This window comes from Mauremys reevesii, linkage group 6 (assembly GCF_016161935.1).
Source record: "Mauremys reevesii isolate NIE-2019 linkage group 6, ASM1616193v1, whole genome shotgun sequence".
NCBI lineage: Eukaryota > Metazoa > Chordata > Testudines > Geoemydidae > Mauremys > Mauremys reevesii.
The window spans coordinates 119,637,067-119,773,758 of record NC_052628.1 but is presented as its reverse complement, the minus strand read 5'-3'; the positions used below and the strand labels follow the sequence as shown (position 1 = coordinate 119,773,758).

General features: G+C 45.6%; 3 protein-coding genes and 1 long non-coding RNA gene across 13 annotated transcripts; 2 read left to right on the top strand and 2 right to left on the bottom strand.

Annotated features, from left to right (window-relative positions):
* Positions 1-4,471: 4,471 nt before the first annotated feature.
* LOC120408043 lies at positions 4,472-14,537 on the bottom strand. Of its 2 annotated transcripts, none has more exons than XR_005600378.1 (5): positions 14,428-14,537; positions 10,800-11,009; positions 8,375-8,448; positions 6,856-7,006; positions 4,472-4,639 (listed from the first exon to the last, which is right to left on the bottom strand). It is a non-coding gene; the product is annotated as an uncharacterized LOC120408043 (long non-coding RNA). The 2 variants fall into 2 exon arrangements; XR_005600379.1 differs by lacking the exon at positions 4,472-4,639 and adding an exon at positions 4,657-4,955.
* Positions 13,651-16,539, top strand: CCIN (calicin). Of its 3 annotated transcripts, none has more exons than XM_039544535.1 (2): positions 13,651-13,728; positions 14,576-16,539. In XM_039544535.1, the coding sequence occupies exon 2, from the start codon at positions 14,714-14,716 to the stop codon at positions 16,487-16,489; it is 1,776 nt and encodes a 591-aa protein (XP_039400469.1). In that variant the 5' UTR covers positions 13,651-13,728; positions 14,576-14,713; the 3' UTR covers positions 16,490-16,539. The 3 variants fall into 3 exon arrangements, with proteins under 3 accessions (XP_039400469.1, XP_039400468.1, XP_039400467.1); XM_039544534.1 differs by having other exon boundaries at positions 13,695-13,830; XM_039544533.1 differs by lacking the exon at positions 13,651-13,728 and adding an exon at positions 13,735-13,884.
* Positions 16,540-29,818: 13,279 nt separating this feature from the next.
* CLTA (clathrin light chain A) lies at positions 29,819-50,699 on the top strand. The gene is made up of 5 exons (XM_039544776.1): positions 29,819-30,131; positions 40,103-40,140; positions 42,170-42,287; positions 44,358-44,469; positions 50,243-50,699. Exons 1-5 carry the CDS (start codon positions 29,906-29,908, stop codon positions 50,412-50,414), a joined length of 666 nt encoding a protein of 221 aa, XP_039400710.1. The 5' UTR covers positions 29,819-29,905; the 3' UTR covers positions 50,415-50,699.
* Positions 46,215-124,211, bottom strand: GNE (glucosamine (UDP-N-acetyl)-2-epimerase/N-acetylmannosamine kinase). Of its 7 annotated transcripts, XR_005600466.1 has the most exons (14): positions 124,064-124,211; positions 88,551-88,753; positions 80,301-80,752; positions 78,094-78,246; positions 77,184-77,396; positions 76,283-76,370; positions 75,469-75,679; positions 71,634-71,763; positions 64,290-64,511; positions 63,032-63,214; positions 61,923-62,039; positions 58,127-58,362; positions 52,388-56,872; positions 51,774-52,193 (listed from the first exon to the last, which is right to left on the bottom strand). XR_005600466.1 is itself a non-coding variant. In XM_039544771.1 (13 exons), exons 1-12 carry the CDS (start codon positions 124,202-124,204, stop codon positions 58,127-58,129), a joined length of 2,349 nt encoding a protein of 782 aa, XP_039400705.1. In that variant the 5' UTR covers positions 124,205-124,211; the 3' UTR covers positions 46,215-47,307. The 7 variants fall into 7 exon arrangements, 6 of the variants coding, with proteins under 6 accessions (XP_039400705.1, XP_039400703.1, XP_039400709.1 ...); XM_039544771.1 differs by lacking the exons at positions 51,774-52,193; positions 52,388-56,872 and adding an exon at positions 46,215-47,307; XM_039544769.1 differs by lacking the exon at positions 51,774-52,193 and having other exon boundaries at positions 52,291-56,872.
* Between the last annotated feature and the right edge of the window lie 12,481 nt (positions 124,212-136,692).

Here is a 136,692-nt window from a genome sequence, read left to right as displayed (position 1 = left end):
CCTCCCAAAACTTTAAAGAATGATGACGTTGTGGTAGGCATTTACATTAGTGAGATAAAAAGCTGATTATTATATTTGTACAGCAGGTTTCTGAGTCAACACAAGTCAGCTATTCAGGTCAGCTATGTTAACAAGAGAAACAGTGAGCAGTATATTTGCATTTGTTGGGTGTGGTAGAAGTGTGGACACTTGGAATCTCTGTCTGATGAATGATCCTGCTCTCAACTTCATCCTTGACTGAACTTTGTGCGACTGTAAGATGTGGAATTGTTTATTCACTCCCTTTAATCTATGATTCTTTTCTTTTCTATGAAATACTCTGTTTTAAGTAAAAACAACGAGGAATCCTTGTGACACCTTAGAGACTAACAAATAGAAATGAGTAGAGGTAACATAAATCCAGAGACTAACACATTTATTTGGGCATAAGCTTTTGTGGGCTATAACCCACTTCATCAGATGCATGGAGTGAAAATACACTAGGCAGGTATAAATGTACAGCACATGAAAAGATGGGAGTTGCCTTTCCGAGTCGGGGGGTCAGTGATAACCAGGCCAATTCAATTAGAGTGGATGTGGATGTGAATTGGCCTGGTTAACACTGACCCCCGCCCCCACTCGGTAAGGCAACTCCCATATTTTCATGTGCTGTATATTTATACCTGCCTACTGTATTTTCAACTCCATGCATCTGATGAAGTGGGTTATAGCCCACGAAAGCTTATGCCCAAATAAATTTGTTAGTCTCTGGATTTATGTTACCTCTGCGTGTTTCTGTTATGTATATAGAATTGCTATTCTTTAAAGCAGTGGTCCCCAAACTTTTTACCTCGTGCCTCCCTCATCCGCCCCCGCCTCACTCCCCAGAGGTGGGGCCAGGAGCAGGGCCATGGCTCTGGGAGGGGGTACGCAGGCACGGGTAAGAGGGCTGAGGCTGGGGCCATGGCAGGGGCAGGAGTCGAGCCTCGGCTGGGGACTGAGGCCAGCAGCTGGTACCCCAGGTGCAGGGCTGGGGCTGGAAGCCATGGCCTGAAGCAGAATCCCGGAGTGGGACCGGCAGTCAGATCCCCAGGCATGGGGTAGGAAGCCAGAATCCCAGGAGCAGGGCCAGCAGTTGGATCCACAAATGTGGGACAGGTAGCCAGGACCCTGGGAGCAGGGCCAGCAGTCGGATCCACAGGCGTGGGGCAGGCAGCCAGGACCCTGGGAGCAGGGCCAGCAGTCGGATCCACAGGCGTGGGGCAGGCAGCCAGGACCCTGGGACCAGGGTCGGCAGTTGGAGCCACAGGCGTGGGGCAGGCAGCCAGGACCCCGGGACCAGGGTCGGCAGTTGGAGCCACAGGTGTGGGGTAGGCAGCCAGGACCCCGGGAGCAGGGCTGGCAGCCATATCCCTAGGCGTGGGGCAGGCAGCCAGGACCCCGGGAGCAGGGCTGGCAGCCATATCCCTAGGCGTGGGGCAGGCAGCCAGGACTCCGGGAGCAGGGCTGGAAGTTAGATCCCCCGGTGTGGGGCAGGCAGCCAGGACCCCGGGAGCAGGGCCGGCAGTTGGAGACACAGGCGTGGGGCAGGCAGCCAGGACCCCGGGAGCAGGGCCGGCAGTTGGAGCCACAGGCGTGGGGCAGGCAGCCAGGACCCCGGGAGCAGGGCCGGCAGTTGGAGCCACAGGTGTGGGGCAGGCAGCCAGGACCCCGGGAGCAGGGCTGGCAGTTGGAGCCACAGGCGTGGGGTAGGCAGCCAGGACCCCGGGAGCAGGGCAGGCAGCCATATCCCTAGGCGTGGGGCAGGCAGCAAGGACCCCGGGAGCAGGGCCATCATTTGGAGCCACAGGCGTAGGGCCAGCAGCCGGGACCTTGGGCGCAGGTCCGACAGCCACGGCTGCAAGTGGAGCCCTGGGAGCAGGACCAGCAGTTGGGACCCTGGGCATGGGGCTGGAGCCAGGAGCGGAGCTGGGTGGTGCTCCCTCCCCGACCCCATGGGAGCTGGCCCGGGCCTACGGTGACCAGACAGCAAGTGTGAAAAATAGAGACAGGAGGTTAGGGGTAATAGATACCTATATAACACAAAGCCCCAAATATCGGGACTGTCCCTATAAAATCGGGACATCTGGTCACCCTACTTGGGCCCCTGCCACGCTCCCCTAAATGTTCCTTCGTGCCTTCCTATGGGAGCATGCCGCACAGATTGAGGATTTCTGCTTTAAAGAATAGTGCTCTTGAATATAAAATTCAGCTTGTGTTATACATCACACTTTTTTATGTTGATAATGGGGCATAGGTGGGTATGTCGCCCAAATTGTTCAGCCTTCAACAGGCTGCATTATATCAGCAATATAAAAGAGATCTTGGAGTCTATGTTACCTTGACAACTTTAAAATATACTGGACCAAATTAAGCCCTGCTGTGTAAGCAGGTGCAACTTCCAGTGAAATCAACAGTTGTGCCTACTTAAACCAGAGATGAATTTGGCTTATAGAGGTGGAAGTGGCATAAACAGAGAAACTCTTGCTGTGTAAAGGTTCAGCACCCCAATGTAGCCAACATTCATGATTTTACTGGGAAAATAGTGTGTAGAAATAGGGTAGTAGCCATTTAAATAGTGTTTGAGCCTCACCATTTTGCATGTTTTAGAAGCTGCCAGAACCAGCCAGAGCAGCAGTGTGTATCTGCAGTGACGCCTGAAACACAGTTATCTGGACTCTGCACTACCCGTGTAATTCCTTTATAGCATGTTTATTATGTAAAGAGCAAAAGACACAACAGTGAATCTGGCAATGTTATTTTTTCAAGGGTTCTCATGGATTTCTTCAATAGTGTGTAGTTTTGTTTTTATCCAAAATGTCAGCCATCTAGTCCTACCTGTGGAACTAAAGCCCCAGTCTATCTCTGAGGATGGCCAAGATGGCTGCCACAACCCTTTGACCTTTCAGGGGAAAGCAAAGCTGTTCCCAGCAGAGATGGCCTCCATCTCCCATTGTTTTCAATACAGGGTGGGGCCCAGGTTGGCTTCAGGCTTTTTAATCACCCTATAAGGGCCAGGTAGGGAACAGGAGAATGTGGAGGTGCCAAGAATGAGAATGAAATGCCAGGAAGGGGAATGTTTTAGGAAACTAGGAAGGAATATATCCTAGTCAGAGTTTGGATAGCGGGAGGCAGAGGGAGAGAGATGCAGGTGAATGTGGGGAGCGGGAGGCAGACTGAGGATTTCAGGGGAAATTGGGGAGTGGGAGGCAGGCTGAGGGGTGCAGGGGAAATTGGGGAGGGGGAGGCAGGCTGAGGGGTGCAGGGGAATGTGGGGCATGGGGGGCAGACTGAGGGGGTTGCAGGGGAATGTGGCATGGCGGAGAGTGGGGTAGGGGAATGTGAGGGGGAGGGAAGGAAATATGGGGATAGGTGAATGTAGGAAGTAGGAGGGAATAAGAGACTATTGGGGAACATTGCAGTTGAATGTGACGCTTCCTGCCCTGTCTAGAGAGGGAGGGAGAGGAAGGGCATAGAATGGCAGCTCCCCAGAGTTGCCAGTTTTGGTTGGACGTATTCCTGGAGGTTTCATCACATGACATAATCTTTAATTAAAGATTACTCTTTAATTCCTGGAGACACCAGGAAAATCCTGTAAGGTTGGCAATGCTCCATACCCAGAGGATACAGAAAGTAAGCACAGTCCTCTCGGAGCGTGCAGTAGGGACATCTGCATTTTTGAGACGGTATTGAAGCTTGAATTTTGAACCCGAGACAGTCACGCACAAATTGAGGGTGTGAGGCTTCCCCCAGGTGAAAAAAGCCGGAAAGCACATGAGAAACAAAATGACTTTTTTTTAAAAAGTTCATAATTTTTTGAGATCTGACTCACAATTTTCAAAGGCTTGGAGTTGGCAGTACTGGGAGATGTGTGCATCTCCATGCATTGGAACCCCCCTGCATACAATTAGTTATTGTATTGCTGCTCTCTCCTTTTAATGAAAATTTGGAAGACTTATTAATTGTCCTTAACAAGGTAGTTCATCTACTCCCCTCTGTGATAAGTAAATAAGAACATCTGGATGCTGAGCCACAGACAAGAACTGCTGCCTGACACAAACTGCTAGTGAAGTGTAGCAGGGGGGTGATGAACCAGTGCAGGCAAGTGCAGTGAAATCTTGACTAAACAAAATTAAAACGCTGACTAGAAAGAAGTGAAAAATTCAGTGATGTTCTGCGTGTAGCTCACAGGTGTGTGAGGGGAGGGAGTTGCTCCAGTAGAGACAGGTAGCGGACCTGGCTGGTGTACATAGTTAAAACTATTAGTTACACTTGTCCACGTAAGCAATTAGCATCATTAAAGGTTGGCAAAGTACTAAGAGGTCCAGATGAATTAGGTCCCTACGTTCTAAACCAGGGGTTTCAAATTCAATTTGCCTTAGGGTCAGTGCCAGTCCTCAAATCCTCCCAGCGGGCCAATAATGTCACTGAAGATGGTGTTCAGAAAATAAAATGTTTGTATTGTATTTTTTATTTTGAATTTCTTAGAGATAATAAAACTGTCAGACAACTTTATACAAATCTTCGCCTGCCAGAGAGTTTTTAGTGTTTGCCAGACACCTGGCAACGCTTCAGTTGTCAGTTTGTTGATGTTTGGTCTCTGTGACTGAGCAGTTGAAACCTACAAAATGCAGCAAGGTGTGCGTCAGATAGCTGTGTTCAGTATTTTGACTTGTTTATATTAATTGTGGAAAAAAGTGATGCTGCCTCCATGGCTGACTCTGCCCAGCAACTAATGATGCAGCCTCCAGGGCTGACTCTGCCTGGCAACAAATCATGAGATCTCTGTCCCTCTCCTCCAGCCAGTGGGAGCTACAGGGGGCCGTGCCTACAGCAGACATTGCTGGCTGCGTGTCTGTGTCTCTCCTCCGCAGGCTGCAGTGGGGAGGTTCTCTGGCCGCAAATGGCCCTCAGGCCGGGAGTTTGAGATGCCTGTTCTAAAGGAACCAACCAGGAAAATAATGTTGAAGGTTTCTGATATCTCAGTAAGCAGAGTTCATACTGGAAAAGGCCAAATGTAATTCACTTATGTAAGGCCCAACCCAACAACCACTGGCATAAGTGAAAAGACTCCCACTGATTTCCCTGGGAGTCAGATCAGGCCCTTAGGGTGGAAATAAGGGCACACCATGAAGTGTCTGTTGAAAGTTGCTGAAACCTGACATTCATAGTGAGGCTGATCCTGGAAATAGCGATATAGGACCAGGTTGGAAAACATTTCACTTTCCAGAGGGTGTTCATGGGGCAGCTTGCATTGTCACTGCACATATTGCTCAGAGTCTCTAGATATAGGGACTGATCCTGCGAAAAGCTAAACACCTTCATCTCCCATTTAAGTCTTCTGGAAATGAGGATGCTCAGGACCTCCCAAGATCAGATCCAGATAGAAGCATTTATTCTTCAGGGATGTTAATTTGTCACCTTTCATGCACATTATAGACAGCGCAGGCAGCTCTGCCCATAGTTAAAGTTGTCTGACACTTTTCTTAAAAGACCCTGTTTTCAGTTGTTTATAACTTTGTTAAACTTTATCTGTTTGGGCTGAAATTTCCCAAGCTGGGTGTCTGCATCAGGCTCAGTTATTTTTCAAAATAACAGTAAAAACCAGCCATTTCTCAGAACAAGATTAGGGAAAATACATTATTTTGCCCATGTTAAAAAAATTCTTACAGTTGTTTCATAGAGCATGGCACTTCCATGCTTTCAAGCAGGGACTTGAAAATTGGCTGGTTCATTGCTTTCATGTCAGGGGTGTGCTTTTTGCTTTTCCTATGAAAAACCGCTCAAAACTGGCCAAGTTTTGAGCCTCTGAAAAATCTCAGTTTGCACATGCTCAGCAGAGACATGTTAGTGTTTGACAGCAAAATTCTCCAAAGAGTCCATCTGAACTGAGCATGCTCCATCCCATCACAGCTCCTCCGTGCCTTGGACTGTGGCGGTGGAGTAGAACTTTCCCTGCAGTTCCTTTATAGCCAGGAGTTACTGTGGTGCTGGACACAAGGAGACCTTGGTGCTCACAGCCCAGGCAGTAACAAGGAGAAGGAGGAACTGGGGGACAGGGATTGGGATAGGGAGCTGAGGTGGGAGGGACTGGGACTCAGATGAGGTGGGGTGGGGACAGGCATGCGAAAATGCTGGGGTGCCTGGGATGGTATGTGGCACTGAGTGGTGATGGGGGAGACATGGACTAGGACAAGTAGCCAGGGACAAGTAGCCTAGGGGTGCCTGGGGCAGAAGTGACAGATTTGTCTCTCCTGGGACCGACCATGCCAGCCAATCGCACTGGCCTGTGGGGTCCCCCAAAGTGAGGGGCTCGGAGTGGTTGCCCCGGTTTGCCCTACCCAAGGGATGGCTCTGGGGAGAGGGGAGGGGAAATTAGACCCATGACAGGGCTGGTCATAGGGGCAGGCAATCAGGGACCCAACATTTGGGACCACCAAATCATCAATAAGGTGGGGTGTTGGGGGGTGGGGGTAGGAGGCCTTTTGGTTGGCAGGGGGCAGGGCTGAAAACATTTTCTGCCCTGGGCAACAAAGCACCTAGGGCCCTGCATGGAGTAGGGATATGGGAGACTGGGCCAAAGGACCGAGATGGAGTAAGGGGAGACTGACCTTGGGACATGGAGTCAAGTGTGGAACTGGGGGAGGCTGGGAGTGGAATAAGGACAGGCTAGAGGGGATGGGGCTGAAAGGGTCAGGCTTGTGGGGAGCAGTGGCAGAAGGGTCTGTAACCACTAGAGCCCCCTCCTCACACAACATGTGATGGAATTTCTGTTTTTTCAGATTGCTTTTTTTAAAACCTAGGGGAAAATATTGCCCCCCTATTAAAAATGTGTACCTTATTTCCTGGTTTTGATTGTTTTCCTCCTTATTCCATTAGGTGGCGATATGCTAATTTTAAAAGGAAATAGATTTTCTGGACGAACTGAATTTGACACTCCATGAGTTGAGTCAGCCTGGTTTTCGTGTTTAGCTTTTCCATGGTAATGCTGTAAAACGATATAGTTTTGCATTTTTGTTATACTAATGCCAAAATACACATTAAATCACATTAGATTGTTCAGCCCAGAAAGCCCCTGGGGCTGCAGGAAGCCTGTGGGCCTGAAGCTGGGGGAAAAGGAACATTATTTCACTGTAAAAATATTTTCATGGATCAGAGGCACAGAGTTCATAGACTTTACAGTATGTTATTTGTGAGGACCAGAGTGTCTGTATTATCTGTATCCCATTCTGCGTTCCAATACACTTCACTGAAAGTCAACATACATGGGGACCTACAATTAGCATCCTGTTCTGATTAGCTCCTGGTATCAAGTCCCAAACAGGCCCATGCATGTGCTGCAAAAGCAGTATTGACATATGCCTTGTTCTGACCAACTCCCAAACAGAGCTTCTTTGTAGAACCTATTTCTACTAGGAGTAGGAATCAGCTGTGCACAGAGAGGCAAGGATTGCAGGCACATACATATTGGTATCACATTCCAAAAGACTCCTTCACAACTTTTTTCAGTGTGGGCCAGTCTGTGAAGTTTTGAAGGGGTCAAAATAGGAGCAGTCAGCACCTCTTGTTAGGTGTGAGTTTTGTGGCACATACCTCTGCAGTGTCTGGGCTTGGGTCACCAAGTTATTGTCTATACTCAAGTCTTTGTCACAAAAGCCCTTGTCTATACACATACACCCTACTGTGGACACACTTGTATTAGTCTAATGATGGCTTATGCCAGTATAGCAATACCCAGAGGGAAGGGGAATTACCCATATTACCATATGGTACCGTTTTACCAATGTGACTGTAGTCACACTAGAAGATGTACTGGTATAATTATATCATTAGAGAAATCAGACCTCTAACCAAAATAGTTCTACTGGTACCAGGGGCGGCTCTAGGAATTTGGCCGCCCCAAGCACGGCGGCACGCCGCAGGGGGCACTCTGCCGGTCGCCGGTCCCGCGGCTCCGGGGGACCTCTTGCAGATGTGCCTGTGGAGGGTGCGCTGGTCCCGCGGCTCCGGTGGAGCATCCGCAGGCATGCCTGTGGGAGGTCCACCCGAGCCGTGGGACCAGCGAACCCTCCGCAGTCATGCCTGCGGGAGGTCCACCGGAGCCACGGGACCAGCGGACCCTCCGCAGTCATGCCTGCGGGAGGTCCGCTGGTCGCGCGGCTCCAGTGGACCTCCCGCAGGCATGACTGCGGGAGATCCGCCGGAGCTGCCTGCCGCCCTCCCGGCAAAATGCCGCCCCAAGCGCGCGCTTGGCGCGCTGGGGTCTGGAGCCAGCCCTGACTGGTCCAAAAGACTGTGTGTAGACAAGGCCTAAGAAATACTTTAGGTATGTTTTATAAACTCTGAATACCCTTACCATAATGGAACACTGCGCCTCTGTTCCCCATCTGAAGATAATAATGGCTTCCTAACTTTGTCATGCACCGAGATCTATGGATGATGGAAAACATGGTACAGATGCTAAGTATTATTATTACTTGATTTCTTTGTATAAGTTATGCAGAACAGATGGTTATTTCCATGAGCCTTCTATATTAGATGTACCAGAGTATTGTCTTAAGGGTCGTGTTAATAGGCTAAAAGCCTCCAGGTTATGATCTCTTGAAACTATGAATAATCAGTCACAAGACAAGGGAAAATTAAAAGTTAAGTTTAGTGCTGTCTCTAATACTTAACAATACATACTAAGTAAAGAAGCCTGAAAATGTATAAAAATAGGAATACCTCTGTACATACACCTATTATAGAAGCACACACTTTCTGGATCTAATTTGTTAGTGATTTGGGCATGCTATTTTGTGCCCATGACAATTCCTGGGTAATTATCTACATACTACTTGTTTTTGCTGATAAGTCAAGTAGTTAGACATCAAAGCTACCATTAGTGGTGCCTGCAAAAGAGTGGGAACAAAGGAAGACATAATTATTTGTGGTTTCAGAACTGCCACTTTAGAAAGAGAGGCTGAGTTGACATCTGCTTGAGAATCTGGCCCTTTTGTATATAGGAGGAATGGTTACACTGTATATTAAGGTTACATTTATAAATAGTTCCTAGAGGGTTAGTAAAATATTAATAGATGTTCTAAGCATGTTACAGATGTGAGTAATATGTATTATAAATTGTTATAAGCCCATCATTTGAAAGGATTATAGATGGTTATAAGCAACCTATTGATGTGTTCGACTCTATAACAATTGATTAACCATTTATTAAAACATCTTTTAAGCATTTAATTCTAGAGAAACCATTTACAAATGTAAACATAATACAAAATGTGCTTGGAATGATGTAAATAATTACAGTGAGGGGCTCAACACAATGTAATTGATTAACAGAGCAACTAATTAAAGCACCTTTATTAAACACCATTTAATAAAGGTGGAGCAGAACCATGCTCCAAACATTGTGATATTTGGAGCATTTCTTAAGGAAGTTGTCTGATACAGTTAGTCTCTTGTTCAGGTTCCGTTATATAAAAACTAACCACTGGTCCTCACTGCAGCTAATCTACATGTATTTACCTTCATAGTTTTAATACACCATGAAGTCCTTCTCCATTGTGTCTTGACAGATGCGCAGCTATCAGCCTTCAAGGACGTTGACTTGACTGTGTGTGCTACTGCATTACAGGAAGGCTTTGGCAGGCTGGGATACCGTACTACCTTTCCTAGAGGATCATTAGACATGCCAAGTTCGTTCCATACAGACACGCCAAGTTCTTCCCACCTCCGCAGAACTAGCGCACACCCTGTGCTTGAGGCAAGTTTCCTGCCCAACCCTGTGAGTTAAGTAAGTAGGTAAAAGATGCCTCGAGAACATGAATTCCCGATTTCTATGAATTACAGAGCTCCAGAACCAGTAGTTTTCAACTCTTCCAAGTTGTAGAATCCCTAATAAACACTTTGCAATAGCAATTGTGCAATTGCTTTTTGATGAACGCTATATGCAATGGGTGAAATCCTGGCCTCGTTGAAATCAATGGGAAATTTGCCATTGACTTCAGGTGGGCCGCGTTTGCACTCAATATGTATTGCCAATATATTTTTTTTGTACAATCAGAACACACATATACCTTTAAACCTTTACTTTTAGTGATAACAGTGCAAGAATCACAGGCAATATTGTCCCTTCATGTTACAGCTGGAAATTGTCCCTGTCATTAGATCCCACCCAAATTCTGCCAATGCCTGACCTGAGGCTGTGAGAATGTTGTGTCCACGTTTCACTCTGTGCACTTTTATTAGTACAGTTTCACTGCAAGTCAAATAATGGACCTCTTTTAACGCTTTAACACTTTCTAGCAATTCAAAGATTCCTAAAGCCTTTGAGAAATGCACATGGTTAGGTGCAGGCTTTTGCAGTCTCATGGGAGTTGTGAAATCTTTTCTAACTGCTTAGCGGGGAAAGTGTGAGGCTGAGTTTGATTTTTTTCCTCCTATTGAAAATGCCTGTTTGAACATTGTCTGTGAGGATCATTGCCTAGGATCAAGGCGGCTGTCGTACATGTAGCTCCCTACCTGACACCACTAGCAGAGCAGCTGTAGCCGGGACTCATGCTACACTTGTGATAACCAAGCTGAGGTTTTCCCCAGACACCTTAGTCAAATGCACACTGGTTTGGATTAAAACATAAAATAAGTTTATTAACTAAAAAGGGATAGATTTGAAGTGATTATAAGTGATGGCAAACAAATAAAAGCAGATTACCTATTAAATAAACAAAACCATAAACTGAGCTTAATATACTAGATCAGTAGGATATGAATTAGCAAATTCTCACCCTGAGTGATAAACTGGTTGGCAGATTCTCGAGGCCTTTGCTTTGCAGCTTGGGTTTCCCAGGTTTTCGTACACAGGCTAGGAACCCCTGTTCAGTCTTTGTTCCTCGGGTGTTTCCAGGTGTGTTGTAGAGAGAGTGAGGTACCATTGTGATGTCATTTCCCCCTTTGATATCTTCTCCCCACTTGCTGGAAAGCTCTTTTGCTGTGACCTGGGTCAAACAGTTCCCATTCTGTAGTGCTATCTCTGAGAGGTTTCTATTGTACACCGCTCCTGGGGTAATCCTTGTGTTTGTGTGCATTTTCTCAATGAGCCATTAACATTGTTTGGCCTTTTTACTGGTGTACCTGAAAGGTTGCTTGTGGGTGTTTTCAACCTCACATGTTTCAGTAACACATACATAGCCAAAACTCATAACTTCACATATGATGATAGCACATACAATCCAATGAGATATTGATGTCTAGCAGAGCAAAACTTTTAGAATGATACCTCACAAAGCATACTTTGTACAAAACATATCCTAATTACATGACAGTGGTGAATAAGGTGGTGCCAGGGTGTCAAACTGCTGGCCAGCGCTGATAGGCAGCCTCCCAGAAACTCGGAGAATAAAAGAGCTGAGAAACAGAAAGACGGCTACCAGAGGAACAAACAGGCCAGAGAAAGAAGCTGGTAACAAGCTGCCGCACAGTGACGAAGACCCAGAGAAGAGCTGACCAGAGCCACAGGCTGCAGAAGCCTACAGAACCAACAGAGGGAGGAAGGAGCTCAGGGGAAAGCAGGAGAATTGTGGAGGACTGATTCTGCCTGCCTGGATTAGGGGCCCTGAGCTGGAACCCAGTGGAGTGGGGAGGTACGGGGGGAGGGCTGGGTTCCCCCACTTACTCCTTAACAGAGAGTTAAGAGCAAAAGGAGTTCCAGGCCCTTCGAGGGCCAGGGCAAGATAAACCCCAGATAAACAGAAGGGAAGTCTGCACCCGCCCAGTGGGACAGGAATTAACATCCTTGCCTTCAGAACAGGCCTGCAGAGAGACAGACAAGAATGGTGGCCAGACCTCCTGCTCTGTTCTGAGCAGACTCTGCACAATGCCCTGTCTGTCCAAAGGGGGGCGCTGACACACTGAGGGGCGCCAGCCCACAGACCCTTACTTAGGTGATTATTCCTTACTGCTCTGAGGCCAAGGAGACAGCTCTTGTGAACAAGGGTTGCAGGGCGAGGCCTTTGTTTTGTAAAGAAAGGTTAAATGTGAGACAGTTGGACTGAAATGTGCAAAGGACCAGAAGACACTATGAATAGGAGAAGAGAAGGAATAGAGATCAGGGTGATGATTGGATGTCTTGTCTCAATATTACAACATTGTTATCTGACTTGTTTCTGATGTCAGAATCCCACAGGGGAGGTAGCAATTTGGGAAGAGAGAAGAAGAAAGGGGATGTGATGATTGGCTGATTTATTTCTGATGTTGCAATCTCCCAAAATGCTGAGGTTTTCATAGTATGGCAGGAGGGGGCAGAGACATGAAGTTGGGAGACTAGGTGAAGGGTCAAGAGAGAACAATACTGCTGATTTTTCTGTCCTGAGAAGGGCTAGAACACAAGCTAATGTACATATTGAACAAATCATATTAAAGGGGATCACCATAAATCTTCAGTTACTTGAAGAACTGAGATTTCAAAACTGTGGACATTTTATCATGGAAGAAGAGCCTTAATATTTCAGAGCAGAAAGAAAGAGGTGGGGCAAAAACAGAGAAAGAAGAGAGAGCGATCATGGGTGAAAGAGACCAGATCATGGAAAGAGAAAAAGAAAGCAGAGGGGAATTTTAAATTATCTATCTATCTTGTAAATCCACTAATCTATGAATCTCTTATTTTAAAAATAGCCACTATTTTGTAGAGACACAGAAATGAATCATGTGAGCTTCTCCAGCAGGTATGAAGCCTCACGACAGAGACTGGGCCACATCCTGCTCACCGTACTCATGTAAGTAGACTCTTTGATTCCAAATGTGAATGGACAAAATTTAGGGCCCAGTCCTGCAACTACTTACTCCGAGGCCTAGTGCTTACTATGGAGTGTAATCCTACTGAAGTTAACAGAACTGTGCCGGGATAGCAAGCATTCTGGACCATGGCAACACTAGAAACTCTGAAAGACTTCCAGAAATCATATCCCTACTCATCATGGCTGTTGAAATCCAGCAAAAACTAAGTCAAAATTTTTAAGAGGGAAGGCCATCTGCCCACATCCCTGTAGCATCTAATAGTCCAGCCAATTTTCCAGAAACCAGCTTTGGACAACAACAGTCTCACAGCTCACCACCTGCCCTACCTAAGTAAAATCATACAAACATTATAAATGATGTAACTCCAATAGAATGTGCATTTGCCAGTATCCAAGAACCTTCACAAGCAGGATTCAGAGCAGGTCACAGTATAGAAATGGGTTTCATCGCACTTATGGTCTCCTTGTACAGATCGCACTTATGGACGGTTTTGTCGCACTTATGGTCTCACTTATGGACAGAGTTGAAACCTCCATGCTCATACTTCTTGACTGATTCACAGGCGTCAGCTGCAAGGTCTTACTGATCTGCTTTCATCACTTGTCTGGGTGAGCAGTATAATTCAAATCTGGATCCAGTCACTTCTCTCCAACAGATCAGAGAGTAGTGATGGGTAACAGCTCTTTGTCTCCAAGCCCTAACACAGGGATCAGTCCTGCCCTCTCCTTTTCAACAACCTTAGGAAAAATCATTAGGCATCATAGACTCCAGTGCTGTCAATGTGCTGATGTCACCAACAGACTTTACAGCTCATTCTTAGCAATGCTGGTGTCACAAAGCCAATGTGAGATAAGCCCACAGATGAGACACAGACATCACAATGCCTACAGGAGACAAGCACGTGACTGAAGCTCAATCCAGGTGAGACAGAAATGATAGCTGGTAGGAAGAGGTAAACAATCTGAGGATCTTAAAAAAACATGACCCCGCCCTCCACCAAAGGCACCTGTCAAGATTACCCAGGTAACATGAAGCATTGGAGCACTGCAAGACTCATCCCTGCTTCTTGGGAACCAGGTAACAACAATACCAGGAATGCCTTCTTCCACCTCTGCGGATACAGGAGACTTCACCTCTTTGATCAGACAAAGATCTCACAATCCATGTTTGTCACCTCTAGATTGGGCAATTCCCTCCACTTGGGGTGATTGATGAGGGCCAACCCAAAACTCCAGCTTCTTCACCTGGCAGCAGCCTGTTACTGAGTTGCAAGGAACACATGACACCAGTTCCACACTCCCCTTCTGGGAATGGGCCCACTTCAATATCCGGTCCTAACCTCAAAGTCTTTAATGGGCTGGGGCCAGGTTACCTGCTCATACGACTACAGTGCTTCTTGGGGACACAGATGCTCCTAGAGTAAGAATATTGGCAGCTGAAGGCAGGGTGAATCAGGTACTGGACCCTACACAGTGAAATAATCTACCAGGGGAGACCAGAATGCATTCCAGATCCACCACCTTGAAAGCTCAGTGCAAAATGCATGTTCCTGTAAAAGCCTAACCTAGCCATTGTGATGGGGCAAAAATGATTTTATATAAATACATATATAGCTCTTACCCCAGGTAGGTGAGAGAAGAGCCCAGTTTGGTTTGTCTTGTGCCTCTCTTATTTTACTATCTCCATGCCTGGATACTACAGCAATTCATACTGTCTCTGTATCACAGCTAGCCAGATTGTTAAAAGACTCTTTTTTGACATGTCACAGGTGTTGAATTGTGACCTGGCCGCTATACCTGATGACATCACTCCTCTGTCACCGAGTGGGGCTTTCATAACACCTGACAAGTAGTCCTCCTACAGCTTGCACTCTCATCCCTGTTTCTTGCCCAACCATACTAAGACCATGAGGATGCAGTTCACAGAAAAGAACCACAACAGCTTGGTCCTGCAGGCCCTCAACAAGCAGAGAAAGAATAGGGAGTTCTGCGACGTGGTACTCAGTGTGGACCAGCAGGTCTTCTCTGCCCACCTCAATGTCTTGGCAGCTGTGTCTACCCACGTGAAGAATCTGATCTCAAGCAATGACATGAAGATAGGTGATGAGCTCTTTATCATCATTGATGCTAATTTCCTGAATCCTACCTTGGTGGAGCAGCTGCTGGACTATTTCTACACTGGTAAGGTGTTGGTGTCTGAGAAGAATGTGGAGGAGTTGCTGAAGGGGGCTAACTACTTCAGCTCAGAGTCTCTAAGAGCCCACTGCTCTGACTTCCTTCTTAGGTCCCTCAAGAAGAACAACTGCCTGTGCTACCTGTTCCTAGCCAACACTTATGAGCTGAAAGAGGTGGCAAACAGTGCCTACGCTGGTATCCGTGACAACTTCCACTACTGGTCGGGCCCAGAGGGAATTTCAGACCTCCTGCGCTGTCCCCACCAGATCTTTGGCAAGCTGTTAAGGGACGAGAACCTCCACGTGCAGAATGAGGATCAAGCCTTCCTTGCCCTGCTCCAGTGGGTGAAACACAAACGGGGAGAAAGAGATAAGTATTTCAAAAAATTCTTCCCCTACATTCATTTAACTGGTGTCTCGACCAAGACACTGCTGGCTGCCAGCCGCGAAGTGCTGCTGTTTGAGAGTCACTCTGGCCCCCTGGCCCAGATGGAGACCATTTTGAGTGACAGAAAGCAAGAAAGTCCTCAAAGTCTGCTGCTTTTCCAAAGAAAGGGGGCCTTAATGGACTCAGTGGTGATTTTAGGAGGCCAGAAAGAGCATGGTAGATTCAATGATGGGGTTTTTGCTTACATTATTGAGGAGAACATGTGGCTAAAATTAACGGAGATGCCGTATAAAGCAGCTGCTCTCAGTGCAGCTGCAGTAGGGAGGTACATCTATGTCTCTGGAGGAACAACAGAGCAGATATCTGGCTTAAAGACTGCCTGGAGGTATGATATAGATAACAACTCCTGGACTAAACTGCCTGATCTGCCCATAGGTTTGGTCTTCCATACCATGGTAACATGTGGAGGAGTGGTGTACTCTGTAGGAGGCAGCACAGCCCCAAGAAAATATGTCTCTAACATCTACAAGTATGACGAGAGGAAAGAGAAGTGGACCCTGGCTGGGAAGATGAGCATTCCTATGGATGCAACTGCATTGATCACAAAGGAAGACAAGTCTGTTTATATTGTGACGGGAAGATGCCTGGTCAATGGGCGTTTCTCCCGAGTAGGGATGGTGGATTGTTTTGACACTCAGACAGGAGAAGTGGTACAGTACCTCACCTTTCCCATTGAATTCAATCACAAACCTCTGTTGTCTTTTCAACAGGACAACATCCTGAGCATACAGAGCCACAAACAAAGTCTGAACATAAACCTGCAGAAGATTAAAGCCAACAAGTCCACGAACACTGTGCCTCTCTTGCCAAATAACCATACTTTGGATTTGTCTCATGCAGTATGCTCTATTGGTGACAACAAGGTGTTTGTGTGTGGAGGCATCATTTGTGCAGGTGACAAGCGTCCTGAAGATTATTCTGTCAATCCAAATGCCTACCTGTTAGATCAAAAGACAGGGGAATGGAAAGTTTTGTCTGATCCTCCGGAAGCTCTGGATTGCCCAGCTTGCTGTACAGTTAAACTACCTTGCAAGATTCTCCGAAAAATTGTAATAAGTTAATTTGGAAAAAACAAATACAATTCCTAGCAATAAAGAATGATTGAATCGCTGATACAAACAAATGATACATTATTAATTCACTTTGTTTCTTTATGTCATAGCAGATTCGAGTGGATGTTACTATTTAGCATGCCCATCAGTGGTCCCTCATTCCAAGGAACAGTCACTTATTTGTATCCCAAAATTACAACTTTGATGTTCCTTCACTTTGAAGATTCTTTATTTCAGCAATAGAGAATCATGGGCCTGAGATTATAGAAAGAGTTCTTAAACTGAAAGAAGGAGTCTGACAGTGTTTTAAATTTCATGCATGAATATTTTTGGGTGCCCCTCATTTTGGATCTCGGTCACACATTGCATTCCATATTTGGATCTGGCCAGGTTCAAAAGAATGCTGTGCAACAAAGGATATCTACATCTATTTACAAATCAAGGGCCTGCTCTTGTTCCCATGGAAGTCAATAGTTGCTTAAAAAAAACCCTAGATAAATTCATGCAGGATAGGTCCATTAATGGCTGTTAGCCAGGATGGGCAGGGATGGTGTCCCTAGTCTCTGTTTGCCAGAAGCTGGGAATGGGCGACTGGGAATGGATCCACTAGATGATTACTTGTTCTGTTCATTCCCTCTGGGGCATTGGCCACTGTTGGAAGACAGGATACTGGGCTAGATGGACCTTTGGTCTGACCCCGTATGGCCGTTCTTATGTTCTTATGCTTAGCCATTGACTTACATGGAAGTAGGATCAGGTCAGGGGGTAGAAGATATGTTAATATTCAAAGGAGGTATATTTAGTTGATATGGTTGGATAGTCAGGGAAAACTGAGAGTTTAAAATATACAGTGGTGGCCAGAGAGTGGTACGGGGATATGGAGTGTGTCATTAGCTTGATCCAGGGTGCTGATGTGACTCAAGAGCCTTGTCTATGCTACAGAGTGATGATGGCTGCCAGCAATGGATCTTCCCGAACAGATGTGGATAATGCTTTCAGGGCTAGTGTTGATGGTACAGAACTGTTTTCCTCACGGTTACAGAAAGCGTGATTGAGACGTACCAAGAATATTTGAGACCTTGATGGACTCAGGAATGATTTTAGAGACCTAGAAGGAGCATGGTAGGTAGATTGATGAGGATTTTTGCTTACATTATGGAGGGGGACATAAGGCTGAAACTAAGGGCATGTCTATAATAGAGCTGGAAGATGTAATTTCCAGCTTGAGGAGACATACCCGCGCTAGGTCTGATCAAGCTAATGCACTAAAAATAGAAGTGTAGCAGTCCCAAGCACAATCCCATCTGAACCTTAGGCATGCAGGGTGGCTAGCTCCTTCTGCTGCTGTGGCTACACTTCTGTTTCAGCTGGCATTTCTCCTCAAGCTGGAAATTACACCTCCAGCTCCCGTGAAGGCATAACCTGAAAGAGATGCAAATAAAGCAAGACTCATTATTTGCAGTGGTGCTGAAATTGTTCTTATCCTACCTACACTAGAAGTAAAACCCTTTTCATCACCAGTTCAGAGGTTCCATTGCGGACAAGTGTTGGCAGGAATGGGCCAGTTTCCCAATGTAGATGGAGTTTTATTCTTTGTTCTCTGCCGGTTGGGCACTGGATTATGTGACATGAGTTGAGGTATCAGTCCTGTTACTAGTAGATAGGTACTTACATCAGAAACCACCAGCACTGTCCTTAGGAGCTTCAGCAGAGACCCCAAGAACTGAATGCTATGGAGAATGACTCTCTCCCACTCAGGTCAAGGTTGAAGCAAGTTGGCAGGCCAGCCTTTAGCTGGAGAACTTCAATCTTCACTGTTGTTACTCAGGCCACTGATATCAATAGGACTACTCACATGTGTAAAGATAAGCTTGTATGTAAGTTCTTTGCTGAATGGGGCCTCAGTGTTATCTTTCCCAGATTTAATTCACTAACTCATCATTAAGGAAGTATTTCCATGTCACTGTCAGTATTTAGATTCACTGGTGTTGTGCATTCTTTCTTATTGTGGATAGGTTGGGGATAAAGTAAGTCTATTTAGATGGGAATTTGAAGTTGCTTACATTCCTCAGTGGAGTTCCTCCATGTTGTAGTACTTTTATTCTTTATAATGCAGCCTTTCCCCTGAGGAAGAGATCATTCAGTTACTTGAAAAAGTGCTTCAGTATGGCTGCAAACAGGTAACTTGCTCTTGTTTCTTAGTAGATATTTATTTCAAGCTAATAGTGTTTTATATAGAGTTGAAATTGCTGCCTGCTGGTCTCTTCAGCATCCGTTCTCATGCTGTATAAGCATCTCTGATAGCTCCCTGCAATGATTGCATGGTGATGGGGGAAAATAATCTTTACAGCATTAGGAAATGCTGTGAGAATCAGTTTTCTTTCTTCATTTCCTTGATTCTGCATTATTCTTGCTGAGAAGCAAATACCCTGAAGAGAATAAATGGAAAATCCAGGGAGAATGCCAGTTTGGTGACATTTTTTTATATTCTAAGGAAATCTGCAGAGCCTAACACTACTGTTTCTTTATCCGTATCCTCTGCCTCCTGCGCTAGCTGTTCTTAGACTGTGAATTCCTCCATGCACGTGCTGTCCCTTCTTGAATGTTTGCCCAGTGCCTAGCACATCATGAGCACTGCTGTAAATAAATTATCATGATAACATGCGATTGCCCCACACATCCAAGACGGAACCAAATCTCACCACTTCTTTGCCCAAAAACATCTCTAAAATCCACCCATTTCCTTCTATCCCGTCAGCCAAAGCTCTCACCCAGGCCCTCATCATCTGCTTCCTTGGTTACTGTAACTCGCTCTGCATGTCCAAACACTCACATTGGCCTCTTCCAGTCCAGTCACAGAACAGCTGTTAAGATTGTGAAACTACCAGGCAAGGAAACAATGTCACTCCCCCTGTGACTCATCCGCTAGCTTCCCTGCCTCCATTCCATTACTTCAAGCTTGTTGCCCTTGCCTTCAAAAGCCTCTTTACTTATTCTCCCTGGCCTCTTTTCACATTGCCCCACTTCCTTCCCTGTTGCTGCTGGTGCCATTTGACTGCTTATCTCTGTGCTTTTTTCCACACCACCCCCCATGCATGGAATGCCCTTTCTGAGCTGGTCCACAGAGCCACTTCTTTCTCCTCATTCGCATACCTCCTGAAAACCCACTGTTACTGTAACCAAAACCTAACCAGTTTATAACAACAGCAAGGGTACAGAGTTATTTGGGATAGTCTACATATCTATGCCAAAAACAAAGACTATACCCCCACCCTGGATCACTTAGTACACCTCTACCCCGATATAACGCTGTCCTCGGGAGCCAAAAAAATCTCGCTCCGGGTGTATTCAGCAGCACTGAAGGTCCCGCCACCGAAATGCCATCGAAGACCTGGAGAGAGTGAAGGTCCTGCCGCCGAAGACCCGGAGCGCCACCGGGTGAGTAAAATAAAATTGCCGCAGTGGGTGGCGCCTTTTTTTTAGCGCTCCCCCGGGTGACTAAAAAGGCGCCAAGAAATTGACAAGGCGCCACTTGTGCTCAGTGGGGAGCAGGCTCCCCCATCCCCCCCCCCAGCTACGCTACTGATTATATTTTTGCTTTAATAAAAAGGTTGAAAAAAAAAAGAAAGAAAGAAAATCTGATATAAGCAGTCTCATCTTTTTCAAAGTATGTATCAAATGGCTCTAGCTAAACTGGGAAATATATGCAAATTAGTTGTCACAGCTTTTAAGAGGGGGGAGGGATAGTTCAGTGGTTCAAGCATTGGTCTGCTAAACCCTGGGTTATGAGTTCAATCCTTGAGGGGGCCATTTAAGAATTTGGGGCAACAAATCTGTCAGTCCTTGGTTTTGCTGTAAAGGCAGGGCACTAGATTCAATAACCTTTCTAGGTCCCTTCCAGTTCTATAAGATAGGTATATCTCCTTTTATTTCTATATAAAGATGAGGATTAGGGGTATAATCTATAGTCCATGGAAGTCAGTAGGAATCTTTCCATTGACATCCATAGGTTTGGATCAGACCCTAGTCACCTACGCCCACTTAATGTTAACTGTCATCAGTTTTTGATTTCTGTACCCCCCCAGCTCTTGTGCATTACAGTTCTGTGAATGCCAGTCATTTTCTAGATAAATGCCAGTTGTAGGCAGAGGTGAAAGTAAGAAAAATTAGTTACCAGTACAGGGGCCAGGCTCCAGGCCCCCACAAGGGGCAGGGCCTCAGGTGGAAGGGCTAGGACCAGGAGGTCAGCCTCCCTCTGACAGCCCTTCCACATTGCCCAGCCTGCGCCACCCAGGGCAATTTAAAGGGCCCGGGGCTCTGGTCACTGCTGCAGTAGCCCCAGTCAGGAGCCCCAGGCCCTTTTAAATCACCAGGCTCCAGGGCAGGTGCCCCTCCTCCCCCATCAGCAGCTCTAGGGGGTGCAAAAGGGCAGCGATGTTAAAGCGCTGTCATAGCAGCACTTTAACATCAGCTGTGTACGGGCTGGTACCAGCGGCCACTTCTTACCAGTATGCCGTATCGACCCACTTTCACCTCTGGTTGTAGGAAGCCTGTCTCATTTACATGCCTGAAGAATTTTAGACAGCTGGTTTTAAAATCCCATACAATAATCTGAAAAAGGCATATTCTATTAAATGAATCATGTCTGAAGTAGACAGCCTTTAGCAACATTAAGTAAAGACTTAATCGACACAATGTCTTTCCAGTGATAGTGGGCACATGTTTACAAATCCCACATTCTCAGAGATGCCTGAAGAATATAGTTGCTCAATTACTATTTATATTATTGAGAGTTACTCATTTAACCTCCCTGTGCAAAGCTTTACCTGCGAGTGTGAAATATAAGTGGATGGAAGAAGAAAGGGGACCCAACTTTCAGCAATGGAGATGGGGTGCACCGCCCAAATCACCTCTCTTTGGGGCAGCAAAAGCAGAAGCTGGTTGTTAGAATGATGCAAAAAAATATTTCAAGGTGCAATTCAAGATATTTCCACTTACATTGTTCAGCCCTGGGCCATGTCAAATCATTCATGGAGGTGTCATAAACAGTTAGTTAAGGGTTAAGGTCTCTTTTACCTGTAAAGGGTTAACAAGCAGTACCTGATGAACACCTGACCAGAGGACCAATCAGGAACAAGATAATTTCAAATCTCTGTGGAGGGAAGTTTTTTTTCTGTGTTTTTTTTTGTTTGAGTTGAGTCTCTCTTTGGAGCTAAGGGAGTCCAGACACCTTTTTCAAGTCCTCCATGATTTCTGCAGTATTGTTCGTCTATTCAGGCTAGTAAGTGTTAAACAGGCGAACTAGTATTATAAGTTTATTTCTATATTTGCAATTGTGTGTTTTGCTGAAGGAATATCTTTATTTCTGTTGCTGTTACTTTGCTTTTACTGAGAAAGAAAGGGGGAGGGGGAAATCTCTCCAGGTTATAAGTTAGACCCTGTGTATTGTTCCATCCTGGTATTACAGAGATAGTGTACTTTCTTTTTGTTCTTTTAATAAACTCTTTTCTTTTTAGGACTTGATTGATTCTTCTCTTGTTTGCATTTTCAAGGGAAGGGGAGGGGGAGGTGAGTCCCTCTTTGTGTTGAGTCAAGGATTTGACTCGGTGTGTATCTCTCCGGAGCAGGCTGGAGAGAGGGAAGCGGGGGAGGGGAACTGGCTGTTTCTCTCTCTCTGGTGAGATTCAAGGGGTTTGAATCTGGGTTCCCCAGGGGAAGTTTGGGGGACAGGCAGTGTGTTACCCACTTTAAACTTAACTGGTGGCAGCAGAACCGGATCTAGACTAGGATTAGTTTAGAGGAGCCCATGCAGGTCCCCATCTTGGAACCCAAAAGCTCCAAGTGGGGGAGAAGACCTATGACATGGTGAGCAGCGGTGACGGATTTTTAAGAACCAGGAGCCATTGAGAGCTGTTTCTCCTACAGCAGGAATGCAGGCTAGAAGGGAGAGATAACCTGAAGGCAAACAGACAAGGTTTTTCTAACAAGGGATTGTTAGAAGGAATTTTCAGCTAGGCTGGCTGGAGGGAATGAGGTTTTTCTAACAAGGTTTTTGTTAGAAGAGACCCCTACTAAGAGGTACTTAGAATTTGCAAGAGGCACTTGCTAGACGGGTTTGTCTAGTTCTTGTGAGCCAGGAGGGGGAAATTTTTTTTTCTCTCGGTCAAAAGCACAGTGAGTAACTGTGAACAAGCAACATAAGCATCACACAATTGCAAATCAAAAGCTTTTGTTTCTTTCTATTCAGTCGCGAGTAGACAGGGTAGGAATTGGGAAGCAAGCAACCCAATTCCCTGACTGCAGAGGGGTGTGGCCAGCACCAGAAGTGACACAGTTGACAAACTGGAATTTGCTAGGATGCAAATAGAACTAATTAAGGCAGAAATGGCCAGGGAGGAAGCTGCCCACAAGAGGGAGATGGAGAAACAACAAGCCAAAGAGGCTGACCACAAGAGAGATATGGAAAAGCAAGAGGCTGACCACAAAGCCAAAGAGGCTGACCACAGGAAACAAATGGAGTTAAAAGAGAAAGAACTGGAATTGGCAAGGGCTAACCCAACTGTTCCAGCCCAACCCAACAACCCTTCTCCAGGAACTGTTCTCCACCCCAAGATACTTCCCACCTACAGGGCAGGTGATGACACTGAGGCCTTCTTGGAAAATTTTGAAAGAACCTGCCATGGGTACAACATCCCTGAAGACCAGTACATGATAGAGCTGAGGCCATGGCTCAGTGGACCCTTAGCAGAAGTGGCAGCTGAAATGCCTATGGACGACATGAACAATTATAATCTGTTTCAAACAAAGGCCAGATTCAGGATGGGGCTAACACCTGAACATGCCCGTCGGCGGTTCAGAGCCCAAAAATGGAAACCAGATGGGTCATTCCCCAAACACGCCTACTACATTGACAAACATTGGAATACATGGCTATCGGGAACAAAAACTCACAATTTTGAAGAGCTGTCACTCCTTATAAGACTGGAACAGTTCTTAGATGGTGTTCCTGAGGAAATAGAATGGTACATCCTAGATAGAGAACCCAAAACTATTGTCCAGGCAGGAGAGATTGGCGCCAAATGGGCAGAAATAGCAGAAAAGAAAAAAGCTACCACCCAGGGGAGCGAATCTAACAAGGGACAAACTGACAATAAATCCTACCACCGGGGGCCAATCAAGACCCCAGCTACAACCCAAGGAAAACCTCAAACCACCTACAGTCCCACCTCACCAGTCTCTAGCAACCCACCTCGGCCCAGTGACCCGTCAGCTGGGCGATGTTTTAAATGTAATGAACTGGGACATATAAAGGCCAAATGCCCCAAGAACACCAATAGAGTACAGTCCATTACACCATCGTCACACCAAGGATCCCCAGGCCCAGATATCTCTCAAATACCCCCGAAGCGCAGGGAAACCTTGAGAGTGGGCGGGAAAAAGGTTACCACGTGGAGAGACACCGCGGCAAACGTGTCAGTTATCCACCAGTCCTTAGTGGACCCAAAATTCATCAACCCAGAGGTCAAAATCACAATTTCTCCATTCATGTCAAAATCTGTAACCTTACCTACAGCTGAATTGCCTGTCCAGTACAAGGGCTGGTCAGGAAAGTGGACTTTTGCTGTCTATGACAATTATTCCATCCCCATGCTACTGGGGGAAGACTTGGCCAACCATGTGCAGCTGGCCAAGAGGGGGGGAGTGGTCACCCGCAGCCAGGCCAAACAAGCTTCCACTCCCATCCCTGTTCCTGAGCCGTCCACCAGGACCCCGTCTGTGTTACCAGAGACCCAGACAGAGGTGGTGGAACCAGATCCCATGCCAACAACTACAGCAGCCATAGTACATCCAGTCCCAGAACCGGAACTGGAAGAGCAACCAGCGGCAAAACCATTGCCAGCACTGACCCCAGCGCATCCAACTCCACCGCCAGAGGGCGCCAACGGGCCCGAACTGGCAGAAGTAGCAGACAACCCTACCCAAGAGGCTCAGCCAGAGCCTGAAATATCACCTAGTGCACCAGCGGAGAGCGGTCCACAGTCAACGGAAACAACCTCATCACCTACATTGCTTCCAGAGGGATCAAGCCCAAGTCCACAGTCTACGGAGGAACTGGTGTCTCCAGCCTCAAGGGAACAGTTCCAGACTGAGCAGGAAGCTGATGACAGCCTTCAAAAAGCATGGGCGGCGGCACGGAGCAATCCACCGCCTCTCAGTTCTGCTAACCGATCCCGGTTCGTTGTAGAACAAGGACTTTTATATAAGGAGCTTCTTTCTGGTGGACACCAGGAAGACTGGCATCCTCAAAAACGGTTGGTAGTTCCAACTAAGTACCGGGAAAAGCTCTTAAGCTTAGCCCATGATCATCCCAGTGGCCGTTCTGGGGTAAACAGAAGCAAAGACAGGTTGGGAAGGTCCTTCGACTGGGAGGGGATGGGCAAGGCCGTTGCCAATTATGTCCGGTCTTGTGAGGTATGCCAAAAGGTAGGAAAACCCCAAGACCAGGTCAAGGCCCCTCTCCTGCCACTTCCCATAATTGAGGTCCCATTTCAGCGAGTAGCTGTGGATATTATGGGTCCTTTCCCAAAGAAGACCCCCAGAGGAAAGCAGTACATACTGACTTTTGTGGACTTTGCTACCAGATGGCCGGAAGCAGTAGCTCTAGGCAACACCAGGGCTAAAACTGTGTGCCAGGCCTTAACTGACATTTTTACCAGGGTAGGTTGGCCCTCCGACATTCTTACAGACTCGGGAACGAATTTCCTGTCAGGGACCATGAAAGACCTGTGGGAAGCTCATGGGGTGCATCACTTGGTTGCCACCCCGTACCACCACCAAACTAATGACCTGGTGGAAAGGTTTAATGGAACTTTGGGGGCCATGATCCGTAAATTCGTAAATGAACACTCCAATGATTGGGATCTAGTGTTGCAGCAGTTGCTGTTTGCCTACAGGGCTGTACCACATCCCAGTTTAGGATTCTCACCATTCGAGCTTGTGTATGGCCATGAGGTTAAGGGGCCATTACAGTTGGTGAAGCAACAATGGGAGGGGTTTATGCCTTCTCCAGGAACTAACATTCTGGACTTTGTAAGCAATCTACAAAGCACCCTCCGACACTCTTGGGCCCTTGCTAAAGAGAACCTAAAGGATGCTCAAGCAGAGCAAAAGGTCTGGTATGATAGACATACCAGAGAGCGTTCCTTCAAGGTAGGAGACCAGGTCATGGTCTTGAAGGCGCAATAGGCCCATAAGATGGAAGCATCCTGGGAAGGACCATTCACGGTCCAGGAGCGCCTGGGAGCTGTTAACTACCTCATAGCATTTCCTAATTCCTCCTTAAAGCCTAAAGTGTACCATGTTAACTCTCTAAAGCCCTTTTATCCCAGAGAATTACAGGTTTGTCAGTTTACAGCCCAGGGAGGGGATGACGCTGAGTGGCCTGAAGGTGTCTACTACGAAGGAAAAAGAAATGGTGGTGTGGAAGAGGTGACCCTCTCCACAACCCTGGAACGTCTACAGCGGCAACAGATCAAGGAGCTGTGCACTCGCTTCGGCCCTTTGTTCTCAGCCAATCCAGGACGGACTGAGCAAACCTACCACACCATTGACACAGGTAATGCTCACCCGATTAGAACCCCACCCTACCGGGTGTCACCTCATGCCCAAGTTGCTATTAAACGGGAGATTGAAAACATGCTGGAAATGGGTATCATCCGCCCCTCTACCAGTGCATGGGCATCTCCAGTGGTTCTAGTTCCCAAACCAGATGGGGAAATACGCTTTTGCGTGGACTACCGAAAGTTAAATGCTGTAACTCGCCCCGACAACTACCCAATGCCACGCACCGATGAGCTATTGGAAAAACTGGGACGTGCCCAGTACATCTCTACAATAGATTTAACCAAGCGGTACTGGCAAGTACCACTAGATGAACCCGCCAAAGAAAAGTCAGCCTTCATCACCCATGCAGGGGTGTATGAATTTAATGTGCTTCCGTTCGGACTGCGAAATGCACCCGCCACCTTCCAAAGGCTGGTAGATGGTCTACTAGCAGGATTGGGAGAATGTGCAGTTGCCTACCTCGATGATGTGGCCATTTTTTCTGATTCCTGGCCCAAACACCTAGAACACCTGGAAAAGGTCTTTGAGCACATCAGGCAGGCAGGACTAACTGTTAAGGCCAAAAAGTGTCAAATAGGCCAAAACAGAGTGACTTACCTAGGGTACCAGGTGGGTCGAGGAACCATAAACCCCCTACAGGCCAAGGTGGAGGCTATCCAAAAGTGGCCTGTCCCAAGGTCAAAGAAACAGGTCCAATCCTTCTTAGGCTTGGCCGGATATTACAGGCGATTTGTACCACACTACAGCCAAATCGCTGCCCCACTAACTGATCTAACCAGAAAAATGCAGCCAAATGCAGTTAAGTGGACTGATGAGTGTCAGAAAGCCTTTACCCAGCTTAAGGCGACGCTCATGTCTGACCCTGTGTTAAGGGCCCCGGACTTTGACAAACCCTTCCTGGTGACCACAGATGCATCTGAACGTGGGGTAGGAGCAGTTCTAATGCAAAAAGGACCGGATCACAACTTCCATCCTGTCGTGTTTCTCAGCAAGAAGCTGTCTGAGAGGGAAAGCCACTGGTCCATCAGTGAAAAAGAATGTTACGCCATTGTGTATGCCCTGGAAAAGCTACGCCCATACGTTTGGGGATGGCGGTTCCAGCTACAAACCAACCACGCTGTGCTAAAGTGGCTTCATACTGCCAAGGGAAACAACAAAAAACTTCTCCGATGGAGTTTAGCTCTCCAAGATTTTGATTTTGAAATTCACCACATTCTGGAGCTTCCAACAAAGTAGCTGATGCACTCTCTCGTGAAAGTTTCCCAGAATCTCATGGTTAACAACTGTTCTTGAAATGTGAAAAATCTCGTTGGTTACATACTTAGTAGTATCTGTAATAGTGCATGTGTTTTATTAATCTGTTTATTTTACAGTTCTAGGAGGAAATCACCGCCAGTGTGGGTCCCCCACTGTCTGCGATTTGGGGGGCGTGTCATAAACAGTTAGTTAAGGGTTAAGATCTCTTTTACTTGTAAAGGGTTAACAAGCAGTACCTGATGAACACCTGACCAGAGGACCAATCAGGGACAAGATAATTTCAAATCTCTGTGGAGGGAAGTTTTTTTTCTGTGTTTTTTTTTTGTTTGAGTCTCTCTTTGGAGCTAAGGGAGTCCAGACATGTTTTTCAAGTCCTCCAAGATTTCTGCAGTATTGTTCATCTATTCAGGCTAGTAAGTGTTAAACAGGCGAACTAGTATTATAAGTTTATTTCTATATTTGCAATTGTGTGTTTTGCTGAAGGAATATCTTTATTTCTGTTGCTGTTACTTTGCTTTTACTGAGAAAGAAAGGGGGAGGGGGAAATCTCTCCAGGTTATAAATTAGACCCTGTGTATTGTTCCATCCTGGTATTACAGAGATAGTGTACTTTCTTTTTGTTCTTTTAATAAACTCTTTTCTTTTTAGGACTTGATTGATTCTTCTCTTGTTTGCATTTTCAAGGGAAGGGGAGGGGGAGGTGAGTCCCTCTTTGTGTTGAGTCAAGGATTTGACTTGGTGTGTATCTCTCCGGAGCAGGCTGGCGAGAGGGAAGAGGGGGGAGGGGAACTGGCTGTTTCTCTCTCTCTGGTGAGATTCAAGGGGTTTGAATCTGGGTTCCCCAGGGGAAGTTTGGGGGACAGGCAGTGTGTTACCCACTTTAAACTTAACTGGTGGCAGCAGAACCGGATCTAGACTAGGATTAGTTTAGAGGAGCCCATGCACATCCCCATCTTGGAACCCAAAAGCTCCACGTGGGGGAGAAGACCTATGACAGGAGGGGATTCTTCATCACCCCCTCACAGAGCATCAATTTTTAAACCACGGATTAATTTAAGCCATTCTTATGTAGATGAGGTAGCAATTATCCTGTGCTCTAAATGTGAAAACTATTCAAAGATTCACTGACATCTTATGCAAAACATATTTAGAGACAGTTCTGGTTATTTGTTATATATTCCCATCTTCCCCATTCTTTGTTGTTAGAAGCATTTGCAAGAAATCAGGATCTTCTTAAGAATTCTTCTTTTCCTGATCTTGACTCCTCACTATCATGTTGTTTGTGAGAATGCAATCATTTCCAAAGAAATACACTGTGGTGTAGAGCCAGCAGCTTCTCTCAGAGACAGGACATCAGGAGAAAGAGCGAGAGGAAGGCTGAACCCCCTAGCTGACTAAGGGAAGGTAATAGGAATGACAGAATGGTGGATGAGAGGCCTTAAAAGGGTGAAGTTGTGAAGTGAGAACAAACTATATGTTTGGGTCACTTAGGACTCCAAGAGGAACATGGAATATGCCCCACTGAACTTTGTTACCTCCTTTGTATAGTGCTTTGAGTTCTATGGATGAAAAGTGTTATATATAAGAAATGGGAATTATTTTTATTTTTATTGTCTCCACAAGATTATTTTTTAAAAGAAATGCGTCCTTGCTCTGACTTCATGTTGGAGTTGAATTGCAAAACCTCCAGCAAATTCAGCATCTTGGTTTGTTGTCTCTGACTTTCCTCAGCAGGCACCAGAATCTGTAATACTCATTTATTACACTTTTGAGGAAAACTCTTCTGCCGTACTGGCCCAGTGTTTACTGACTTATTTCCATCTGAAACAGGAGGGAATGGTCAGTCTGCATTTCCTTTGGGCGGGTGATGACATTTTGATGGTATGTGATGACATCACAGCATACTAGTCCCATTTTAACAAACTCACAAGGGAGGCAGGCACCCTACTTCGACTGTGGCTCTCCCTACTCGGGGAGTCTGGAACAGCAGCGGAGCCGTACACAGCTGGAGAACCGATGGTACGGCCTCTCTAGTGCACAATGTAACAGACACACAGCGTTTCACACGCGTGTGCAACCAGCGTGCACACGCATATTTACACCGAGTACACGCCCACACGGACTACAGACAACGGAACCCGCAGAGGACACGTGTATGCACAAGACAGTTGTGCAATGCCCCTGGGCGCGCACCAGCGCCATACACTGTAGCACCTCACCCGGCCTTACTCCTAGCGGGAGAGGGGAGGGGGGAATGGAATGGAGTGGGGAACGCTGATTGGTCCCAGCTCCACTCACGTCCCTGCCTCCCCCGTCTCAGGGCGCTGCTGGAGTCACGTGCAGGTTTGTCATCCCCGGCTCCTGCCTCTCGCTGATTGGCTGAGTGTTTCCTCTGTGCTCTCAGCTCATTGGTGAGCGGCGCCCTCAGTCCCCGCTGGGCGTTAGATTTCCGGGGGAGCGAAGGGGAAGTGTCGGTCTCGGACCGGAAGTTGTCCTCGCTCGCGCCCCGGCCGTTGCCCGTCGCGCTCCGTGTCTGTTGCTGCCATGGCCGAGTTCGATCTGTTCGGCGCGCCGCCCGCCCAGCCGCCGGCCGGGGACAGCCCCGGCGTGGGGAACGGGGCGCTGAGCGGCGGCGAGGAGGACCCGGCCGCCGCCTTCCTGGCCCAGCAGGAGAGCGAGATCGCGGGCATCGAGAACGACGAGGGCTTCAGCATCCTGGAGAGCGGCGAGGTGCCGGCGGGGCTGCCGGGCCACGGCGGGCCCGCGCCGGGTAGGGCCCCTCCTCCGGCTCCGCGCGGGGCCGGTCTCTGCGCTCCGCCCGCGGGGCCAGGGCCTTGCCGGGGCGGGCCTCGGCGCTGGGCGGCTCGTGGGCCGTGGGACGGGCCGCTCTGCAGCGAAGCTGGGGACGTGGCACGCCGGCCCGTAGCCGCCGCGCTCACCCCGGGGGTCGGGACCGGCCCACGCCAGCCCAGTGGCCGTGGCGAGTTCGTGGGGCTCTGGCCCCTTGAGCTCTGGGCCTTTTCGTCTCTCCTGTGGCAGCGCGTGGGCGCATGGCGTGGGGCAGCTGAGAGCCCCGGGGGCTGTTGTTAAATCTTTCCGGCTCCTGCGTGAGCTCCCTAATGGCCCACGGAGTTCTGCAGCTGAACGGGTAACGCGTGTTGTGGCTAATAACCTCACTCCCATGATTAGAGTGGCAGGGCTGTAGCTGCAACGTGGCTGGCTTTATGCAGTGGTCCTACGCTGAATAGGCATCTTTTATAAAGCAGAATTTCACAGGGAAAAGTGCCCTGTAGGCAGACACGCTGTCCTGAAAAAGGTCTGTTTGGCCCTTCACTTCAGTGTGTGGCACTGTGTAAGCCTCCCATATCAGTGCATGATGTTAACATTTCTCCTGCAAGTGTTGAAAATAGTACCTGTTTAAATTACTAAATCAATGAAGTTTAGCCATTACAAATTAAACTTAATATTGTAAATTGTAGAATTTCTGGTTTGCTTATTAATATTACTTTAAACTAGTGAATTCTGTTTAATATTTTAAGAATATCTTAACTTTCCTTATATCTTGCAAAACGAATTCTTCAGTGCTGTACCTATAGCTTAATAACAGTATTTTCCCCATCTATTTGTGATTGGTTTAAAAGAACCATTATTAGCCTCAGTTTATGGACTTGAAAACCAAAACATTGCTGCTTAAAACAGCATGATGGGCCTGTATTGTATTTAACACTTCAATCTTAATTTTGTGAATCTTTTTTAGCTTTACTCTGAACTGATCAGGATTCCTGACACAAAAATAGACCAATGTACAATGGATATTGGAACACTGAGATTCGTTGAAGGATGCATAGAAGTTGCAGGCTTGATGTCACTCAATTAATACATTCTATAAACCTGAAAAGATTTAACAGCGGAATCCTTGATACAATGACAAGCTCCAGTATTACCTCCAGAACTGAAGTTGCGTCCTCTAGGTTTAGTTAAACATTCTTCTTTTAGATAAGTGGAGGCTTTGAACCCGATGTAGAAAAGAGCAATTCCTATTGAGAATGTTGAGCACTTATGAAAATCTGGCCATTTCATTTAGGTGCACAAACAGAAGCTGGTGTTGAGCTTGTCTGAAAAATGTAGATGAGACCCGCTGATCCTATATCCACTCCGCCAAGGACAGGCTAAGCTCTGAAGCATTTGTGATCGCCTCTTTCAGTATGGTGTTTTTAGCCACTGGGCTAATATTTAATTTATTTAGCCTTCGGTCATTGTTTCTTAGTAACCTTTGTACCTCCTTCTAACTTAGAAAAATTGCCTTTGCATAATACATGCTGCTGCTTCTTCAAGGAAAGGTGCTCTTTGTATTTCTTAGCGAGCTAAAATTTGTTGAAATATTAGTTATATTGAGTATGTTGGCCTTACACTGCATACATACATGGAGAAATGTGTAACTCTTGTCAGTTTCAGGATATTGGAGACACAAGGTGGGAGAGGTGTTATCTTTTATTGGACCAATATCTGTTGGTGAGAGAGACAAGCTTTTGAGCCACACAGAGTTCTTGAGGTGACCACCTTCTCACCAACAGATGTTGGTCCAATAAAAGATTACCTTACCCACCTTGTGTCTCCATTACACTTTCATGGGTACTCAAACTTTGCTAGACTTGCTACTTGTTTCCATATTTTAAGTTGACTAATATAATGCATTTTTTAAGTACTTGATGTTTTAATCCATCTCTAATATACAGAAATAGGATTTTTTTTATAGCTTTGAAGTTGGAGATGTGCTGAATGCTTGTTTGCTTTTTCTTATCTCGTATGGGCCCTTAACTGAACACTTCTACTCTGAAGACACTGTAGAGTCTAGCTGGGATGACTAGGTGGACTGGAAGAGCATGAGACTTCCAAATGTAAAGCTTCCATGGTGCTGACTATTCCATTAAGGGCTACTTCTAAAGTAGTCACGGATGCAGCCCTTCTTTCTCAGTGTTCACAATGGAGCATAAACTCTCCTGTGTGGAGTATTCTAACGACTTTCTACTAGGGATGTTTACATGGGAGTAACTTCCCGAGCTCTGGTGTTTGGTCCTGTTTTCTATTTCCTGCCCCAAGTCCATCCTGCTGATAGCAATTAGTGCCTGTATAGATGAGTGACTTCACAGAGCGCTCCGACTTCAACCAGGAATAAGCAGCAGATGAGTTTATAAGGAACATACACTTCGTTTTTTATCATGAAATCTTTGGTAACCTAATTGATGTAAGCATAGATTTAAATGTCTTAGAATGAGTAGGTCTCTAAACGACATACAGCTGTAACTTCTTCCCAGCCTAAGTGACTTCCTAAAAGGCAAGAAACAACTTCTTTAATTTCTCAGAAAAGTACTTCCTCTATGGGAAGCTTCCTCATGTCCCCTACAATCTTTCCTGTCTCCAGCAGAGCAACTCTGAAATAAATAGATCTAAAGTCAGCCTTTGCGCCACATCCATAGTGTGGCCGTCTCACTGTTATGATTCCTTCTCTAATACAGAGAACCCTGCTGAACCTTCCAAAACTAATTTGGCTTGATATGAAAACCTCTAATTTTTTAGTGAGCCTCTTTTTAAATGACACGTTCACACTTCTGACATCCATATAGAAAAGACAAAATTCTGTTGCTAATAGATTCTCGAACAAATGAGTAGAAAAGAGGATTATAAAATAGAACTTTATATTTTAATTGGGAAGATCGGTCATTCAGTTCCACTCGAATTAAATGTAATAGGTGTTCTTCCCCAAAATCCAGTACAGAAGGCTGACTTTCAGTTTGAGCTGCTGTAATTAGTTCTGATGACACCAGGAATTTGAACCTTCCTACTGCCCTGCTTCTCTAGGAGGTGAGGTTGCTCAGAATCCTTAGTTCCACCTCTGACTATAAAATTGCATAAAGGTTGAAACAAACGGTGTATCAGGACAGCTGTCAAATTCTTCTTGGTGAGATGTAATAGTTTTGCACAAGACACAATAGAAGTAATTAGCTAACTGCAAGCAAACTGCTTTTTGCACTGTGTTAATTTTAAATGCTTAAGCACAGCAGCAGGGGATTTGTGGATTTACTTTTTTTAACTTTAACCATTTGAACTGCCTTAGATACAGATCATACCAAATAGGATGAGTTGTATGTAAGACTGTATTACCAGAGTACAATCAGACTTTATGCAGTAGTCATGAAATAAGATTATAGGTGCCTCCATGGGAAATAACAAATTACAATGTAAGAAATGAAATTGTGCAGTGAAAAGTAATTACCAGCTTCAGCTTGGGTGTTTGTGAAAGGGTGTGCTGGAGCAGCTTGTAAGTGTGCTTTTAAATAAAAAATAAAGTGCAGTGTTCAGCTGTCTGCTTAGGCATGTGAAAGAAATTCCACTTTAGTGTTGTGGTCAGTTAAAAATCAGACCAATGGAAGGTGGAACATTACAAGATATAGTGGAGCCATATCAAACTTCTGACCAATTTTGACCCTTGCTATGTCTCTCGTTAGGCACCCCTTCCCCAGTTACAGGCCTGTGCCTGTTTTTCTGTGTGGAATCCCACAATCCACACCACTCTCTCCCTGGTTCCCCAGATCACAGCATCCCCATCTACTAGTTGTTCCCACAGCTAGGCCAACTGGGTGTTGGTCCCTGCTTTAGACTTCCTCTGCCATAGGAACATAACAGGGAAGGAAGGGGTTAAAACAACCAAAGGATTCACTGTTATCCATTTGAGCACCGACAGCTGAACTGCAGTAACTGCCTGGTTATCTGTGGCACGCTCCAGCTAGAATTAACCTTTAGTTTTCCATGGAGCAAGCTACTATTCATAAGTTGATATTTCCTGTCTTCTAAGGTTGCAAAGACCTAGTAGAACAAAGGGTAAAGACCTGCTTTTTTTGAGGTACAGTTGAGATTATGAAAACAAACTGCCTGGATATTAATCTTTTCTTGCTATAGAAGTTAAATATGCTGACATGTTGATGCAGTTTTTTCTTTCCATAAGAAACTCTGTGGAAACCAACACCACACTAAGCTATATTGGTGGCTCATGCATACGGCTGCAATTTAGTCATGGAATCCGAAATCTCCAAAGGCCTCTGACTTCAGCCAGCCTCAGCTGGGAGCTGCAGGGTCCGGGAGCTCCTAGGTGACAGGCCCTGCAGCTGGGAGCTGCTGTAGGAGGGGGACTCTGTAGTTCTGGGCCCTTGTGTGCTGGGGATCCCTGTAGCTCCCAGCCCATGGCAGATGCCCAGATTCCCCATTTTTGTCATGAATATTTTTAGTAAGTCGGGGCAGGTCACGGGTGTCTGGATTTTTCATTATTGCCCATGACCTGTCCACGTTTACTAAATATCCATGACCAAAATCTTAGCCCTACTCATATACAGTGCGTTCCAGAACGGTTGCTACTCAGTTAATGGGAGAATAGTAAATACAACATGATTACTTGCAGAGTTGGGAACTGCTTACTGGTGTGCCCTGCTGTGGATGTAAGTGGTGTCTAAAGAGGGCTGTGTGTGCACTCTTTGGTTGCTAATCTTCTTTCCAGTCACTTTCACAGGGACTTGCACTACCCCATGACTGTTCTTTGAGTGTGAAGTGTCTATTCTGGAAGTGTTTCATAATGATGTGGCTTGAAGTTGGTGGAATGCTTAATTTAGACAGTAAATTGTATGTTTATCTTCAGGCTGCAAGGCAATGTGAAGTGGCTGTTCCTGTCTGATAGGTTGTAATTCTGCTCTAGCTTGCAGGGTGCCTAAGAGGACAATAGCCACTTAACACACTTTTTTTTTTTTGGTCTGCTGTTGCTTCTGCAAATAACACTTAAGTCTGAGTTCAGAAAAAACAAGTCTAATCTTTTTTGCAGTTGTAAAGTTAAACTACAATGTATATACACACACAGTAGTATACTGCACATGTGTGGATATAGATTATTACACTCACTCACTCCTGTTATGTGGGAGTGTCTGTGTAACCTCCCTCCAAGGCATCCGCAAACATCTGGAAGCGGAGGGGGCCAGCAGTAGACTTCCAGCTGCCCTCTTATGAGAGAGGGGCTGTATTGAAAACCTGGTATGAGTTAATGGCCCTGAAGGGTAACTTGCTGTTCTCTGGGGAGAGAGCAGGGTCTAGAATCTACTTTGTAGACCTTCTGCTTGCAGTTATCTTTAGTAGCAGGGGGGAAAAAGGCATAACTGAAATTGGAGGTTTGGGGGGTTGGAGAAAGCAGGTTTCAGATGGGCTCCCTCCTGAATGACTGACTGTGTGGGGCTTGGATACTTGAGTCTTCACTTGATTCTGTCCTGTGGAAGAGGTAATGTTGTGGAGCGGGTATTAAGTTGCAGCCTACCAAGAAATGGCGGCACTTAGTGGAACCTTGTGTAGGGGTGAGGTGGGATGGTCTTGATTTGGCTGTTGTCTGGCTTGTCTTTTCTTCTGTTACTGCAACTCATCAGTGCTGGCTGATATGAAGAAAGCTGGGGGAGATGAGTGGAACAAAACAAATCAAGTGTTCCTAAGAGAGCATATCCCAAATGCACTGTTTTGCAAGTGCATTTACCAATTCCCCTCCCCCGCCCCATGACTATGAAGCTGATATCCCCTGTCTGGGGTTAATGCAAAGATGTCATTGTTAGAGTGCAAGATTCTCAGGGTGTTTGCTGAGCTGACCTTTCTAGAATCTCTTTAAAACTTCTAGTGCTTGCAGGTTTACTGGGCATTGGCTTACAGCTTAATGCCCATCACACTTGAGTAAACGTGTATATTATATTAACTAGTGTAGTTTGCAAGGAAGGAAAAACAGTTCAACCACGTTAATTAGATAATATTTTTTAAATGGGACATTGACAAGGTGGAAAGGCCCATCTCCAAAAGCAGTTGTTCAGTGTTCTCTGTCCTTTAACTAGTCAGCGCTTGTGTTGACTTGCTGTAGTGAGGATAACATCCTAACTGCAGCTAGCTTACACGGCAAGGTGCACTCCTGGGAGCCAACCAGTTAATAAACAGAGTAGTCTGACAGCATGACTGCAAAGAACTGTTTAACATTAGGTGTATCAGCTGGGTATGTTCCATTGTAGCCCTTCAAAGGAATTCTGGTCCTATACATAGTGTCAAGTTTCCCAATCACACTAATACATCTCGGAAGGGGAAATGAGATGTCGTCATTAAACGGCGCTTCTGAGCTCGCTGTGTGGCATAGTGCCCCTCTGTAGGGAAGAGGAGCTTGAGTAGGAAAGCAAGTCTCATGTATTCCTAACGCAGTTGCTTAAATTCTGCCAATTACTTAGGGTAACATGATGGTGACTTCTCTCTGGCTTTTTTAAACAACCAGGTCTCTTTCAGCTTTAAGGAATTTGTCAGAAAATGAAACTCTTTTTCTGCTACTTCTGTTTAAATTATTAATTTAACATTAGGCAAGAAGTGTCTTCAGTTTCCAAATTCCACTAGGCTTTTCTTTTGTGGTGATGCATATAGAGACCACTCCTATGGGATGGTAAAGTCATCTGCAAAATCTAGTTGGGAAATTCTTTTTCAAGTACACTAGAAAGGAAGGTTCAGATAACTGTAAAAAGATGTTTTACTCAGAAAAACAGGGTAGCAGACTAGCCTGTTTAAAGGACAGGAAACTTGAAGTTGCCACCTAGTCTCCTCACCTGCCCTGTTCTTGAGTGGGCTGCCTCAGTACTGGTGGGGTTTCAAATCCCTAAACTTGTAGAAATCTTGGGTTCTGTGCGAATCTTGTGAACACCTGTTAGAAGCCATGGCCATCTGCAGAATTACTGTATGTCATACTGGGTTCCTGGCTGCACTGTCATGTCCCTGCAGGGGCTGCTTTCCTAAACTGACAGTAAGCCCTGGGGGTGGGGCGGGGGTGTGAAGAATAGGATGGCTTGCTGATGTAGGTAACCCCTGTCCCTTTTCCAGAAGGACAGTGAGTGGCTGTAGTACCCTTCCCTTCCTGAATGTGTAGAGACCCAGTTGAGCAGCTTTCATATGAAAGGGCTTCATCCACCTCTTGCTAGGAGAGCATGCCACAGAATCCCTTCCACGTGCTGTGGGGCTTCTCTGTGTAATGAAGGGGAACACTTCCTTTAATAGACTAAAGGATTGGAGTGGGGAATAGAACAGGTATTCAAAAGAGTAACCCCCTCAAGGAAAGGAGTACTCAAGGTGGCTGCAATTAGGAATAATAGAACAAACGCTGGAAAAATGCTGAATCTGAGCAGTATGTGTGAAGTCTTGAGTATAGTGTTTGACACATTGGACAGTGCGGTAGAAAACCACCCTGATTGAATTGTGACCACACTACCCCAAATTCAACCCGGCAAGGTCGATTTCAGCGCTAATCCCCTTGTCGGGGGAGGAGTACAGAAATTGATTTTAAGAGCCCTTTAAGTCGGGGGGGGGGGGAGAAACAGCTTCATCGTGTGGACGGGTGCAGGGTTAAATCAACGTAACACTGCTAAATTCAACCTAAACTCGTACTGTAGACCAGGGCTAAGAAAGTTCTCTCCCTAACTCTAGCTTCTGAGCTTTGAGTGTTTCTCTTCAAGTTTTGCCACTGTCTTCTGCAGCCCAGATCCACTAACATTTAATTGACTCTGGGGTTCATTTGTTACATCTCAAAATGCATTGCATACCAGTGTGTCAGATCTCTGCCTAGCTGAGACTGTTACAGCCTGGAGAGATTAGGTCCCTCAAAGTGCCAGTATGCACCACAAGATTGGTTACTGGAGATTCTTCAGGCTGCAGTGGCCCAGGCAGTTCTTGTAGCCTGTCTGTCTAAATCTGCCACTGGCTTTGGAGCCAGTGAGCGGCTTTGATATTGTTCTTGGCTGATGGAAAGGCTCCCAGCCAGGATATATTTAAGGAAAGCAGACAGACTCTTCATCTTTCCAGAGCAAAGGCTGTCTGTCTGCTGCACAACTCAGCGTTATTTGTACTGGGTCCAAGGCTGGCAAGCAGACACTTACTCCAGACCGCTGATACTGAATTATGCAAACACGCTACCTGAATAAAGTTGCAATAAGAGAATGCTTGGCTTCTAGTACTGCTTCTATTTTAGTGCTTTTGTGTTGGCTTGTGGTGAATATTGGTACTGTATACAGAAGAGGGAATGGTGGTCTGCACGGATGAGATGGCGGTCAGTATGCTGACTTTGAGCTTCTTAAAATTTGCAACTGGAATACAAAGAACTAACATGCAGAAAGTAATTTACTACCATTTTCACTGCTTTCTTCTGTCTTTACTGCTTTCTAATGTTAAGAGGATTGCTTTACAATGTCTAGACACAAATAGTCCTAAAATGCAAAGGTGCACGTGCATCCTTCTTGGGGACATTCTGTTCATAGTTAGCAATATAACATACGTGTGTCTCTATAGTATTGAAATTCATCTGCAGAGGCCATCTGTTTCTGCAGCAGTGTAATTATATATGAAAACTTCAGTTTTCAATATATGCACTCAAAATGCTCCTCCCCATAGTATGTCGGTGCTATAGTGACCTTTAAAGTCTCTCTATAATATACAAACTACATTAAAAATGCTAAAATTGCAGAGCTTGTGCAACCTTAATTGGCTCTCTAATGTGAATGTAATTACATGATCACGTGTTCCACAGGACCCCTGCCTTGTTAGCTCACTGAATGGTAGCTATTGAGAACCGAAATTCCTTGCAAAACTTGCATATTAAGGATCGCATGAATCACTGTACACACATTTCAACAACACTGTACTAAAACTTTAAGCAACTCCTTACTGCTTTGTAATATATAAGAATGGCTGTGCTGGGCCTCACCTATTGTCCATCTAGCCAGTATACAGTCTTCCAGCAGTGGTTGGTGCCAGATGCTTGAGAGGGAATGGACAGGGCAGTTTATCGACTGATCCATTTCCTGTCATCCAGTCCCAGTATCTGGCAGTCAGATGTTTAGGGACAACCAGAGCATGGGGTTGTGTACCTGTCCTCCATGAATTATTTAGTTCTGGCTTTCACACCATCCCCTGGCAGAGTTCCACAGGTTAACTGTGTGTGAAGAAATACTTTTATTTTATTTATTTTTTTAAAAAACCTGCCTTAATTTAATTCCAGGAATTCCAATGGAATTAATGTAAAGAGATAAATAACACTTCCTTATTCAATTTCTTCCCACCAGTCATGATTTTATTGACACATCCCTCTCACCAGTTTTTTTCCCCCCTAAACTGAACAGTTCTCAGTCTTTTTAATCTCTCCTCATATGGAAGCTGTTCCATACCCCTAATCACTTTTTGTTTATCCTCAGTACCTTTTCCCATTCTAATATCTCTTTTTGGAGATGAGGCTACAAGGACTACAGAGAATTCTTTCCTGGGTGCTGGCTGGTGAGTCTTGCCCACATGCTCAGGGTTTAACTGATCACCATATTTGGGGTCAGGAAGGAATTTCCTCCAGAGCAGATTGGCAGAGGCCCTGGAGGTTTTTCACCTTCCTCTGCAGCATGGGGCACAGGTCACTTGCTGGAGGATTCTCTGCATCTTGAGGTGCTTGAATTTCATCTGCCATTCTGTTGCTCTGTCACCCAGTTTTGTGAGATCCCTTTGTAATTCATCCTAGTCATCTTTGGACTTAACTATCTTGAGTAATTTTGTATTGTCTAGGCTTATTAATTGTAACATTTGCAATCTTATTAAGGCTTAGGTATTGTGATTTTAATTTTTGCTCTAAGACCTGTCTAACCTACAGTCACCATTACCTTACAGATGCTGTCGATGGGGTGATGAATGGAGAGCTCTATCAGGTAATGAAAGGGTATCTATCTTGAACAATAAAAAACCTGTTGGGTGAAATTAGAATACCTCCTAAATGTTAAGTGAGTTCTCAAAAGCAGTTTCTAGCCTCTTACAGTAGGGTTACTCATAGGTTAAACTAGCTTTCTTAATCTAAATAGAAATGTTCCCCACTGTTTGCCTTTTTACTACACTTAAATCTCCTGACTTATTAATGAAGGGAAAAAACTAATCCAGTCTCTAATCTTGTAATACTCTGTGCGATTCCATAGCTGCCAGGCAATTAGAGTACACTCCATCTTTGGGTTGAAGACAAATTACAGCAAAAATCCATGTTGACATCATATTTTAATTGGTAACATGCCTTCCTCTGGGAAGACTGCCATGTACTCAGGTCCCATGTTAGGACTTGAGTTGATACCTGGGGCTGGCACTGCATTACTAGAGGTGATGTGCTCCGACTAACAAGTTTATTCACGGTCAGCATTGACTAGGCACAAGCTAAAGATTCTGTGGTGTTCCATAAAGAGCAGGGGAGAACTCATTTTGGCAAATTAAGTGTTCAAGCATTGTCTTATAATTTTAAAAAATCTCATGTTGAATTTTTATAAATTAAATTTTCACAGTTGTGGGGACTTATGGGGAGGTGTCAGACAATTATTGACCGTGGATGTTAAGATTCAAAAAGTTAAAGCTTTATCACCATTAAAACACTGACATCACAGGTCAAAATATGTAAAGTAAATATCCTTAGAAAATGTTACTTGACGACTTAGTTTTTCTTTGTCCATCTATTAACTTAAGTTATCAATGGAAAAACTTGTCAATTTTGTGTGTATTGGTTTACCAATATTTGCTGCTTAAAAATCCAGTCTCTCTAAGCCTAGAGAACATTTGACAAGACAAGTATCTTAACGTTAAACTGTTCCTTATAACATAAAACCCAGTCTGTATCCTATACTCACTGCATTATCAGATCCAAACTCATTGTGTTTACTGTGCTTTAAAATAGCTTGGGTGAAAGCTGTGAGCAGAGTTCTGAACCACTAGCCAAATAGTCCATTACTGTCCAGTATGAAAGAATTATAATGGACACCACTTTATCAAATGGCAAAGCAGAACAGATTTTGCTAAGACTCTCCTAAATAGGGACAGTAGTGTGTATGGCTGGCTAAACCGCTCCACAAACTGTTTTAAAAAGTCTCTGGTACAGGTTTGATCAGAATGTTCTAAGTCTACTTAACTTCATTGTAACTTAAATCTGTCTTGGTGGTTAATTTCAAATGTGCAAGTTGTTGATGCTGTTGCAAAGGATTTGTTAGATGACCCTGTTCAGATGAGTGGTTGGCCTTTGGTCTAGCCACTTCTGTCCTAGGTGAACACTTCATTTCTCAATGTCAGTTGAGGCTTCAACGCGAATGTAGAACTGATCTCTGTGGACTTTTCCTTGTGACTGGCAGTGGGAAAGCTAAAATACTAACCGGCCTTTATGTGCAATGTGGCTGAGATGCAAAACGAGATCTCGAGTTCTAATTCTAGCACGATCACTCACTGTGCCCTTGGAAGGGATTTTTTTCCCCCTTGTGTGCAATGGGAACAACACCCAGGTATAGACGATGAATGGCATTTTCAGAGCTTTGAACATCTTAACTCCTCTTAGTAAGAAAAGCAGCCAAGGAAACTTCGCTAATTGCTTATCCTCTTTAGTCCCCTCTGGCCATGCCCAACCCCTTGTCCAAACTCCGTTTTTATCAAAGCAGTTAATAGATCCTTGTCCACCATGATTTTGTAATTGTACAAATATCTTCTCCCTAGCCTAAGATTCCAGCTGATTTCTCCAGTAAAGCACTAATCCTACTGCAAACCTCTCCTTGCTAGTTACCCTTGTTCATAATCCACTAGAAGCATCTGTTGTTGGCATGCCCTGTTAGCACTCGAAGGCTGTTCTTGGGCATTTCTAAGGTACCCATTACATTTGTGTTTAAGGTATTTAAAATGTTCATATTCTTAAGACTTTCCAATTGTTTCCTCCTTTTTAAGGAGAGCAATGGGCCAACAGACTGCTATGCCGCTATTTCACATGTGGATCGACTGCAGTCAGAACCAGAGAGTATCCGTAAATGGAGAGAGGAGCAAAAGGAACGCCTAGAAGTCCTTGGTAAGGAAAATCATGAGGTTTCTGTGTTTCTGCAGGGCTTGCTGTTAAAAATTCAACTCTTGTATGAAGGAGTCAAGGTAGAATTTGAAATGTCACTTGCCTATCTGCCATCTTAAATTCTTAATCCTCAGTTCTTCTTGTTGACAAACACTCTACCCAATCAGACTCCATGTTAATGGGGAGCTGGCTTAATGCTGCCAACTGGAGGGGAAAATCTCCCAGTTGCTTGGGCATCTGAGATTTCCAGCTCTGTTTAAAGCTGGAAAACCTGGCCACTACAAAATTGCCCCTTCTTAACCAATAGTGACCTTCACATTGGCATCTGGAGACTTGAATGGTGTCTTGCACACAACAGCACCCTTCTGCCTGAAAGCTGTCATGGAGAGAGCCCTACTGAAAGGAAAGAGGCTGAGCAGAGGTCCCTCTGCTCTTCATTCTCCAGCCTGCCTGGAAGGGGTTTCAGCACTGCTACATGCCAGAACCTCTGGGGTGCCAGGCAGAAGGATCTGTTTTCAGAGTTCAGCCCTGCCCAGCATACCGAGTATGGTGTAAGTGGCTTATACAGGTTAACTACTTAGGGACCCACTCCCTTGCTGTCTCTCTTTTGGGGTCTCTTGCTACTGTGTCAAATTTCATAAGGAGTTCAACTGGAGCTAACACAACTGAGTGACCAGCCTCGTGTTTTAACGGGTGTCAAAAGGAAAACAGCCCCAGCCTCCCTTCTGCCAGCAAGAAATGGTGGTGAGCATGGTGCCAGTCTGCCTCTCATTACCATGTACTCCATTTGCCCAGTCTCTAATAGAGCACTGAAGTCATTTTATTACCAAAAGGATCTTAGCGGTTGGTTTAAAACTAATTAAACAAAATGATGTCATCACCTAGTGACCTGCCAACTGACTGCTTGGAAATAATTCCTCAATGTGAATGCTATCGCCTAGGCAAGCAGGTCAGCCTGGCCAGCTTCAAGCTGGGGAGAATGTGTTGTACTTAATGAGATACCAGGAGAGCCACTGAAGTCAGTGTAGTAGCAAGCCTTCCCTTTAGTGGGATAATATCATTGCTGTTTCTGCACTACTCGTTGGAGTGGATGGAGTTGGCCTTATGTGAAAGATAAGTGTGTGCCTCTTTTAGGCCTTTTTGTGGGTACCAGCCCCCCCCCCAGTTTGCTTCACCAGGCATTGAAGAGGTATTTGACTTAAGGAACGCTGTTAGCAGCACAGAGAGCTAAAAGGGGATCACCTCCTCACTGCCTGGCTGGCACTGTCCTCCTCTGCCTTGGCTGCTTGCCAAAAGTATGGCTAGCCAACCAGGTTTTTTGAGAACCTAGTTTAGGGAAGTGACAAGTACCATCTTGGTTTTTAAAGTGGCCTGTTAATGGAATTGTGCTCTCCAGTAGATATCGACCAGATGAAAGCCCCTGGCTTGTTCACTGAAATTGCTCTTACCAGCTTCTGCTTCACTGATGCCCAATAAGTACCATTCTGGTGCTGGTACAGCTGCCGTAGGAGAAGTTGGGGAAATACATTAGGCAAGACAACTGCATTACTCCCCCTTTTGGGGAAATAAGTGATCAAAAAACGTAAATGCAGTAATTGGCCAAACTGCATCCAGTTTCAGATTGGCCGTGTATGAGTAGACTTGATGGGCATATGGGGAATAGCTATTAGCTAGTCTGCAAATAGGATTAACACAAGGCTATTGCACATGGCTACTCTTGCAGCATGCCTTCACTAGCCAAGCTCAGTAGCACATTGAGCCTGTCCTCAAAGAGGAGGTAACCTTGAAGTGGTGACATTTGCCTCTTGTATGAGGAAAATTTCAACAGGAAATAAATGTCATTGGCATAAAGCGATAGCTGATGGTACTCCTTCCTTGAAGGGTTCTGTGGTGAGATGCCTTGACATTTTTACACTTCCCTTGTCTGATCAGATTGGATCACAGTACCATTTAACTGGTGCACAATTTAAATCGTCATATGAGGTTTCTGTCTGAAGTCTCAAACTCTGCAAGCGCCCCAAAATGCATGATGTTGGTTTACAAGCTGTGTTACGGCATCTCTTAAATCTTCAGATGCCAACTCTCGAAAGCAGGAAGCAGAATGGAAAGAGAAGGCGATAAAGGAGTTGGAAGAATGGTATGCGCGGCAAGATGAACAGCTACAGAAAACAAAAGCCAACAACCGGTAAGGATTTTCTGTAGCTCTTTGGAATGGTTGAGGTTTGTGGAAGGAATTGAAACATAGCCAGAGTGCTGTTGGCATCTTTTGTCTATATCCATTGTCCGACTAAAGATACACTGGTGCTCTTGGTCCTCTAGTGAAACTCTTAGGTATTCAGCAGTAAGAGACTTGTGAAAGTGGTTCTTTGTTGTAAGTGGGTTTCTTCATCTTATCAGCGGCCTTATGGTAAGTGCCATGAGGATGTTCTTGATACCTGTAGATGTGGCCTAGTGCATCAGTGTAGTTAGAGCCAGCACAATTAGCAACGGTAAGATTTTTAACTTGCACTTAATGGCCTGCTCAGCTTAGGTGGCAAGAACATCTGTTTTTTGGCTTTCCCACAATAACCTCTCAATACCTCAGCACCCTCACAGGATAGGTTAAACAAATCCCAACAATTAATCATCTTGTTCTTGCCAACTGGGTGGGTAGAGACTTGATTTTCCCCTCCCCCCCCATGGAAGACATCAATACCCCAGTGAGGGGTGACCTCCTATCCTAGATAACATTCTAGTGACAGGATCTGTGGCATGGCAGACTTTGACCCAAAATCTGACTCTCTAGATTATAATTCTTACCTCTTGAATTTGTAGCCATGTTCCAGTGGCTGGAGCAGGGAGATGAGTCTTCAACCAGAACCCGGTACTGACTTGCTGTAAACCTGGCCAATAATTCTTAACCTCTCTGTTTCTCTCTGTGTATGTGCAGCATGCCGCAAGTGGCAGTGACCAGGATTCATCTCTGAATCTGGTCTGTGATTGGATCATTAGCTTCCCTGGCTTGGGTCAGGTACTGACAGGGAATGAGACATGAACGCTGATCCATAACCCCTTCTCGGCTGCTGAACAATGCTATATTAATGACTTTATATGGTCTTAAGAACCTGACTTCTATAGCCATTTTAAAAATTAAGAATAAACCTCTCATACCAGTCCAATGGTTTGCCCACTAGACAGCAAAACTATGTTGGAAGTACAGGGACTTGTCAAATGGTCCACTTGGTCTCTTTAAACTTGGGAGTTTCCTGGGGCAACTCCCTCATTGGAACAGGTCAGTCTAACTTCTTATCTCTCCCTCACCTAACCATTGCTCCCAGGTGAGAAACCTCTGCATAATGGGAGTGAGAGAGGCAGGCATGGTCGTTTGAGGTGGAAGAGGAGCTGAAGCTCCCATGGGGTTGAGAAGAGTCCTGTTTTTGTACTAATCAAATGATGGACTTGGGGGACTTCCCCTTGGAACTCAGGCAACACCCCTACTCTTCACTTCTCGTGGAAATGAAATTTCCACACTGCTCACCTCTTCCTGTTGAGGGTAGGAGTAACTCATTTCTGGGTAGACTGACCATGAAGTTGTGTCATCAAAGCCTCTCCTTTAGCTAAGTCCTGGAGATCAGGTACTGTAAACCCTCAGATAACTGATGTGAACTCCTTGTAACTGGGGGATGAGCTCAGTTTAGGAAGAGGGGTTCATTTCCCTCCTCCATTGTGATAATGGTGAACTTGGAAGAGCATTGGCCCAAATGGGTATGATTTGACAGTTTTTTACAGTCCTTGGGATGGTTCTTCTGTAAGACTTCCAAGTGGAAAAGTAGTAACTTTCAATGATTCCAAACAGGTCTCCAATATAGTGGACATAAATGCTCAAGCACAGAGTGGTTAATCTTGCAATTTAAAATATATATTTTTTAAATAAACTAAGCTTAGGTCCTAACATAGATCAATTAAAAATAATTTAAATACATAAATCTAGAACATATCGGCCAGGTTTTAAACAGTCAAATCACTGAGCTAGTGGAAGTCACTGGCTGAGCACTCGAAACCAGAATCTGTTGAGGTGCTTCATCAGCAGTTGTCTTTTGCAGGTGCAGAGAATTTCTTTCATTTCAGTTTATTCTGTTAGTTCAGTGCAGTGACTTCTGCATTCAAAATTAAGAAACCAAATGAGAGTTGAAAAAGCAGGAAAGTTTTCCATCTTCTGATCTATGGGGGGGAAAAACCTAGATGTGCAAGGATCTACTAGCGCTAAAATCTCAAAGGTCATGGTGACTAGAAATCCATTCATGAACTACAAATAATACCTCCTGTTTAATGAGTTTGAAATGCAAATGTTTTGATGTTTTTCTTATGTTAGCGAATTTCAGGAATTTTATTTATTAGAAGTGCACAAAACTAGCATTTTTTTAATTTCCATCTAGATAGAGCTTGACACATCACAAGTAATTTTCTTAATCTAGTATATTATCGGTGATACTTTAAAGAAAAAAAAGTAATGTTGAACTATGTAGTTTAAAGATGTATAGGTGCACTATATCCTCAGTACTTGCCAAAGCAAGCACCAAATCTAGTGTAAAGGCTATATCTAACCATCAAAATGTTTTAATGGCCACCAACTAATGAGAATCAACCTTTGGGAATCAATGAGAGCAACAAAAAATAAAAGCTTTAGAAAGCCTGACCTGTGAGGGAAGGCCAGAAAAAGGGCATGTTTAGTTTTGAAGACTTTTTGGGTGGGAGAGAACCTAGTAGCAGTTCTCAGATGTTATCAGTTCTCCATGTTTACCAAAGGTAGGACACAAAGTAATGTGCATAATCAGCCACAAGGGAGATTTACGTTAACTATCCTTCCAGTTCAAAAATAGTGAAATATTGGAATTGGCTCCAAGGGAATTTCCATCCCCATCAGTGGAGGTTTTAAGAACAGATTGGACAAACATCTGTCAGGGATGGTCCGTGTTTACTTGGTCTTTCCTCAGTGCGGGGGGCTGGACTAGATGACCCCTCAAGGTCCAACATTTCCTTGATTCTATGAAAATAATTAAAGTACAAATGAAAACAATTAAATTCACTTAAACTTTTTCCTCCTTGTTTAAATCACTTATTTTACAACAGCTTTGATTTAAATGAGTCCACCCTGATGACCTAACTCCCTGAACTAGTTCAGAGACTACAGCTAGGTATCTCAAAGTTTGTCAAACTGTTCCTCCGTGGGGAAAACTTGATGCAGAACATGCAACTGAATATTAGTCACTTTCCAGCTCAGCGTATTGACTCACTTCAGATTCAGTCTGATTTGGTTTATAGTTTAATACCGTTCTCTTGTTTTACCTAACCTGTCTTCTGCTATATTCTCTGCTTCTCATCCTTCTCTCTTTTCTCCTGCCTGCTTGCCTTCCTCTTGGACTACTTGCTGCCTAGGGTGGCAGATGAAGCTTTCTACAAACAACCCTTCGCTGATGTGATTGGTTATGTGTATGTTGCCTAACTACTAATTGTCTGTCTGATCCTCTTCATTATCCTTCAGAGACAGTTAATGTTCTGTCTGGTGACTACATTAAACTGGCTATTTGGAGTCCAGCATCAAAGGCTGATGGGTGTCTATTAGTAGTTCTTCCTGCAGTACAGCAGGGTATTTGAGCTGCAATACTGAAGAGTGAAATGTCATCTTGATCTGTAGAGGGTCACCGGAGACGTACTAACCCATGCAGCACGCCTGCCACCAGTAATACACTGCTGGTAAAGCAGAAGTCTAGCTAAATGACAGTAAGACTAAAATCTGCTTCCAGGCAATGGAAGCTTGGTTGCACACTAAGGTGTATTAGGAGCATGGAGGTAACAAACCTCTCTGGCATTGGTGCTTTCTCACCCAGATGCTGCTTTTGGCTGTAGCCACCTCTACAGACAAGATGTTAAATAGGAAAGTTGCTTTTCTCTGAACTAACACTTGCGGCTGGAAGGCTCGATTTGAGGGAGGTATAAAAGGGTTTCACTTGACTGTCCGAGGTGCTGAGCACTTACAGCTCCTGCTGAAGTCAGCGAGAAGGTCAGATGCTCAGCGCCTCTGGAAAATCAGGCCAGTTATTTAGTGCTTAACTCTGTGCACTCAACTGTGGAAAAAGTAGGCCTTCATATGCAGTCAGGGTGGTTGGGAGGAAGTTAGGATTGTTTGCCCAGTTTCATGTGTGTAGTATTCCCATTTGGGTAATCTCCCAAAGGATAGAGTGGTGAAAGCGCCATTACATGCAACATATTAAACCAGACAGCCAGAAGGTTGGAGAACAATGCTGTGTGTGCAGACAAGCAAGCCCATGGGCCTTTCAATCTAGCTCTGCTTTTCTAAGTAAAAAGCCCTGATCTCCAACCTGCAAAGAAAGATGGGTATTTTCACTAATGGGTTTAAAGATTACAATGTGGCTTTTTTGGCTTGTTCATACGCTTTGATTTCTTCCCTTACGTTTATAGACTTGAATTCAAAGCTGACCATTTCAGATACTAAAGCCCCTTTTAAAGGTGTACTGGTGAGAACAGTAGTATGGCTTTGAGTGAATTCAGATTGAAGTTCCAGTGTAGAATTGATGGCCTAACTAGGTGGATGTAAGACAAGACTTGTGAAATGCTGGATTTACAGGTGGTGGTTGATCATGTTCTGAAGTTTCCACCGAAAGCCGTGGAATGAAAACACTTGTTTCCTGTACCAGTCTCCATGTAGCCAATGTGTCACGGCTGCAGACTAAAACTGGCAGCATGTTTCCTGAATGTAGACTGAGCTGCTAGTGCATGTCCAGCTAGCTTATCATCTGCATTAAGCTCATTTTCATTTTCTATATCTGACTTAAACTTTCTCTCCTTGTTTCTTTTCTTCTCTTCACCTTTTAAGCACAAACATAAACCATCCTTGCTACAGCCTAGAACAGTTAAGTAAAAATCTTCACTGCCCCCCTTAAGTGTCTTGTCACATGAAGTAGCAGTGTTGTAGTGACCCTTGTCTTCAGTGGTGTTTGTACTCAAATCATCCCTGGCCCCAGAGCTGCCCCTTCCCTTCCATAGGACGATCACTGTCATTGCTTTCTCTGTACTGCTTGTTGGAGTAGATGGATTTGGTTTGATTTCTCTCAAAGTGCTTACTGCTCTTGCCCTTATGCGGCTACCAGGGACCCACAATTTGCTTAATCCAGGCATCGAAGAGTTACACGTGCCTTGGAGCAATGCTGCTAGCAGCACAGGGATGCCAAAAGGATAACGCTGATGCTTATGGTTTCCTAACCTACATGTTGGAAGGAAAGAATTCACTGAGTGCTGTTGGGATAAAAGAAGGGGAACTGTTATCCTTTTAGCTGAACTTGGTGTAACCCTCCCCTTTGCCAAAACATGCCTCATAAGTCTATAGCAGCTGCAAGCATGGAAGCTATGACTTAAATTCCTCTTCGATCCACACTGCTTCTCTACACCATTGGGAACCATCAGCACACAGTTTTACAATGGCCTGCACGCCTTGGAGTATCTGTAAACTAAATGGAAGTTACTCCCCAATCTTGCACTTCTGTAGATAGTAAACTTCCAGTTGGCAAACATCCAAAGCAAACTAAGAGTTGAAGGCTTAAGAACAATAGTTTAATGTACCAAGGCATTGCTTTAAATTAAATGCCTACAGAGTGCCTGAAACTTTTACTTGTGTGCATACTGAGGCCAAGATTGAATAACTACTCTTAAACCAAACACCTGTATTCCAACATTTTACACAGCAATTTTCTGCACTGCTTGTGCATAGCAGATTACTGCAACCTGTTCATCTCCAAGGTTGGGGGTAGGGGAGCTTAACAAGCCTTAATGTTCTCAAGCAGCTGTCAGGTTACATTTTCCTATGAAATGTGTAAAATGGAACCCTAGTCTATGGAGGGAAAGGAGTGGCTTCCAGGGGTGTACAGAGCTCACATTAACATGTAGTATTGCATTGCTTCTAGGGCAGCTGAAGAAGCCTTTGTGAATGATGTGGAAGAAACTTCCCCAGGCACAGAGTGGGAACGTGTGGCTCGGCTCTGTGACTTTAATCCCAAGTCTAGTAAGCAGGCAAAAGATGTGTCCCGCATGCGCTCCATCCTTATTTCACTCAAGCAGGCTCCGCTGGTTCGCTGAAGGAAAAGCACAATGGAAACACTACAAATGCAATATCTTAACCTTACTCAGAGAAGCTGTGTTTGCAGTAATTGGATTAATTATGTTTAAATGTGTTTTTTTTGGACCAAACCTCATGAAGTATCTAGAGTTGATCATTGTTTGTGATTGCATGTTCTTCCTCATGTTTCCTTCCTCTGTCCCAAATGAGAGGAGAGAACCTCCAGAACTGTAGTCTCTCTGTACTCTTGTGCACTGAGATGTCACTTTCAACTGTACTGATATTAAAGGTCTGTTAAACAGTTACATGTGTGTGTATGTGTCCTCTTTCATAGACAGAGGTGGCTTCCCCACCTCCCCTTCTAAAGGGGAAATTTTCAATCCACATAGTGTCCAGGAGCAAACTTCTGGCCTCGTTTATAGTGGCAGTTGAAGATGGAAAGCACTGGCCTCACCCAGTGTGTGTGTGGAATTATAGTGAAGTGACAGACCACTGTGCAGGAGGACATCTGCCTGATGGCAGTGACTGCACCTTTAAAGCCTCCTATGGCTCTAATCTCAAGAAGTTAAGCCCCTCCCTGCAACCACCAGTTGAAACTGATTTGGGAACATTAGCTCCATCCTGGCTCTTAGCTCACTAGCCTGCCAGATGGAAGCTGGGGGGAGGAGCAGCTATAGAGCCATGCTGCCCACAGACAACCTGTTGATCTAACACTGAAGGCCCCTGCTTATTTTCCCTTCCTGCCCATTCAGAGACAGCTGCTTGCCAGCAATAGGGAAGGGGCAGGCTTGTAGGCTTGCTCCTCATGCTTCTGTGTCCTGTAGGCACAGCTGGGGTGGCTGAGAGGAAAGGGAGTGAGGGGGTGACCTCACAGGGTGGTGGTAGGATAAAGGCATTAAACATTGAAGAGCTCAGCTACTGCGGGGGTGGGGAGAACAATCTCTGTAAAAGTACTTCCTGTTCTCAATTTTGAATCTGCCAGTTGTATTGAGTGCCCCTAGTTTGTGTGAGAGGTGGAGCAAGAGCTTAACTGCATCAAGTCCCATCTTGTTTGCCTTTTGGAGAAAAATTCCCAATATTCTCAATTGCTCCAAGAGTGCCCAAATGTAGATGATAAAAGGGGCAGAATCCATCATTCACCTTAAGCATGTACACTTGATTGATTCATACTGTTCTGTCCCTGCAAGGATGTATGGATATACTGCAACTGCCAACCACATTCACCCCCTTATGGACAGGGGGAGCTCAAGCTAGTGCTAGTTCTTTCCACTACCTTGTAGAACAGCTGGAAGGCAAATGTTGGTTGAGTACAGGTGTGTTCAACCAACTCCCTTTCCTTAGGAGAAGGGAGGGTCAGAAGGCAAGCAGAAACAGTGAGATACAAGGAAGGAATAATGCTTAATCTTTATTAAGCAATTAAAAAACTTAAAGTCCATGTGTGTTTGTTTAAAACTTCATTTTGAATCTCCAGTCAGTGTGGCTGTTACAAAGTACAGCTCTGGCAGTGTTCCAGTTCATGCAACCTTACAATTAAAATGTGTGAACTACCCAGACAACAACTGAAAGTTTAACAAGTACCCAGAAACCCTAAAGTATAATTACAATAAACAGTAGGAAGATAACCAGTGTGAATGAGAGTAAATCCACTCATAAGAGTGAGCAATCCTCCTAATCCAGTTTTCAACTGAGTTGCTATATAGAAATGGGGGGGACACCAGTACAGGCTTTTACTATGTGTAGGAGGTACCTTCATTGGTAAGGAGAATCTAATTTATTCTCAGCAGAGAGTCCTGTGGTACCTTATAGACTAACAGATGTATTGGAGCATGAGCTTTCATGGGTGCATACCCACTTAATCAGATGACATGCATCCAACAAAGTGGGTATTCACCCAGGAAAGCTCATGCTCCAATATGTCTGTTGGTCTATAAGGTACCACAGGACTCTTTTTGCTGCTTTTACAGATTGACTAATGCAGCTACCCCTCTGATACTTAATTTATTCTCATTACTAATTAAGTTACAGGTGGTGCACCTATTTAAAACAGCTTTAATTAGACAAGGACTGTTTGTCTTCAGTATTTTCACTGGAGTTCCTAGCATATTTTTACTACATAAGGCTGGTGCTGGTCTAAAAAAGGAACGTTCCTTGTAGAAGCTCAGTGTAGCATCAACAGTTCTCTAACATTGATGACTAAGGACTTTACCTGCAACTGCTTGAAAATTCTATGGAGATACACAATCAATACATGCAGAGTCTGTCACAATGCACAGACTCCACGGCATCCCACACACCAGATATGACACAAAGCTCTCATTTCACAAGGGAAAACTCATCCCCATATTACTTGCTAAGGGTTGTGAGCTTGACACTTTTTTTTTTTGTTTCTAATTCAAGTGCAACAATGCCTTCTAATGTGCTGTAATTCAGGCATACTAGCTTGGCAATTCATTGGAAAGTGCTTTAAGACCATTCAAAAGCTGAACCATCTTCTTATAGCAAAGCCCCACCCAATTATTTAGTTGAAGAGACTTTTCTGTGCAACCTCAGTGATTTCTAAAGGGAAAAGCCCAGGAGAATGTTTGTAGCAGCTGCACTGACATATCAGCTCCTGCTCAGTGCTAGGGACCCAATCATCACAGAGTAACTGTTTCAGTCTCATTTTTAAAAGTGCCCAAGTCACAGGGGGCCAGATTTTTAAAGGTATTTAGGTGCCTGAGGAACCAGATAGACAGCAGGTGGCATTTTCTAAAGCACCTAAGCCCCTCACTAGTATTGAAATCAATGGGATTTAGGCACTTTTGAGATGTTGGATCTTTACTAGCATGCCACTGTGTGTATCCCCTAGTGCTGCCCAGCAATACCCCTTCAGTAGGTTCACCAAAAGGGAAGAAACTTTGTGTTGGGGGGTAGGGGGGGTGTCAAGAAATCCCAGGTCTGATCAAACCTTCCTTCAGCCCTTATTCCCCCCACCACACACAATTTATGAAATAATAGCTCCTCCTCTGCCTTTTACCATCATAACAAGCCCTTTCGGTGCTATTCCTGGCCCAGCAGCAGGTGGCACTATGGAGCACCATTGGCCTCTCTCCCCCACTCATGGGGATACCAACACTGCAGCCTCATATATTACAACTGGACCCAGCAATTACACTCAAGCTAACACAAAGGGCCTGACAATGTTTAAAGCAGCCTCGCAACTCCTACCATCCACACCCCTGAGAGGTGACAAGAGGGTCCAGTCCTGGCAGCTTCCCCATTCCTAAGCATGGGGCAGAGACAAGGCAAGGCCATTTTGTGCAGGGTGCTTTTGCAAGGCTGGTTTAAGGATGATAACCTGGAGCACAGGCCACACTAACATGTTTGGCTACTGCAGGGCCCATCTTGCATTAAGTGCTGTGCTTCCATGGCCTGCCCAGTTCATAAATCAGCAGCTCCTTCCTGGAGCCGTGGGCTCCTCCTGCTGAGGTTCTGGCTGCACTTCTCCCCACCTCTCCTTATCTGTGCACACCATGCTACAGGCACAAGGCCTCCTTGTCACCTTCCTGCCACTGACCCAACTGGCCATCCCCAACCCTAGGAGGAGGGAGCTCACCAGGGATGTTCTCTGTGACTGTGGAGCCTGCCTATCCCACAGCCTGTGCAGTGGCCCCTGACACTTTAGGTGCCTTTGCAGAGTGGTGGGTGCTACGCCAGCTTCTCTGCTCGGTGTGCCCAACCCATGCTCTTGTTTTGACCCTATCATCCACCCTCCCTCCCATTCCAGTTTTTTCTTTTTTTCGGTCCCACACAATCACTAAACTCCATGGCTCCTTCCTTGGCTTTAGTTCTGATGTGCTCTAGGTATGCACCAAGCAGCAGTGAAACCACCCATGTTGGGAGGGACCTTACGCTGAACAAGGTCTTCACTGAGGTTCTGGTCTGCAACAGCCTGGGCGACCCAGGCCTCAGTGGACACCATGCCCTCTCACTTGTACATCAGGTTCAGTACAGCTGTGTACCTTGGACCACGTAGCGCTGGGTGACATGGTGTCCATCAAGCTGCGGCTGAGAGAGGACTTTGCTGAAGCGCAGACAGGCTCTCACATGCAGCCATTTCTACCCCGTTCACAGCACCGCTGTTTGTCGAGGGGATGCTCCTAGGGAATTGTTCAGCACATCCCCCAGCCGCTGCGAAGTGTCCTATTTCTATTAAAAAAAGGGGGGCGGGGCAGAGGAGAAGAAGCCCACCAGGCTTGGAGGCCACCCTGAGCCCTGCACGTAGCTTGGTCTCATTGGAAGAAGGTGTAGAATCTTGATTGTTTCCTTCACAGAGAACAGTGACCATCACTGGGCACGTCTGGTGCGGTCAGTGTCATTCTGGGATAGATACTGGCGGTCTGAGAGAACAGAACACAGCACCTCTGCAAAGTACCTGAGCCTTCAGTTGCAGTCTAAAGTCTCAGTGCCGTATTCTTGTGTTGCTAACTGGAATGTTTAACTGGGCAGAGACTCTTCTCTTTGCTCTGGTGTCCAGTGCCCACGTCACATGCCTGGCTCCCAGGGGCTTGACTGTGCCCTCTGCCCACACATGGGGGGCAGTGCCTCCTGCTGCAGCAAAGTGCTTGTGGTTCAGATCTGCTACTCCACAACACACGTGTTATTTATAGAGTTCCAGGAAGGCTAATTGCACAGCTGGCACCCTTGGCCCTTCTCCCCAGCTGTGACTGGCCTTCACAAGAGTGTCTTTCTGACTTCCACTGGTAGGGAAACCCACTGTCCATATTCCAAGCAGGATGAACTCCCAAACAGCCTTGAAGAAGTCTGGGCCATGGTTGCACATCCATGCATGATGCCATCACGTTGAACTGCCTCTTTGGAGGTCTGTCCTCAGACAGGGGTGTTCTCCCTGGTATGGTGTCCGGGAGCACGCTGGAGATGTTTTTCAGACCTCGCCTAGGGATGCGGAGGCTTGGGCTTACATTTCTTCTCCAGTTTGTACTGAGCATCTGGTGCAAGTTCTCCAGGGGTACCTGAAATAATATTTAACCCCCGTCCCGCAAAGACCACTCTCAGTTAACATGTTAGCGTGACACAAAAGAAAACTAGCCCCTCCCCACCCTTGCAAGGCCCTGAAGGGTAGCAAAGTCTCAGGGAGCTGGGGGAAGCCAATGGCATGGCTGAGGGCCCTGCACGGAAGACACTGTGGCCCCAGCCATACTACTCTAGGGCCTTGCTGCTCAAGAGTTCCAGCTTTCAGGATTAAGCACAGAGATGCTGCTCAGAGCCTCAGAGCTCTCTGGTGTGTTTAAAGTTCTGAGCTAGTGGAGTGGGAGGGAGGGATCCCTGTCACTTCCTTCAATAGTTCCTGACTCCTCGCTAGAGTGTTTCTGGCTTTTTCAATGTCTGCAGAAACCGGATGAAAGCTGGTCCTGAGAGGCTACCATAGGGCTGGGCTGAAGGGGCCTTGGAGAAAAGCTGCAAGCCCATATATCTAGGGGGCTCCCTGCTGAAGATTTCAGGAGGGATCAAGGAAGGACACACTGTGAGGTCCCCACAAGGGAAGTTTTTCTGAGGCAAGAGAAGCCTTTGTCTGAGATAAATAAAAACTTCCCATGGGGCTGGGCGATGGGCTGGTTCTTGGTGCTGGCTTTGAGCAATGTCATTCCATTGAGAGCTGCAGCGGCATTCTTGCAGACTAGAATGGAGGCGGGAGCCTGTCCATTCGCAGGCAGTTTTGGTGGCTGAAGATGACAGAGAGGACGCAGGGCTGCTCATTCAGGAGCAAGCTGGAGGGGAGATTGCATGTTCTCCTCATAACAGGACAGAGCCATACAGGGAGCTGAAAGCTCTCCACCCTGGACGAGGTGCTACAGTCAGCTAGTCTGTTCTATATAGGTGCTCAGCCCCATAGTATCAGTGCACCTTCCAGCGCAGGGACTAACCTCTGTCACATGGTGGTTTTCTCATCCCGCCGCGATGCAGAGAAGTGTGTTTTGTTCTGGACGTTTTATACTAGCACACACTCAGATATACTGGAAAGGTGGGGTGGGGGTGCATGTTTATGTTAGAGAAGACATGGTACAAGAAATGCCTCTGATGCTTGGAGCAGAAGCTGGGGAGGTTTGTTATAGTCTCAGTTCTTATAGAGTCTGCTCCAGTCCCTGGCTGGCTTGTGAGAAGGCTGTGTCTCCTGCTTGACATGTAGGGTTGAAAGTTTCATTGTGCCAGAGGAGCGCAGTTGTCAATCATGATCTTCATACCAGAACTTTAGGCACTCTTTTCAATACCTTGGGCTCAAGCCACGGAGCACCTTGAAGGTAAGAGCCACGACCTTGAACATGATTGAGTATTCCATATCAGGAAGCTGGTTTAGGGAGCAGATGTGCTTGTGGTAGCCTGGGTTTCCAAGGCAATGTGCTACCGTGTTCTGTACCAGCTGGAGTTTCCTGAGTGCTGATGGCTTCATGCCCAGGGCTATTGCACTGCTGTAGTCCAGCTGACAGGCAATGAAGGCATCAATAATTCTGGCATGCTAACATGGGTCAGACTCATGCTGTGGCAGACCAGCAACCCTGAGAAACTGAAATCCGCCCCAACCTCCATCCAAATTAGTGGAACAGGTCAAATTCAAATACACCTCTACCTCGATATAACGCTGTCATCGGGAGCCAAAAAATCTTACCGCGTTAGAGGTGAAACCGCGTTATATCGAACTTGCTTTGATCCACCAGAGCGCGCAGCCCTGCCCCGGCCCACCCCCCGAGCGCAGCTTTACTGCGTTAAATCCGAATTCGTGATATATCGGGCAGCGTTATATTGGGGTAGAGGTGTAACTCACTGCTGGTCACTGCCAAAAGTAATTGCTGAGGAGGCACAGATGACACTGTGCTACCTTGCTCCCACACTCCCCAGTTTGTCTGGCCACATGTTGCATTGCGTAAGTTTATATGGACTGGGACAGTCTTTCCTTTTGCACAAACAGGGCCCTGATCCCTGACTGGGAGCCCTCGGCACCAACTATACAAATAAATAACAAAAAGAATCCTTCTCTGAAAGGAGCTCTAGCTGCCACGGTTGTCTCCTGAGAGGCAACCTCTGTGTTGTTTCCACCCAGCAGGATGACGCCCTATAGGGTGACCGGACAGCAAATATGAAAAATCAGGACGGGGGTGGGGGGTAATAGTAAGAAAAAGACCCAAAAATCAGGACTGTCCCTATAAAATCGGGACATCTGGTCACCCTAACACCCTATGGGTTAGGATTGCAGCACATCCACTTGTGCATGAGGGCAAGGAAATTCAAAGCTCAGTCAGACCAAACCAGTGCTTGTCTGCAGGCTTTTCTAGTTTCACATAGTTACAAGACAGAACCAAGGTTCCCAAGTGTTGTCTAGAACTTGGCACACCTCACCAGATATATCCCAAGAGAACACTGGAATGTGCTTATGGAGAAGTCTAGCATCGCTTAAGCAACGCTTGAGCTCCCAAGCTTCAGAGGTAAACAAAATAATGGAAATGCACATTATTTCATCTGAACTTGGCTAAAAGGTAGAAAAAAATACAAAGAGGTATTACTACAATAAGGAAATACTGAAGTAGTAACTAACTACCTAAAACACTAGTCTGCTTTACTACAGAAGATAAAGCTGACGGTCAGAAAGAAGTACTTTGGGCACAGTATTTCTCCCCTTCCCCCACCCCCCGCCCAGTTATACAGCTGGACTGTCCATTTCCGTAACTTCCCCAGGTACCTAGTATATTCGGCGTGTACTGTAATCTAGCACCAGGCTAGCAGCTCCAAGCAGAGCAGGGTCAGCCAGATTTGAGACTACCACATCCACTGTCTCAGCAGAGAACAAAGCCTGCCGGCGGATCACATCTTTGACGATGTTAACGTAATGGCCTGCTAAAACTCCAGAAAGGATCACCAGCGAGGGGTTCATGGTGTGCAGGATATTCACTACTCCAAGGCCTAGAGCTGTCCCAGCTGTGAAAACAAAGGAAAGAGACATGACAGCAAAAAGACAATATCACAGAAGAATCTGAACATCAGGGTCTAACCTAGTGTCTCTAAACGCATTAATTACTCCTAGGGGAATTCTGCGCCACTGCATGTGCACAGAATTAATGTCCCCCACAGATTTCTTTGCTTCCCCACAGAAAAATGACTTTCTGACAGGGAAGCAAAGGGAAACTGCAGGACCAGTCACGCACCCCTCTCCAGCAGTGCGGGAATGTTGATTCGGGCGCCCGAAGCAGCTGTGGAGAGGTAAATCACTGTGGGGGAGGGAGTGGGGACTGGGGCAGGGCTAGGGACACCTCAGCCAGTGGCTCCTATGCTGGGCCAGTCTCAACTCCTCTTTCCCTGCAAGGACCCACCCCCAGAAACCTCTCCAGGCTGCAGGAAGCTCCACCCCCCCCGCCCCTGCTTCCCGCTCCCATTGCTTCTCAGCCACACTGGGAGGGATCGCTGTATGGGGAGCTGCTCCTTGGTCCGCCCAACCCTGGTGCATCCAGACCCCCTGATGAGAATTACTCCCTCTGCACCAAGACACCCCCCATGAGTCCCCTACATAAGATGACCAGATGTCCCGATTTTATAGGGACAGTCTCGATATTCAGGGCTTTTTCTTATATAGGTGCCTATTACCCCCCACCCCATCCCGATTTTTCACACTTGCTATCTGGTCACCCTACCCCACCAATTCTCACCCCTTGCATCAGGACCCCCACCCCTGCACCCAGACCACCCAACACCCTGACAAGCCCCCTGCACCCAAACCCCCACCACATTGAGCCCCAAACAGCAGTACCTGGACCCAAACCCCACTAAGCCCTACTCCCCCAGCACCCAACTCCCCCACTGAGTCCCTTACACCCAGACCACACCTTCCGAGCCCCATCCCCCACACCTAGACCAAACCTGCTGAGCCCCAACCACCTTCACCTGGACCCCACTGCAGCGTCCCATTGCCCCTGCACCTGGAACACCCCAATGAGCCCCTGTGCATTGAGATTGGGCCACACAGAATCCTCTCACCCACACCTGGATCCCCCAATACTAAGCCCCTCCACACTTGGATCCTGGTGTGCAGGGCCCCAGGGTGTTTCTGGGGCAGGCCCAGCCCTTGCGCTGTCTCAGAGTCAGATGCAGCCTCACTGCCAAGTCCATGTCCCAAGGAGGCAGGGCTGGGGGAGCCCTGCAGGGTGATCTCCCACCTCCCTGCTGCCAGTGGCCTGTGCTCCCCCTGCCATGCTGAAGCCTCCAAATTTATTTATTGACAAGATGAAATGTGCAGAATTAAAAAATATTGTGAGCAGAATTTTTAACTTTTTTGGTGCAGAACTCCCTCAGGAGTAATTAATTAATACTGTGGTCATATGCCAGACGTTTACGATTTTCTGCCAGAACGCTAGAATTACAACAGAATGTTGTACTTAGATTTCCAGAAAGCCTTTGACAAGGTCCCTCATCAAAGGCTCTTACGTAAATTAAGCTGTCATGGGATAAAAGGAAAGGTCCTTTCATGGATTGAGAACTGGTTAAAGGACAGGGAACAAAGGGTAGGAATTAATGGTAAATTCTCAGAATGCAGAGGGGTAACTAGTGGTGTTCCCCAAGGGTCAGTCCTTGGACCAATCCTATTCAATTTATTCATAAATGATCTGGAGAAAGGGGTAAACAGTGAGGTGGCAAAGTTTGCAGATGATACTAAACTACTCAAGATAGTTAAGACCAAAGCAGATTGTGAAGAACTTCAAAAAGATCTCACAAAACTAAGTGATTGGGCAACAAAATGGCAAATGAAATTTAATGTGGATAAATGTAAAGTAATGCACATTGGAAAAAATAACCCCAACTATACATACAACATGATGGGGGCTAATTTAGCTACAACGAGTCAGGAAAAAGATCTTGGAGTTATCATGGATAGTTCTCTGAAGATGTCCACGCAGTGTGCAGAGGCGGTCAAAAAAGCAAACAGGATGTTAGGAATCATTAAAAAGGGGATAGAGAATAAGACTGAGAATATATTATTGCCCTTATATAAATCCATGGTACGCCCACACCTCGAATACTGTGTACAGATGTGGTCTCCTCACCTCAAAAAGATATTCTAGCACTAGAAAAGGTTCAGAAAGAGCAACTAAAATGATTAGGGGTTTAGAGAGGGTCCTATATGAGGAAAGATTAAAGAGGCTAGGACTCTTCAGTTTGGAAAAGAGAAGACTAAGGGGACATGATAGAGGTATATAAAATCATGAGTGATGTTGAGAAAGTGGATAAGGAAAAGTTATTTACTTATTCCCATAATACAAGAACTAGGGGTCACCAAATGAAATTAATAGGCAGCAGGTTTAAAACAAATAAAAGGAAGTTCTTCTTCACGCAGCGCACAGTCAACTTGTGGAACTCCTTACCTGAGGAGGTTGTGAAGGCTAGGACTATAACAATGTTTAAAAGGGGACTGGATAAATTCATGGTGGCTAAGTCCATAAATGGCTATTAGCCAGGATGGGTAAGAATGGTGTCCCTAGCCTCTGTTCGTCAGAGGATGGAGATGGATGGCAGGAGAGAGATCACTTGATCATTGCCTGTTAGATTCACTCCCTCAGGGGCACCTGGCATTGGCCACTGTCGGTAGACAGATACTGGGCTAGATGGACCTTTGGTCTGACCCGGTACGGCCTTTCTTATGTTCTTATGTTCTTATGTTAATGTCTTCCTTTTCTTGAGAGAAAGTGTTACTGTATAATACTAGGACAGCTAGCTGGGACACTTGTGCTCATCATCCTCTTTTCTTTCAACGGTTTATAGCCAGGTAACGTTATACCATGATATAGATGAGAGAGGTAAGTCAACACATATTGCTGTGCTTGGGGAAATAAAGGAAAGAAAATGCTATGCTACCTCCTTCTGCTATCTTGGTTACATGTAAAGAAACTGGTTATATTTAATGCTTGTTTTGAAAACTCAGAAAAACTGTGCATTGTAAAGTATTGTATAAACTGGAACAACGCTTCATAGAAACCATTTCACTTTGGTTGCCTGGTATATATATTTATTGGCCCATCCCTGAAGTGTCCCATAATTTCCCATACCCACACTGAATTATCAGAACCTGCCTTTTTTTCAGTGTGAAGCCAGAGCTATTTTGCTTGCCACAAGAAAAGGAACAGCATGATGTTTTAATAGTCTAATCCCCTGGAGCAGGAAATCCCCAGAGAAATAGCGAAGGGTCTCATGACCATGCAATCTGTAATCTGTTTAACCAAGTCTCTATCGCTGTCCCAGAATACAGTTTGTTGGAGAGAGGACAGGATCACTAGCCCATTCTCTTCACAATTCCCCAGTAGTCATTGGTACCACTCCTATCCATGATTGCCACGCCTAAAGGGCCAGATCCTTCACTCAAGTGTAGTTCTGTAGAAGCCATCACAGCTGCGCAGAGGATTTGGCCTGCTGCGGCAAAATACCAATTCTACAGCTCTGAGCATTTCCCTCTCGTTCTAAGAGGGCTTCCCACCCTAAGTCTAGGTTCTTACCTGTTCTGAGAATGCTGTCAGCCTTTGCATTCCCAAGTTTAGCTGCCTGAATGAGATGCACAGCACTAATGGTCTCTTCCGTCTTCACTGACATTCCGCCCACTAACAACAGATCCTCTGTTCAGGGTGAAGAGAAAACCCAGAGGGAAACATTAATAACAAATCTGCAGTTGGAATAACGATACAACAGGGTGTGTGAATCTATGTTACTGATCTGTAAAAAGGAAGGTAACTTTTAAAAATACAGACCTTATTTACACACTTAGGCCCCGATGCTGCAAACATACATGTGCATGATGCCACTGAACTCAACAGGGCTAGTCATGTGCCTAGTTATTCATGTGTATAGCTGTTTGATGGATCAGCCTTAATTATGACAGTTCCATTGTGATAGCAAACTGGTTTGTTTTACAAATCGATCACTCCAGATATAGACGAAAAACATAATTAAGGGCAGAAACCGTCCACATTTTATTCAAGACTATGGAGCTGCTGATGAGAGGTTCCAATTCCACAAAGAACAAACAACTGAGCTCATCAACAAAACATAGTCGAAACCGCCAAGTGGCTAGTGAAAAGGTTAAGTATTTGCAGTAGTAGAAATAACATGCCACTGAGAGAGTCTAAAATCCAAGATATACAAAGGTGCATTAGTCCAGAGAAATATAATCTTCCAAAGCTCACATGTAACGTTGCCTTTAAAAGTATCACAATATATTACTTTATCTCATTGCTGTAAGCATTAATTGCTGTGGGTGGGGCGGAGTTACTAACCCTGAAACGAGGAAAAAAAAATTCTAAGGAATACTTTAAATTCAACTCAATACCTACGAGTTAAAGCTAGGATTTGTCTTCAATGGGAGCAGAATTAGGCCAATGCAGCACTTTCAAAAATCCCACCCTAAATGCTTTTTCTCTCTACTGAAGTTCACACTTATTAAACCTATGATCCAATTTTGCCATTGCTGAAGCTCCTTCAGAATGCTTGTTAAAAATGGCTGCCCCAGTGGCATGCCTAAAATGCCATTTTAGGCTGGACACTCTTTGCATTTGCTAGCAGCATTATAGAATATTGAACAATTACATTAAAAAGAGGGTAAAAAACCTACCATCATGTAGTTTTTTAGCTTCTCTCTGCAAGGCTATTCCAGAGGCATATGCTTCTATACATCCATGGCTACCACACAGGCACTCTGGTCCTTCTAGAGACACCACAATGTGTCCGAGTTCAGCAGCACAAAAGGAACTTCCATGGATCAATTCATGCTGATGAATGATTCCACCTCCAATTCCTATAAGCATATACAAATTTCTGACAGTAGAAGAACAGTCACATAATGGCCTTGATTCAGCAGGGCACTTACATGTCCTTATCTTAAAAGGGAAGGAGTTAAATACATGTATCTGTGCATCACTGTATTAGGACCAAATAAAGGAGCAGTCATTAAAAATCTCTTCTCTGCTTAATGCACTTGGTGCAAGTAAATGCATAAGTCTCCCCTGCCCCTAGATGGCAAGGTGAACTTACGCCTATAATGCATAGTTCATTGGTCATGTCATGGTATAATTTGTTCATGAGATATTTCGCCAAAGAGGGCTATTGAGGGGCACATGTAGACATTATGTCTCAGCCTGTGAGTTCATAACTCCTGTCATAGTAGTCCTAAATTCTTTATGCATGAAACAAATATTTAATTCATGCTTAAGAAGCAAAATCTTATCAAAACTTGTAAATACTAAAAGTAAAACAGTAGAAGTCAATCACATCCTTCAGATGTGGTGCATCTAGAATTCTTGTCCTAGATCTGGTATAAAACTGTGATTTGCATTACAAACTATTGTTTATTATTCATTAGCATTCTTCCCTCGCTATTTTGGATGGCAGTGGGCAGGCCTGGATGTTGCAATGCAGTGGTGGTGATATTGTATGTGTGAAGTCAGATTCCTTAACTCAAGATCAGCCCAGATTATGTCTTTTAACATCTAGTCTACACTAGCAGAGACATACTAGCCATGCATATGCATGAATGGTTTGGGTTGGGGTTTTTGTTGTTGTTATTTTTTTTAACAAGTGAGGATTCTTCAGCTGAGGTTACTGACACCCATGTAAATGGTCCATATCTTTTTAATCAAACAAGTATCAAAGTGCTATCCTGCAATGTACTACAATGTGCTACTAGGATGATGTGTCAAGCTGAGCTCCTCATTTAGCTACTACATACAGCTCCAGATCGGACCTACATTTTCTGCAGCAGGAAAGGAATTATATTATCCTGTTGGAACTGGAGGACGACCCCAATAATGCAGCTGTTCTGTGACATACAGGCAGCAGGAATTCAGTGCTTTGATGTCTGTGTTCACACTTACCTGTACCAGTGATTAGCGTTACAAAACTTTCCACGCCTTTTCCATGCCCAAATTTCCTCTCTGCCAGAGCAGCACAGTTGCCATCATTGTCCACCCAGACTGGCAAGTGCAGAGCGTCAGATATCGGGGTCCTCAGATCAACAGAACTCCACTCCTGAATGAGCTTTGTGGAATGAAGCACGATTCCTTCTCGGGGATTCACCCGTCCACCTGTAGAAATACCTGAGCCCCAAAACACACGAGAGAAAAATCAAGGCTAAGGCTAAATAACTCTGGAACTACAATCTATTTGCTCCTTGGGAGGAAAAGGATTTTTATTTTTAACACTAAACAATATATTTCTGAATCTAAACAAAACCAGTCCTAAGCCTCACTTGCAATATATTACATCAGTTATGATATGAGATGAGAACTAACAGAATTCTAGCATCCTTATCAATATGTGCTCAGTGTTCCAGCTAACCAGCTGAAAATTCAATTTCTTATTTTAGGCGGTGTTGGGTAAGTTGCTTAACCCTCCTGTGCTGCTTCTTAGCCAAATATAAAAAACCTGTATAATACCAAGGACTTGTCCACCTTAAATAAGTGTCAAGCAACCCAGACTTGTTGAAAGTCTCTGGGTAAGGATAAAAGGGGTAAAAAACAAGGGTGATGTCATTGTAGGGGTCTACTACAGACCATCAAACCAGGAAGAAGAGGTGGACGAGTCTTTTTTTAAACAACTAACAAAATAATCCAAAGCACAGGACTTGGTGGTGATGGGGGACTTCACCTACTCAGACATCTGTTGGAAACACAGCAATTCAGGGCACGGATTATCCAACAAGTTCTTGGAATGTATTGTAGACAATTTTTTATTTCAGAAGGCGGAGAAAGCTACTAGGGGAGAGGCTGTTCTAGATTTAATTTTGACAAACAGGAAGGAGATGGCTGAGAATTTGAAAGTGGAAGGCAGCTTAGGTGAAAGACTATGAAATGGTCGAGTTCATGATTCTAAAGAATGGTAGGAGGGAAAACAGCACAATAAAGATAATGAATTTCAGGAAGTCAGACTTTAGCAAACTCAGGGAGTTGGTAGGAAAGATCCCATGGGAAGCATGTCTAGGGGGAAAAACAATTCAAGAGAGTTGGCAGTTTTTCCAAGAGACATTATTAAGGGCACATGAGCAAACTATCCCACTGAGAAGAAAAGATAGACAAAATTGCAAGAGACCACCCTGGCTTAACCTGGAGGTCATCAATAATCTGAAACTAAAAAGTGGAAAAGAGTTCAAATTACAAAGGATGAATATAAACAAATAACACGAGTATGTAGGGACAAAATTAGAAAGGCCAAGGCACAAATTGAAATCAAACTAGCTAGAGACATAAAGGGTAACAAGAAAACATTCTACAAATACATGAGAAGCAAGAGGAAGACCAAGGAGAGGGTAGGCCTGTTACTCAAGGGGGGTTGGAGGGGCGAAACAATAACAAAAAATGTGGAAATGGCAGAAGTGCTAAATGACTTTTTTTTTCTTTCTTTTTTTCAGTTTTCACTAAAAAGGTTAGTAGCGACTGGACGTCTAACGTAGCGAATGCCAGTGAAAATGAGGTAGGATCAGAGACTAAAATAGGGAAAGAAGAAGTTAAAAATTATTTAGGCTATGTGTTGTGGCAGAGCTCCGACCGTGTCCCCGTGGGTCCCGCGCTTCCAGGCGGTTTACGTTAGCTTCAGTGGCTCACTGCGACCCTCCACGTAGCCCTTCTCTCTCTAGGGCCAGGGTTACAGTCTACTGAGCCCTGTTCATCATAGGCCAGCAAGGAGGTTGGTGAGAGAACTCCCACAGTCTCTGTTGTCCCTGGGAAATTATTTCAGAACAGTTTAGCCTCCTGTCCTGACAGGGGCCTGTCTTCCCCTCCCAGGAGATGTTTCTGTGGTGGCGGGTTGGGGGGAACCCGGGCCCACCCTCTACTCCGGGTTCCGGCCCAGGGACCCTAATGGCAGCAGCTGTTGGCAGCCAACCTTTCACTACCAGAGTTGCTACATTTCCCTGGGCCACTTCCCCAGAGCTCCCCCACTTCTCTCTCTTAACGCCTTCTTCGCCCTTACCTTAGGGCTCCCTTTCCCATGGCTTGAGGGTGTCTTCATTACCCAGCCCTTCAGCCACACTTCCTCTCCCCTGGCTCTTCCCAGCCTGACTGGAGTGAGCCCTTTTATAGTATCAGCAGGGCCTTAATTAGAGTCAGGTGGTCACATTAGCTTAACAGCCTCTCACCTGACTCTTTGCAGTCAGGTGTCCACCCTAGCCTGGAACAGCCGCTGCTCTGGTCAGTCAGGGAACAGAAAACTGCTTATCCAGTGGCCAGTATATCTCCCTTCTACTACTCTGCTGTACCCAACTGGCCTGGGTCTATCACAGTGTACATTACAGACATTGCAGCCACACAGCTCTATAGCTAGCCCGCTGTTAAGGTCTCCCATGTAACAGCTCTCCTGCCAGCATAATTAAATCACCCCCAATGAGGGGTGCTAGCTATGTCAGCAGGAAAGCCTCTCCTGCCGACATAGCACTGTCCACACCAGAACCTGTGCTGGTGAAACTTATGTAAGTCAAAGGTGTGTTTTTTTCACGATCCTGACAGATAGAAGTTTTACCGACAAAAGTGGTAATGTAGACAAAACCTTAGACAAGTTAGATGTCTTCAAGTCACCAGGGCCTGATGAAATACCTCCTTGAATATTCAAGGAGGTGACTGAGGAAATATCTGCACCATTAGCAATTATCTTCAAAAAGTCATGGAAGACGGGAGAGATTCCAGAGGACTGGAAAAGGGCAAATATAGTGCCCATCTATAAAAAGGGAAATAAGGACAACCCAGGGAATTACAGATCAGTCAGCTTAACTTCAGGACCTGGAAAGATAATGGAGCAAATATCTTTGCACCAATTTGCAAACACCTAGAAGATAATAAGGTGATAAGTAACAGTCAACATGGATTTGTCAAGAACAAATCCAGGGGTGCCTGGAGCCGCCCCTGTTGGAGCTGCTCAGCGGTTTGGAAGGTATGGCCCTAACACTGTTCAGTGGGGCCCTAACACTGATTAGGCAGGCTAGTTGGGACTGTAATGTAATTAAATAATAAAACAGTCCTGCCAGGGTTGGAATAGTGAGCAGAGTGCAGGTGAGGCAGTCAAAGGGGTAGGGAAAAGAATCATGCATCCATTTATCACATGGTTCCCACCACTATATATATGGTGTGTGGGTTTTTTAAATCAAATCCAACTGGTTAAAACTTGGTCATACTGCCAAATATAAAATGTTCCCCATTATGCATGAAAGAGGGCTTTAGTTGAGAGAAAGCATACTTTATGGCCAAGATTATTATTGATTTCTAACATATCCAGCAAAAACAGACTGGCGCTGGGTGTAGTAGAAAGCCAACAAAAATACTTATCTAAAACTACCCCATTAGAGGGAACATGTCTTGTTATAGCAGGCGGATATGCAGCAGAAATTGCTTGAAAGCTACAATATTTTTCAAAACTACTACTTATATTTTCTTCACCACAGTACACCGCATACAGCAAAACATGTAACCATACTCCCAGAACAGCCAAGTGTTATAGGCAATGAATTCAACAGCTAATAACATTTTAAGTAGCTGCAGTATGCAAACTATTTTTATATTGTTAAATTGTAATGATGTTTAGCGCCTGCATTAATTTATGAACTCCTCTTTTGTAAACCCACACTAAGACTGGTATTTTGGTGGGGTTATGTTAGCCAGTTAACTTGGTTACCCTGGAATACACCTTCAGAAAACAGATTTGCTTGGCACAGAAAATCCATTTTTAATCAATACAGAATCCATTCACACATGTAACATAGCAGGAACCACTGGATAAAAGGATTAAGAGTTAAGTCACAAGTATAAATTCATGCATTGTATGGGAAAGTAGCGTTCAGCAGAAAGTCATTAATCAGATATTGAGCAAAGCTAACTCACTATGATAGTTTAATTTGTGCAAGGACAATAGGGTCTTTGGTAGCTAATAATATTTAAGTCGCCAATTAAAAGTTTAATGGACCTGATTTTGATCTCTCACCAATGTAAGTCTGGAGTGACCCACAGAAATCAATGGAGTTACATCAGAATCATGCCAAACAGGTTTGTTTAAATAGTTCCTACTTGGGGAAAATATCCAAAGATTTTGTTAAACGCTGGAGTGCTCACTTCCATCGGTGTCCACACTACCCTTTGCAACAGTCCCTCTACTGAGAGTTGTAGGGTGAAAGGGGAAAGGACAGCTTTCTATTATTATAAGGGTTTATTTGATTTTGATTAAATTAGAACATTCAAAAAATGGTATCATCCAGAAATCCACAGACCAGGATTACAAATTCACATGTGGTTTGATTGTTGAGCACCTCTGAAAAATCAGTCCAATAACGATAAAAAAAGTTACAAAAAGCCACATAAGTCAACTAAACTCAGCATTACAGCTATGATTCTGCATCCAATTCAGCAGTGACATAAGCAGCTGTGCAAGTCTCATCACAAAAAAATAGGTGTACATACTGCAACTTGCATTGGGTTAATATTTAATAACTGTGCAAAATGAGTACAACTTGCACAAGGAGGAGAAAAGGGAAATGTAGCAGGAAATGCAACTAAGAGAAGAAGATAAAATAAAACAGCCCCTCACACACACACACACAGAGCCAACCACAGGTGGAAGAGAAGAATCAGGCCCACAGTCTGGTAGCATCTGACACACACACTGCATAGGTGTGCATGGTGACAAGGCGCACAGCACTGGAGAAATTAACCATTTAATCCTATAAGATGCTATTTCTAACATCTCTCCTCCCTTTGAGCTTGTAAGTTACATGTCTCTTGCACACCCACTGAATGCCACACCCATGCAAGTCACACCATTTGGTCACTAACACCTAATATCGGACCACCTTACACTCAACGTCCAAAGTTTGCCACTGTTTAAGTCACCGCTGAATTTGGCCAGGAGACTTCCAGAGGTGCTGGACCTATTTATACCTGGTCTCAGTTTGTCCTGCTGGACCAAATTCATCCCTAATGTCAAACATCAGTAAGATCACAGCAGGGCTGAATCTGGCTGTGTCTTGGATAGTCTCACTTAATGTGTGATCTTTTGCACTGCTGTATTTAAGTACAAAATAAGGAGTTATAAATACAGGGATAAATTCTACATGCACTTACATCCTCATGACCTCGCAGTGCACAGGGAGTAAGTCAGCCCAGAATTTGGTTCACACTGTTGGCCAGAAAGGTGATTCACAAATATGTTCTGAAAAAAGTTATGATTCCCCTTAGGGCATTTCAACAAGTTACCATTTTTCATGTTTGCAAATGGCCAGCCATCTTGGCGTGATGGCCCGGCAGGCATTGTGCTGGTGACATCACATCGACCATAAACAGCGCTGGAGGATACTTTTCAGGTAAGTCCTGTTTTTCCAACATTGCAAAGAATTCTGCACTCAGTTACCATCTATGCAACCAAGCCAAGTTCAGTGAAGGATACACAGCTGTAACTGTGCAGGAATTAGCCCACTGTGCATTTATTTTTTTAAGTAACTGATGACATTTATATCATGTAGGTTATAACAGAAGATCTAATAAGAACTTTGAAAACACTTTGCAATACCAGAATCAGAAGAGGCCTTGCCTTCTGGCTTACTGCTGTGGGTGGCATGTATTATTACTTGAATAGCTGAGGTGAACTCAGAAATGTGCACTCCATAACCTGAAATATATCCCTAATGCCCCTTTGCCATTTGTTTAAATGGAAGTCAGAACATTCCAAACACATCCTTGCAGGTGTTCTATAATTCTTTTGATTTCACGTCACATCTAACAAGTTATTTGATTTTTTTTTTATTTTCCAATTTTATTTCTGTAATGACAAAACAACAAAATCATCAAGATTGCAACAGCTCCAAAGTTACATCCAGGCTCATTTGAACTTGATGACTGGGAACAAAGTACTGAACTGAAGTACAAAATACACCTTTTCTTTGAGACTGTGTCATGTGTAGAAAAATGGCATTTTATTTTCTTAAGAATGATGACTTCTCAATGACTCCTCACAACTGTTTTATATTAAAGTGAATTCTTCAGCACAAACTAATCCTCTGAGGCCAAGTACAGAAAACTTTTAGTCCAAATGAAATATCAGATGTCAAATAGGACCTTTTGTTCACTGACATTATTCTGAAAGATTCCATTATTTAATGGAGTAGTATAATCATTTAAGATAGAATTTTCTAAAAAAAGTTCTCTCTGGCAATAAAGAATTTATAAACTGCCTTTTTGTAATCCTTCAGTTCAGGGATCTGGATCACACACATGTACATTGCTTCTTTTCCTTTTATGTACTCACCACTGAAGTTTTTCCAGGCTCATTATGGCAAATAAGAATTTTCAAGAGTTGACAGTAATATTTTTCTACCATGTGATTTAAATCAGAATTTTGGTTTAAAGCAAAACTTGTCTTTGGCCAAAATGGAATGAGGTTCTAATATTCTGGTTAAACAGAATCCTTTCCACTAAAATAAATGTTTCAGAACAAAGCTTTTAGTCAGTCATTAAGGAGAATGAAGCTGAGACCAGTTACAGTATAAACAAAATAATTTAAAATGGGTTTCTGCTACAGTGAAACTGAAATAGCAAATGAAAAACTATCTTGCCTTCCAGCTCTGCGGACACAAGCATCACTTCTGGACTGTGTTTTGGCCTCTTTATGCTGCTCTGGTGAGTCAAGGGGCTTGGCACCCAAGTTATTCGCCACAGGCAGCAGTAGGAAGTATCTGTCAGCTATGGCAGTTTCACGGGCTGCTCTAACTCATGCTCTCCAAATTCTGGGGCTGGGCCCCCGCGTCAAGGTAGGTTAAAAACAACCTTTGCCACCCACCACCCTCAGGGCTGTATCTCCTCAGCAACACCAGGCAGGCAGTGTTATTCAGAATCATGGCCCTAGAATCAAACGCCACAGAAATCAGCATGAATGACAAGTTCTTCTTATGAAATGACCAGTTCTGGAAATACTGTGGTGTTGTAGGTTGGGACTGAGGTGCATTGGCATAGCTTTGTGGATAGCTTTCACAGTTCCTACTCAGAGAGAGCTGACTCTAGTCTGTGTTTTCAGCCCCTCATTTTCACATGCATTTAAAAAGCATCCCTTATCATACGCACTAGATAAAGGAATAAAACTGTCAATATAAAAGCTGTGAAAATTTCCGGGATCAATTTTCTAACACAACTGGAACAATCTCGTTTAGTGTTTAAAGTCTTGGAAGAAAAATTCAATATTCATTAACTTACCCACTCCCAAAATTCTGCAGTTCAGATTTACAGCTTCTGATGCAGCCTCCGTACACATCTTGAGAATCAATCCTATTCTGTCTTCATAGGTTTTAGGATTGAGCTGGGTATATTTCTTCACTATTTCACCCTAAGAGGGAAAAACGGTCAGGCCTGTCCACTTATATAAATGCCCTGCAAAATGAATGACTTCTCTTCTGTTTAAATTACAGACCCATCAGCTATAAAAACAATTTTATATTTGCAAAGGGCCACAGCTCTACCTCCAACTGTGGAGAAAAAAGATACAAGTCTTAGGCCCTGACCCTGCAAGATTATCTGTGTGGGCAGGCCCCTTGTACCCATGTGGAGCCCTAGACTGGTTTCTGCAATCAAGCCCTACAAGCTGAAATACAACATACATCTAAGATAAGGACCTTTGAGCTGGCAACAGAATATGCCACTGGCTGTCATAAAGTTGCTGCAAACAGCAAACCACAATGTGATATGCTGGCGGTTTTGCTTTGTCCCAGCACTGAAGGGGAGGAAGGGACAACTCAAATAGCTTCATGATCAGTGGCTGGATTAAAAAGCAAGTGTTTTTTAGTTTTAAATACGATTAAACAAAAGTTTGTTTGGTGTCATAAATATTGCTATTTTACTGGTAACAGGAAACTTAAAGGAGACACATGCTTGGAATTCAGATGCAGGAATTAGTCTTATCAAGGTTATTAAGAGAATTTAAAGGGCATCTGTTATAAATATTGTTTCTTACACAGCAATGCTGACTCTGAATATCAGTCTTTGTAATGTAATCTCTGACGTCTGTTTGTGTGGGGGATGAGGAGGGGAGGATTTTTATACCCTAACACTCATAAAACAATGGAAGCATTCATTATGTGTGGGTGCAGGGGGAAAACAAAAGTTAATGCAATGTTAAGCTTGCAAGATCAGACACTAAGAAGTAAATACATTTCAAATGTGAAGGTATCCCTGGTGATATTATTTCTGTCCCAAAGCACATCCTGTGTATTTTCTGGTCGCAGAATATCACACTGTGGTTTACATTTAACAAGGGGAAAGGAATAGATCATGCTGCATATATACCATATGACTGATTTAACGTTACCAAAGCAACTTCAGCTTTGGGCATTTCCTGACATTTGCGTGCTGGTTCTCACTCAAATGTCAGCATTAGATCAATGATGGCGTTTTATTTTCATTTAGTTTCCTCCACCAGTTTTTGTTTTTTCAGGAACAAATAAAAAAGGTAACTAGAGAAGTTTTTAAAGATAATCTCTTTGTTCTGGCTTTGCCAGAAGAGCTTGAAAGCTCTTTGAAAGCAGTCGTTTCTAAACTTTCAGAAACTGAGTCCCACCCTTCAGGGAATCTAAAACAACTGCACCTTCAGCTCTGCCATATGTTGCTAAATGCATACTCAAAAACAGGGTGTCACTCAGACCTGGCTACATTTAGGGATAGATCAACATAACTACATCTGCCAGATGTGCAAAAAACCCCAAACCAAACACTCCTGAGCACTGTAGTGATGCCAACCTAACCCCAGGGTAAATGTGCTACGTTGATAGAGGAGTTGACACAGCCGCCATCGCTTAGGGAGGTAGTGTTCCGACACTAATGGAAAAACTCATTCTGTCTGTGTAGGCTGCATCCACAACAGAGGGTTATGCCGCTGTAGCTACAGGGACCTAGCTATGCTAGTGTGGTCTCCTCAGCTTAGACACACCCTTACAGTAGATCAGAGTAGATTGTGCAGATCTTCACATTATAACATTATTTCTCCTGTCTTAGATGTTTTGAGTGGTGAAATCGTTAACAATGGTGACCAAATTTACAGGATCATTATTGGTGCCTGAGCTGTACCCAGTCAAGTGAATGAGGTAGTTAACACCTCCAAGCTCTTGTTTCAGGCTTTTTGCAAAGATCTGTTCATCAGTTACGTATGTATCACATTTTCAAGGTTTTCTTCACAATCAGAACAGCTAGACACTTTTTTTTTTTTAAATTAAAGCTAAAGTTTCTGGGAAACAACTGAAAGGCCTATTTGTGTTTCCCTGGCTAGTTCTTCATGCCAGCGCCAGGGGCACACCACCCACTCTGGAAACATCACTTAAATGAGCTAGCTGTGTACAAGCCGCGCAACTCTAGGCCAAAGAAAAACGTTCTACACTCCATGAATTCTTTGGTGGTGAAAGATGATGGACTGACAGCCCTGGAGACTAAAGTCTTTTATTCACAGAACATCTACCACGCAGGCTGTGATGGTGCACGTTCCCCCCCACTACATGCCTCAATCTGTTCTGGAACAATCACTTTTAGCAGAGAAAGGGGTAGGTTAGTCTCCAGGCTCATGCAGTTCTGGGTTTCTCTGAGAATTCCAGCCTGGGTGCCAATTACCTTCTATTCTGATGACGGTTTAGAGCAGGGGTCTCAAACACGCACGCGGCCCGTGGGGCTCTTGCGTGTGGCCTGCCAAGCTCCCCGCCCCTCTGCCTACCCGTGGGATTGCCCCCTGTGGCGCTGCGAGCCCTGAGCCGCTCTCTGAAGCAGCTGGCAGTGCGCCCCTTCGGTCCGGGGGGGAGGGAGAAGGAGGCAGAGGGCTCCTGCAGTGCCTCCTTCCAGGCACCGTCCCCCACAGCTCCCATTGGCCAGGAACAGGGAACTGTGGCCAATGGGAGCTTCATGGGAGGTACCTGGAGGAGCCGCAAGAGCAGCAGACACACGAACCCTGAGACCCTCCCCATCTCCCAGTTCCAGCTGCTTCCTGGAACAGAACGGCGCAGGGCCGGGAGCCAGGGCAGGCAGGCAGGGAACCTGCCATGGCCCCGGTGCGCGCCGCTGCCATCCCGGAGCTGCTCTAGGTAAGCAGCGCTGGGCTAGACCTCGCACGCTGAACCCCTCCTGCACCCCAACTCCCTGCCCTGAGCCACCTGCTGTACCCTGCACCCCGACCCCGTGCCGCACCCCTCACCCTCTTGCACCCCACACACCAACTCCCTGCCACACCCTGCACCTCAACTCCCTGCCCTGAGCCCCCGCCGCACCCTGCACCCTTTCTGCACCCCCTGAGGCAGCGTTGGGGTGGGGACTTCGGGGAAGGGGTTAGAATGATGGAAGGGGTGGAGTGGGGGCGGGGCCAGAGGCAGCGAGGTGTGTGTGTCAGTGATGCGGCCCTCGGGTCAATGCACTAGTCCTAATGTGGCCCTCGTGGTCATTTGAGTTTGAGACCCCTGATTTAGAGTGCTGGGCTCCTGTTCTCAGGTATCAAATGGAGAGCAACGATCACCTGCTGTTGGTCCAACAGCCATCAGAAAGTAACAACTTTTGGCCTAGCTGTGTTTTCATTGGTGACAGAGGTGAAAACTCCCTATCACATGACCAGAGCCACCCATTCCTTGTTCAGTGAATTATCCTTGGAGTCTAGTGTCTTTTTTTTTTTTCCAGATATTCTGCATGTCCATTACTAAGGCATATGTGTGGGAAATGAGGAAAATGGCACCAGGAGTCTCTCCCCTTGTGTGCGGTCTATATAAAGGCACATGCTGAATTGCAGTCCCTGTGCTCAGGGAAGCACAGGAACTGCTCCCTGCCTATTCCCCTGTGGGTGCATGGCTCCTCAGACAGAAGGAGCCCGTGCGATCATGGCTTTGCTTTGCTCCACGCTGGCCGGCAGACCTGGCCAGCTGCACAGGAGCACAGCAGCAGGCACACTTCATCAGCACACCTAGGATCTCCCCCAGGGACAGTACTGCATTGCACTATCCCCAATGCAGTGCTTTCCCATCGAATACAGTGGTGTCTACAGACATGTATAAAGGCATGGTATAGTACTTACCTTCATACTGACTATCGCTACCCGGAGATTTGTTCCACCTAGATCCACAGCCAAGGCACTCTGGGTTTCTAGGATATGGTCAATATCTTGTGAGATGTTCTCCTTTACAGGAGGGAAGCAGAACTTCTTTTGCAGAGGCTCTTTGAGGTCAATAGATTTGAGGAACTTCAGAATTCTTGGGACAGCATTACCATCCCCGTATATTTTTGAGCTGTAATATAAAAAAGCACCAATTATAGTGTAAGTAAAACAGCAAGTCTGTAAAGCACTTATAAAATAGAAAGCCACAATATTTTACATCTCAAAGGTTATTAATAACTATAACATGTTATCTGCCATGATAATAATGCATATCAAGCCTCTGTGAGTGTGCCACAGGATGTGTTGGATGCTTTAGCAACTTGGAGTGGGTTGAGGGCTGCTATCCAGCTACAGGTAGCACAAGTAGCACATGTGTGGAATTACTATCATTTTTTGCCATGGGCTCTCATTTAACCATGTTCCGTGAGGTTACAGCACTATTTGTTTGGTTTTTTTTTTTTTTTTAAAGAATTCTAGACATTGACACTGAATCCTAGACATCAAGCAGCAGAGCTTTGCTGTATGAGTTCCAAGCTGCCAACGTTGCACAATGATTCTGAGATTCACAGACTGCTTTCCTTTGTATGTAGTAAGACATCCAAGATGATTATTTCTTCCTAGAGTGGGGAGCTAACCTTGGATAAATATGGTGAAGTCTATTCTCCACCTCAGTACAAACTAAGGGACTTCTCTCTGGTCCCCTGAAGAGCAGTGGGTGGATATATGTACTTACCAAGGATACTGTTTTCCAAATTGAAGATGCAAAGCTTGTAGTATTTTGTCTTGTGTGTCAGCATCACGAACATGAAGAACATTTTCGCCTAGATAATCAAAAATACAATGTCATTCTAGTGCATGCCAGCTACTTGATAAATAACGGGGGGAAGAGAACGGAGAACAGAATTTGAAATGAACAAGCAATTACTTGTATGTCCTGGCAAAATGTGTTAAGGCCTCACACCTACTCAAAAGGAACATGACCTACGTGCACATAGTGCCGCTACTTCTGTATGTGTCATTTTCTTACATGCAGATGCTACGCTGACATTGCTCTGTTAGGACCTGCTCCCACTGAAGTCAATAGCAAAATTGTCATGGTACAGTATCCTGCCTGCGAAGCACTTAGAGAACAGAATTCTTATTAACTCCAATGTAATTCCCACATATAAGAACAACACGGAGAAGAACAGGAGGGTAAACTGTTATTTATGTCTTATCTGAGGCATCTGTGTGATTGTGAAGAAAAACTATACATTTGCTTTTTATACCTGCTGCTGGTTGTGGTATATGTGTATATTAAAATTGCAGGATCATTCCAGAGTGCATAGTTTTATGCCTGTCACATGCACTTGCACCCATAAAGAAAATATATGCAGTGGTTTATACTGGCAGGTGGAAGCCACTGCATATATTTATTTTAGTTGGACTATAGATAAAAGTCTTTTCTACAAAAATCATCAGGACAGAAGGAACAGATCAATGAAGTTAAGATAGATCAAAATTGCCCTGCTGTGATAATGTCCGTTAAAAATAAAACTGACATGCTTGTTAAACTCTGACTTTACCTTCTGTAATGATGCAAGCACATGACCATACCCAACACCCAGGAAGTTAATTTAGCAGCAAACACATACCTGTTTCTCTTCCTATTTGACGTGTTCCCAGATTGATGACAGGGGTTCCAAACGCTCCCACCTCTCGAACACCACAGCTGCTGTTACCAATCACACAGCCAGCATGTGCCACTAACTGGATGAACTGCTCAAACGGAACATGCTTTACTGCTCGAAAATTGGGATGATGCTCAATGCCCTTCTTCCTCATCACCCGAACCATCTCTTTGCTTCCTATGGAAAAAGCCAACAACTGAGAACAAAATGTTAACGGATAGCTGAATTTTCACTGTGGCTACTGAAGAGGCCACTGTATACACTGTAATGACATGTTAGTAGCTGTCATTGATGCTAACACAGAAGTACTGTGAAAGCAGCCGGGTTGGTATTCCTAGGACTGACCCCACCAGCTCTGTGTACATGTTCCCAACCACTCTTTGCTCACCCGCCCTCCACAGGACTCGTCACAGCTGTGTCATTGAGGACAGGGTTCCAGTTGTGAGTCTGAGATCCAATGTGGAAATTCTTCATTACTATTATATTTTAAAACATTTTAGAGCTCATGGGCAAGCAGAATAGCTTGTCTGTCCCCCAAATTGCAATGTTTTCCCTTTATCTTCCTCAGAAGACTGAAGGGTGAAGGTGATCCTGCATTCAGCACATGGTTCCAGTGAGTTCAAACATTATACCTAGTTCACTAAGCTACCTCCATGTGGGTAGATGAAGTAGCACAAGTGAAGATGCAGAGAGGAAAGAGGAAGTCAGATGGTAGGGCTGCAATGAACAAGGATGGAAGCAGGTGGATTAAGAGGTCTATGAGTGAGACAGAGGGGAAGTGACTCCATGGAGAGTTATGAAAATCTGAAGAGCAATTCTTCATCAGTTTAAAACAAAAACCAAACCACTTATAAAAAGTACCTGTTTCACTCACCTGCATCAATGTTTGGGAACAGAACTAGTGTCCTTTTGTTAAAGGAGATGAGTGCGTCCAACGTTAGTTCAAACATCTTTATGGAATGTTTAATATCCGTGGTCACAGGGTGCTGCAGAGCGACTATATAATCTCTTGTTTTTACATCTTCACCTGTTTAAAGGGAGCCCAAAAGAGACTGTTTTATTAGCAGCGTGGTGGTTGTGGTGGGAGAATGATTCTGAAGCCACTGAAACAAAAGCCTTCTCAAGTTCTAGACAGCAAATCTGATTTCTAGCACAATGAGTTCCAATACTATAAGAGATCATAAGGGAATGACAGGAGAATATGGGTTTGAAGTTTACCACTGTAAGTAAGACTCTGAACAATTGCTATTGTCTAAGGCCCCAGCATAGGGTCAACTGCAGTACTGGGCCCTAAAACTTTACAGGAGTATTTTGAGCACAGACCGAGGCCGCTCGTTACACCAGCATAAACCCGGATTAACTCAGTTGAAGCCAATTAACATATTCTGGATTTACACTATTGTAAATGAGAGCAGAATCTGACCCTGAGGCTGTGGCACAACAGCAAACAGGCAGATCTGATAGAGATTTTCACTGTGATCATTCCTTTTAATCCATTAGTCTATTCAGGTTTCCTGGGAGTCTTCTGGGCCTCAGCGGATGGATTTTTCACCATTTGCTTAAAAGAAATGAGAGCTTGATTATCATAAATACTTTACTTCACTTGTTATAAAGAGAAGCGGGCTCATTTTACTTTATTCTGAAAATGACTAAACTATTGAACTAATAAGAACCCAGTTCCCAATTGACAGGGGCTGAAGAATTTTTCCTGTCAAACACCAACAAGATATGCTGATTTATATGGAATGATCTGAAAGTAAACGGATGACATACAATGCAAGTCTCTGAAATATATCATGCTACTGTATTGTACTGTAAAGGAAACAAAGTACAGCATGTAAATTCCCTTGATTTTCTGCAAATTAGCTCCATGCACAATCTCTAACATTATTAGGTCAGACCTGCTCCCAGCTGTCTGGTTATAAAGGATATGAACAAGATTCTGAACCTCTGTGTATCAAAGAAATAGCTCTGAGTTCTACGGTAATTTATTTTTTAACAAAGAACTCAGCAAATTTGACTCTTGTTTTTTGACTCAGCAATAGGGGTTTAGATGTTAAAGACAATCTCTGGCTACACTTTTTTGGGTCATGTCGGGTTACTTTCTCCTGACTACAAATACGAGAACAGAAATTGTAGAAATGAAGGAGTTTCTTGAAGAAACCAACACAGTCAAAATGTGACATTTGGGTCTCTAGATAGGAAGGGCCCCCTGAATATTTAAGCATTACATCTGATATTTGATGGGATGTAATTATGTTAAATAATATGTGATGTTGGGGCCTCTATTTCTCAGTCTTCCAGGTACAGGCCAATTAGCCTTGTTAATCTTGTTAATCTTGCCCTGGAAACAGACTATTGTGATACAATAACATTTGAAAGTTTTATGTTATTTTTCCTCCTTTTGGTTTACCAAGAGCTTTTGTTCTCAAAATAATATGCACATTTCCTTAAGGCAGTGGTTCCCAAACTTATTCCGCTGCTTGTGCAGGGAAAGCCCCTGCGGGCCGGGCCAGTTTGTTTACCTGCCGTGTCCACAGGTTCGGCCGATCGCGGCTCCCACTGGCTGCAGTTCGCTGCTCCAGGCCAATGGGAGCTGTTGGAAGCAGCGCGGGCCGAAGGATGTGCTGGCCGCTGCTTCCTGCCACCCCCTTTGGCCTGGAGCAGCGAACCATGGCCACTGGGAGCCGCGATCGGCCGAACCTGTGGATGCAGCAGGTCAATAAACTGGCCCGGCCCGCCAGGGGCTTTCCCTGCACAAGCGGCGGAACAAGTTTGGTAACCACTGCCTTAAAGTGTGAAAGGCAGAGCACATGGGTATTTTTCTTTCAAAAGAGCAGGGGAAAAGACATAGGGAATAACATTCAATTGAAAAACAGCATACTAAGGTTTTTAGTTATGTCTGTGTTTACTGGGTCTATATGTATTTCTGTGGTGGGAGATAGAGGACAGAAGAGCACTGTCAAAATGTGCTTATACCCTTCATAAAATCCTGTGTCAGCTTCATGAGAATGCCAACAAAAATGCATGTCTGCCTGTTGCAGAAATCTTACGAACTTTGAACAGAAGTGCAATACACACCTATCCACATACGTATAATACTCATGTAGTCTTTGTTTTTGGAGGAGAGAAGCTTGTCATATGAGGGACAGCCAGCCAAGAGGATGCGATCATGGTCTTCACACATGGATATCAAATGCTGCTCTGCACTTCTTGTGCAACACACATGGAAATGAGCCAGTTTGGTTATGGCATGTCTGATTGAGTCATCTATGGTCCCACTGACTTCCCCGCCTTCAATATGAAGAATCCGAATATTCATCAAGGCTGCAGATGTGGCCAGTGCCAGAGCATCAAATCTGTCCCCATGAACAATCACTATGTCAGGTTTCAGACGGTTGAGGACATCTGGTAGCTTTACTAATGCAAGGCCTACCGACTCCACCATGGCTGCCTCGTCCTCGCCTCTCACTATGGTGTGCAACCTCGTGTGAATGTCAAAGTCGTCTTGTTCAATCATACGGTAGGTGTTACTGAAGAAAGGAGCGAAAGAAAAGAAATGCTCAAACTGCAATACTGCTTGCTTTCACACGGACGTATCTTATGACAGCATTTCATTACCAGTTTCATAGAAGCATAGAATATCAGGGTTGGAAGAGACCTCAGGAGGTCATCTTGTCCAACCCCCTGCTCAAAGCCGGACCCACCCCAACTAAACATGCCCATTAACTAGCTTTGAGGAAGCAGCTAGATTCTCTCTCTATGTGGGAGACACCTTTTCAAATTTTTAAATGATCCTTGTTCACTGAGGCCAACATTTTCCAACGAGGGAGCCTAAGATCGTACTTGATGCTACGCTTGGGCACCTGCGTAGATGTGCCTGATTTGCACTGTGCTCGAGCACCCGTCGCTCCCGCTGACTCCAGTGGGAACTGTGGCTACTTAGCACCTCTGAAAACCAGGCCATTTTGATTTAGGTGCCTCACTTTAAGCAGCCTAGTTTGAAGGCACTGACCTGCTTTCTACAGCATGCAATCAAAGTAGGACCTTACAGATTACAAAAAAAAAGTCATCCAAATTCAGGCTGGGTTTTCAGCACAAAGAAACCAGATTTTTAAAAGGAGTCTCACGAAGGCTGTAAGCACATGGGATTTCTAGGAATCTATTTTTTTTAAATACTCACTAGACTTCATGTATGTTAAAGCCTGTATTAAATATCACAAGCCCAGCAAAAGCAAAGACTCTTTAACCATAAGCTATTTACTTTAAACTGCAGAACACATTTTAATCACCACCAGACATTTAGTTATCACAACTCTACCAAAGTCTTTTTTCCAATATACTTGAACCAAGTTGTTACACAGGCTGGGTAGCAGAGGAAAATGTTGAGCTTCTTGAATGGAGTAGAGTTCGTGGGTGTGGGGGGCTTAAAAGCAAGTTTAGTTAGTAGATTTCTCCATCACATCTCTGTAGTTTAAATGACATGTGAAAGGCTTCAAGAGGGCTACCAAGCATTAGCTAGGATGCAAACCTGAGTACTGTGTATACACTACGGCAGGGGTCTCAAACACGCGGGCCGCATGCGGCCTGCGGAGTTATTTGCTGCAGCCTGCCAAGCTCCCCTCACCCCTCACCCCCCCAGAGTTATTTCCTGTGGCCGCCAAGCTCCCCTCTCCCTCCTCCTCCCCCCAAGCACGCCATGTCTCTGCTCCTCTGCCTACCTCCATGTACTTCCCGCCACCAAACAGCTGTTTGGCGGCACTTAGGGCTTTCCAGGAGGAGGGGGGAGGAGCGGGGAGCCGCGCACTCAGGGGAGGGGGTGGACAAGAGGCGGGGCCGGAGGGGGGGATTTGGGGAAGGGGTTGGAATAGGGCCGGGGAAGGGGTGGGAAGAGGCAGGGCAGGGGTATGGCCTCATGGAAGGGGTGGAATGGGGGCGGGGCCGGGGGGGGACTTAACAGAAGTAATTCTAAAAGTCAGTGCATGTTTTGTCCTTTGAGTGAGGTGCATTACTGAGTATTTATATTTTATTAAAACCCTTCGGAAATGACTTCATCAAAAAAAAGAACACTCATGGAAGAAAAGAGTTTTCCAAGACAAATGGGAGAATTTATAATTTTTCACAGAGGTAAAAGATAAAATTCAATGCCTTATTTGTCAGCAAATGATTGCTGTTCCCACAGAGTATAACATACATCGGCACTACGATACGATGCACTGTGAAAAATATGATGCGTTCACCGGAAAAATCCAAGAGGAAGAAGTTCAGCAACTTAAAGCAGCATTTGCCAAGCAAAGAAATTTCTTTTCGGAGATTAACAAGTCTAGTGAAGATTCAGTAAGAGCAAGTTTTGTGATAAGTGAAATGATAGCTAAATCATCACGATCTTTTACAGAAGGCCTATTCGTAAAAGAATGTCTTGTGAAGGCCAGTGAAATTTTATGTCCTGATAGGAAGAAAGTTTTTGAAGGCATAAGCTTGTCTGCCAATACAGTTGCCTGCAGGATAACGGATTTAGTAGATAATGTGCAAAAACAATTGATTCAAATGGCAAAAGACTTCGAAGCATTTTCAATTGCTCTTGATGAGAGTACAGATGTATCAGATACCGCACAGTGTGCAGTGTTCATTAGAGTGTGGATTGCAATTTGAATATAACTGAAGAATTGCTAGACTTAATGCCACTGAAGGGTACCACAACCGGATGTGACATATTTCAAGGACTGGAAGAGTACATTGAAAAAGCTGCACTGTCATGGAACAAACTCGTATCTTTGGCTATGGACGGTCTGCCATCAATGTGCTCTTAAAACACTGGTGTGGGTTGGATTATTGAAGACCAAACTGAACAGCCTCAATATACCAAGAATTAGCTTCACCAGTATACATTGCATTTTGCACCAAGAAGCTCTGTGTAGTAAAAGTCTACAAATGAAGGAAGTTATGGATGTTGTTGTCAAAACCGTTAATGTTATACATGCACGAGTGCTGAATCACAGACAGTTCATTTCTTTTCTAGCAAGTATGGATAGTGAATATGGGTAACTTCTGCATCACACTCAAGTTAGATGGCTGAGTCATGGAGATGTTTTGAAGCATTTTTTTGCCCTTAGAGAGGAGATTGATTTCTTCATGAAAATGAAAAACAAGGAGGTTCCACAGCTTGCTGATTCCACTTTTATCTGCAACCTTGCTTTTCTAGCAGATGTATCTGATCACCTGAATGCACTGAACTTGAAGCTTCAGGGTAGAAAACGGGTGATAACACAGATGTATGACAGTGTTAAGTCATTCAAAGTCAAGCTTACTTTGTGGGGGAAACAACTGACTGCTGGCAATTTGGTCCATTGCTCGACTCTGAATTCCTTAGGAATAGCTGAACCCAAATCCTTGAAAGAATATGCAGATATCATTTCTAACTTAGACAAACAGTTTGATGTGTGGTTTAAAGATTTCAAGGCACTTGAACCACATTTTCAACTTTTTCCCACACCATTTGCTGTGGAAATTGACAATGTTGCAGAGGAAATGCAGATGGCGTTAGTGGAGCTTCAGTGTGATACCATTTTGAAACAGAAGTATACAGATGTTGGAATTCCAGAATTCTACCAGTTTCTTTCACAAGAAAGATTTCCCATGTTATTCTCTGCTTCCGCAAGGGTAATGGCAATGTTTGGAAATACATATACATGTGAACAGTTTTTCTCTTCCATGAGGATTAACAAATCTGTGTTAAGGCAAGGCTCACTGATGAACATTTGAAAGCAACACTGAGATAGGTTTGATATCCTGAGATGAAACCAAATACTGATGCTCTGGTTGATGCAAAACGCTGCCAGCTAAGTGGCCAAAAATGAAATGACTGTCAAAATTAGCACTGACTTTTCACATTACAGTTTTAAAAAAGTTAATACATTGACTTTGAATAGCATACTATATTACTCTTCATTTTTTACTATACTTTTGCACTGTTGTATGAAAAAGTTTCAGTGATGCGGCCCTCAGGCCAATGTGCTAGTCCTCATGTGGCCCCTGTGGTGATTTGAGTTTGAGATCCCTGCACTAGGGCCAGCAGCTGCCAGGCTGTTTGCATTTTTTTCCCTTGTATTTTTCCCCATTGCTATGCAGCTGAAGGGCCACTACTGACAATATAATAATTCCAATTTACTGCCTGACCAAGCAGTTCCTCAGCCCTCTAGAGTGCGTCATGAAGTATATTAAAACTAACAGAAAGCGAACTAAGTCCAGGAACAAATGAAGACAGTTATAAGACCTTGAATAGCTGCTGCAGGAGTCGCAGCAATGCCACAGAGAGAGGGTTCATTTTATGCTGCTGAGATGACAAGTACTAATAGCAGCTTACACCCACAATGGGAAAAGCTGTAATATTTCTGATATGCTGGAGTCATTATCACCTGCACAAACACACTTGTAATCTGTAATTGGGGTGAAGGACAAGAGGCAGGATAATAGGAGAAAAGATGGCTGTTCTGATTACAAGTATATAGTGATGCACTTACATACCATATTCATTATACCTGACCGTATAAATGTTCCAGACTCTCTGGTTGGAATGAGAGATGAGAAATCAAAGGGTTCTAATTCTTTTCCTTAAGAGAACTGATCCATTCACCCTCCTTAGTGGAAAGGAGCAAACTTCCTGATAGGATTTTGTCAGATTTAACGCTTGGTGAATCCACTTGCATGTTGCAAGTTAAAAATCGTGGCTGGCAAGCGTGGTGGCAAAGCAATGGTTACAAGCAAGGCAAAGAGCTCAGCCTCAGGAGGGGAGGAAACCATTCTTTTGTTGAGCTCCAGAGAGCAGGGCCGGCTCCAGGCACCAGCATTCCGCAAGGGGCGGCAGTCCCTATTGTTTTGCCCCCAAGCAGCGCGCCGAATTGCCGCCACGGGTGGCGGGGGCAGTCCGTGTGCAACTTAGGGTGACAGGCACGTTTCCACGATGGCGGCAATTCGGCAGCAGCTTCTATGTTTAGCTGTCCACGGCGGCTTCAGCTAAACATAGAAGCTGCCGCCGAATTGCCGCCGCCGCGGAAACGCGCCTGCCACCCTAAGGGACTGCCCCCGCCACCCGCGGCGGCAATTCGGTGCGCTGCTTGGGGCGGGGAAAACTGTAGAGCCGGCCCTGCCAGAGAGCCAGTCTTGCCACTCTCAAACTCTTCTTACTACAAGTGCATGCAGGATAAATCTTGGCCAGTGACCTCCTACATGATTTGTTCAGAGCTGATACTATTCCTGAAAAACTTTCAACTCACTAACTTTAAATAGTTTCCTCGGCATTTTGTTTTTGGCTCTGTTTACAACTAACCTCTGCTCACCACTGCATCCTCATATTCAATAGCTTTAGGACATTCTGTGAGTGCCTTCCTCACTGATACCTAGCAGTCAGCAGCAGCAATGGTGGTGGCTCCAATCTTTTTCATGGTTCAGTGTCCAAAGTCCCCCTATACCTTGAGCAATGCAGGAATGATGGTGATCCTCTGAAGTGGAATCTATTAGAGCAGGGGTGGCCAACCTGTGGCTCCAGAGCCACATGCGGCTCTTCAGTAGTTAATATGCGGCTCCTTGTATAGGCACCGACTCCAGGGCTGGAGCTACAGGCGCCAACTTTCCAATGTGCTGGGGGATGCTCACTGCTCAACCCCTGGCTCTGCCACAGGCCCTGCCCCCACTCCACCCCTTCCTGCCCCCTCCCCGGAGCCTGCAGTGCCCTCACTCCTCCCCCATCCCCCCCTCACCTTCCTGCATCGGGAGGTGGGGGGAGGGGAGGGGAGGCATTGATTGGCGGGGCTGCTGGTGGGTGGGAGGTGCTAGGAGCCAGGGGGAGCTGCTGGTGTATTACTGTGGCTCTTTGGCAATGTACATTGGTAAATTCTGGCTCCTTTTCAGGCTCAGGTTGGCCACCTCTGTAGTAGAGACTTACTCTGCAGCAGCAGCCAGCTGCTAACTGACTGTCTGCTGCTTCAGTCACAAGAGTCAGCAGGCCCAATCCTGCTCCCATTGAAATCAAAGGCAAGGCTCTCATTTATTTCAATGGGAGTGTAAATGGGTCCACTGACTTTCCTGGGAATAGATAAAAAAAGATAAACAAAAGAAACAGTACCTTTTTTCAATTCACCTCATATAAGTCCACTTAGTCCTACTTCTTGTTCAGCTAACCTCTGAGACAAACAAGTTTGTTTATATTTACGGAGGACAATGCTGCCTACTTTTTATTTACAATGGCACCTGAAAGTGAGAACAGGTGTTCACATGGCACTGTTGTAACCGGTGTTGCAAAGTATTTACATGCCAGATGTGCTAAACATTCATATGCTCCTTCATGCTCCGATTTGTAGGCTCTAAAGTGCTACATTGTTTTGTTTTTGAGTGCAGTTATCTAAAAAAAAATTCTACATTTGTAAGTTGCACTTCATGAGAAAAGAGATTTCACTATAGTACTTGTATGAGGTGAATTGAAAAATACTATTTTTTTAATCTTTTGTACGGTGCAAATATTTGTAATCAGAAATAATATAAAGTGAGCACTGTGCACTTTGTGTTCTGTGATGTAACTGAAATCAGTATATTTGAAAATGTAGAAAAACATGCACAAATATTTATAATAAATATAAATTGGTATTCTATTATTGTTTAACAGTGCGATTAAAACTCTGATTATTTACAACTTTTTTTTAATCTCATAATTAATTGTGATTTTTTTTAAATTGTTTGACAGCCCTAGTTTTTAGTGCTTTGATTTACAAGAATGTCTTTGTTTGGAAGAAGCCTTTCTAAGTGGTTGTGCAGGAAAGGCCATATACTCTACAGCAGGGATCGGCAACCTTTGTCACGTGGCTCGCCAGGGTAAGCACCCTGGCAGGCCGGACCAGTTTGTTTACCTGCCGCGTCTGCAGGTTTGGCTGATCGTGGCTCCCACTGGCCGCAGTTCGCCTCTCTAGGCCAATGGGGGCTGTGGGAAGCAGCGGCCAGCACATCCCATGTCCTGCGCTGCTTCCCGCAGCCCCCATTGGCCTGGAGCGGTGAACCAGTGTGCTTACCCTGGTGAGCCACGTGCCAAAGGTTGCCGATCCCTGCCCTACAGACTCCTCTCACTTGCTGAGGGTCACAGAAGTGATCTGAAGTGTAAGTGTGCTGTCAAGCCCTACTGATACCAAATCAAGAGTCACCTGCCCAGTCCATAGAATTAACCCTTCCTGCCACCAGATGAATACAAAAACATGGGACTCCCACTAGAAATAGATGTGGGCTGTCTGGACAAAGTTAACTTTCTCAGACAAAATTATTGTTTTCTAACAGACTTTGGGTAAAGATTTCCAAAGCACTTAAGTGACTTGGGAGCCAAAGTCCTATTTTCAAATGTGGCTTAGGCACCTGGGAGCCTATGTCAGACTGAAAGTCGATGAAATTTAGTCTCCATCATGCCTAAGTTACTTTCGAAAATGGGATTTAGGACTGGTGTGTACTCAAGTGTTTGCATGGCTGTAGCTCTATTAGCTTAAAAACTGATAAAAGGGATACAACATGCTCAAAATAAACTGGAAAAGACAGAACAATATAACGGTAACTATAACTGTTACTTGTTACAACAGAAGGTAAATCATTTCCAGGAAGACAAGGAATTTTAATTAATTTATATTTATTCAGGCTGGGATTTTCATAGAAGCCTAAGACTTCGTCTACACTGCAAGTTACTTCGTTATAACTTCTATCGCTCAGGTATATGAATAATCCACACCCCTGAGCGAGGCAAGTTGCACCGACGTAAGCGTCAGTGTGGACAGTGCTACATTGGCGGGAAAAGCTCTCCTGGCTCTCGTGGAGGCAGGAGTTATTAAGCCACGGGAGAACTCTCTCCTGTCAGCTTAGCATGTCACCACAAGCTCTACAGTGGTGCAGCTGCACTGGCACCAGTGTAGGTGCTGTAGTGTAGATGTAGCCTGAGAGAGTTGGGCTCAATTCCCAGTGACTTTCAGTCATCTTGGAAAAGCCTGGCAAAAGTACTCAGATCCTCAGTTAGGAGGCGCTAAGTAAGTACTAAGTTTGCTATTATTATATGATTGATTTGAAAGAGGAATGAGCAGCCTAACAAGGACATTTATCCCTTTACCGAATGTTATTGGCTAACACGATCTAATTTATCAGATCTGAAACAACACTTGGTTGAACATACATGGGTCCAAAATCCAGTCCTAAGGATGAACATTTCCTGCTTCTTTAAGAGATAACTAACGTGCCATTCTTTATACAGGATCTCAAGTTGGCAAGGATTTGCCACTAACGACATGGCAGAGATGCAAGTTTCCATCTTACCCATAGTCATCAATCAGATGGGAGCCAAGCACCACTACATCAAGTTCAAAGAACTGTGGTTCCGCCTTAATGCCAAACATAATAGGAGCTAATTTTGAATAATCAGCTCGGTTGCAAGTAGCAACGCAAACCCGAAGTTTTCGGTTGTTCCCATTCTTCTCCATGATTTGTTTTTGTTTGGAAAGATTCTTGAAATACAGTTCCTGAAACAACAAAAAGCAAGGATTAATATTTTTCTGTACAGCCATAAAACTGCATGCTTAAATAATGAAAGATATGTTACAGAATGCTATGCTATTCCAGTGTGGAAATTTGGACAAGTGCTAACTGATCAAAAGATTACCATTTAGATAACAGGTACCTGGCTGGGAAAAACATGCTTTCAATTATAGGTATAATCTCAGATTGTGTGTGTGTTCGTGCACGCGCATATGTGCTTTCACGAAGGAAACAGCTGTTTAGTGATTAAAGCAAGGGGCTGAGCACCAGAACTCCTGGGTTCTATTTCTAGCTCTGACACAGACTTGCTGTGTAACCTTGGGGAAGTCACAAAGGCCTACATTTTCAAAAATATCCACTAATTTTGGATGCCAAATTTGAGTGATGTAAAGTCTGATTTTTCAGAGATGTGGCGCTATCCTGATTTAAAATGGGAGCTGTTGAATATCAGGCCCAAAAAATCTCAAGTTGGGCATTCAAAAATTGAGGCATCCAAAATTTGTGGACGCTTGTGAAAAATTTAATTTTTAACACCTTTGAGCCGTAGTTTACCTGACTTTAAAACGGAGATAATGATGCAAACACATTGTGAGGTTCATTTGTAATTAAAAGCCTGCAAAATGCTTTGAAATGGTCAGATTAAGTGCAAAGTTAATATTATCTTCCTGGATGACAGTCATATCCCAAAACCCCAAAATGGAGAGGACTCTTGAGAGATACCCAGGGCTTCACGAACAAAGACACTGTGTGACCACCAGAAGAAAGTAGCTCCTAAAAATTAGGCATCAACTCCTTTAGCAGCAATGCAGAAACACTATGTAAGTGAGGGGCTGGGCTTGTAACTATGACCCTGATTGTGATCTCATTTGCATTGATGTAAATTAGGAGTAATTCCACTGCAGTCAATGCAATTACACCAGTGTAAAACCAGCTTGGGATCAGAGTCAGGCTCTAAAACATCGTAATTCTTATCAATCTTCGGCTACTATTAGATACTCAGTTCTCTCCTATTTCCCCAACACACACGTGCAAGTACAAGACACAGTCCCCTAATTTTAATGTATATAATAAACTGGCATTACATCAGATCTTTTTTTTAACAGATGTTCAAGCTTCACGAACAAGACAAAGTAAAAAGAATGATCAGATTATTCCTTATATTGGTGCAATGTTGTAATGGAGTATTTTATGAGTTTAAATGACAAGCTTCACAAAACAAGACAAATTTTGTACCACTAATTTTCCTACTCTGAACCTCCCCTTCACAACAGAAAAGGAAGATCAGTTAAGTGTCAGCTGACTGACTGGGGCCCAGTTCAGAGATCTTCATATGTCAGAAATCTTCTGAGCCTTATTCTAGCTCACAGTTTAAATTTGCAGTAGAGGAGATAGTCTCAGAAAGTTTCCAGAATCTTTAACACCAGAACACACTGGCCAGGAATGATCCATATAAGCAAAGGGGATGAAAACACAGTGAACTTCTGGACTGGGGCAAGGAAACACTTGCTGCCCATTCCATGGGATCTCCACAGTGGGCTTCCACAGATCCATAAGGGTGAGCAAAAGGTGACAAGCCTTTTCCTCTCATTCTCCATTGGAGCTGCGCTGCTGTGGAGACCGGAGTGAACAGGAGTGGGCCAGAGGCTCCAAAGACAGTGTAGAAGTCAGATCTTGGGCCTCTGTTGGGTTTAGGGGCTGAACCTCCTTCTCATTCCATGGGAAAACCACCCACAGGAAACTCAGAGGGGGAAATCCGAGTTTCCAGTCTCACACACAACAGGCTGGTAGGGTTTACCCAACACCCCTCACCTTGTTAGCAGGTGTTGAGCCTGCTGGGAAAGGGTTCAGTGTGATAGTCAAAAACACTGAAGACTCTTGTTACCCCAATCTGGATATAAAGGAGGCAGGAGTGGCCTCTGGGGAGAGGTAAAGGCTGAGCAGTCCTTAGGCAGGAAATCTTCAGTGAATGTCTGTAGAACAGGGCTGAGAAAGGTGCCAGCTCACAGTTTGGTGCAGAAGTGTTGACACAGAAGAGAAAAATAAAGACATAACGCTGGAAGTTATGAAAGGAAAAATCTACCACAAGCTGCTTGAATTCACATCGCTGCACACAGTGTACCTGGCCACCTATGTCATGAGTGCTTTAAAGGAGTCAACTTGTAATAGGCATATACATTTAATTAAATGCTTACCAAGAGCCTGAAAAGTTAACAAAGAGTTAAAGGGCTGTGGGATCAGGCCCTGAATGTTTTCTGCCCCCACCTACACACCATTTGTCTCTTGTTGTCAAAAGGTCACTTGTCACTTTCAAACAGGTAAGCTACAGAACAAATATTGCGAAGTCTGTCATATTTACATTACATTAGAACAGTGATCTCTTTTTGTCCTCCAGAGTTTCACTGTGTGCACATTGCTCAATAAATCTCCTCCCCAGAAACTCTTAGTTTCAATCTCCTGCTAACTAATAGTCAAATAAGAAAGTTATATCCTCCCACAGAAGTGACTCAGTTTTCGTGGCTTCATACTAACATATTAGGTAAATACTTCCTTCTATTATGCCTTCCTGAGATGTCGCAGACCTCTTTTCCTCACTGCTCCATATCAAATCCCGCTTCTGTTAACTTGAGTCCTGAGAGCACTCAATCCTGATTGTTCATGAACATTTACAGTATAACATCAAGCCAATTAGATCAGAACACTCGTAGAAACTGAGTTCTTGCTGGTTTCATCACTAATGAAATTAAGATCAGCAGACTTGCTTCTAGCAAAGCCATGTCTTCATCTGAAGTTTCTGCCTTTTTAAGTTTATCTTCATTGTCAGACAAGGTGGCTTTTCCCAACCTTAGTTTGAGTCCCTACAGTTTCCTAAAATCCTGAATGAAGAGTTTAGATTTCAGTTACTGTGCGGAGGCTCTCTGTAAATGTGGTCAAATACTGTACACACCACTTTACAGGTCGAAATGCATCAAGGTTATATAACATTACAACAGTTTGAACAACACATTCTCTTTTTGAATCAGATATTTTTATATCACTTTTTGGAAATGAATCAAACAAAGATTATTTTAAAAAGCTATCATGCAGTTCAGTGGAATAATGTGTGCTGTATTTTAAAAGTGAACCTGACAATTTAAAAGCCATACCTCTTTTAAAAACCTTCTGTAGTTACTGTTCTTACAAGTAACACTTAGGATTACTATACTTGAAAGATTAGAGAAAAATATTATCTGATAGTACTCCATGTAAAGCAGGCCATGTCTACACTAAAGACCTCACGGCAGCACAGCTGTACCGATGCAGCTGCACTGCTGTAAGGTCTCTTGTGTAGCCGCTCTATGCAGAAAGGAGTAGGCTCTCCCTCGACATAATTAAACCACCCCCAACGAGCAGCGGTAGCTTTGTCAGTGGGAAATGCTCTGCCGCAGATATAGCGCTGACCACACCAGTGCTTCTGTCGGTGTAACTCAGTGGTTCTTAGCCTGGGGTGCACGCACTCCCTAGGGGTGTGAGATGCCCTTTCTGGGGGTGCGAGACAGGCCAGATTTTTTTAGAAGGTAAATCATCGAAAACACAAATTAAGCACAGGCACATAAGTACAACTACTTTGTTTCATCAAAGCTATGTATTTATTATTAAACTTTTTTAACGATTACTGTAATATACAAACAAAAAAATTATTTTCACGTTTTAAAGCTAACTGGAGTGAAATTATCTCGCTACAAAATACAGTGTACCACCACATTGCGGAGTATTTCTTGACGCATGCGCAGATGTTGATGTGGCATATATATATATTTATATAATTATGATAGATCTAGGTTTAAAGAACTGACCTACTTCAACGATTTTTGATAAGGGGTGCAAGAACATATTTTGAGAACCAAAGGGGTGCAGGCTGCAGTAAAGGTTAAGAACCAGTGGTGTAACTCATGTCGCTCAGAAAGGGTGTTTTTTCACACCTCTGAGCAACATGTTACACCAACAAAAGTGGGAGTGCAGACATAGCTTCAGTTTCATCGTTTCCTCATAAGAGTTCATTGGTCAGTTTACCCTGCTGTTTGTGTGGGTATTACACACAGCAACAGAGGAGACATACTTTGTAGAAATAGAAAACTGTGGCTGTGAAAACACAAAAATAGGCAGGGGAAACTTGGTAACAGGTGCACTACCTGAAAGCTTCTTTTAACACACTTCTTGAAACTGGATAGCTTTTAAAATGATAATGTCCTTTTGACAAGTTATGAAAACTAGGAACTCAAAATCTCCTACAACATTTCTCAGTGTTTCATTTGTGTGTAATAACATGTTAAACAAAAAGTTTCACTTTTCCAGAATGATCCAGAAACAGGACTGTTCAACTTTAATTGAATCACATAAACAAAATAAATTTTAAAACACATTTTTGTTCTGTTTTGATAAACAGGTGAACAACTGAGCATGTACAGCTATATAGGTATGCCAATTAACTTCCTTCTGTGGCTTCTCCACACATACTACCCCTGTGGTTGGGCCCTTTTAAGAGCCAGGCAGTGAGTTCCTGGGCAGGACAGAGCCTTTAATCTCACGGCACCAGAGCAGGACTGATTTCACACACACTTTTGAAAGACTGCTTCCTTCTGCCGAACTGAATATCTCTGCTATCTATCTGGGCACAAGCACCAGCCCTTCTCCAGGTCAGATGCCTTAATTATGCAATGGCACGAATTTCAGACCCCTCCAGAGCATTGCGTGGGGGCTGACATGTCAGTAGCACAAAGCACTACCCACAAGAGTTAAGAATGTTACCACCACTCCCTGATTGATTAAATGAAAGGCAATGGGATTCAAACTCTGATCCTCCATTTGGCAGCTTGGTCAATAAGCTAGTGTTATGCAATCCTTCAAAGTAGACGTTTACTATCCTTCTGAAATTCTTTAGAGACTTAAGAATTAGATTTCTTCTTGCCCAATTTCAAGTGTAGCTGGAAAAGTTTTCTGTGTTTACCAAGTTTGACCATTCAAAGACACATATGAAAAGCTATCACATTTAAACATGAAGTAGAAAAATAAAAATGAATTGAGCAACTTTTACAACACACACTGTCAGTGGTAGACATTAGATCATTTACTTGGCAATAAAGTCAGTTCCTTTTATTAAAAGGGTAATGGAAAAAGCTAGAACACACCAGGCTACCAAATCTAGGATTTATTTTTAAACCTATTCCTGTAAGCTTAAGCAAAACACAACAGGCCAGTTCAATTAGCTGACTTTTCTCAATACGTTTCTCAGAAACATTTCTCAAACTGGAATTTTATAGAGCAATTGCACCTAGTTTCCTCTGAAAACCCCGACGTGTGACATGTAGGGGCTCTGGCTATGCGGGCTGCAAAATACTATCAGTCAGTCAGGAACTAGTTTCCTTCAGGCGTTTCAGTGCTTTAAACTCAAGACTTCAAACTAGCCATGGGGTAAGAGACCTGATCTGGTTAATTACGGTAAGCCCCGAAACAGGAGCTCTACTTCCCCTCAGTGTCAGGAAGGGGTTACCACTCCTACTCATGTAATTATGTCTCCAGCATGACAAATCTATTTTCTCTTTTATACAATTAGAAACCTTACCTTTCGCTCTCCTCTACGCAAACTGCAGTGAAAGTAAAAAGGATTAAAAATGAATATATATGAAAAAAGAAGCTATGCTATCTTCCATAGGCTAACTCCACCAACTTTTCGCTTCCTCTACACAAACTGCAGTGAAGGTAAAAGAGGATTAAATATTAATGTATAAAGAGTAGCTCGCCTATCTACCACTGGCTAATTCCAACCCCTGCTGGGTGGTTTTTTTTTTTTTTTTTAAAGAAACTATAAATCATGGTTAACTCCTGAATCACTGCACAGACTGGTTTCTAACTCCTCAGCTAAAACAGCATAATACCTAACAAAACAAAGAGCTAACCTCTAGTACTCTGTGGGCCAAGTTATGTCAAGGGTACAATACACCTTACGTTACAATGGATTATCTTGAATGTCTCATCTAATGGGCATCCTGCACCATATTTAATCTCCTGGATTGTTTTTTTTTTTTTAACCTTTTACATTCCCTCTACAATCGAGGTTTGTGCGAAGGTTAATATTGATATTACTGCTGGAGCTATATTTTGAACAAGCAGATAATGGCCCTAGCCAGACTGCATGAGCCAAGAGTAAGTCAGATGAGCCCAAGTGGAGGGGATGGCAAAGTTTGCCCCAAGTTTTGAGCAAGCAAAGCAATACTAAAAGGGACCACTTACAGCCACAGACATTTCCACTATTTCTAAAGCAGCAATAGCCTATTATCTTCTCAGCTGGACATTAATTCTACCTTCTACAGCTGATTAGTTGAGTTTAGTAACCATACTACTCAGAGGACTCATCACTAACAGCAAGGCTTCTCCCCTAGCCCTGTCACCTGCTCCAGAGTCCCCTTCCCCCCTACTATTTCATAAGCTCACTCATGGGGTAGGAGGGATAGCTCAGTGGTTTGAGCATTGCCCTACCAAACCCACAGTTGTAAGGTCAATCTTGAGGGGGCCATTTAGGGATCTGGGGCAAAAATCTGTCTGGGGATTGGTCCTGCTTTGAGCAGGGGGTTGGACTAGATGACCTCCTGAGGTCCCTTCCAACCCTGATATTCTATGAACCCTCCCTTTAGCCTCTCTACTCCCTCTGGTTCTCTCCTCTCAGAATACAAATATGGTCGGGTCTTCCCAAAGGCCCCATGCACCTGTAGCAGAGTGAATAAGTTCTGCAGCTGACTGCAAAGTTTGTGGCAACTTCATTATTAAATATTCCCCTTTTTAAATCAGGAAGGAAATATAAACATGAATAGACACAGCAAAGTAGTCCCTTTTGTAAACCATGATACTAAATTCAGTTTAGTTTATGCCATCCCCACATTTTCAATGTGCTGCCGATATTTCTACTGACAATACTTAAATCCATTATAGAAGTTGTCAAGGGAGAATGAATAAGAAATAGCTGGGGCTTTTAGCAACTATACAGTTGAAGGATGCTGTCTGGGATTGTGATAAGCACATCAACTAGATCTTTGTGCAAAAATGATCAGCAATGACATAGTGCTAACACTAAACTGTCATTAGGTTTCCAATGAAATGCTGCTCCACTGAGAGGAATCAAGCAGTTTGTAACTCTCAGATATCATTTCAGGCTATCTGCATACTTAGCAAGGCAACGCTCTATTGGCTTAACCTTGAAAACATGACCCAAGTATATCTTTGTAAATATGAGGAAATATTTTATTTCATTTAAATAAAAGTTAAGATTCAGGACCACAATGCTATCACAAGGTGCAGATTCCACAGCAAATCCTGCAATTTGGGAATTTACAGGGACCAGGAGAGTTCTCATCCTCAAAAAGGCTCTCTCATTGACTCCAACTACTGCCTTATCTCCCTTCAAATCCAAACTCATGGAACCCCCCCCCACCCGACAAACACACTCCCCCGCATCTACAACTTTTGCCTTAAATCTCTCTCCTTCAACTCCATCCTGGATCCCTTCCAGCCTGCCTTTCATCTTTTCCAAATCTGAAATCACTACCATCAATACCGCCAATAACCTCTTTTGGACCAAGTCTCAGGGCCACTACTCCAACTTCATATACCTTGCCTCTCTGCTTCTTGTTTTCATGGTGAGCAATCAGAAGCACTCATCAGGGCTCCTGCTTCAGCAGCAAGAAGACTGCCTTAGGGAATTTTCTAGTTATTTGTGTGAGGCCTTGGCTACACTTGCAAATTTGCAGCGCTGCAGCAGGGTGTGAAAACACACCCTCTCCAGTGCTGCAAATTGCGGCGCTGCAAAGCACCAGTGTGGTCAAAGCCCCAGTGCTGGGAGCGCGGCTCCCAGCGCTGTACGTTATTCCCCACAGGGAGGTGGAGTACGGACAGCGCTGGGAGAGCTCTCTCCCAGCGCTGGCGCTTTGACTACACTTAGCGCTTCAAAGCGCTGCCACGGCAGCGCTTTGAAGTGCAAGTGTAGCCAAAGCCTTGGGGTAGAACCTCGGAACTGCAATCAAGGATATGGTCCCCTCAGGCACAGTACAGAGAAGTAACAAAGATAATCCCTACTCTTGAGAGCTTGATGCAACCTAACTAGCATTGTTCTGAAAGCCAGCAGGGTACCTGTTTTAACTATACTGCGACAGAAGAGCTGTGATGGGACCTCCTACACTACTAAGGGTATGTCTACACTACAAAATTAGGTTGATTTTATAGAAGTCAATTTTTAGAAATCGATTTTATACAGTCAATTGTGTATGTCCCCACTAAGCAATTAAGTCGGTGGAGCGCGTCCTCACTACCTTGGCTAGCATCAACTCATGAAGCAGTGCACTCTGGGAAGCTATCCCACAGTTCCCATAGTCTCCGCTGTCCATTGGAATTCTGGGTTAAGCTCCCAATGCCTGATGGGGCAAAAACATTGCCGTGGGTGGTTTTGGGTACATGTCATCAGTCTCCCCTCCGTGAAAGCAACTGCAATCATTTCACGCCTTTTTTCCTGGATTACCCGTGCAGATGCCATAGCATGGAGCCGGCTCAGCTCACTGCTGCTGTTGCGAGCATTGTAAACATCTCGCACATTATACTGCAGTATGTGCAGAACCTGACTAAGAGACAGCAGCACGAGGAAAATTGTGAGGAGGATATGGACACAGACGTTACTGAAAGCACGGAATGTGGCAATTGGGATATAATGGCAGCGTTAGGGCTGACTGATACAGCAGAATGCCGATTCTGGGCCCGGCAAACAAGCATAGACTGGTGGGATCGCATAGTGTTGCAGGTATGGGATGATTCCCAGTAGCTGTGAAACTTTCACATGTGTAAGACCACTTTCCTGGAACTCTGTGAATTGCTTTCTCCAGCCCTGAAGCACAGGAATACCAAGATGAGAGCTACCCTGACAATTGAGAAGCAAATGGCGATAGCCCTGTGGAAGCTTGCAATGCCTGACTGCTACCAGTCAGTCGAGAATCAATTTGGAGTGGGCATATCTATTGTGGGGACTGCTGTGATTCAAGTAGCCAATGCAATCACTGACGTTCTGCTATCAAGGGTAGTGACTCTGGGAAATGTGCAGGTCATAGTGGATGGCTTTGCTGCAATGGGATTCCCTAACTGTGTTGGGCCGATAGACGGAACGCGTATCTCTATCTTGGCACCAGACCACCTTGCCAACCAGTACATAAATTGGAAGGGGTACTTCTAAATGGTGCTGCAACCACTGGTGGATCACAAGGGACGTTTCACTGACATCAACGTGGGATGGCTGGGAAAGGTGCATGATGCTCGCATCTTTAGGAACTCCAGGCTGTTTGAGCAGCTGCAAGAAGGGACTTACTTCCCAGACCAGGAAATTACTGTTGGGGATGTTGAAACGCCAATAGTTATCCTTGGAGACTCAGCCTACCCCTTGCTCCCATGGCTCATGAAGCCGTACACAGGCAGCCTGGACAGAAGGAGCAGTTCAACTAGAGGCTGAACAAGTGCAGAAAGGTGGTAGAATGTGCCTTTGGACATTTAAAAGTGCACTGGCACGGTTTGCTGACTAGGTTAGACCTCAGTGCAACCAATATTCCCATTGTTATTACTGCTTGCTGTGTGCTCCATAATATCTGTGAGAGTAAGGGGGAGACATTTATGGCGGGGTGGGAGGTTGAGGCAAATCGTCTGGCTGCCAATTTTGATCAGCCAGACACCAGGATGATTAGAAGAGCATACATAGGCACACTGCGCATCAGACAGGCTTTGAAAACCAGTTTCATGACTGGGCAGGCTACAGTGTGACAATTGTGTGTGTTTCTCCTTGATGCAAACCCACCCCCTTTGTTGATTTTAATTCCTGTAAGCCAACCACCCTCCCCACTTCGATCACAGCTAGCAAAAGAAATAGTCACTATTGTTTTGAAAACATGCATTCTTTCTTTATTAATTAAAAAAAAGGGAGTGCAAGTGGGTGGGGTGGGGAAGGATAAGGCCACACTGCTTATTGTAGCCACACTACAAATCAAAACTGTTTTAATGACAGCCTTCTGTTCCTTGGGCCATCCTCTGGAGTGGAGTGGCTGGGTGCCCGGAGCCTCCCCCCCGTGTTCTTGGGCATCTGGGTGAGGAGGCTATGGAACTTGGGGAGGAGGGCAGGTGGTTGTACAGTGGATGCAGCAGCAGTCTGTTCTCTTGTTAGCTTTCCTGCAACTCCACCAGATGCCTGAGCATGTCCGTTTGCTCCCGCATTAGCCTCAGCATTGCTTCCTGCGTCTTCTCATTGCGCTCACTTAATGCTTTCCTGGACTCTGCCACTGAATGCCTCCATGCATTCAGCTGTGCCCTATCAGTGCAGGAGGATTGCATGAGCTCAGAAAACATATCATCGCAAGTGCATTTTTTTCGCCTTCTAATATGCGATAACCTCAGGGATGGAGATGATATGGGAAGCATAGAAACATTTGCACCTGCGGGGGGATAAAAAGGGAGAGTAAAATTTAAGAGGATACATTTCTGAGAACAAAAGGGAGACTCTTTCACAGTGAATCAAGCAATTCACAGTAGACTGCACATGTGCTTTAGGTACAAGGTCGCATTTTGCCTTTTATATTGAGCGCCTGCTGGTATGGTGACACATCACACACGGCTGGGCAACAGAATTCGGTTTCCAGGAAGCCATGGTAAGCCAAAGGGTATGCGGGTTTGGCTTCTAACGCCTTCATAACACGTGGGAATGTTTTCAAACTGCAGCAACCTCCTTTCCCATAGCAAGCAATGCTGGTTGGGTTTGCTATTTAAAAGGAGGGGCTGCGGTTTTCGGGTGGATGTGCAGCACACACCTCCCCCTACCCCTCCACGTGGCTATTTGGGATGATCCCTTCACCCCTCTCCCTGCCGCATTGCTATTCTCAGGGATGATCCCTTTTAGCCAAGCGCTAACAGCTCAACAGGAATGGGGTCCTTTCACTGTTTCCTTACCAAAATTCCCCTATTTCAACCAGGTGACTATGAATGATATCACTCTGCTGAGGCTGACACAGAAAGATATGACCTAATGTTCCTTGAATGCAACCAAAACCCAGGCCCGTTCGCTGCCATGCTTTGTGCTGCAATGATACCAGACTACTTGCTACTGGCTTGGCGTGGTAAAGTGTCCTACCGTGGAGGACGAAATAAGGCAGCCCTCGCCAGAACCCTTCTGCAAAGGCTTTCAGAGTACCTCCAGGAGAGCTTCATGGAGATGTCCCTGGAGGATTCACGCTCCATCCCCAGACACGTTAACAGTCTTTTCCAGTAGCTGTACTGGCCGCGAATGTATCCGAAGTCTTCAGGGCAAATCAAACGTTAAACACAATTGCTTTTAAACCCTGTACTGTAGTTACAAATGTGCACTCACCAGAGGTGCCTCCTCCGTCTTCAGGGATCCCACCTTGAGAGGGTATTGGCTCCAGGGTGATGAAAAGATCCTGGCTGCTGGGGAGAATGGATTCACCGCTTGCCTGCTGCACATTCTCCTCCTCCTCTTTCACAAAATCCTCCTCCGTGTTGCATGAGACTCCCCCCTTGCAGGTGTCCACCGTCAGTGGGTAGTGAGGTAATGATAGGGTCCCCCTCTAGAATGCCATGCAGCTGATCATAGAAGCAGCACATATGGGGCTCTGACCCAGAGCAACCATTTGCCTCCTTTGTCTTTTGGTAGGCTTGCCTGAGCATCTTGACTTTCACGCGGCACTGCTGTGTGTCCCTGCTGTAGCCTCTGTCCATCATGCCCTCTGCAATTTTGGCATATATATTAGCATTTCTTCTTTTTTATCAGAGTTCTGTCTGCACTGATTCTTCTCCCCATACAGCAATCAGATCCAGTGTCTCCCTTTCGCTCCATGCTGGAGCTCGTTTGCGATTCTGGGGGGGACTGCCTGGTCACCTGTGCTGCTGAGCTTGCCACGCTGACCAAGCAGGAAATGAAATTCAAAAGTTCCCGGGGCTTTTCCTGTGTACTCAGCTAGTGCATCGGAGTTGGAAGTGCTGTCCAGAGCGGTCACTTTGGAGCACTCTGGGATAGCTCCTGGAGGCCAATAACGTTGATTTGTTTCCATACTACCCCAAATTTGACCCAGCAAGATCGATTTTAGTGCTACTCCCCTCATTGGGGAGGACTACAGAAGTCGATTTTAGGTCAATGGAACGGAGTTACTTTAAAATCAATCTAATGCGGCTAAATTCGACCTAACCCTGTAGTGTAGACCAGGGCTAAGAAGGCTGTGAACTGCAGACAAAAAATAGCCATTGGCCCCAATGTGTACCAAGGACATGAGTGAGATGATTTAGTAATGGTTGGAAAATATCCTTAGGTTCTTAGCCCAACTTTTACAAATGCATTAAGGATAAACTAAGCCTAAAAGCTCTATATAAACTTTATCTTGACAAGGAAAAATGGTCTTGCTTAAACTGGGTTTAAACATACATGCTTGCTAAATCCAATTTAAACCCAGCCTTTTACCTAGTGTAGATGTACAGTAATACCTTTAGTTCAATTTTAGCTGGATGCGTTCCAGTGTAGACAGGGATAACTTGACTAGAAAAAATGGTCAACTTTAAGTAAAAGGCTTGGTTTCAAATTCTTTCCTCTTGGAGAAGAAGAAAATGTTGTGCTACATCACACAACGAAGCACCATCCTGAGGTTTTTGTTGTTTTTTTTTTAACATTTTAAATCCAAGACCTCACAGAAATAGGGCTTTCCTAACACTGAAACAATACTCAAGGAAGCTCACTAATGCACATAATTTATATTTGGCAGAAGAAGAAAAAAAGCAGTTTCTCCCAACCCCTCCGCAAACATTTAATAGCAAAGCTGTAATGAGCTGCTATGATGCAAAGACCTTTTCTAAAGAAAAGGTACAGAACAAGTAAGTATCATTAATAACTAAAACGCAATTAGTTGCCAAAATAAGGGAACAAAGAATGTTTGGTGATTCATTATACAATCATTTTCATTGTGTTTTTAGGGCCTGATCCTGCAAACAGTACTGATGCTTTCTACTCCTAGCACCGCTTAGTGCAGTACAACGGTGGGATTACTTACGGAAGTAAACAGTACTTCTGGTAGCTAAATGTTTGCAGGTACAGGCTCTTATTTACTAATTCACAAAATTCAGCAACTTTCCAGGGATTTCCCCCTATCATTAGTGAAGTTTTCCTGTGTACAGTGAACAAAAATGCCTTAGTATAATGACACATGTAATGCTAAAGCGATTACAGCTCCATCCTGCAGAAAAGTCAGTGGGACAAAATATGTGATTAAAAGCCACAGATGTGGCCTGTATGACTCTGAAAAAAAAAACTCAAACAGAACTCGAGTGCTTTGTTTTGTGAGGGCAATAAACACCAATAAATAAAAAAAATTCCTAACCAAGTTCAGAACTGTATTAAATGGCACCACAGTCATATTCTTTCAATTTGGATTGAGACACCACTGTTACACCCAATCACTATTTAAAAAACAATTAAATATTAATTAATGACTATTTTAGAAATTTAATAGCTTGGATTCCAATCCTTCAGTGAGATTGTCATTTTCTCCAGCTGCAAAGTTCTGTATCTCTGCTATCGATACTATGTCTCAGCAAAAGTCAAAAATTAGTCTTGGATTTAATTTCCTTTAACAGTTATGCCTTTTTAAAAGGTATAATGTTTGAGAACAACTTCTTTCCTTGAGGATATGACGGGAGGACCCTGCAACAATTCTAGCAACATTGTTCTGTTGCAAAGGTCATACAGCACATAGTCCTATATTGCTAAATGAAATCTATAAGGACTAATTCTTTCTCCTCCTATATGCTTAGTAGATGTATAATAAATTAACTTGATTCATATATCACTGTTATAACAGAACTACTGCCTTCTGGGTTTGTTTTTTTTTAAAACAGATCATTATAAACTTTTTTCTAAGGAGGACAACATCCCTTCATCTATGAAAAACAGATGTCAGAGTTAAAAATAACATGCTCAAAATCTGCAAGTAATTTTTATGACACCCCTTTAGTCATTACAAGATTGTCTCTGATATTGTCTAACGCAGTGGTTCTCAAACAAGGGTCAGAGGGCCCCCTAGGGGGCCTCAAGCAGGTTTCATGGGGGGGTCTCCAACCAGGGCCAGCATTAGATTATCTAGGGCCCAGAGCAGAAAGCCAAAGCCCCAACACATGGGGCTGAAGCCCAGGTCCCTGAGCCCTCCCACCTGGGGTTGAAGCCAAAACTTGACCAATGTAGCTTCATGGGGGCACCTGTGGCATGGGGCCCCAGGCAATTGCCCTGCTTGCTACCCCCTAATGCCAGCCCTGGCTTTTATATGCAGAAAATCAGTTATTGTGGCACAGGTGGGCCATGGAGTTTTTATAGCACGTTGGAGGGCCTCAGAAAGAAAAAGGTTGAGAGCTTCTGGTCTAACTAATAAATTATAAATACACAGAGCCTGTCTCACAGTGATTTATAAAAGTGAATATGTATTCCCCTATTTACAGTTGTAGAAACTTAGGCACAAAGAAGTGAACTGACTTTTCCAAGGATACAGAGAGAAGGAGTGGCAAAGTCATGAACAAATCCCAGGTCTCCTTATTCCAAGTTATGTGCTCTAAACATCAGACACCCCAACTCCCTTGAGACAGGATTTTTATCTGCTTATTTATGCAAAATAGGTTTAAAAAGTAGTATTGGTTCAATTAAGTATTCTATCTTTCCATTCAGTTAAGTATTCTGTCTTTCCAGGCCCTTTTGGAAAAAACTCGTATTTTAATATCCTAAGGCCATTCAACTAAGATCCAGATAAAATCACCCTCCCTAGATGAGGAAAGAATTTACCCTGAGGATGCCAGAAGTCAAAGAATCTCTTGAGACACACAATAATTACCAATCTGTAGAAAATTAAGTAGACAGATTACACATCTGCATAGCAACACATTTTAAACTTAATGATCAGTTTCTGCCTGCTACAGCAATGGCCTCTTACAAATAGTTTGTAAAGTATCAGCGGAGATCAAAGGCAGATTGTTATGACACCTGCTCTGAGTTGGCTAGAAACAAAAGAAATTCATACTGTAGAAGAGCATTTCAGTTATATTTAGTGTTAATAGGTTTCAATCAACCCGCAGAAGCATTATTTTTAGTTTTGAGTTTAACCTCTATAACATGTTTGGATTCAACAATGAAACTACAACAATTAGGACTGATCTGAACAGTTGTTTGTACTGATATAACTGTTTCGGTTAGGGGTATGATTATTTTTAACCCATATTCTTGTATCAGTACAAACCCTCATGTGGGCAGTTATTGGTACAATGATACTAGGTGTGTCAGTACAGTTAAAGCTTGTCTATACACAAGCCTTTAGTGGTGGCCTTGTACTCAGATTCTGCATTCTAAAGAAACAGAATCTTTCAATTGGATGACACAGTGCAAGGAGCAATTTAAGAGCACAGACAGAATTTATTTTTTCTTATAGGCTCAAAAGAGATGAGGTTGAGATTTGTGTGTGTTTGAAGTTCTCTCAGGAGATTTCCACTGTGATGCAGCTAGCCAAGGTCAATACAATAACCCCACCTGGCTTTGACCTCACCTAGCTCCACCATGGTAAAAACTCCGGAGCCTTGTCTCTATTAGGATTTTACAGAGAGATAACTAATGTGCTTTAGCTCTCTTTCTGTAAAAAAAAGACACCTTTTTTGTCAGTGAAGATATAGGCAAAAACCCTTTTAGCTGTTTCCTCGCTCTGTGCTCTGAAGCAGCTCTCTGTCCTACTAATGGTCCAGGGACATCTACATCGAACACATCACCGGCCACTGACAGTACCAGGAGGCGTGAGCCAGAGTGACATCGTTCTTCGACTACGAGAAAGGGACCAAGAGACTTTCTCCGTTGGATCATATGAACTGGAACCATAAACTCCCTGAACATTAAATCTCACCAAATGAAGGTCAATCCATCCTCATCATCATAGCCACTCATTATATTCTACACCCAAACGTAGCCATTATAAACTTCATACCCTCATATCTCAATGTCTGTATTTTGACCCATCAATCTTTTACCTCCAATCGGGGATATTGCAGATTATGTATTCCTTATGCCACCCGATATTAAACCGAACTTCGCACCCCTCAATAATCTGTATGTTATTCCCTGATAACCAGAAACTTCTATGCTTAAACTCTGGACCGTTCACTTTTTTTTAAAAAACATCATCTTAATAAAATTTTTAAATCTGTTAAAATGGAGCTACCTCTGCCACGGAATGCAGACCCATCTTGGCAGGGAATGTGTAGGTAAAAACCTGTAAAACTTGTTTATACTTTACGTTACATACCTGTACTTTATGCATTAGGTGCCTATTCTGCAGTACTGAAATCAATGGGAAAACTGCCGTCGAATTAAATAGGTCTTACATGCTCAATTCTGAAAATGCTCAATTCCACATAAGTCAAGCAGAGGGGTGGACACTCAGTGCCTTCAGTGTATAACATCTTTCATAATGAATTATTAACAGTGGAATGTAAGGTGTTGGTTTTGTGCTATGTAGTCTTCACCAGTTTGGGATCTTCATATCTGAATGACCACGTCTCTCTCCAGGCTGTGATCAACGGAGCCCTCTTTTTTAAATATCAGGGAGAGCTAGTCAGACAGCACTCATCATGGGAAATCAGCTCATCCCACCTTGACCGCAGCCAGTCTGGGCGTGTCGGCCTTCATAAGGAAGTGAAAGATCCCCCCTTGTTAATATTTAACAAACAAGTAAATGACAGCCCTTCTGAGCTTTATCCTGCCTTGGGTTCGCTACCTCCTGGGAGAGACGCAGGTGGCTCTTTAACCCAGGGAGAAAACACGAGGGAAACGGGGCAAGTTTTGTGCCCTATGGAATCACAGGAGGGGCGTGCAAATAAGAATAGACAACCTGAAACTGGGCCCAGGAGAAACACCAGCCCCTGCCTCCAAATCCTGAGTGTGTCCCCTTATCTCCCCCCTCCCCACTGAGAGCAAGGGCTGAGTCCCCTCCCCCAGCCTGTGTGCACGTGGGGGGTCCCCTTATCTCCCCCCACTAAGAGCAGGGGCTGAGTCCCCTCCCCCCAGCCTGTGTGCGCATGGGGGGGTCCCCTTATCTTCCCCCCACTGAGAGCAGGGGCTGAGTCCCCTCCCCTATCCTGTGTGTGTGTGGGGGGGTCTCCTTATCTCCCCCCCACTGAGAGCAGGGGCTGAGTCCCCTCCCCCTGTCCTATCTGTGTGTGGGGGGGGTCCCCTTATCTCCCCCTCCCCACTGAGAGCAGGGGCTGAGTCCCCTCCCCTATCCTGTGTGTGTGCGTGTGGGTGGTCCCCTTATCTCCCCCCCACTGAGAGCAGGGGCTGAGTCCCCTCCCCCATCCGGTGTGCGCGTGGGGGGGTCCCCTTATCTCCCCCCCACTAAGAGCAGGGGCTGAGTCCCCTCCCCCTGTCCTGTCTGTGTGGGGGGGGAGGGTCATTCCCTTTACCCCGCAGACAGCAGGGGCTGGGGCCCCTCCCCCCGCCGTGGGGGGGTCTCCCCGCCCCCGCCCGGGCCTGTGACGCGCCGTGGCCGGGGAGGGGCCCTGCCTCCGGCTGCGATGGCGCCAGAGCCCCGCCGCGCGGGCGGGAACGAGCCCGGACGCTCCCCGCCCGCTCGCGCTCGCGCCTCACCTCCGCTGCGTCCCGGCCGCGATGGATGCGCTCGGCACGTTCAGGCACCGGCTCGGGCCGCGAGCGCCGAGTCATCAACCCGCCGAGGTTGTGGGGGGGCTGGCGGATGGCTCGTCAGAGAGCCCCTCCCAGCCCCCCGCATGGGGGAGCTTAGCCCCGCCCACAAGCCCTGGGCGCGCGGCCTTTCCCCTCACAGCTCGGGGGGGGGGGCACCCTGCGTAGCTCCTCCCCTCACCCCAGCCTCACACACGCTGGGAGGGGTAGGGACACTTCCCACAGTGCCCCCACCTGCAGCCACTTCCCTCTCACAGGGGGGAGCACAGCCCCCCCCCAGCCAGCTGCTTCCTCCCCCACCCCACTCATGTCTGTGGCTGGGGAGGGGCAGGCAGTGATTTCCCCCCCCATGCCCTTGCTGCAGCCCAGCTGCCCAGGCACTGCCCTCTGGCCGGGACCCTGGCAGGGTGGGCACCCTCGCCCCACTGGTCCTCGGAGAGCCCCTGCCCACAGGGGAATCCTGGCCCCCAGTTTAAAAAGGAGCTTCCAGCCTTCGCCGCTGTGGAGAGAAGCTTGAACCCGCGGCTCCCAGGGGAGGCTGTGATGCCAGAGGCCAGCAAGAGCCCAAGCTGGACAGTGTTTAACATCACAGGGCTCTCAGGGTTTTTGAACCCTTGGTGCCCACAAGGTTGCTGTGAGTGGGTCCATCTGCATCAATGTCATAGGAGGCCCCCACTGCAGTACGCTCCCTGGCACCCAGGACATGGCCGTTCTCCTGTGGTGTGCAGAGAGGAGGACCCTCAGTCTCAAAGCCGAGGCCTAGGGCTGGCCCATGCACAGATGTCACTACAGTCCCTTCTCCACTGCCTGGTGGAAATGAGTTTGTACCACACTGCAGCACAACCCGGCCCCAATCCTGCAATCAGATCCACAGGGCTGGGCCCAGGGCTATCCCTGGCCATTTACATGCCCTACACAGCCCCAGGCCTCCCCCCCACCAGAGTCTGGGAGACATGAGCAGGGGGAGGGCACTTTTGGGGGCCCCACAGGCCCAGAGTGGCCCAGAGGATTAGTGGGGGGCTGGGAGCAGCCCACTCCACTTCCCTCACCCTGGCCCAGCCGTGTCACTCAGGGGAGGGGGCTTGGGGAAAGGGATCCCCCCCACACACACACTCACCAGCAGCGGCAGGAAGTGGAGCAGCCTGGCCCCAGCCCGCTCTACTCTGCCAGCTCCCAGGTGCGGCGCTGGGGGGGAACCTTTCCCTAACCCCTCCTCCCCCAGCAACACAGCCGGGGCAAGGGAAGTGGAGCAGGCTGGGGCGGCGTTGCTCCGCTTCCTACCGCCGATGAGTGTGGGGTCGCTGGGGGAAGAGGTGGAATGGAGGTGGAGCAGGGGGGAAGAGTAAGAGGTGAGGTGGAGGGAGTTGTCTGCCCCCCCCCACCCCAGGGATGGCCCTGCCCCTTGCAGTGGGCACAGGCTGGGGGATAGGGCTGGTTGCCGAGGCTGGTGCTGCTGTGTATGCAGCCTAGGGCACCATGAAATTTGGTGCCCCAAATTTCATGGTGCCCTACGGAGCTGCATATGCTGCGTATGCCTAAGGACGGCCCTGGCTGGGCCCTTTGGAAGGGTCTGCTTGAGTGGATTAAATTGCAGGATCAGGATACTAAATTGTACCAATGCTCGTAAGAATAGTGTACATACATTTCTTAGTATCAGAAACATTTACAGTAGAACTTCAGAGTTACGAACACCAGAGTTACGAATGGATCAGTCAACCACACACCTTGTCTGGAAACAGAAGTATGCAAGCAGGCGGCAGCAGAGACCCAAAAGAAACAAAAACAAAAACACACCAAATACAGTACAGAACTGTGTTAAACATAAAACTACTAAAAAAGGGAAAGCTTAAAAAAAGATTTGACAAGATAAGAGAACTGTTTATGTGCTTGTTTCATTTAAATTAAGATGGCTAAAAGCAGTGTTTTTCCTTTTGCATAGTAAAGTTTCAAAGCTGTATTAAGGCCGTGTTCAGTTGTAAACTTTTGAAAGAACAACCATAACGTTTTGTTCAGAGTTGCAAACATTTCAGAGTTATGAACAACCTCCATTGCAGAGGTGTCCGTAACACTGAGGTGTTACTGTATCTCTCTACCTCTGTGACTCAGGATAACAGAAACTGCATTAATTTAAAGATCTCATGTAGACAGGGGCTGGAACCGGAGGGCTGTTCATAATAATTTTGGATACCTTGTACTAGATTCACATTGCTAGTAAGCCGGAAAAATGTACAGAATGAATAATACCCCAGATAGTTGTCAGTTTACAAGTTGGATAACTAGCTGGTAAAATACAGCTCCATACACAGGGGGACATACTCAGCATAGAAACTGCTTGGATTTTAAGGGTATGTATGTCTACACTCTAGCTGGTTCCAGGTATAGCCCATTTTTTTGCTATCAACCTGAAGGTCGCGTCGCCAGGTATTTCTTGGGCGGCCTCTTTTCCGCTTGCCTTGGGGGTTCCACCGCAGTGCCTGTCTGGTGATGTTGGTTGGCTGCTTGCGTAGTGTATGTCCTATCCAGCCCCACCTTCTCCTTCTAATTTCTCCCATACCCCGGTTGGGGTGACGGGCATGAATGAATGAAATGTCTACACTGCAATAAAAGAGCTGTGGAGCGGCCAAGGTTGGCCCAAGTCAGCTGACTGGGTCTCGGGCTGTGGCGCTAAAAAATGGCAGCGCAGATGCTCTAGCCCAGGGGCAGGCAAACTTTTTGGCTTGAGAGCCACACTGGGGTGGGGAAATTGCTTGCAGGGCCATGAATGTAGGGCTGGGGCACAGAGCTGGGGTGCAGGAGGGAGTGTGGTGTGCAGGAAGGGGCTCAGGGCAAGAGGTTGGGGCACAGGAGGGGTGCGGGATGTATGCGGGGGCTCAGGGAACGGGCTTGGGGTGCAGGAGGGGGCTCAGGGCAGGGGGCTGAGTGCAGGGAGGGGGTTGGGGTGCGGGAGGGGTGCAGAGTGCAGGAGGGGGCTCAGGGCAGGGGGTTGGGGTGCAGGAGGGGTACACAGTGTGGGAGGGGGCTCAGGGTAGGGGTGAAGGAGGGGTGTGGAGTGCAGGAGGGGGCTCAGGGCAGGGGCTTGGGGTGCAGGAGGGGTCCAGGGTGCGGCAGGGGGCTCAGGGCAGGGGGTTGGGGTGAGGGGTGCAGGAAGGGTTTGGGGTGTGGGCTCCAGCCTAGTGCCGCTTACCTGGAGTGGCTCCGGGGTGGCAGCGGCACACACCGAGGCCAGGGCAGGCTCCCTGCCTGCCTGCCCTGGCTCCGGCCCCACGCTATTCCGGGAAGCGGCCGGCACCACTTCCCTGCAGCCCCTAGGGGAGGAGGGGGGCAGAGGGCTCCGCGCCTGTGGGTACCTCCCCTGAAGCTCCCATTGGCTGCAGTTCCCCGTTCCTGGCCAATGGGAGCTTCGAGGGAGGAACCCGCAGGCAAGAGCAGCGCACGGAGCCCTCTGCCCCCTCTCCCCCAGGGGCCACAGGGATGTGGTGCTGGCTGCTTCCCGGAGCAGCGCGGGGCCCACGGCACCATGGGGGTGGCAAATCTGCAGGCTGGATCCAAAGTCCTGAGGGGCTGGATCCGGCCCACGTGCTCTAGCCCAAGCCTGAATGTCCACTAGGGTTGCCAACTTTCTACTCACGCCACTCCATCCATCACTCACTCTCCCCACCCTCACTCACTCAGGGGGCTGGAGGGGGTGAGGGCTGGGGGTGTGGGCTCCAGGATGGGGGCAGAAATGAGGGGTTCGGGGTGTGGGAGGGGGCAGGGGGTTCTGGTAGGGGGTTAGCATGAGGGGACTCTGGCTGGGGTTGTGGCCTCTGATGTGGGGCCAAGGATGAGGAATTTGGGGTACAGGAGGGGGCTCTGGGCTGGGGCTGAGGGGTTTGGAGTGTGGGAGGGAGCTCTGGGCTGAGGCAGGGGAGGGTGAGGCTCCAACTGGGGGTGTAGGCTCTGGGGTGGGACTGCGGATGAGGTGTTTAGGGTGCAGGGGGTGCTCCGGGCTGGGATCGAAGAGTTTGGAGGGTGGGAGGGGCAGCGTGTGGAGCCCCCTGGCTACCCCTCCACGTAGGAGCCGGAGAGGGACATGCCAGCTGCTTCCCGGGAGCCACATGGTGCAGAGGCTAGCAGGGAGCCTGCCAGTCCTGCTGCACAGCGCAGCCAACCGGACAGTTAACGATCTGGTCAACAGTGCAGACTGGAGCAGTCAGGATCACTTTTCGACCAGGTATTCTGGTTGAAAACTGAACACTTGATCACCTTAATGTCCACACTGCAATTTTTAGCCCTGCAGCCCAAGCTCCTTGAGCCCAAGTCAATTGATCCAGGCTTGGCCTTGGGGCCACAGGTTTTTTTATTGTGCTGTAGACATACCCTGGAGGAGGAGAGGGAAGCTGTTTGACAAATAAACTGGGAGGCTGCCCTAAACATAAGGCACAGCATGAAAGAAGGTCCCAGAATTAGGAGTGGGTGAAGGAGCTATAGGCAGCCTGGAGAGAAGCTTGAGCTGAGCATCTTTTGATTAAGGCATTGGACTGGAACTCAAGAAATCTGGGTTCAATTTCTGGTTCTGCCACAAACTTCTGCATAACTTTGGGCACCAGTTTAGGAAAACACTTAAGCACATGTTCAAATGTGATTGACTTAAAAGGGACTTAGCTGCCCAATCAAGAAAACTGCAGAATCAGGTGGTTAATTTCGCTGTGCCTCAATTACTCATTTGTAAAATGGAGATAATACTTCCTGCAGCTGTCTTGTCTTCTTGGGTTATAAACTAGGTGGGGCAGGGACTGTCTCTTCTGTGTTTGTCGAGTTCCTAGCAAAATGGGGTCTTGGTTTGAGTCTTGAGGCACGAACCGTAATAAAAACGATGATAATCAATGTCCTGCAAAATTCTGCTTTGGGGACAACACCCATGAAAATCTTTCTGCGGCTGTGTTGCATGTATAAAGAATGTGTGGTTGGCTAGGATTAGTATTTATGATTATGAATCTTCCTTTGATGGATCACATATTGGCCTTTACCAAAGGCTGGCTACTGCACTCAATAGGTGAGCTGAGAGTCTGCTTTGGTAGGGCAAATTATCTGGTCCTAACGAAATATCAACCCTGTCTAGCATGTGGGCATCAGGCATCTGGGGTATTTTCTCAAGCGAAATTGCATTGATGAACACACATCAATATAGCAAGTGGGGAGGCTCTGTGCCCCTCCACTTTTGTCTCTTTCCATTGCAAGCATATTAGCACTAATTTCTGCTCCTGCTGCTTCATGTGTCCAGAAAAGGGTAGATGCATGTGTAAAGGGAGAGCATGTGGACTGGAGCATTCTCATCTTTTCTTTGGAGGCAAGTGCATACCTTTTCTCAAAACCCCCCAACAACAATGAGGAGTCCTTGTGGCACCTTAGAGACTAACACATTTATTTGGGCATAAGCTTTCGAGGGCTAGAACCCAATTCATCAGCTGCATGGAGTGGAAGATACAGTAGGCAGGTATAAATACACAGCACATGAAAAGATGGGAGTTGCCTTACGGGGGGCGTCAGTGCTAACAATTCAATCATGGTAGATGTGGCCCATGTTGACCAGAAGGTGTGAGTATCAACAGAGGGAAAATGATGTTTTGTAGTGACTAACACGGCTACTACTCTGAACCCTACCCTTTCTCAGGTGCACTTTTTAGCAGTTGTGAACATAAAGGCTTTAACAGGACAAATATTAAAGTGTTTATTTAGTTACGATCTTTATCTACTGGAAGGGGAGTTTTGCCTGAGTCAGTCTTGAATAACGACTGCAGGGTTTGTCTTCAGGAAGATTCCAGTGTCTCACTTCACTGAGTTTTGTGGAAAGCAAAAGAATGTTGTATGAATTACAGTAAGTCCCCAAAATGGGTTGTGCTGCAACAGTGAGTCATGGTCTCTCAAAGCACCAGTGACATACATAATTGCAGTATGCCCTCTTCTCAGATTACCAGTACAACCCTGAGATTGTAACTTGAAATGCTGATCGGAGGTAAAAGCAGCAGCTGGGAGGGACTCTGGACTGAATTCCTGGCAGACTTAAGCTGTTTTCATAATTTTCTGCACATCAAATATTTATGTATATTGTGCACATTATTTAAAACTCTTTGCATGTTTAAAAATGTCACTATAGATTAGTGCACTGTGTCCTTTGCACATTTCTTTGGTCCCTGATATGATTTCTTTAATAGTACATGAAAATGCATTCACTGGAATGAAAAGTCTGAATGATCTTTCAGAGTTAATTAGCCTTTTTTTAAAGATATATTCTGAACGTTTCTCATGGCTGCACAAGAAATGCAAATTTGGATTTAAAGTGTTTTGGGGATTAACGATCCTTTATGCGTAGCGCCCTGCATAGATATAACATTTGTATCTGCATCCGATCCGCACGCCGCAAAAACGGTCCGTGGATATCTGCAGTCTTGCAGGGCTTTATTTATGCAGAATCCTTAGCCTTTTAATTGACTTCTACAGAGGTATTACACTATAATGATGTTTTCAGCAGCCCACAGTTCAATCTGTACTAAAACAGAAAGAAGAAAGAATCCTATATAGATGAACCCTCTTGCTTTGCCACCCTCCCCGCCTCATCAGGTATGTGGACCGAGGCATCCTCTCCTACTTCAAAGACTGAGGGAGCTCTCGCCACATCTCTGCAGCATTTGAGAGCAGGCCCCTGCTTACCCCACTATTACCACTGAAGATTAGGCAGTGGCAGAGGCAACACTCTCTACCCTGCCCTGCTTCAGCATGTCTTGGTCACTCCAAATCTGTAATGGTCTCTGTGACGTTGACCCCCTGTGCCCATGCAGAGCCCAACTGACTGCAGTGGGGCCATCACAGGGCTCCCTGTTGGATTGGGGCCTCGGGGATGACACAGGACAGTTGGACTTTTCCTCCCGCTCTTGTACCTATGCAAAGCTGTAGGAACTCTTGCAGCCTCAGTGTGAGGTTGTGGGAAGAGGGACAGATTCTGGACAAGGAATAGGAGAGTGCAGGAGGTGGGGATCTTATTTACACAACACTTGCTCCAGTTCTTGATTTGCATCCCCCAGTCACTCAGAGAGGTTTGGGTATTACAAAGTAGGTAATCCTCTCTTTAATTTACTGCAGGTCCAGTACCCATGTACTGCAGCAGAAAGTATTGAGAGCCTATAGTATATGAGAGAGAGAATCAAGAGGTTTACCAAGATAGTCCGGAAATAATACAATTGGCACGTGGCAGAGCCAACACAGCTACAGTATTTTTGCATCATTCAGTAAGTTTAACATCCTAAAACACTGTCATGTTACTGATAAAAGGCACCGGAGAGTGCTCCTGTCATCTAATGCTGGCTTTCCTAGCCATATTTTTTTTTGCAGTGAATACTCTCTCTCTCTCTCTCTCTCTGGCCTAGTTAATACAAGCCATAGCAGAAAATGACATGAAAAGTATCGTAAGGAACCTGCTTGTATCATGATCTGTGGAACTGGGGTCAAGAGGGCCAGTGTTCCCTGGAGGGACTGTTATTGACAGGACACCAGTGGAACAGGGAACCTGGGGAATTAGGCTGGCAGCAGCTCAGCCACATGGACAGGGCATTCCACAGGTGGGCCGGCCACCTGTCCAGGTTGTCCTGGGATCATCCTGTTTGAGGTAGCCAGCCTGGGACCTCTGAATGGCTGCTTTGTGCACATGGCCAGCTGTCCAGTTTTAGGAGCTCAGGATTATCCCAGATGTTCCATTGGTTTGTATCTCAGAGGTGGCAAATCACATCAAAGGGCATAATAAAGTTACACTTGTTCTACACTTCAGCTACCCTCTTTGTGAATGAAACACTGCTGGCTCCTTACTGGATACCTCCCCCAGGCAACATCCAGCTAGCAGAGGGCTCCATAATTGCTCCAGTCTGGGAAAGGGAAGTTAGGGGGATTTGGCACCAGAGGGAGTGGGAGCAGCAGTGACAAAGCCAGGCAGTTTAGGAGCTGGGACTGAAGGTCTGAGAACCAACCTGGGATGCAGCCCTTTGCTGGCAAGGGGGCCCCTGGTAGCTGCAGCTGGTGGATAACCTAGTAGCCTACAAATAGAGAGCTCTGTGAATGGGCCCGAATGAGGCTACAGATGTGGGATTAAAGGACTGGATTCTGTCCAGGGGAGCTGCAGGCTGATGCATGATTGCCTCCAGGGCAAGGGGTGGCCTGGATTGAGCATCCCTAGCACTGGGCTGGCAGGCCCGCACCTTCATCCGACTGGACTGGAGTTTTCTTAGGGGCTGGGCTGGGGCCTGTTATGGGTTGATCATTTTTTGTTGGTAACCCAAAGCAGTAGTGCCTGGGGAAGTTGCAGTACTTATGTCCAGCAGTCCTAGAAAAGCCTCCTTTGTTAAACATGGGCTTCTGGGAAGTGAGTATGGGCACCCACTGAGGGCCAGAGCTTGAAAGGCCTAGCGGTTGGAGTACCTACAATGGCATGTGCCTCACAGGGTTGCCATCCCTCTAGGATTGTCGTGGAATCTCCAGGAATTATAGATTAATATGTAACTAAAGATTACGTCATGTGATGAAACCTTCAGGAATACGTCCCAAAAAAATAGACAGCTCTAGTGCCTCAGAGCGAATGCTGCACTCAGCATGCTACCAAACATCTAGGGGGGTACCACAACTGACCCGCACTAGGGTCAGTTACAGTATTGCCAGTGTAATAGTCACTAATTCATGGCTATGGAGACCATTGTACTAGCCAAATACAATATTACAAAAGTGGTTTTAACATATATTTCATTTACGCTATGGGGCTCTGATGCTGCGTTTCTTTGCATGGGAGTTTTGCCTGAGTAAAGAGCATAGGACTAGCCAGTTGTCAGCATGTACTGCATCTAAGATGGAGCTACTTCACGTTCCCTTGTATAACTATCTCTTCATTTGCATTAAGTGTATTTATACTGAAACTGCGAACTAACTAAATGGGATGTGAAAATTCAGGCCAAGATTTTTAAAAGCAACTAGCAATGTTTGGCTGCCTCATTTATGCTGTGCCCAACTTAAATCACCTTAACAGGGGCCTGAACTTTAAAGGACAGCTGCTCAGCACTAAGAATCAGGCCCCTGCAAGGTATCTAAAGTTGGGTGGCCAAATCACTAGTCACTTTTGAAAGTCTTGTCCCCAGGGTACAGTCACTGTGAATTACCTCTGTAATGAATGTACTATGTGTGAATTTACTATAACAGTACCAAGCAACCAGTACTACTTGTTATAAGCACGAAAGAAAAATATTAGAGCAAGCACATGCAATGGGGGGGGGGGGAAGGGGGGAGAAGTGATCATCTTGTAATACATTTTTCTGTTTTTTTCCTAGTTAAAACTGCCAGGTAAACAGTGAGCAATTGTTTATGACAAAGGAACTATCCATATCCGAACAGAGCAATGGTCTGTCACATCCAGTATCCCCCCTCTGGTAGTTGATTATATGTGATGCTTCAGAGGGAAGGGAAGGGAAGGCAAGGATAATACAAGTCCATTTGTGCCTTACTGCGCCACGTAGAAAGGAGATGTTGGGGTCATTCTTTCTTACCCTCAGTGTAGAATCGACCCTGTAACTCCTTGCACAGGGTCATATTCCAGTACAAGGAAGGCATGGGCACAAGTGAAGTTAAGCACTAGGCGTATTCTGTGCCAACAGGAGGAAAGTATAGACTAGCTCTACGGGAAGAAGAGTTTTTGGTTCAGGACAACCCAAAACCAAAACGTTTCCTTTGATCAAAAATTTTGAAAATTAAAAAATATATTAGTAGGGAATCTTGTTTCAATTTTGAGCATTTATGTATTTTTAATTTTTTAAAATAAAATCAAAAGAAATTTCAAAATGAAAAGTTGCTTCCAACTGAAAAATTCAAGTGTTTTGTTTTAGGAATGCTGAAACAAAAACATTGATTCTCCCCCACCCGTCCCCCAAGATATTATCATTTTTTAAACCAAAACAATATGCCAAAAGTATCATGGATTCACAAAACATTTTAGTCAACCTGAACCTTCATTTTCCACTGATAAATGTTTTGCCCGTCTCTAGTCTAGAGCCCTTGTGTGCTCCTTCCCTTACTCACAAGAGCATAAACAGTAGTGAAAGTCTCAGGGTGCATCAAAGTCCCACACAGAAGGGGGAGTCTGGATTCCATTTAAAGAATTCAAACATTAACTCACAAATCACATCAGTTCCTTTAGAATCCGGCCATGATGTTTTTTTTAAATCAGATGTTTTTGGAATTTTATTTAAATAGTGTGTTGTTATTGTTTGATAAATCACAAATATAATTTTTAAATTGAGTCAAGCATCAAACATTTCAGAAGTACAATCCAAGGAAGGCAGGTGCATTTACTGAGTCTGTAGAGTGACATCTTGACTCGGATGAAAGGAAAACGTAACCCCCATTGTGGGGGTTAACATGGGTGGAAGAGTGAGTTAGGGACCTGATCCAACGTCCATTGAAGCCAATAGGCTCCCACTGCGCTTTGGATCAGGCCCGTAATCACAGAAGTGTAGGACTCGATGGGACCTCAAAGGGTCATCTAGTCCAGTCCCCCTGCACTCAAGGCATGTAGCTCTGAAGCCCTAGGCTCATTTGGTTACAAGTTAAGATGGGCATGATGGTCTTATCTTGTCCTGTCCTCATTTGTGCACGTCAAAAACCCACCTGGACAGAACTGGCAATCTGCTCACGGGGTGTTGTAGAGCCGCACTGCCAGTGTGTCGCACTTATTGAGGTGAATTAGCACTGAGGATGTACAGCACCTGCCTGCACTCTGCCTGACACACCCCAATATCCTTAGAGCCTCCATTTTCATTAGCTTCAATAAACTTGGTAAACATAGGAGCCAAAATCCACAACCCTGGCTCAGTCCTGAATGGTACAGCTAACGTAAGCCTGGCTAACAAACCAGGGTATACTCCTACAAGGACGTCACCCTGCAGATGACTTAGTGAAACTTCCTGCTTATTTACATTGTTCAAACTATGATTTACGCAGCATAGAAAATAAACATACGCAAAATAAATCTTTAGTTGAAGCCACACAGGAAGGAACGGAGCTACTTGTCCTTACTCAAAGCATGTATGCAGTGGACAAAAGCCAAATAAGAGCTCTATTCCGATACAACTCAATTCGGAGGAGCTGACATGATTACATCCTAAAACACTGCCCAAAATCCATAATGTAGACTGGACTCTGGCACTAAGATTGCCCCTGCCCCCCCCACTCCCCCCAAAAAACAAACAAAAAAACCAAAACAAGACCTTGTCCATACAGTAGGGGTGGGATAATCATTTTTACCAAATTCCAAATATCAGACCTCAGTATCTATCAGCAAAGAGAATTATTATCGGTATTGCGGCAGTTTAGGATGTCATTCTTATTCAACAAAGCACTTAAGCATATGCTTACGTCCATCTCTATTCAGCAAAGCATTAAAATTAAGCATGTGCTTTGCTGAACAGAGATAGATGTAAGCATATACTTGTGTGTTTTCCTGAATTGGGGCTTCTAGTACCCTAACTGGGTTCATAGGTCCCATTGTGCTAGGGGCTGTACACAGAGAGAGAGAGTCCACACCTCAAAAGATTACAGTCTAAATACACAAGACAGACAAAAGGTGGAGGGAAGAGATGACGTGAAGTGAATGTCCCAGGTCACCCGGCAGAAGAGCTGAGAATAGAACTTCCGTCTCTTAAGTTCCAGTCTAGCTTGCTATCTACATCGTCTCTCTAAGCAAATTAATCTGGTTACTGCAATGGAGCGGGTGGGAACATGCGTGCTAAGGTGAGGGACGGGGGTAGGTGGAAGATGAGTGGTAGGAGTTGGGGTGCAGGAAGCAGGCTGTGCAGGTGAGGGGGTGGTGGGCGGAACTGGAGCATACTTAATATTGGCTTTCACCTCATGGCAGTGGCCATCATCAACCCTTGTTTTTTCAGATGTCTTTTGTATGAATATGGACCTGAGCAAATTGCTGGGTTTGTGTACAGATCAGATCCAAGCAGGGGATTCGTCCCAGCTCTACTTTTTGAGCTCAGTAGTAGGGTTTGACGTTACTCTTGTAAACAAGTGATTAATTCCACTTCTTGCTGAACTGGTTGTCTCCTGCAGGAGTGCTTCAGCCAATACTGAACAGGTTGGAATCTAGTCAGTTTAAAAAAAAAAGTGGGTTACAGGGCGTGGCTGTATGTAAGGGTCTGTCACACAACAGGGGAAACTGACAGCGCAGGAAAATCAGTGAAACCAATGGTACAGAGTGCTGTCAAATGTGGAAAGAGAACTGAAAAACAGAAATATTTTTCTTTCAGTTGCTGTCATCTTGAACACTACACTACATCATACACGCTGCCTCTCAAAATGAACGACATTATATGTTTAAAGTGCTCTGCTGCCCACCCTGAAGTCTGACACCAAGGTCCTTGGACTTGGGTTAAAAAAACAGCACGTCAAAAATGAAGAAAGAAGTGTGATTATTTTTTAAAAAGCGTCAAGACTGCAGTCAATGGGCCTAATCTTCCCTCCATTGGTGCCACTGATTTCAGATGGAGCAGGATGTATGGAATTCCTTCCCCAGATTCTATGGGAACTTGGGGAAAGCCTGCAGGACTTTTTAAAAACAAATTAACTCAAAACCATATTAAAAACACTACCATATGCTTTATAGAGAGCTATTTGTATCCTAAGACCTTGATCTGGCAAAAACTTAAGCACGTGAGTAGCTTTATGGATGTGATAGTTCCACTGAGTTCAAAGTTATTCTCTCACATAAGAGGAACACTAAAAAGAAAAGGTTATTTCCAATGGGAATTAATAAGAAGCAGTTCAATTTCACTGCTTTTGTTCTGTGCTTGTAGAGCACCCGTGTAATGTCCGTGATTGCTGCTCTTGATCTGTGCCTAATAAATAATATCCTTTTTGTTGCATCCCATTCCCTACCCTTTATCTGTTTATTTGGACCCCAATCCAGCAAACCACTTAAGCATGTGCGTACTCCCACTGAAGTTCAGTTTGTACAAATAGGAGGCCAAGAATCTTTTTTTTCCAAAAATTAAATCTTATTTTATGTTGAAAACAATAGGAACGCTACAAGCCATCACAGACCTTAAATCCACATTAGAGCTTTGTTCTGTGGAATTGTACTTATCTTCCCTGGTGCTAGTGACTTTGGTGTTATCTTTTGAGCACGCTGCCAGCCACGCAGGAATCTAGGTCCAGCTGCAGCATAAAGCATGAAGCAACAGTAATACATTTCTCAGGATCAACAAAACAACAGAGGCTGGTGATGCTTCTGGCGGGAAATACTCTATGTTAAATAAAGTAGGCTCTGAGGACAGATATTACTACACATATTTACCTGAGGGGGGAAGAACCGAAACTGATCGTCTACTGATAGTTCTTCATGATTTTTTTAAGTTTAAATTGTCAAGTAATCATGAAAGAGAAATTATCTTGCTGGTCATACAAGCTGATAGTAAGAAATGCAGCATCACACTGCGTCTTGCTGCCCTATTTTATATTTCACATTTTTAATCCAGATCCAAGGGCCCTGGTGAACTGTAGCTCAGTTCTGAGAGGCAATGTGATCTAGTGGATGGAGCACTGGGCTGGGACTCGGGAGACCTGTGTTCTATTTCTCACTCTGCCACTGGCTTGCCAGGTGACCTTGGGCAAGTCACTTCCCCTCTCAGTGCCTCAGTTTCCCCTCCCACCCTTTGTCTGTTGTGTCTACTTACACCGTATAAATTCTTCAGGGCAGGGCCTGTTTCTCACAGTGGTGAAATCCTGGCTCCACTGAAGTCAATGGGACTTTGGCCATTGCCTTCAATAGGATCAGGACTTCTCTGTTTGTGCAGAAGCTGGCACAGTGGACTTGGGGCCTCTTGACACTCTCATATACAAATAGTAATAATAATAATTTAGCAGACATCAGAGAGATCAGCCAGTAGCAAATTTGACCAGTAAGAAATCAGTTTTAAAGGTAACTTCCCCCCGCCACCACTGAACATTTAAAAATCAATGCTGGTTATTATATAGTCACTGTTGATAGAGCGGGATTAGGAGTCTACTTGGTTATATTAATTTCGTAAAAGTTATGAGTATTCATTTTCTTTCCCCAGGTCAGTAACTATATTGCCAGTCCTACTCTGGATATAGGATTTTCTCCAAACATACCGATTATCAATACAACACATGCGTGCCTCTCTTTAATTTGCATGAAAGATACCCGGCTATTTTAAAAGGCTGTGCACAAAAGCATGAAGATCTTCATTATGCCCATATGCCTCTTTTGCGTCTGAGTCCCCGGATCTTCTTAGGCAGCCTAAAATGGTTGCAAAGAGTAGGACACGCTGCATGTTTCTAATGGGTGGCTGGGCACAGTGGGAGGCACCCCCTACATGGTGCAGAAAGCTCTAGGAGACATTGTGTCTCTTTCTGAGTGCAACATGGAACTCCCTGTGGGGCAGACTGGCTTCAGATTGCTCCTAACAAGGGCCAGGAATTCACTGCTACAATCTGGCCGGTAGGGTATAATCCAGCTCTGACCGAAATCAGTGGGAGTCTCTCCACTGAAGTCCATGGAAGCTGGATTGGGTCCTTAATGCACTGTTAGGGTAGGATGTGTTTTATCTCCTATCTGAACAAGGTCATGATAATAAACCAGTGTTTATTATTGCAGAACATCATTTATGAAGGAAGCCAATTTCATTTCACTTTCAAATCCTAACAGCGTTGCTAGATCACGCTGGTTTTATAAATGATGACAGCCATGCTTAATTTGTAATGAAAGAGGTGCCAAGGTTCAAGCAATTAGGTGCCAGGGTTTAAACAATTTTTTTTTCATTCGTAACTGATGCAGCAAGCCCAGAGGGGCCGGGGCTCTGAACTGCCAGGCCCAGAGGGGCCAGGCTCAGCCCTGGCACAGATTAAGCCCTATATGACAGATACCATGCCGCAGCCCTTTGCATCAAAGCTGGTATCAAGTTAAACAGGCCTTTCTGTTTGTTTGTTTTTTAAAAGGAAGACTGGCTTTTGTTTAGATCTTAAATAGAATTATTGCAATGGCAGGTATTTAGCAGACACGCCCCCCCGATTTACTACGTGTCCTGTGATAAGCTCTGATCCTCCAGTGGGCTAGTGTTAATATAGGGGAAATCCACAGCTGTACAGGCTTTGATGTGGAAGCCTGGGCCATAGACACATGGTTTGTTTATGTTAGAACACGTGTCATGTTTCAAGTGGTGGCATTTGTTTCTCTTGGAGGGTTGGGAGTTCCCGGGCCTCCTTCCTACCCCAGTCCTAAAATGCTAAGTATTTTTGTTGTCCTGCTTGGGAATGAAAAGGGATGGATCTAGCTCTCCTGAGGACCTAAGTATTGCTCCAAGCACTAGCCAGAGGCTGACATATAACACCTACATCAAAGTAGCTGTCTTAGCTTAAATTCCCAATGCTATTGCAGACATAATAGGAGCTGAAAATGCTCTTAATGCAATGGAGCAGAGGCTAGGCTTGAACATTCAGATTCTGGGAGGACAGAGTGGCAGGTGTGGGTGTGAATGTCACTTCCCTGACCTCCCTGCACAGATCCTGAATACTTAGGGTCAGATCCTCAGCTGGTGTAAATCGGTGTAGCTCCACTGATGTCAGGGAAGCTATGCCAGTTTACACCAGCTGAGGATCCAGCCCATAGGCTCTACATGGATGGAGGGAATGTCACCCTCAGTACACTGAGCGTGGGCACATCGGTGTCTGTTTCAGTAGGACAGTACAGTTCACACCGTGGCACAGAGCAGTATCCGGGTATTACAGCAGCGGAGCCAGTACTAGCATCTCCAACCCAGGGAAGGCACAGCAACGCCTCCTGGGCTCTTGAACAGCTGAAGACTTCTGCCCTCTGCTGTCTGGCTGTTTGCTCCAACTCTCTCCTTCCTCTTCATCTCAGTTTGACTTCACTCCTGCCTCTCTTACCTGCTTCTCCTCTGTTTCCTCACCCCATTTCCCTTCCCATTTAACTGATCTCCTCCTAACTAACCCCCCCTCCCAAAAAATTGTGGAATTAATACAGCTTACAATATTTGTCTATCCCTTCCCCACCCAGGCTGTCTGGTTGAATTTGATTGTAAACTTTCCAGGCAGGTATCATCTACTATTGTACAGCGCCTGGCACAATGGGGCCCCATTCTGCCTCAGGCACTGCCATAACAAGCATAATTACTATTTTTTATTATTATTATTATTAACACCATGCTTGGAATCTGAGTCTGCTACACTCCAAGTGCTACCAACAGAGCAGCATAACTGAAATCTTTTCAACCCAAGGAGTACGGGGCAGGATGGAGGGAATCACTTGATATGAAATAAACTGCCAGCTTTAGGAAGTTGCCAGATGTCCCAGCGTCTGGCTTTAGACTAAAACAGATGGAAATAGATGCTGTATAACGAGGCTACTACTTTGCACAGTGCCTTTCTTCCAAGGATTTCGATGTGCTTTACAAACCAGTTACCTTGAACCTCACAGCAGCTAATCACTGTCACCATATGACAAATGAAGAAACGGAGGCACAAGAAAGCTAAGTGACTTGTCCAAGGTGACACATGAAGTCTGATAGGAGCTGGGGGGCGGGGAGAGAATCCTGGCCCTATGGAAATCAATGGGAACCTCATTTAATTCAGCAGGGCTGGTATTTCATCCAGCTCTCCCAGCTCTCAGGCCTGTGTTTTAAGCACAGGGCCATCCTTCTTCCCCTAATATTTTCACTCCCTAACAACATTTTCGTAAGATTTATCTCCCTGAATGACAGATGACACAACAGCAACACTATGAATTTTTCGTGCTTGCGACTTCTTGTTGTTGCTGCGTGGAAATGGCTTGTGACAAAAACAGGTGACTTTCCCAAGTCTCCTGCTTGCCACAGATTATAATAAAACTCATTCAAACAAACAAACAAACCACAACAACCCGGCACAAATCAGCACAAGGCAGAGCACTTCCCCTTTCTGCAGCCTGGGGATTAATTTACTCCAGTGACCGGTGTCAGATTTGGTCAGTTAAGAAAGCAAAGACAGCAGGGTCATAAAGCAGCCACGTAACTTAACAAGCAAGTCAAATTCCTGTGGGTTTTTTTTAAAGCCATCTCCCTACTTTAGTATCTCTCTCTCTCTCTATTCCTGGCCATTGCTCCTTTGTTTGGAAACAGATCTGCCTCACATGGCTGAGAAGAGGAAAGTGAGTAAGACAAAGCCCGCTCCATTCATGTCTTGCCATTGTGGCCGCAAAGGGGGGAAGAATTAAAAAAAAAACCCCAAACACCTTTATCCATGTTCCGCCTCCACTGGAGCAGTGCACATGCCAGCCCTTGATTCCCCGCATTGCAATAGCTGAGAGAGGCAGGATGCTCCACCGCCCATTCAAGCCAGAGCAGCCACGTTGAAAGCAGATGCTCAGTTATCCTGGGTCCCCCCCCCCCCCTCCCGCGCCTCCAGGCTCGCTCTGCTCCTGCGAGCTCTCACTTACATGCGGCCCTCCGACGCCCTGCTGCCTGCGAGGATGCACGTTGGAGCCCATCCTGCCGAGCCTGGCTCGGTGCCCCACGGCCTGGCTCAGGGAGCAGAGCAGCTGGTTCCTCTCCGGCTTCAGCTGCCACCTGAATTCCATCCCGGGCCAGAAGCCCCGCCCCTCTGCCAGTCAGGCGGGGGCTCTGAGTCATTCACAGATTCCTGGGCTGGACAGCAGCTGAGTCTCTTCTCCCCCCTTCCAAGCCGGGGGGGAAACAGGCTGATTTTACTTTTCCACTGAAATCATTGCAGCCTCTTCAGCTGCCTGGAGCCGCCAAGGAGCAACTCGTGCCAGGCTGCCCTTCCTGAGAGCTGGCTGGCTGAGAACGCCTGGTTTGTACAGTCTCAGCACTATCGGCCCCTTCCGGGCCAATGCTTTTCGTTGGCACGTTGAATCTTCAGCAGTTGTTACACATGCTTCTAATCTTCTGAAAACCTAGAGAAAACAATACTCTGCTGGGCATCACGACACCATAACGATACCTAGTTCTTCTAGAGCACTTTTTATCCATAGAGCTCAAAGCACTTTACATTGTCCCCATTTTACAGATGGGTAACTGAGGCCCAGGGAGGTGAAGTGACTCCCTCAACATAAGAGTATAAGAATGGCCCTACTGGGTCAGACCAAAGGTCCATCTAGCCCAGTATCCTGTCTTCCGACAGTGGCCAGTGCCAGGTGCCCCAGAGGGAATGAACAGAACAGGGAATCGTCAAGTGATCGAAGGTCACACAGTAGTTTAGTAACAGAACCCAGGTTTCCCAAGTCCCAATCCAGTGCACTATCCACTAGGCAACAGTGCCTCCCTTTGAGGCAAGGCTGTCTCAGGAGAGGACAGTGAAATCTGAAACACCCCATTTTCAAAAATGGAGGATGTGTGTGTGTGTGTGTGTGTGTGTGTGGTTCTGCAGACAACACTCCATGTGTAGGTACATGACCACATTTGTGCATTCAGAGCCAGTACCAGGGTGCACCAATCAGGCAAATGCAGACACAGCAAAGGGACTCCTAGATGTTTAACTGGCCCCTTGAATGCACAGCTACCCTGTGTGCACACAGCTATAGGGTGACACTGGGAGGGGCTGGCCCAAGCCTGCCCCATGGCTGGCCTGAGCCCCCCACCCTCCCCGCGAGGCTGGGGTCGCTGAACTCTGCCTGCCCCACACAAGAGGCTGTCACTGGAGCTGTGCGTCCCCCGCTTCAAGGGGCTGGCATCTCTGCTCACCCCCTCCACACTGCACCCCACTTTTTTTGACAAAAGTGGGCATTTGTCCCATTTGCTCTTGCCAACTGACCAAGTCACATGACAAGACAAATGCCCACTTTTGCCAAAAAAGCCAGGGGAGCCGGGACAGAGCTTAAAAAAGGGACCGTCCAGGCCAAAACGGGACATATGGTCACCCTAAGCTACAGCAACTGAGTGTGCAGCTGTGAGCTTGCCTTTGTGCAGCCATTCTCAATGAATGCAGAGACCAGCTCATTGGTGGTGGTGGTGGTGGTGGGGGGGGGGTGACAGGAAAAGCTGAAGGGGTTGTGAAGGGAAATCCATGATGTTTTTGACCACATGCACCTGAGGGAAATGTTTATGAGACATGCCCAGAATTGTTCTGTTAGCAGTTCGGCTCCACCGCTGTTTTCATACTGCTGATTAGAGCTGCTCGCGACAGGGCACTGTGTTCAGAGTGACAGAGGCACCCTGGCTCCCAACTCCCATAGTAGTAGACAGGACTGTGAGATCACAACACACGGCGCTAGTCTTGCTTCCTCTTTCCATCATTAAAAGGAACTCAAATTGCCATTGATCAGAATGCTAAAGGGTATTTTTGGTATCATTGTCTGAGCTATTTCCTCTCCCTAAGAGCCCTGGGATGCTGTATGTGCTCCAACGCTTCTGGAATGGGTGGATTGACAGGCATTTTGATAAGTCTGGGCTCAGACCCCTTCCCAATCCCATGCCTTGCTATGGGCCTTTTGTGCTACTCAGAGCTTTGTGCAAAGGACCAGGGTTTGGATCTGTGTGCTGACAGGAGACCATCAGACAACAGTAATTATTGTTGTAGGCGCGAGAGAGCTTTGAACTGGCTGTTCTAGGGCCTTTTGAGCCAGTCCAAGTCTAATGGAATAGTTTGCTGGGGCTTTATTACTTCTGTCTCTGGGTTATTTTGATGACTGTTAATCACATGGACTTTTTGTTCTGTGTTTGTACAGCACATAGAACAGGTCCATGATTACAGCTCCTAGACGTTACAATATCGGTCTTCTTCTTTCTTGCCACTGACCCAGTCAGCATCGGTGACTTTTATAGCCTTCTTCCAAAACTCATGCTCATATGCCAGGCTGTTGTGCACATTGGATATCCAGTCTATGTACCGAGTCTTTGGTGTCCCCCTGCTCATCTTCTGTTGAGTCACTGCAAGAACCACCCTACTGATAGAACCTTCCGGTCTCCACTGGATCTGCTCATACCAACATAACCTAACATAACTCAACTTGTCTTCAACTGGAGCAACCCAGGTCACGCCCCTTACAACCTAGTTACATTTCCTGTCACGGAACGGTCAACCATTTGACCAGGGGTAGGCAACCTATGGCACGCGTGCCGAAGGTGGCACACAAGCTGATTTTCAGCGGCACTCACACTGCCCAGGTCCTGGCCACCGGTCCGGGGGGCTCTGCATTTTAATTTAATTTTAAATGAAGCTTCTTAAACATTTTAAAAACCTTATTTACTTTACATACAACAATAGTTTAGTTATATATTATAGACTTATAGAAAGAGACCTTCTAAAATGTTAAAATGTATTAGTGGCACGCAAAACCTTAAATTAGACTGAATAAATGAAGACTTGGCACACCACTTCTGAAAGGCTGCCGACCCCTGCATTTCACCATCTCGATATCTTCATTGCCATAGGGCAGAGCACACGCATTTCCTTTCTTGTGGCAAATAAGAAATAACTTGGATTTATGTGAACTACACGTGTCCTTCCAGCTGTTATCTTGGCAAGCCCTTGTGGCATAGGCTAATAAATAGGAACTCACCTTCTCTCACTATGCACCTGAGTGAGAGTTGGGAATCTTGATTATTTTTTAATCTTCTTCCTTTGAGGTATCACCAGGCCAGGCAGGATCCCAGATTTACTGGTCGAGTGATCTGCTCCAGTGTCACAAACCCCGTTTCCCTTCTCTCGGAAGGATCTGGATTCATAAGAAGTGCTAGAGATAAACTTTAACTTTGTTCACTTGTTTTAAAAAAACACGATAATAAAACACAGACACAATCATTCATACTATAAGAACAAATACGTATCATGAAAAGGTCAGTAGTGCAATACTGTGCACCATTTAAATCCTAAAGCTCTCAAAAAACAGGTTTAAGTGCACATGAATGGGCTGTCTGCCCAGTGAATTTCACCCCATATGAATAGCACCTACTAATCCACACCTAATCATGTAGATTAAGACGGCAGACCATAATATACTGTGTACATTAAAAAATGTACTTTGCTCAGCATCCTTAAATATGTTCCTCAAAACCCAACAATAAACCAACAGGCAATGGGGATCTCTTGCCGACACTCAGTGAAATCCTGGCCCTGTTGAAGTCAATGGCAAAACTCCTCTTTATTTCAGTGGGGGCCCCAAGACTTCTTTCACCTATGAGCGAAAGCTAGTTTGGTCCAGAGTAGAACAGCCATTGTCAAATTGCACCTAGCAGCCAGGATCTCTGGCACAAAGAGAGAAAGTTTTTGATTTGTAGGACGATGATTTGGGGGCAGGGGCGCTGGGACAATTTGTATAGTGGGGGTGCTGAGAGCCCCTGCATCAAACTGTAAACCCTGGATATAATGGAAACCACTTCATGCCAGGGGGTGTGGCAGCACCTCCAGTACCCCTAGTTCCAGCACCTATGTTTGCAGGAGGTTTAGTGGTTCTCAGTTTATTCTATATCACAACCCCCTTTTCTATACCAGGACCCTTTCCTATCCGGATGTAGCCAGGATTGCCCTCCCATTTAGCAATATGGGACGGGCAAGGGGTTCATGACCCCCTGTCACCTGTCTGCAACCCTCCTAGGGGTCACCACCTCCAAGTGCAGGACCCTGGGTTTTTTTCTCCCATCATATATACATACGCACATGTGTGTATTTTGATGTTTATGTAATTTTAAAATGTTTTTTTGTGTGTAATAGACTTAGAGCTGCATTTGGACCCAGACTCATTACAAACAGTCTATTAAAAAGTGTGGGTTTTTGGTAAAAACTGTCCTTTATGGTTCGACCATGAGGATGATTTAATCAGTCGAGTAACTTCAGGCCTCCTGAAGCCCAGGTTTTCCAGCAGAGCATTACAGGAACAAACAAACCCATTCTCTCTAATTTACCAGCATACTTTCCCACCCTGGCTCAGAGTTAAGACTCTTATTCTCCAAAGGTCACTGAGAGTTCATATGACATAATGAGAACTTCAGTTCCAGCCATTCCAATGATTTGTCTCCTACAGGAGATTTACATCAGTCTGAAGTTACGGCCTCAATGTAAGTTCTTTCATCTGTCTTGAATGCTTGCTTAACGCCCTGTGAGTCTGTCAGGGACCCAGCCCCTGATCCTTGGAGCAGTGCCATATTAGCCTGAGCTCACCTGGAGAAGGCCTCCTGCTGTTCTTTGAGTCAGAGGAATGACGATGCAAAGATCTATGAAAGGCAAAACTCAAGGGAAGGGAACTCAACGGGCACTGGCCATGGATTGAGTCTCTTTCTCAATGTGCTCGGATTTACATCGAACAAAAACAGACAAACAGCGTTTCGAACAGGCATTAAAAAAATGCTTTTGCAAAACTTACCAGGCCCAGCCATGTGGGTCTATGCACCAGCCTCCTCTTGGTATATGCAGATTGGGTAATTACACACTTTAATACCTGTTTACACATGCAGTGTCCCCGATGTGCACGCAAAGAGAAGTACGGACAAATGCTGGAGGGACAATTCAATGGCCCGAGGCAAATTTATGTGTCTGCAGGTGATGTCTACCTGCCCCAGCATCTGTTCTGTGTCTTTTCTTGTTTTCAGTGTAATAGCTGGGCTTTCTTTAGCTTCACACATGCCATAGTTATATCAGTGTTGCTCTTTAAGGGACACATGTGGTGTATATTTACTGCCTATGAATGGTGTTAGATGGGCGGGCCTGGAGAATGCAGCCTTCTATTTAGCCAGCAAATGGTGCAGTGTGAGCACCCAGGGCCAGTTTCTCCACACCGTCCCACCTGTGTACATCCCTGGACTTGGAGGTCACCACCTATCATGGTGAAAGTTCCTTCTCCTCACTCATCTACTTCGTCCCTTCTCCGTCGGGACGGCAGACAAGGCTACCCCTTTGTGGTGTCCCTTTTTATTTACGATGCGGACAGCTGTCCACTGGCAATCGGCCTTGTCCACCAGTTAGTTTCACATAGGCCAGCAAAGAGCCAGCTGGTGATCACCGGCTACATGAGCTGGATTCCAAATGGAAGGACTAGAAGTGAAAGGCTTTAGACATCACATTGCTGTCGTGCTGAGCCACCCAGCAGCCCCACCACTGTGTCATGCCTGGTGCTTTTCCAGGAAGAGCCAGTGAGAGGGTCATTAAGAAAAACCCATTTCTGCAGCGTCCCAAGGACAAACTGTATTTTAAAAACCAATGGACCGTCCAGGAGGGCAGGTTGTAGCTCACTGGAAACGGTAACTAGCTGGCCACTCACAGCGGACTGTAAAACCAGTTCAGACAGGGGCTACAGGCCCACCAAAGAGGAATGTTTTGTGCATGGAAGGGTCCCTTCTGCTGGGGAAAGTGAAAATATGCCTCATGTGCCCAGTGGGCTCCCAGCCAAGTGGAACAACAGAGCTTCCTGGGTCCCAGTGAGAGAGCGCCGGGAGGATAAAGGAGAGAAGAACAGGAGTCCCCCACCACCAGCATGATGAGATGCAGAGAGGGAAGGAACCCTCGCTGGCCCTGCAGCATGCCTGCCTGCCTGCTATGGAACGGTAACAGGCTTGGTGTGACGACAGTCCACCGGGGTTTGGACGCGTGACCTCCAGAGCTAGCGCCAAGCTTGGGCTGCATCAACACACCCTCATCTGCCAGCTGGGAGCCAGATCTCACTGTCATTTGGGAAAAAATAACTCCTGCTTACCAGCAGAATGGTCCATCACACTGGCTCCATGGAGGGAAATAAAGAAGCAGAAGGCCGCCCTCTTATTCCCCTCCAATTTAAGGGGTAGGCACCCAGTGGGTCCCAGTGCAGGGAAGACAGCAGATTCTGTAGGGCTGCTACTTCCTCTCCTGCGCAGGTGGCTGGGGAGTGGATGTGCAAAGGGTGGGGAATGGCGGAGCCAGGCCAGCACAACTGAGCTGGTCTGCATGGGCGAGCCGGGGAGAAATCAGCTGTTGGTATACATCAGGCGCAGGATACTTGCCTCCTGGTGCAGGAGGGGAGCCACGGAAGGGAACAGTGAATGTGGGTGTGTCTGCGCAGCAGCTGGGAGATGCGATTCCCAGCTTAGGTAGACATACATGCGCTAGCTCGAGGGCTGCTAGTGCCTAAAAATAGCAATGTGGGCACAGCGGCATGGGCGAGCTGCTGAGCGCCTGTCGGAGAGCTAACATGAGCCACCACCCACGCTGAGCGGGCCACGCTGCTATTTCTAGGCTCTAGCTTTATCAGAGCTAGTGGGTACCTCTGCCCCTGCTGGGAATCACACCTCCCAGATGTACCCTCGGAGAGCCACCTCCTGTCCCTGCCTTGCTCCTGGAGCAGCACGGCTCCGCCCCGGCACGGGGCAGATTACACAGTGACAAGCAGCCCAACAGAATTGCTTTAGGAGGGAACGGTCACCTACTTTATAGGAATCCAGGTGACCTTGGGGCTCCTGGATCACCTGCTTTGGAGTCTCCTTGTCTAGAGCCCAGCTTTGTTTCTGCTCTCTTCCAGTTCACTTCATTCTCCCCTTTACGCCTGCGTTGTTTCTCCTGTTTAATCACCCTGTTTGTGTTACTAGAGTCTCAAGTCCCATGGGAGTTTTACCACTGAGTTCAGTGGGACTCAGATCGGGCCCTTGCTTTATCAGAAGGTTGCTCTTGTGACTAAGTGCTGATACTCACATGGGGACTCTCCCAACCCACAGCCAGCGGGGCAGGAAGCGAACTGTTAATTTTAACTTTGCATGACCTTTGCTGTGATACAGATCGCTTGGCTTTGGGGCAAGAAACACCAGAACCTGCTTTTCCATTGACTCACTCTGCAGATACATCAGAGGTGAGTGGTTAATAGCACATTTCTTGAAACACTCGTTTTTCCTGTCTGCGATTAACCTTGCTCTCCCTGTCTTTTCCTCTCACGCTCTGGCCTGAGAGAGCCCATTTCTCTTGGTCCGTGACACTGCATTTTAAAAATGACCCAGGCATTCTTAACAGAAGTTTAGTAAGCGCTAAGCTAAGAGTCACTGCCACTGCAGGACAATTTGTTTAAATTATTTTGACGTTTGCCTTTTCTGATCCATGAGCTGAAGTGCAGTTACATTTGATACTTTATGCTTGGAATGGATTTTAATAGAGAAAAAAAAACCTGAAGAGTCTATTGAAGAGAACAATTTAGACATTTGTTATAGTGACTTTAGTCCGTGACGACATTAAAAGCCAACACTAGCAATCAGTTCCCATACGCGGTGATGTGTGGGACGCCATAGATTTTCTCCTGTGTGTAAAATAGGAGATTCCGAGACCACTGTGGGGAAAGCGGTTTGGAAATGTTCACCTTTTAATAGTGGACACTGTACTGATACAACTGAAACCCATGTGAGCGCTGGAGCCAATCAGATGATCAGATTCTGTTGCTCTGACACTAAGCCACGGTTGACTCTTGTCGCACATTTGGATTATGACCAGCTCCTCTTCTCTTTTATACAACGGGGGTAATTTGAATCAGGAGGCCTTTCCATTTACTTCACACCGTTTGTTAGACCAGCCTGGGCGTAACCCCTCAGAGAGGTTCTACAGCAGGGGTGGGGAACCTTTTATCTATCAGGGGCCATTGACCCACAGAAAAAAAATCAGTCTCGGGCTATACACAGCTCCATGGGTGGGGGTGGGGGTGGAGAGGACACGGAGGCTTGGGGCTTCTCCTTGGCTCCAGGATGAGGCCAGAAATGAGGGGATCAGGGTGCGGGAGGAGGCTCCGGGCTGGGGCAGGGGGTTGGGATGTGGGAGGGGGTGAGGGCTTCAGCTGGGGGGTGTGGGCTCTGGGATGGGGCTGGGGCCAAGGGGTTTGGAGTGTGGGAGCGCGGCCAGGGCTGGGGCAGGGGGTTGGGGTGCGATAGGAGGTTCAGGGTGTGGGCTCCAGGAGGGAGTTTGGGTGTGGGAGGGGGCTCAGGGCTGGGGCAGGGGGGTGGGGTGCAATAGGAGGTTCTGGGTGGGGGCTCCCGGTGGGAGTTGGGGTGTGGGAGGGGGCCCTGGGCTGGGGCAGGGGGCTGGGGTGCGATAGGAGGTTCAGGGTGCGGGATCCAGGAGGGAGTTTGGGTGTGGGAGGGGGCTCAGGGCTGGGGCAGGGGTTGGGGTGCGATAGGAGGTTCAGGGTGCGGGATCCAGGAGGGAGGTTGGGGGTGGGGGATCTGGGCTGGGGCAGGGGGTTGGGGTGCGATAGGAGGTTCAGGGTGCGGGCTCCAGGAGGGAGTTTGGGTGTGGGAGGGGGCTGAGGGCTGGGGCAGGGGGTTGGGGGGGTGAGGGGGTGGGGTCTGGGAAGGAATTAGGGTGTGGGAGGGGGGTCTGACCTGGGGCAGGGGGTTCAGGGTGCGGGCTCTGGCCAGGCGGCGCTTACCTCAGGTGGCTTCAAGTCAGCGGTGCAGCGGGGCTAAGACAGGCTCCCTGCCTGCCCTGGCTCCGTGCTGCTCCCGGAGGTGGCCAGAGGGGCCAGGGGGCCCTGTGCAGTGCGCGTTGCCCACACCCGCAGGTGCTGCCTCTGCATCTCCCATTGGCCGCAGTTCCTGGCCAATGGGAGCTCTGGAGCTGGTGCTGGGGGCACAGGCAGTGGGCGGAGCTTCCCTGATCATCCCTGCTCTTAGGGGCCGCAGTGACATGCCACAGTCAGACGTGTGGAGCCGACTGGACTTTTAATGGCCTGGCAACCCTCGTTCCCCCCGCAGTGGGGCAAGCCGGCACTTGCAGCTTCAGCCCCGTGGGGAGACGCCGAGACTTGCTGCGGGCCAGATGAAATGAAGCATTAGGCCAGATCCAGCCCGTGGACCGTAGGTTCCCCACCCCTGTTCTACAGCTACATAAGGAGCTCTCTCAACATGGCCACTCTGAAGTGTGGATACAGGCTAGATCCCCAGCTCCCCTGTGTGCTCAGACAAGTTCTCCCACAATTCACAGGGAAAGAATTTGAGAGGTGCAGCTTAGTGGAGCACAAAGAACCGGAGGGGCTGGACACCTCTGAAGTCTTAGTGCCGCATCTGAGTGAATGTAGCCCCGGTGTGGACACAGCAGCTTGAGTATTATTCAGTGTGGCCACTCTCACTTGAGCTTGGCTAACTCAAGAAGAGTAACTTGAGTGAAGATAACTCAGGTTATGGCTGAAGTGAAGACAGACCCAAGTCATTCTAGTTTTGCCCTGTTCTCATTTGAGGACGCCCCCCATACTTAGATTCATAGATACCCAGGCCAGAAGGGACCATTTTGATCATCTAGTTTGACCTCCTGTATAACACAGGCCAGAGAACTGCCCCAAAACAATTCCTAGGGCAGATCTATTAGATAAAACATCCAATCTTAGTTTTAAAATTGTTGGGGAGGATTCTTCATCACTGACCCTTGGAAAGTTGTGCCAATGGTTATTTACATCTTATTCCCGGTCTGAATTTGTCTGGGTTAAACTTCCAGCCATTGTACCATGTTACACCTTTCTCTGCTAGGTTGAAGAGCCCATTATTAAATATTTGTTCTCCGTGTAGGTGCATATAGACTAATCAAGTCACCCCTTAGCCTTCATTTTGTTAAACTAAATAGATCCAGCTCCTTGAGCCTCTCACTAAGGCAGGCTTTCTAATCCTTTAATCGTTCTCTTCTCTGAACCCCCTCCAACTCATCAACATCCTTCTTGAATTGTGGGCACCAGAGCCGGACAGCAGCGGTCTCACCAGGGCCAAATCCAGAGGTAAAATAACCTCTCTGCTCCTACGCAAGATTCCCCTGTTTGTGCACCCCTGGATTGCATTAGCCCGTTTGGTCACAGCCTCACACTGAGAGCCACTATTCCACTGATTATCCACACCCCAAATCTTTTTCCGAGTCACTGCGTCCCAGGGTACAGCTCCTGTTCTGTGTTCCTAATCTGAATGCTGCTGTGCTTTCGAGCTGTTCTCCCTGGTGCCTATGGCCAGACCTTAGTCACTCAGTGCAAAGGGAGCGAAAGGTCGGTGGGGCTCAGTTGTGCCCTGGCTTACACCCAGTTGCAACCCTATTTTTGCCTTCTGTTGGCCTCAAACAGCTGAAGAAACACTAGGATTTTTAGGTATCAGAATAAATACCTAAAAACCTCTAACAGCTGACAGGACCGATTAGCCCGGCTAACAAACACCTGTGTCAAAATGTGAAATCACCCTCAGGTTTACACCGTGACTAGACTAGGACTTGCGAGACCTGGAGTCTGTTCCCAGCTTTGCCACTGGCCTGTTAGGTGACCGTGGCCAAGTTACTGCCCCGTGCCTCAGTTTCCCCATTTGTAAAATGGGGAGAATGACACTGGCCTCCTTTGTAAAGTGCCTTTAGATCATTGAGAATAGCTTGGCATTCTATAGGAGCTGATCCAAAGCCCACTGACTTCCATGGGCTTTGGATCAGGCCCTGATAATGTGTATACACAACTATTTTTGCCAGAGCAATGTATGCTGCTAGTTTACCACACAAGCTGCGTGGTGCCAGAAAGAGGAGTCATTAAACTTGCGTGACTAACATGAAAAGCTTTAGGCCCTAGCTGAACCTGTAGGATACCTAGAGGTACCTGAGTAAACCGTGTTCAGGAAGGGTTCACAGGGCTTACACAGCCTGAGCTGGGGATTGGTCCTGCTTTGAGCAGGGGGCTGGACTAGATACCTCCTGAGGTCCCTTCCGACCCTGAGATTCTATGATTCTGTGAGCTGGAATTCATTGCAGATACCAACCCAACAAGGAAGTGGAAAATGCTGTATTTGTACAGATGTACATTACAGTAAGGAAGCAGCATGGCTGAGAGGATGGCATTGGAGTTATCTTCAAAGGATTCAATAGATTTCTGTGCTTTATTAAAAAAACCCATCATTTGTTTATTGAATAATAGTACTTTTGAACACAGCATAACACCAATAGACAGTATCTTACAGCTCTGCTGTTTCTCTGATGCTAGATAAAGGCAAACAGGCATGAGAAATACTTGGGTAGACTGAAGTGCATAGCCCAAAGAAAATAATGCCAGTGGTAAAGCACTCTCTGAGAGCATGTGACTGCATGAAGCAATCATGAGGTCTGAGCAACCCTGTACTGGCAGGCAAGTCAGGCTCTTAGACACACTTGCAACTGATCGTTTAAAGAGCCTGCGGGATAGTAAAAACTCTTATAGCTTTCAGCTGCCACCAAGATGGCGCAAGGTAACTTTAACTGGGCTTCAGCTAATTCCAGAATCAGGCCTGGTAAAGGGAAGGAAGGCACAATACAGCCACCCCTGCACTCTGTCCCTATATCACCTGTGCTGGATGCTGTTCTGACACAGCAGAGGATCTAGCCAAGGTCTTATTACTCACCCCAGCCACCTCAGAACTGTGATCTTTTCAGTCTTTAGATGAGACTGCAATAGTCATGGTGAAACAGCTCAGATTCCTATTGCTTTCAAGTTACCAGCTCCTCTCACCTTAGCTAGGGCCAAAAGACAATGCTGGAAGTCCTTAGCCAACACTGGCAGAACACAGTCTGGCTTTGAAGGTCACCTGGGATGCTTGGCTTTGATAACCTCCAGCAGGAGAAGATTCTATCCTACTGCTTTGATGCCGTCAGACCAATACTGCTCTTGCCTGTTTTGAGGGGAAGTCCATGACTTTTTCCACTCCTGAAAATACTTGGCAAGTGGGGTGGGGAGGGGGGGGAATTTACATGCCCACGAAAAACTAAAAACTTTGTGTAAGAGTCTTGATATACAGCATAGCAGCTATACTATTACCGCGTGTCACAACGCACGTACACTTGCCATATGACAATAATGCCTTGAACTCCAATAGGCCCTGTTATCAGAAGGACTCTGAGGCCTGATCTACACTATGATTTTAGGTCGAATTTAGCAGCGTTACCTTGATTTAAACTTGCACCTGTCAACACGACAAAGCCCTTTTTTTTACTTAAAGGGCTCTTAAAATAGATTTACTTACTCCACCTCCAATGAAGGGATTAGTGCTGAAATCGGCCTTGCTGGGTTGAATTTGGGGTAGTGTGGATGCAATTCGACAGTATTGGCCTCCGGGAGCTATCCCAGAGTGCTCCATTGTGACCGCTCTGGACAGTGCTCTCAACTCAGATGCACTGGCTAGGTAGACAGGA

Coding starts and splice junctions, on each gene's coding strand:
- GNE (XM_039544771.1), bottom strand. CDS start 124,204: ATGGAATTCAGGTGGCAGCTGAAGCCGGAGAGGAACCAGCTGCTCTGC. Junction 77,397..78,093: donor GTTCCCAAACATTGATGCAG/GTGAGTGAAACA, acceptor CTTTTTCCATAG/GAAGCAAAGAGATGGTTCGG. Junction 71,764..75,468: donor TAGCGATAGTCAGTATGAAG/GTAAGTACTATA, acceptor TTTCCCTCTTAG/GGTGAAATAGTGAAGAAATA.
- CCIN (XM_039544535.1), top strand. CDS start 14,714: ATGAGGATGCAGTTCACAGAAAAGAACCACAACAGCTTGGTCCTGCAG.
- CLTA (XM_039544776.1), top strand. CDS start 29,906: ATGGCCGAGTTCGATCTGTTCGGCGCGCCGCCCGCCCAGCCGCCGGCC. Junction 42,288..44,357: donor GGAACGCCTAGAAGTCCTTG/GTAAGGAAAATC, acceptor TTAAATCTTCAG/ATGCCAACTCTCGAAAGCAG. Junction 44,470..50,242: donor AAAACAAAAGCCAACAACCG/GTAAGGATTTTC, acceptor CATTGCTTCTAG/GGCAGCTGAAGAAGCCTTTG.